Below are 144,179 nucleotides of genomic sequence, written 5' to 3' on the forward strand. Positions count from 1 at the left end.
CACTTGCAGCTATTACTTTAACAGAATAGCTCATCTAAATGAAGGAGGCCTCTGAAGACAGAAAGTCCATTGTTCCAAACCATATATTGTACATGTGAACGTTGCACGTGGGAGAACCAAAGTGGCAGTCAGCGCAGGACTTTATTGAGAGGGAAAATAACCGCATCAGGGTACTTTGGAAGGTAGTCTTCATGAATGAGCACATGAGCAGCTAAGTGAACTAGTGCCCACCGCCCGGTGCACGCACGCGTGCACACACACATACACCCCTTAAATTTAAACTATTGGATCCATTATGTCCAACCTAAATGAATGGCTGTTCCCACTACATATTCCAGGTTGAGCAAGCTTGTAAAAACTCAGAAGTTTGATTTTGATAAAGGTCTAGCTGATCAGCAGCTTATTTTGGGTCAGGAAATGCTGGGCAGAAAGGCCCCAGCTTTTTAAACACATTTAGATATTGCTGCACTTGGAGCCTAAATGCCTTTGGAAAACAAGACTTGGGCTCCAAAATCAGTTACGGGTTGCAATAGTGAGTGCAGCCATGCCTCAATATCTTTACAAAGTTGGGCTCACATGGCTTTGGTTTATACACTTGACTTGATTACAATATACTACCGCCTGGAGTTCTCTTTTGCACTTGGCAGTTTGTTACTGTGGCTGCCATAGGCATGGCATTCCACAGTTCAACACAATTTTCTTTTAAATTCTTTATCCATTTTCTTTCCATATTTTTAGACACACACCGTTAGGTTTAAAGCCAGTTCAAAACGTTTATATGCATTATAAAAAGTGCAATGGGATTTTTTTTTAAGGTTGGGGTGTTAACCCCTGGTGTCCTGGCCAAATTCTAATTTGCGTTTTTATATTTTGTCACATTAACATTTTACCCATAGTTTCAATGGATGCACAATCCTTCCTGCTCTCAGCTGTAGTATTGTATTGCTGTATGCATGTAAACAGCCATTGCATTCCACCCCAGCCGCAGCTGCATTTTGATCATAGGTTAAGGGGTATGCTGGGTTTCTTTGCAATATTGGGTAATATATAAATGCAAGCTATTTCTCCCACTCGCCTCTTTCTTTATCTTGACAATTTCAGTTAAACCCTCTCTTTAACTGTGGTTTTCTTCTCCCCACCCCCAGCCTTTCTTCGCAAGGAAAACCTCCTTGCCCACTTACCACTCTGGCTGTCTCCGGTGCATCCCTTATCTAATTCCTCGATGGCGTATGATGCTGAAAGCTGAATAAAGCAGGGGTCTCAAACTTCATTGCAGCGCGACCCCCTTTCACGATAAAAATAACTGCATGACCCCAGGAGGAGAGACCGAAGCCTGAGCCAACCCAAGCCACTGGTGGGGCACCAAAGCTGAAGTTACAGGGCTTCAGTCCCAGGCAGGGATCTGTAATCTGAGTCCCAGTGCCCAAGGCTAAAGCACTCAGGCATCGGCCCCCAGGCAGTGGTGCTCGGGCTTCAGCTTCGACCCCAGGCCCCAGCAAGTCTAAGTCAGCCCTGGCAACCCCATTAACACGGGGTCACGACCCACAGTTTGAGAAGGGCAGGAATAGAGCAACCCAATATGGTCGTACGAGTGCTGTATGTGTTATGCCCAGAATTCTCTTCACCACGCTAGACAGCACCCCCTACTAGTGGTTTCATAAACCTAAGACTATCGCACAAATGCCCTCCAAGATAATTCATTCAAATCGCTTGGGGAATTTATGAAAAAGTCAGTGACGTATCCAGAGTGTGGATCAGTTCTGCAGTTAATATTTAGTGAATCCTGATAGTTGTTTTTAGCACTCGTTCTTAGGGCTCCTGGAAGGCTGTTAAAACTCTGAAAAGCAGGAGTCAGTCTGATGTGGTGCTAACAATGATGGGAACATTTCAGTGAAAACCAGGCCAACAAAGATCAATTCGGGGCATCAAGACAATTGGAATGACTTTATGGTACGTTCTTGTCACCTTTAACCCATTGGTATTAAAGCTGCTGTTCCTAAGGGCTAGATCCTGACATCCTTGCTCAGGAAAAACTCCATCTTCAAGAGTGAAACGCACACTACAAGAGCAGGCCCTGAGTCCTGCTATGTCTTTAGCCACAGAGGCAAATTTCCTGCTGCTTATATTTTGCTGCAGCAGTGGGGAGTTCACATGGCTGTTGTTTAAGGTATGTCACACTCGAAAGGCAGCAGGCTTTGTTTGTGTTTTACTGCTTGGAAATTGTTGGATTTACTTTCTTTAAGCATAAATTTGTATTTTAATAAAAAGAAAAGAAAAATGAGTATTTAAAAAATAATAAATCCATGGAACTAGCAGAGACTCGGACTTCCTGTGTGACCTTCAGCAAACCTCTTTGCCTTAGTTCTCCATCCTTAAAATAGGGCTAATACTTAATGTTTGTTTTGTTTTGCTTGTATCCATAGGACTCGCTCTTGTCCTGAGCTCTGTGTAAGTCCAGGAGCTCACTGCAAGCTCCTCAGTGCAGTGACAGTCTTTTATTATATGCATATGTGGTGCCTAGTACAATAGGTCCCTGATCTTGGGTGAAGCATTTAAGGCACTAGTGTAATACATAAAATGAAGGATATGAGGGGGGAAACAAATTTAGCTATGTGTTAAAGGCTAAGCCGTTGAGGTCTTTATTGTACAGAATTATTTTTTTTCATGTGGATTTTCTTTCCAAAGTAGTAATAAGAATCTGGAACACATTCTTCACCAGATTATAGCATTTTTAAAGTGGTCAAATTTTGAGGCTAAAAAGGTCAACAATGCTCCTGTTAACAGTTATATTTTTGAAGACTATCCATTCTTTTTTCCCCATTGAACAAAATCAACAATAGTTTCCCTTGCTACTTTTTTTGGTATCTTTAGTAAGATTGGTCAGTGTTAAGTTAATCTTTGCAAGCAAAGCCCTTATGCTTTATGTAACTCTATCACAATATGTTTTAACAAAATGACTTTTATGTAGCAAACAGCCTCGGACTAAGGTGCATTTATTTTGCATAACCTTAGAAGAGGAGCAATATTTAAATGTTCAGCCCTTGGGACTTGTGCAATAAGCTGGAAAAGGGAGCAGCCAGTTCGCTGGAGCTTTGTCTCAGAGGCTTGTTGTTGTTTGAGGTTTTAGAGATTGACCCACAAAAAGGCTTTCCATTAAAGCATTCAGAATTGTATGCAGCTAGATTATGCTTGTGGCTGTCAACTCACATGTAAAAAAAAGTCATTCACTGAGGCTAAATTAGTTTTAGTCAATGTAATTAATTTAACCCTAGCTTTAGAAATAGAGGTGGTCTGGCTTCTAATTTCCTGTGGCTAATACAAAGCAAGAATGTAAAGACATGGAAACTGAAGACCTCCAGTAACTAACTTTAGATAGATGCTTTGTTCTGCTTCTGTCTTAAATGCTTTGTTTCAATTATAGCCAGAAAATATATAAATAAGCCATTTCTTTTAGGATGGTTGGACCACAAAATCTTTTCCTAGTTAATTGTCTAGCGAGTTTCCAAATGAGTTCACTTGAATTGGCTTATTGGATAGTGCTGGGTGCTGTCATGTGGGAGATCCAGCTTCAAGAAAAGAGCTCAGAGAAGACAATCACCATGTCACTTCTGTTGGAGGAGGAGATTAATACAGTATGTCTCAGAGGTGGGCCAGAATTTGTCACCTTAGAAGTATTTGTTAATAATAATAAATAACTAAGCACCGGATGAGGTACACCACATGTTGTGATAGGCATGTGAAGGACCCATGGATATTGAAAGATGTGTGACGGGCAGTGTTGAGCACTATAGCAGTGGATATATGTCTACAGGTTTTGCATCTGTTGTTCTGGCACAGTCTGGTGCTGCTTTGAATTGATGCATCCTGGTTGGTAGGGAGCTTGCTTCTGATGATGAAGTTGGAGAGGTTGCAGGGCTGTCTGATGGTCAAAAGAGAATTCAGGACAGATTTTTTTTTCAGGATATGATCCCCATCAAGTATGAATTGTAACTGTTTGATGATACCCTGTATGGGTTCCAGTATCGGGTGTGCTATCAGAGGGGGTTTATTTCTGTATAGAAGCAGGTTCTTTCAGGGTATTTGGGTGTGATCTACTTTTCTGGTGGATTGGTTTTGTTAAGTGTAATAAGGTATATATTCTGGACTTTCTCCTCCGAGCATATTCTGTTGTATCTGAGTGCCTGGCCGTAGATAACAGTTTTCTTGGTGTGTTTAGGGTAGTTACTGGATCTGTGAAGGTAGGTATAGTAATCCTTGGGTTTCTTGTATATAGTTGTCTGTAGGGTTTCATTGTTGTAGCTGATCATTGTGTCTAGGATGTTGATGATAGTGTGGAAGTATTCTAAAGAGACTTTATAGATGGGGGAGGGGGTTGAAATTGTGGTGGAAATCTATGAGAGATAGGGTTTAGGTCATCTCACCAGAGGACAAAAATACGATTGCTTATATCTCATTGGTTTATCACTGGTTTTGTGGTATATTCGACCAGAAATTCTTCTTCAAGGTGGTCCATAAAGAAGTTGGTATACTGGGGATCCATCCTACTATCCATGGCTATTCCCATGGTTTAGACAAAGTGTGTGTTTGTTGAATATGTAAATGTGAGGGGTAAGGATGAAATGGATGAGTTTGTGGATATGTTTGGGGTGGATATCTGAGGGTCATTCATTATCTTGTAAATATTTGTGGCAGGCAGTGATGCTGTCATTGAGAGGGATTTTGCTGTATAGGGAGGTGACATCAGTGCTGGCAAGAATGGTGTTCTGAGGAACGGTGTTAATATTGCAGAGTTTCTGGAGCAAGTTGGTTGTGTCCTGAAGGAAGCTCGGCTTTTTGTGAGGATGGTTTCTGTTAGTCCTGATATTGCTTCTGTAAGAGTGCCGTGACCAGATATGATGCTGTGACGATGCGGTTCTGGCGGGACCCAACTGAGAGCGCCAATTCAGGACAAATTGCTTAAACAGGGCAGTTATCGCCCAAGGCTGGGGTTTTTCTACCTCTAAGGCAAACCAAATCAGCCAGACAAAGAGGACTTTGGTTTCACCCCACTGGCTAACCCCAACTCACACAAGCAATTTCCTTAGACACTCCAGTCTTCCAGTATCACCACCAATGCCACTCGTCCTGGGGATGAATGGTTGTGAAAACAAACACCCCAATAAAAGAAAATGGTTCTCTCAATCCCAGAGAATCAAGCCCCAGACCCAGGTCAATATATACATCAGATCTTACCCACAAATCACGCTGTTGCCAGTCCTTTAGAATCTAAAATCTAAAGGCTTATTCATAAAGGGAAAAAGGTAGAGATGAGAGCTAGAATTGGTTAAATGGAATCAATTACATACAGTAATGGCAAAGTTCTTAGCTCAGGCTTGTAGCAGTGATGGAGTAAACTGCAGGTTCAAATCAAATCTCTGGAGTACATCCCCATTAGGATGGGTCAGTCAGTCCTTTGTTCAGAGCTTCAGTTTGTAGCAAAGTTCCTGCAGAGGTAAGAAGCAGGATTGAAGACAAGATGGAGATGAGGCATTAGCCTTATATAGGCGCTTGCAGGTGTAAGAACACTTCTTTGTTCTTATTTGGAAAATTACAGCAAAATGGAGTCTGGAGTCACATGGGCAAGTTCCTGCTCACCCTGCTGAGTTACAAGGGGTATCTGCCTCCTCTCAATGGGTCAATTGTGTAACTGATGGTCTTAATGGGCCATCAAGCAGGCTAGGCAGAGCTAACACCAACTTGTCTGGGATGTTTCCGAGAAACACAGCACAAATTTGAAATACAAACAGTATAGATCCAATACTCATAACTTCAACTACAAAATGATACAGACATTGTCAAGGTATGATTCCCACTCTGAACTTTAGTGTCCAAAAGACAGGGCACCTGCATGAACCCCTCTAAGCTTAATTACTAGCTTAGAAATGATAGAGCTGCCACCACCCAAAAATATAGTGTTTTGGGACACTTTCTGGCCCCCAAACCCTTCCCTGGAGACTCCAAGACCCAAAACCCCTTGGGTCTCACAACAAAGGGAAATATATCATTCCCCCCTCCTTTCTTCCTCCCAGATTCTCCCCTCCCTGGGTAACACTGGAAGATCCCTGTGATTCAACTCCTTGAATTTTAAAACAGAGGGGAAATTCACCTTCCCCTCCCCTTCTCTCCCCCTCCCAGACTCTCCCTAAGAGAGACACAGTGATCCTAATACAGAGAGAAATCAGGCTTTTCCTCCCCCCTTCTCTCCTTTCTCTCACCGATTCCCTGGTGAGTGCAGACTCCCTCCCCTTGAGTCTTACACAAGAAATTAAAAAAAAATCAATCAGGTTCTTAAAAAGAAAAGCTTTTAATGAAAGAAAAAAAGTAAAAATTGTAAAATCAAGATGGAAAATGTTACAGGGTCTTTCAGCTTATAGACACTAGAGAGAATCCTCCCCCCCCAGCACAAATACAAGTTGCAACAAACAGAGATACAATCCTTCCAGCAAAATACACATTTGCAAATAAAGAAAACGATCAAAAGACTAAACCGCCTTTCTAACTGGTACTTACTAAATTGAACAGAAGAGGCTGTTTCAGAAAATTGGAGAGTCTGTATACATGTCTGGTCCCTCTCAGAACTCAGAGAGAACAAAGAAAAAACCCAAAAAGCACAGACAAAGGCTTCCCTCCACTGAGATTTGAAAGTATCTTGTTTCCTGATTGGTCCTCTGGTCAAGTGTTCCAGGTTTACTGAGCTAGTTCACCCTTTACAGGTAAAAGAGACATTAACCCTTAACCATCTGTTTATGACAGACATACAGACAGCATAATCATAACCAGCAACCCATAACCTGGTCTTATACACTTTATATGACCCCCTTTACATAAGATTTGGTGCCACTACAGGACCTTGGTTACAAACCATGTTCTATATGGTCCCAGTTTATGTCAATAACGTCACAGATGCATCTGCCTGGATTCCCTTGCTTGTATATCTTGGAAAGTGTATATAAGCTCCATGGGGTAGGGTTATGGAGGGAAGATGTTGTTATAGAATTTCTCTTAGAGTTGTTTGGGGAAGGATTTAATGATATCCTTATTTACCTGGGCAAATTGTGATGTGAGGTCTTCTTTTTTTTTGTTCTTTATAGTAAATGATATTGGAGAGTTGTCTGGTTAATGTAGTCATCACAGTTAAGGACTACGATGGTGCCCCTTTTGTCTGCTTTTGTTTGATCACTATTTGTCAGTTCAGTTTCAGGGACTGTATAGCTGACCTCTTAGTGGTGTAGAGATTGTGGTGGACGTGACGTTTGTTAAGGATTTCACAGTCAATTTTTTTTCCTGAAGCAATCAATGTAATGATCAAGAATGTGGTTTCACCCACTCTGAGTTAACTGTCAGATGATTCTTTTTTCTTATGTTTATGACATGGTAATTGTGGTGCCGTCATCATTATTGTGAAAGAATTCTTGTAGACAGCATCAGTGGAAGAATTCTTGTAGGTCTCCACATGTTAAAAGGTGTGCTCTGTTACCATACTAAGTTCTATGAGTCCTACACATGCCTCTCACAACACATGGTGTATCTCAACCAGTGCACTAAATACCCCGATAACAAATGCACTCTTGAATGAACACACCGAAAAATGAGCAAAGACAAAACCACCAATCACCTGTGTGTGAATCCTTTTCACAATGCAATCATTCTATACCTGACCTCTCAGTCCTCATCTTCAAAGGAAATCTGCACAACATCATCAAAAGATGAGCCTAGGAGCTTAAATTCATAACTTTGCTAGATACTGAAAATCATGGACTGAATAGAGACAAGACACTGGATTTATGGCTTATTACAATAATCTATAACCCACTAGCCCCCTCCCTATGACTTTAAAGGTGTTGTTGGGACACTTCACTTTGAATGGTTCCTTGAAATACGTCTTAACTTCTTATTCTAAACAACCTGTTCCACATTGTGTTTAGCTGTGATACTCTCTAATATCCTGGGGCCAACATGACCACATTAACACTGCATACAGGAAGCAGAGAGGCTAACTGGCTAAACTATGTGATATACAAAGTTCTGTATCCTCTGCCTGCAAGAGATTTCCTGTCTTGCAGAGTGATTTCCATTGAATAATAGTGAGGGTCTGAGTCTTGTTTACTCTTAGGCTCTGGCAGTATAAAAGGGCTTTAAAGTGGACATAGATGTAACTATTTCTCAAATAATATTACAATTGTCTGTAATAGAGTGGCAGGATTTTTCTGTCAGAACCATATAGGGAGGTTTTGACTGATTCCTTAACACTCTATATAAAGGGAGATGGGAGCGATTCTTTGGGTAGAAAGAATTAGGATCTTAGCAAAGAAATTCTAGGAAAAGCCAAGTTTAGGGAGAAATGTTTGAGTTTTACATTTGTTGTTTGAATTACTACTAAAGCCAAAACGAAGCAAAGAGGGTAAATATGGACTAAATACAGAAGGCCTGATTCTCTGTCACCTCATTCTGTGCTAATGTAACACTATTTTAATACAGTTACAACGATGTTACAGTGGAGAACAAGGCCAGTCTACAAAGATTCTCTTCAGTGTAGGCTGAGAACCCTGTGTGTGTTCAGGGCCAAAATCTGCTTGCCTTATACACAAGAGTAGTCAAGCAGGATTTGGCCCATAGGACACATCTTTTGTATTATAATTGTTTAGCACTCTGAATTTATGAGTAGCCGCACATTTGGGGCCTGATTGAACATGGGAGGAGAGAGGGAAATAAATACTTGTTTTTGTGCATTTAGAAATTTGAAAATAAGGCATGCTGAGGTACAAAATGTGACCTGCATACAGTGTAACACTCCAACTGCATTATCAACACACAGTGGAGAAGTAACTGAGGAATGGATAACAACAATCATATAATGGCAGAGATCCAGACCACCGAGTGCCCATAACAACACTGTGTGGTTTTATTCCAGATGTTCTACAGGGTTGTTACTGATCTGGTGTAGCCAGGTTAATTGCAGATAAATGCATGGCTACTGCCAGTCCATGACTGGGCACTCTTCTGTCCTGAGCTCAAGTCTGATCTTCAGCACCCTTTGTCTGAAAGGGGCCAGCTGTCAGTAACCAATGATGATTTCAATCTTCTTGAGGTCAGTTCTCAATGGATAATAATTTGTACTAGATCTAGTCATGCAGAAATCTGCTGCAAGGTCCTGCATTTATCCCATGAGTAAAGAGCTACAGGATGAAGTCCTGAACCTTGTGTTTGAGTATCCAAAACACAATGGGTGGGGAACTTTTGTATAGCAGCTTGGTTTATTTCTCCTGTGGTATTTAAATCAAATTCATATTGAGGTAAAACTGCCTAGCCTCAAGTGTTGAGAAGTGCTGAATACATTATGAATGGTGAGTCAAGAGACTTGTTGTGCAGGAATTGTTTCGTGGTGATGATGTTATTATTTAACACTTCTATTGTGTTACCGCTTAAGGTCCCATCAGTTTGGGGCCCCACTGTTCTAGGTTGTGAACAAGCGTACAGCAAATGTCAGTGCCTGCCCCAAAGAGCTCAGAGTATGAAAGACATGACGTAAGAGGTTGATGAGTCAAGCCAGTGGGTCGAGAGCGGGGTTGTGGAGATGACAGGGTAACAAAAAGAAAATGTTGGCAATTCACAGGGAATGAGGATCAGTAATCACAGCTTAGCCCCTGTCTAGCTGTTGCCAGGCTGCAGTCTCTTGTTTGCATTATGGGAGCTTGGAGGAGTGACTTGACAGAGGATCAGGTGATGGCTTGATGGATTTTGAACAGGAGCTTCATCCACTCGATGGGGCAGCATGGGGGAGAGTGCCAGAAGCGGAGACTCAGGGAACTGAGGTTTCCTCATTGAAGTGAAAGTGGGAGTTGACCTTGTGATAAAGTTAAAGGTTGGATAGGCAGAGTGAGGCTCTGTTTCCCCAGGCAGAAGGAGGAAACAGATTGTAGGCCTGTCTTGGAATAATCCTAATTCTCATAATAACTGATTCCGATGGACTTTTAGGCACCCTGAGACCTCTCAGAAAAGGAAATAGTTCTGAATTTCTAAAAACCACAAAGCCAGAGCATAAGGCACGCCTCTGTACAAACTGTGATTTGTGCATGGGCATAATAAAACTCCAACCACATTAACGACTCAAAAATGGAGTTATAATTCAGCGGATAAAAATGTGTATTAAATCAAATAAAGTAGAAATCTGCTCCAAGGTCCTGTATTTGGCTTGGCACCAGTTCTGGTATCACTGAGGCTTTAGTACCATAGCGACATACTCCTTTGGGGCAGAGGGGAAGGAAGAATTTACAGTAATACCTTCCACTGTTCTTCTAATTAAATCTCACAAGTTAGTGGAACGTGCTGGATTTATAACCACTCTCAATCCCAGTGGTTGCACTTGAAACTAATCACCCTCTTTAAAATAACATATTTGTCTGAATTCATGCAGCCATTTAAACATGCAAAACCTAAAGCTCAGTAAAATACAGGGCTGGAGCAGAGGGGAAGGTTTCAGAAGCTCCCATGTTGAACAAGTTTCCTTACCTTTGGCAAAGGCCACTTGCCAGCTCTCAAAGTTCTAAGAAAGGAAGATCTCATATGAAATTAGTTTCTGTCACTTTAATGCATCCCTCCCTTCTTGTGCACGTATGAGGGGATTCTGCTTCAGGGGCTTTTAGGGAAGTAGGGCATATTTTAAAATACTATGGTCTCAAAGCTTCAGATGCAAACCACCACCACCACCACCACGAACTGCTGACGTAAAAGAATCTCCGGGTAGGAAGAGAAAGCTTTGTGAGTACCCTTTCTTCCCTACAGCCCCCACTCTCTCCTCTTTTGTCGAGTTGCCCCCACCCCTAAGTCTTTTATTTCTTGGGAACAGGCAATTAAGAAGCTCAGGACTATTATTTTAAAAAGCATTATCATGTGCTTATGTCAAACTTCAGCAAGTTGCAAAGAAAAATATCCCAAAGGGACGGAAGAAGTTAACTGTTCTTCCAGGATTTGAGATCACAACACCCATGGTCTTTGCTTTGGCAGTGTGATTAGTGCAATCTATAGGAGGGAAGAAAGGGAAAAAATGACAAGGTGGGGTATGGGGGCGGGGGAGACAAACACACAGATCCCTCAAGCAGAACAAAAGACAGCAGTTCACCCACCCCCTATGTTTCTCTCTCTCTCTCTACCTCCAGTGTAAGATTTACCTTCTCTAGGCTGAGTAGCTTGTAGGAGGAGGTTTTCCCTCAAACTTTTGCCACTTCCAGGCTGGGCGCTCTGTGTGTGTGTGTGTGAACACACCTACTGTAGATTGATAGACACCATCCTTTGGAATTGCTACTGCCAGGTAAGATATGGTTTTAATTCTCCTCTTTCTTGAGATCCATTTTTCACAGGCTGGTGGGCTCATTTTGTTAAGCGCACAGTCCCTCCCCCTACCCCCCCAGTCCAGTTAATGCCCTTCTGTATTGGATGGTAATAAATATGAGAGGGAGTTGATTGCCAAATTAGATGCACCTTCAGGGATCTTGTGGGAGGGAAAGGGTTTCTCAAGGTCTGGTGTTGGAAGAGTGAAATGAGTATCTATCTCTTCAGGGGTAGTTGAGGAATTGTCTGGTCTGCTCAACCCTCTCCACACATACACACATGCACTTTTTCAGATCATACAGCAGGGTGCAGCACTATATCTCCACCAGCTGGGAGGGTGAGGGAGCAGAGTGTCATAATTTGGTTAGCAGGAGTGCTATTTCTCTGCTCTTCAAGAAAAAGGACATTATAAAAAGGATTATAGCACCCTGGACAGCTGGAGGGAGACATGTGAAAATAGGAGGGTGAGTGCTATAACCTCCTCTCTCATGGGGAAGGAAGCGAAATTGCTAGATACCATGGCCAGTAAATCCATTAAACAGAATATCAGTCATCCATGTATGTCTAATACACAGCTGCCCCGCTGCTGAGCCAAGCTCAGCAGGCTGTTTCAACCACAAAATGATTAATTAAAAGTGCAAGAGTTGTTTTTTTCACTTCAATCTATTCATCTAAAGTCTTTTGTTTTCCTTTGAACATCAGAGAGGGTCACATCCCATCTGCTTTATTTATGTAAATTGTCCCACTGACAGCAATTTTAAGGCAAAATGCCCTGGGTTTGTGCAGTTCCTGATTTGCCATAACTGTGGTAAAATATATGAAAGCACAACAAAAACAAAACAATCCCCCCCCCCACCATCTATCTCAGTAGAACCTCTGTATAGTTTTTGGTGCCCACTTCAATAGCTAGTTGATTTCTATTTCCTACTCTTTTTCAGTCCCTCATAAATGGCCCCAAAATGACTCAGAACTGCTAAATATAAACCAAATTCAAGGAAATGGCAGTGGTTAATAGTTAATGTCTTTATGCCATTTGAAAGATGTTAAAGTGCTATATGAATTCCAAGTGGCGCTGTTATTAGTAATTATGATTATGAAACATGATTCAGCCTCAGAGAAAGATAAATCAACACTACCTGGCCGCCATCAGAAGCACTTGTACTAGTCACACTTACTTCATGTATATTTGCACAACACTATCTACTGCCTATATCTCAGGGACCAAATACCTTAACTGTAACAGAATATACAAACAGTATTTTGGAAGATTGTAGGAATAGTGTAAACTAGGTAAGACTAAGTATGGATTATATTCTGTTATTCCAGATAAGAGATCCTCTTGAAAAAATGAAAGTTCCATGCAGAGATAATTGATGCATGCATTCTATGTTTATCTAAGAAATATCAATGAGCAGGTTAGAATGTAATTTCACCCATTTTAATGTGTGTCTTAATGTCAGGGGATTATATTTTACATATTAGATTATTTTCTGTCATAAAGAATAGTAAAATTCTACAAGTGTGTGGTTGTACAAAGCTATGACTATTTATAAATCTGCAGGTGTACCTGTTTATCGCTGTTTTTATGATATACTATAGCGTAGTTTTAATGATTCCACAGTTGAAACTTGTTTGTGTCTTCTGCTAGAAGTCTAAGCAGTGTCAGTTACCATTAAAGAACTGTGTTGTATCAGATCATCCCAAATCAGTTTATGGCTCAATAACCTATGCCATACAATGATTTGTTTTGAAGACTTAATATTTTAGATTGCATAGTGCCCTATTTTCAAGGTTTAGATAGTCGTTTTGGTTTCAAAACAAAAAATGTATTTTAATATTTGTACTGCAGATAATTGTTACTGCTATAGACGGAAAGTGTTATGTTTTTGTAGCGTGAAGATCTGAGGGGTTGATCTTGCCTTATAGCCTGTTTTAAAATAAATCTTTGTACCAGGGAGTGAGTATATATGCACACACATACATCTCCATTTTTACCTCATTCCTTACTCAGACAAGCTTCCACTGGCTGGAAATTTTCCCTGAATAAGTACTGAGGAAAGCTGAGAAAGATGTTCAGGATGTTGCCCTCCGATGGACAGGAGATATCCTGCAAAATATATGTCCATATAAAATACACAGGGCTTGAATTCAATGTTACATCAGGGCCCAATATATTTCTAGGGGAAGGAGTTATTCAATATAATGCTTAACATCCCTTGCTTTGTACTTTTAAACGTAAAAATACCAGGAATGAAATGTACAACAAAATAGAATTTGGTGTAGTTTTGCACTTCTAGACTGCTGAGTGCCAAGTTCTGAGTCATAGTCATCCAAAACAGTCATGTTATCAGGCCTCTGTCAGAGCTTATTATTCAAGGGTTTGGGACTATACAGTAATGAAAAAGACAACATAAACATCTTCCCAGTAGTAATTTGTGTCATTACTGTTATCTTTTATTTTTAATGTGGGATTATTGTGATACTCGTAAAGTGAGGCATGGATAGCACCAGCTGGAGTGAAACACAGCATGGGAAGGTGTTGTGAAAGCTTCTCCAGGTGATATAGTTAATGGGCCTACCCTGCTATTCCAGGCATGGCCTTTCCTTACCAGAGACTGAAATTAAGGCCTAATGGTTTGATGGCTTTTTTTATAATTCACAAGCAAAATGCATTTGGTGTCTTATTGTTACACCCATTGCTAAAGCACCCATTAGTTTAGTATTTGGGCACTCGTACATACATTCACTCCCGTAAAATAGGTGCCCTGTAACAGTACTCACTGATGCCAGTGATATTCAGTTTTTCCATAGATAATTTAGTCTTTAATTAGTCCATATCTTAACTCTTAAAATGAACATGTCTTATCTTTAATATATTATGTTCAGAAGATAACACTCAGCCGTCTCATCTGGGAGCAGGTTCTTAGAAAATGTGCCTATCCCAAGAGATCAGAGTATTATTGAAATTTCTCAGTGATTGTTTTCTATCAGAATGTAGTCCACTTCATGGTCCCTCTGAAATATAGGTTGTAGATCTTCTGTGCCTCTGGTAGCAGTGTGGAGGAATTCACCCTCTTTTAGTGGTAGTGCTAAAGTTGTCTGCCAGATTCCCTTCCAGACTGAGGGACTCAGGAGGCTTCATGTGCTCCAAAGGTTGTTTAGTTCTGACACAGTGTACTACAGGGGTGGGCAAACTTTTTGGCCTGAGGGTCACATCTGGGTATGGAAATTGTATGGTGAGCCATGAATGGGGTTGGGATGGGAGAAGGCTCCATATGTGGGTGCGGGTTCTGGGGCGGAGCCAGAACTGAGGAGTTCAGGGTGTGGGAGGGGGCTCCAGGCTGGTGCAGACTCTGGGGTTGGGCTAGGGATGAGGGGTTGGGAGTGCAGGAGGGTGCTCCGGGCTGGGTCCAAGGGGTTTGGAGGGTGAGATGGGGATCAGGGCTGGGGTAGGGGGTTGGAGCATGGGAGGGGGTCAGTCTCTGGTGGGTGCTTACCTCAAGCAGCTCCTGGAAGCAGTGGCATGTACCCCCTCTGGCTTCTATATGGAGGCACAGCCAGGCAGCTCCCATTGGCTGTAGTTGCCAGCCAATGGGGGCTGTGGAGGCAGTGCTTGGAGCAGGGGAAGGGGCAAGGACAGTGTTTGGAGCCCCCTGCCTTCCCCTATGTGTAGGAGCCTGATAGGGGACATGCTGCTGCTTCCAGGAGCCATGCAGAGACACAGCATGCATGGAGTGGGGCAAGCCCCAGACCCCTCTCCCCGGCTGGAGTGCCAGAGCAGGAAAAGCCCTGGATCCTGCTCCCTGGTGGGAGCTCAAGGGCCGGATGGAGCCCCTGGGCCATAGTTTGCACATCCTGGGTGTACTATGTATCACGTGTGCTTATGTGGCCCCCGTCACCATAGTGTTTGAGCACCTCGCGCTGTATAATGTTTCTCTTCACACCACCATGTGAGCTAGGGCTGTTCTCTGTGTAATAGGAATAATAGAAGTTTAAGTCCACACTTAACCTGACATAGCTACTGTGCTCAGGGGTATGAAAAATCCACACCCCATGAGCGCCGTAGATATGGCGAACTAACCCCAGTGTAGATACAAGTCAGTTGATGGAGGAATGCCTCCATTGACGGGGAAGATGGATTTCCTACAGCAACAGGAAAACCATTCCATCACTGTAGTCTGTGTTGTTGCTACGGGGTTATGTTGGCATAGCTACAGTGCCCATGTGCAGATATGGACTGACTTGCCCAAAGTCACACAGTAAGTTTGTGGCAAAGCAGGATTTGAACCCAAGTTTTTAAGAGTCCCAAGCTAGTGCCCTAATCACAGAATCAGCTTTCCTGTCTGATACACAGGAGTTCTAGCAAGAAAATAAACTTATTTTCCAAGCCCTACTCAGGCTTTGGTCAGAGTGACAAAGTTCAGTACCCTGTCATGTGAACACAGGTCATCAGCTCTTTTTTCCACTGGCATGATGCAATGCTCTCAATGAAAGTATACTACTTCTCATTCATGGCCTCCTTCTACTTGGTTGAGACTCCAGACAGAGTGAAGGGCTCCATCCATTCGTTCAGCAAATACTTGCGTAAAGATGTACATCTAATTAAATATGGACTAACACTACATCCGATTGGCACCTACGTTTCCCGCGAGACAACCACTTATTCCACAGATGCCCTGGAAAGTTGTGACAATCTATATCTTAGATCCACATCTCTATATCTATATAAGGAATAGCCAGCATAGACTTGTCAAGAAAAAATCATGCTAAACCAACCAAATTTCCTTCTTTGACAGGGTTACGAGCCTAGTGGATGAGGGGGTGGAGCAGTACATGTTAATATATCTTGATTTTGGTAAAGATTTTGGCACAGTCCCACATGACATTCTCATAAGCAAACTAGGGAAATGTGGGCCAGATGAAATTACTATAAAGTGAATGCACAGCAGGTTGAAAGACTGTACTCAAAAAGTGGTGTCAAACTGGAAAGGTATATCTAGTGGAGTCAGTTCTGGATCTGATACTATTCAATATTTTCATTAACAACTTGGATAATGGAGTGCAGAGCATGCTTATAAAATTTGCAGATGACACGAAGCTGGGAGGGGTTGCAAGCACTTTGGTAGACAGGATGAGCATTAAATGACCTTGACAAATTGGGGAATTGGTCTGAATTCAACAAGAAGTTGTTCAATATAGGCAAGTGCAAAGAACTTCACTTAGCAAGGAAAAATCAAAATGGGGAATAACTGGCTTGGTGATAATACTGCTGAAAAAGGATAGAGATTATCGTGGATCACAAATTGAATGAGAGTCAAAAATATGATGCAGCTGTGAAAAAGGCTAATATTCTGGGGGTACTTACAACAGAAGCATCATAAGTAAGACATGGGAGGTAATTGTCCTGCATAACTAGGTACAGGTGAGGCCTCAGCTGGCGTACTGTGTCCAATTCTAAGCACTACACTTTAGGAAAAGTGTGGATAGAGGAGAGCGACAAAAAAGAAGGTTTTGAAAACCTGGCCTATAATGAAAGGTTTAAAAAACTGGGCTTGTATAGTCTTGAGAAAAGAAGACTGAGGTCGCACCTCAGAATAATTTTCAAATATGTTAAGGGCTGTTATAAATGAGATGGTGATCAATTGTTCTCCATGTCCCCTGAAGGTAGGATTTAATCTGGGCTTAATCTGCAGTAAAGCAGATTTAGGTTAGATATAAAGAAAAAAACTTCTAAGTATAAGGATAGTTAAGCACCAGAATAGGCTTCCAAGGCAAGTTGTGAAATCCCCATCATTGAAGGTTTAAGAACAGGTTTGACGAATACCTGCCAAGGATGGTCTAGGTGTACTTGATCCTGCCATAGCACTGTGGGCTGGCCTCAATGACTTCTCAAGATCCCTTCCAGCCCTGCATTTCTATGATTCTATAAAAGAATGGCAGCTTTAACGTTTCCCTGTTTTTGGCTGACCTTTTCTGTTCTGTGAAATCTAGGGTTGCTTAAAGGTCAGCACAAGAGATTAAAAATATTTCCTAAACCGCTTTAGGGACTGAAATTATTAACAAGGCACAGTGGTATGTAGGCATGGTTTTAAGAATTGTGGAGATACTAATATTTGAAAACAAAATATTTGGTTTTTAATCTGCCTCCTTCTCTTTACCTGCCAAGACACAAGTTCAGGCTTTTTTCCTGTAATCGTTGACAAGATTATTGAGACTTATGGTCCCATCTGAACTGGCAAAGGAGCTAAATTTATCATAGCGAATTAAAGCCACATAATTTTTCACGGTGCTAGTTGACTGGTATCAAGGAGGTAGAGAAAATTTGGTGGCGCTTAAAACAATGAGCTTATCTATAAACCTAATGATCTCTATGTGAAGTTAAAGAGCAATATTTACTCAACTGGCAATGCTTGGTCAAATGCCTAGCAAAATCAAATCTATGCAGCACTGAGAGGGAATGAAAACACAGTTGGTTTATTGTATATGATAGTAATTTTATCTTTCTTGTATAGGTAATCTGATTGCACATTTCCATAAGTAAACTTCTAACTCCCCATTTCTGTTTTGATTATAAACTGGTAATTGCTGTCTGCACAGGAAGCAGTTTTTAATGTTATGTGCTGAGCCCCTAATTTACCCATTTAAAATGTTCTTGGTGTCTTCTAGATTAGAAACAGGGAATATTATCATGGAGAATTCAACAAAAGAAAATTCTCAGTTGTTCTCAAAAACCATAATCCTGCCAATTGACAGGTCTTCATCTAAATCTGAATCTTCCGCTTCCAAGGAGAAACAAACATGCTGTGGAGGTATAAAGGTAAGGAAGAGCTCTGAATTTTACAGCACAGACCATTGAATGGCTGAAGTTTTGTTGCTGGGTGTGTTTTTCCCCAGTATATTTCTCACTGGAACATTACCCTTTTTCCGTTCAGTGTAAAAGTGGTATAGATGCAGCTAATTTATGAAGTTCTGGCACTGATTCAAATTGTCCTAACTTTTGGGGATGTTCAACTCTGGGGCTATGGTTCAGGCTCACGTGTAATGTGTGTTCAGTAGCTGCTTTTAACAACCAATATTTACCCACAGTTACCAGCTCATGGTATTTCCCTGAGTTAACAATAGAATAGTACACTGGTTCTCAAACTTTTTTTTTTTTTGCGGAACACTTGATGATCTTCCCAAATGTCATTTGTACCATTATCTAACTATTGTAAAGTGCTTTGGATAAACGAGCTATATTAAAAAAAAAAACCCTTAATAATAATGAATTGTTTTTTGTTCTACAAATAAAAGTGCACAACTAATATTTTGATATCAGTAGTATTGCCTTTCTAATCAGGTGGATGTGCCTTTTCTCCCCTGCTGTGGCAGCCCCTGAGCTGGGTCTGGGAAGGAGGGGGGGTCTCTCCCTCTCTCCCCCACTGCAGCAATTCCTGAGCTCTGGCTGGGAAAGGGGGGGGGGATCTTTCCCCCACCACAGCAGCCCTGAGCTGGCGCCGGGAAGGAGAGCCATCTCTCCCTGGCAGCCGCAGCCCTGGAGCTGGGGAAAGTCGCCTCTTTCTCTGGCCACCGCAGCGCTGCACATCCCAAATTCTCCCCACCCCCTTTTCTCACCCCCCTACCCCTTCCCACCTACCCTTTATTCCCCCCAAGGCCACCACCTCACCTTACATGTGCATCTTCTCCAGGGTCCAGGCACCTAATTAAGTGGGTGGCCGTGCATCCTCTCGTGTGCAGCTGCCCAGGCGCGCACCTTAGAGGGAACTATCTGCGGACCACCTGAATGGAGCTCGTGGACCACTGGTGATCCATGGACCACAGCTCGAGACAGGGCCGGCTCTAGGTATTTTGCCGCCCCAAGCAAAAAAACTAAAAAAAAACCATTGTACCACTCCAAGAATGTGCTTGGTTTGCTGGTGCCTAGAGCCGGTCCTGGTTTGAGAACCTTTGGAACAGTAAATGTTTGTAGTACCAGTGTGTGGGGTCAGTAAATGTCTTTTAATTTTAATTGGCAGCCCTGGTAACATAGGTTTCTGGTATTTGAAAAATGATTCCTACTACTTTACGTACATTTTGAACACTTTACTGATTGAATAAACATGAATTTTGATTTGTGGTACTATGAATGAGAGAGCCCTGAAAGCCAACAGTAATGTGTGTGTGGTTTGTTTTTTTATTTTTTTTTTAGTTCTCATCAAACTCTGAGCCCACCCAAAATTGCTATGCTTGAATGAGAGCGCTCTCTTGTGAGTTCAACTTCAGCAGCCTCAGACTTGTAATGTAGCATTGCAATGTGATAATGTCACAACACATTCACGTTACAATATCATTCTGGAAATCCAGCCCTGCACAAGCGGGCGGTAGAAGATCAGTTACTTTTTCATGCAGCTGGTCTTTTCTTGCAATCTACACTCCAGGGATTGGCTTCTGCTGTGGTGTGAGTTGAGTTCACTGAGGTATATGTGGTCCCAATCTGAATCAGAATATCTTTGGCTTTGCCTAATTCTTGCTCCCCTTCACATTCTTTATTCCCTTTGGTTTTCCATTGTTACAGTGCATTGTTTCCAGTTACAATCTGAGCCAAGATCCATAGAAAGAGTCCCATTGATTTCAATGAGATTGGGGCCTGTAAATAACAGCCCATAACAGATAATCTGCTCTGTGATACAATGCTTCTGGTAACCTTGTACAGAATAAAATGACAACTTTGACAACACAAACTCCTGAATATTTCCATTGGTCTTATGTACCACCACACAGATATCCACTGATGGCTGAAAACTGGGCTGCTGTTGCTTAGAAATTAAATACAAGTGGTATTAATTAAAGCTGCATTATAACAGCAATAAGATCATTGCCCCTCTCTCTGCTCCACAATAATCTGATTCCCTCATTGAATAAACCTTCAGTCACAGTTCAGCCACTCAGGAATCAGCTTATTGCCTCCAAAATACACTAATATTAGAGCTCAAACAATTAGTCCTGTTTGGAAATTTTGCTGCTTTCATGCTTCTGGACCTGGAAAGCTGGATCAGTTAACCTCTAGAAAACCTGAATAATGAGGAGATTTGGCAAATTGGTTTTGTAAATGGCCAGCCTTTCACAAACTTTGCACTTAGGTTTACTTACCAAAAAAAGCACCAGCTGATTTATGATGAGGTCAACATCCAACTTTATCTATGTTTGGAGGTGAGCTGGAGAAGGATGGAACATCCTGGGCATTTCCACATTTCCAGTGTAATCCAGGAGCATTTTTGCTACCTCCTGATGTCAGGTTCCCTATTGGGAAGTTCCAAGACATTTAAGAAAACTGACATCAAAATATGTCTGAAAACGAAGACGTTTGAAGTCCTATTTTCATTACATCATCTACCCCTGAAAATATTCATGTTTTTATATGACCATATAAAATCCAAAGTCATGAATGTGCACACAAAGGAAAAGGACAGTTATGCTTATTTTCCTTGGAAAGCTTTCTGAAAGTCCTCCTGGTGGGAAATACTGTTCAAAGTGGGGAAAGTTTTATTTAAATTATGGCAGGCACTTGGGAGATTTCCGCGGGTAGCAGCCCGTGCTGGAAAGCAATGCAAGAGTGACAATGGGAAATTAGAAAGTGCAATGCGGAAGTTTGCATTAAACTTTAATACCAATTCTACAATCAATAGACCAAATTATGTACTAGGAGGGAACTGTTCCTATGGAGCTCTTGATTTATCCCGTTTTGTGTAATTGCACTCAAGATAGTCATAAATGCACAGCATGGGGGAGCGTGTGGCCCTTGGTGTGTGTGATACATTGTAACGTGCATCATTGCTATGGGTTTTTTCCTACACAAAGAAAAGCCACATATGTACAGTCAGCACAGCCTTTTTTTGAGAGTGAAAAAACTATGTGTGGCCTCCATTAGAAAAAACACAGCATTTCACTCTATTCAGGAGCTGATTGCATCCGACTGAAAATAACTAGCTGTGCAAAAAGAGATGTGGGGAGTTTCCATTTAACAGATACAGTACACAGAAATCTAGTCTGTGTTAGGGCTGGCCTTACTCATGGTACCACGTAATGGCTAGGTTCCTAGGTCATAAATCTCCGCCATTTCTAGTGTCCCCATCCCAGTTGTCACTCCAGCACAGTGGTGGTCTCTCTTCTGGCAGGAAGTAACTCATCCCTCCGCCCAGGTCTCTATTGAAGTCCACCCCTTTTGTCTGACAAAGTGTAGAAGTGCACCATCCCCCAGAAAGAGATTCTGGCTCGGCTCAGCTCCAGGCCCATGAATACCTCACAACCTTACTTCAGGGCTTACAATGTCTTTATCTCTCTTACCTCAAGGAGGCAGAAGGGTTATGTCACCCTTCTTGCTGGTTGGCAGGGGAGCCCAGGCCCGCCCTCTCTGCAAGGCTCTGACCCAGGGCTCTGTGAGAGGCAGTAATACCAAACACCCAGGCGTTCTCTGATGTTTCCTCTCTTGACCACTTCCTACCATTTACTTTCTCACCTCAGTGCATGGTCATATTGTCACAAACAATCCAAGAAAAGCTAAAGTGGGGGGTTCTTTACTCCTTAAGGATCTTTAATCTGGTCCTCTTCTGGGGCCTTGGGTACCTGTTGCTTGTGGACTCCCCTTCTCTGCAGCAACAGCTCCCACTGTACTCTTACTTGGGCACTCTCAGATAGTGTTACCACTTGCTATCCCTGTCCCCTTTCTGAGCTGTCTGGCTTGCTTTTAAACTCCTCCTCCTGATGGAGCAGGCTCTGGAGGTGCAGTGGGATGAGACCACTTGGGCCTAGAACTGCTCCTTAACCCTCTTCTATCCCAGTGTGGGGTTTATATACCCTGCCACGCAGACATAAGAGAAAAACAAATATATACTGAAGTTACTAGATGACAGGAGATTTGATGGGGGAAGGATCGTTCTACAAAGGACATTTTTCATATAAAGCATTTTAAAATGAAGGTTTGAGGATGGCTCTGGGGATTAATAAAGGGATGCAGCACCTTTTGTCTCAGGCTCATTGGTTAACATCCTGTCCAGGTTAGGTTGTTTAAAGCCCCTGTTCTGCAAGTTCCTCCACAGTAGGAGATTCTCCTGTCCTGGGTCCCAGTGACTTCAGTAAGAACAACTTTCAGGATAAGGGTTTTAAAATTATTGGAGGGCTGGTCCCCTATATGAAATGGGTTGCTACTGTCAGTCTATTCCTGGGCCACCCAGAGGATTCGGGGGCCTGGGGTCTTCGGCGGTGGGGGCCCCCCGCTTTGGCAGCAATTCGGCGGTGGAGGGTCCCGCCACCAAAGTGCCACAAAGACCTGCGGTGGGGTCCCCTTGCCGCCGAATTACTGCCAAAGACCCGGCACTTCGGCGGGTCCTGCTTCGGCGGTAATTCAGTGGCGGGGGTCCTTCCGCCCAGGGGTGGAAGGACCCCCTGCCGCCAAAGACCTGGAGCGGAAGAAGCTCCGGGGGCCCAGACCCTGTGAGAGTTTTCCGGGACCCCTGGAGCAAGTGAAGGACCCTGCTCCAGGGGCCCCACTTACCCCCCCCCGAAGGACCCTGCCCCTGCCCCACTTACCCTCCCCCCGGGCAGCTTTGGTCTATTCCCTAGTGAATAAGTGTCCATATGAAAAAAAAATCCATCAAAATTGACAGTAATTGCTTCTACAGGAGGCTGAATTATCCCTCTGGCCCTAGAGACAGGGTTTGCTTTGTCATTTTGTTGTCTCCTGCTAGAGATAATAGCAGTGTTGTCGGACAGTGAAGGAAATTTGAACTGCTACTGTCCATGAACTGTGGGTAAACAGAAGATTGTCAGTCCAGCAGCTTTCACAAACACAAGGAAAAATCACTTATAATAATAATAATAAAAGTATATATATTTTAAAAATCATTTAATTCAATTAATACAACAAAATATTTGTTATAGTATGATCTTAATTACCATCGACTTCTCTCACAGATATTTCTTGGCGCATTATCCTTTGTTTACTTCGCTAAAGCATTGTCAGGAAGTTATCTGAAAAGTACCATCACCCAAATAGAAAGAAGATTTGATATCCCTTCTTCTTTGGTTGGTGTTATTGACGGCAGCTTTGAAATTGGTATGTGGTGCTTTCGTTTTCAGACAAAACTAATGCCACCTGTCATTGTGGCAAATGATTGTACAAATCTCATAGGCCTATTGAAGTTAAATGAGATCCATTTGGCAAGAGCAAATGTGGCCTTTAATATGTGTTTACATTTGGTGTGACGGTGATGAGACTGTGCTTAACATGGCCCCGATCATGTAATGATTGAAACTGTGGTGGTGACTGCTGCTTTAGAGATGGTTCTTGTTAGCACTATTTTTCTGAACCAGCATGAGAGAAATGTGATGGCCAAGGTATAGACTACTCTCCTAGATAGCACAATGAAGGATTGCAGCAGAGCCTGATTCACCCATATCATGGTCTGAGCTGCTGACATTTCATTTATCCATGTAATTCAGCAGTGGTGCCCTCAGTTGTATGCACTGTACTATTGGCAGTGGTGAGGAGTGGCAGCGCTAACAGCTGCCCCACTGCCAGTTCAGGTTTGGTCCTACACTCCCTCTGTCATGACAGAGAGGCTGTGGGGCCAAACCGGCGTGAGCACATTGGGCAGGGGGAGGTCAGTGCTGCTCCGCCTTGCGGCTGCTGCATAGTGAGGCAGGTCCTACATCAGGGCTTCCCACAAGGAACCAGCCCAGCCTCATCCTGTCCCCCTCTCAGGGATGGGGGTGTGATGCTGCACCTGGGCAAGCCAGGCTGGGAGGCAGAGGCTGAGCCTAGCAAAGACTTGGGGTGTGGAAAGCTGGGGCCAGCAGCTACAGAGGGTTGGCTCCACAGGTACTGATGGTGTGTAACATAGGGAAAAATTCCAGGGGGGCACCTCTGTAATTAAGTGCTGTGGTAAGGGATTTGCATACATCAGACCATGTATTATTCTTTCCTTAGGCAAGCCCAACCAGAGACATGTACTATGGAGATTATTGGTTACCTTGAAGCAGTGTTAAAAGGGTTTGGCACTGGTGTTAGCAGTAGACAAAAGACAATACTTTTCTTGTGCAGTGTTCAGCCCTCTCTCCCCTGGCGTTGTCACTGCGAGATCCCTTCCTGTATAATCCAGCCGGGATAGCTCTGTGACTTGGTAAACAGCGACAATACAAAGATCAAATCCTATATTGCCTCCATTGGTCAATGGATCAAAGGTACTCCTGCACTGAGATCTCCTGCATGACATCATGTAAAGTTACCATCAAACCTTTGGACTTATGTCAAAATTCCTTCAGTTTAGTGTTTTGTGGCATTTTAGCACTCCTGGGAATAAAATATTGAATAAGGTACCCAAAGTCCTATTACGTGGCTGCCTCATTCCCTCCCCCCTCCCCTTTGCATTCCACCTCTCTGTCTAGTGGCTGCCATCTGCCTAGATCCTCGTTTCCAGCTGCTTCTACAGGTGCCCATATTCTTCCTAACTGATCCTGGACACTTGCACAACTATTTGGAAACAAGGAGGAGACCTACGACCATGTGAGCAGCCATCTTTCTGTGTACCCCCAACAAGTGTTAGATAGGCCATGATTTGGGAATGAGTGGTTTAGCATGTAGTTCACTTATGAATGTGTTGTAAATCCAAGTTACCTTTTTGTATTTTTCAAAGGGAACCTCCTAATCATAATTCTTGTAAGCTACTTTGGAGCGAAACTTCATAGGCCAAAGATAATTGGCGTTGGCTGCCTAATAATGTCAGCTGGAACCTTTCTAATTGCGATGCCCCAATTCTTTATGGGACGGTAAGTGCAAAGCAATCTGTTCTTTCAGTTCAGAAAGAAATGCACTAGCACAGAACTTACCTTTCGCCCATGAACCAATTTAAACCACAGACACTGATTGTGGAAGTGCTGATGGGAACAGAGAGTAATATGGTTACTATTATTAATTGTTTATTACAAATAGATTATTTATTACTATAATTGAGCAAATAATAGAAAAATATTCCATTAATATTCATGCAAATCTGAAATTAATTTCTGATTAGTTGATGTTTGTAAGCCCTTTCTGGGCATGATTTAAAGCCCATTGGAGCTATCTATGATAAAGTGACAAATAAAAACAGAAAATAGTGAGCAGGAAAGAACTATGTAGGACTCAGAGGACCCTCCCACTCTTTTGTATTCTACACTAGACCAGATTGGGGACTCAGAATACCATGTGGTTTTCTGGGATGTGGTCACATGCACACTTCATACAGTACAATATTCTTACAACATACATTTACTTATCTAATCCTCTCGATAATGTTACATATAACCTGTAATCCATGCAGCTTGTTGGGATCGCCTTAATCAGATGCACCTGAGACTTCATTTAAGTGCTTTGGTACATGCATTTCTTCAGTGAGGATGCAATGACATTTTTTGTTGTAATATATTGTAAGGGGGGGAAGAGTAAAGATGTCGATTTTTACACAGCTATAGGTATGAGATATTTTCTTCCTCCACCAATTCTACTGTCAGCATCTCCCCATGTCTACAGGATAAAAACCAAATACCACTCTCAGTCTTAGAAAGGTCTCAAGCCAAAATAAATGCAGGTAAGAATATTCAATTTTTTTAAAAAATATTGTGTATGTATGTAGGTGGGTCTGGTAGTACTGGCTATTATGAAGGTTGCCCAATACATCACATTATAAGATCCTGTTTTCTGTTGCCAAACTTTAACTATTTGGGCTGAAATTCTGGTTTAGTGACTTGCCCAGCCTCACATATACATTGCAAACTCTGTGGCAGAGGCAGGGATGGAATCCAGTTCCTCAGGGCAGCATTCAACTGCTGTAACAATAGGACCCCTTCTCTTCTCCCACTGTGTATCCCCTGCCTCATTCACTAGTCACCTTTTTGCTTCTGCAACAAGTGAAGCAGGGGGGTGCCACGGACAACAGTCTCCTTCATTGCACAATCCTGATTCATCCTCAAAATAGCTTCATCTTGCCACACATTGAACAACAGAGATAAAACAATATTAAATAGCTGCTCCTTAAGTGAACACCGTCCATCCTGTGCACCCAGTGAGGCAGAAGCCCTATGTAAAAAAATAAATAGCATGTGATCATGTAATTCAAGACTGTATCATAATGCAACATGCTCTAGGGGGCCAAAGTAAGGTTGCATAAGCAACCTTAATTCTGGTATTTCTTAAGTTTTGAGCACTGACTTTGTGACCTTAATAATGCTCTTTTAACATAGGTTGTGTGTTTTTTATATATATTATATTTAAAATTTATATATAATATAAAAAACAAGATATATCTCAAGCTACCATGTAAAGTGTGACAAAGTTCCTCCTCTACCTTGGCGGGTCCTGCGCTTATTTGGCAGATTTGCTCACCTCAGTGATCTTCCCCACAGTCTGGGTCAACTTCTCCTGTGTCTGATCAGGAGTTGGGATGTTTGGGGGGAACCCGGGCCCACCCTCTACTCCGGGTTCCAGTCCAGGGCCTGTGGATTGCAGCTGTCTACAGTGCCTCCTGTAACAGCTGCATGACAGCTACAACTCCCTGGGCTACTTCCCCATGGCTTCCTCCGAACACCTTCTTTATCCTCACCACAGGACCTTCCTCCTGGCGTCTGATAACACTTGTGCTCCTTAGTCCTCCAGCAGCACACCCTCTCACTCTTAGCTCCTTGCACCACTTGCTCCCAGCTGCTCCTCTCCTCTGGCTCCCCCCTCCTTGACTGGAGTGAGCTCCTTTTTAAACCCAGGTGCTCTGATTAGCCTGCCTTCATTGGCTGCAGGTGGTCTAATCAGTCTGTCTGTCTTAATTGGTTCTAGCAGGTTCCTAATTACTCTAGTGCAGCCCCTGCTCTGGTCACTCAGGGAACAGAAAACTACTCATCCAGTGACCAGTATATTTGCCCTCTACCAGACGCCTGTACCCCAGGGGTCTGTCACAAAAGGCAATTATCTTTATTTCATATCTGTGCTACTTTTTGTACTAGAAACATAGCTGAACCTTCTTTAATGCCATTTTTTAATTCCCCCAATCCTGGGGCCAGTCAGAGGCTAGTAAGATACCTGGCATAAATTGAAGCAGCCTGAGATATGCTTATTTCCAGCTGCCTGTGGCCCAAAGGAGCTGTCAAACTAAGGTAAGGATAGGCATGTTCAATGTCAAAATGTCACAAACAATGTCTTGTTCTACCCTCTCTCTCTCTATATCCAGGATGTGAAAAAGAAGTTGGATTGTCCATGTGGATCTATGTTTTGCTTGGGAATCTTTTGCGTGGGATAGGGGAGACTCCTATCCAGCCTTTGGGAATTACGTATATTGACGATTATGCCAGTGAAGAGAGTGCTGCTTTCTACATTGGTAAAATAATGAATCAAATTACTTGATCCTAATGTCTTATTTTTCACAAGACATAAATTGAGTTGTTTTCAGTAGCAGAATGAGTGACATTAAATTAACTTGTCCTGATTATTTTGCTTGCATGGTTTAAAATTTTCAAGGTTTTATTTAAAAGCTGCGTGCATTTTAGGGGTCAAATTCCACTCTTGATTACACCAGTGCAGTCCCATTATCTTCACTGAGAAGATAATTTGGCCTTGGGTTCCTGTTGCTACCTTAATCTTATTAAATCTTCTGCATGTGGATTAGTGGATCACACAGTTCTCTGGAGGGGAATAGAAATTTGTATAGCATAGATTTATTTGGTGCTTAAAACGTAACATGGAATTTAAATTAAGGACAGATAAACTATTATGAACAGAATCAGAACTTGGAATCTTCCCTCCAAACTGAATCAGAACAGTCATATGTTGAGGGTCGAAATACTTAAAAGAACTTTTTCCCTATTGTGTTTTGTGTGTGACGATACCTGTATGTTAAGCTGAAATGCCATCTGAAAGGTTTTTATCACTAGAAACTTCTTTTATTTTTTTTAAGTATTTCTAGTCTGGTTAGAAGTGAGATCTACCAGAAATTTTATGCAAAAATTTGTTCTTGCAAGATTTCCAGATCAATTTTGAAAACTCAAAAAATGTGTGTAGGTTAGATAAGAGCCTAACAAAAAACATCTGAACTTAATCCAATGTGACATGCTGACCCTTTTTGAGGATTGTCCATCACTAATAAAATATGTTGGTTAATGTACACACATTTTCTGACCATCTTATACATAATTTGCAACCCTGTTGGTGGTGCTTCTGAATTTAGACCACAAACTTCCATGAATTCACTTATTCCAGGCTGAATTTGGTCTGTTAATTAGGTGACAGCAAAAAAAACAAAAGTGAAATTTTGATGCAATGAGCCAATTTTTGCCTTTTGATACAATGGCGCTAGTCTGGAGCAATTCCATTATCTGGGAATAAGAATAAGATTATTTTGGATTTGCACCAATGTGTGTGAAGGCAGAATTTGGTCCTGCATGTTAAAATACAGGTCACTGTTCACTGATACTGTACACAAGAACAGAGTATGACAATGTATGAAAACAATCATTTAAGGCAGAAAAATGACAGTTTCCTTGTGTTTTTTTGCAGGGTGTGTACAGACAGTTGCAATTATAGGCCCAATATTTGGTTTTCTTTTAGGATCCCTCTGTGCTAAACTATATGTTGACATTGGCTTTGTAGACTTGGGTAAGTCAGAAAAATCATTTTAAAAAATTGTTTACTCCATGTGTTGCATTGAAAAGTTCCAGATCCTTCAAAGTAAATGATATGGGGGATATAAAAAGGCAGGTTAAATTAAAGACTTGAGGGTAGTTAGCTTTGGAAGATTTTAAACTGAAAAACTATTTCCAGCATAAGAAGAATTCTCTTTTTCCCCCATCATAATATTGCTTAAATTAAATAAAATACATTAAAATACAATCCCTTGAATTCAACAAAACCTGTCAGCAAAAAAAAGTGATATATTCTGCATGCATGTTTTCTAAAGTAATGGGATCTTGGATGTTGTTTGTAGAGACTGAATGCCTAAAGTATAAGAAAGGGATTGAATGAGGTGTAAAGTACTTCTGAACATGAATAAGGATGGCAGAATCTGACCCAGAAATAGGTCATATAATTAGAACTGGTTGGAAAATGTTGTTTATTCCCCTCTCCCCAAAGATAATTTTTGACTTTTCAGAAAACAAACCCAAAACCAACCAACCAACCAAAAAACACAAAACAGAGAAACTGAAATTTTTTGGTCAAAACCTTCTTCCTTTTTTTTTTTTTTTTTTTTTTGCCAATGATTCAGGTTTTTGGTTTTCTGACTTTTCTTTTTTAATGGTAAGCTGAATTTTTTTGTTTTGTCAACTTCCCCCCTCTCACCCACCAAGTTTTCCATCCGAAAAAAATTTGGATGGAAATTTTTTGACCATCCTTAAAATGACTCTTTTAGTGAATGTTTTGAATTCCTTTCCCTGACTGTACTGGGACAGGGGTAAACAGCAATGCATAAATAACTCTATGTTGTTGCTGTATTTTTGAAATCCATTGTACTGATAAGATGATGCTTTAATCAGTGGGACTGATCTTGTGAACTGCCAAACACTTGCCCCTTCGACTCTTATTGACTTAACAGGACGTTGCTTAGCACGTGTCATGAACAGAATCAGAGTTTGAATATGAAACACTGATAGAAACGTGGCACAATTATCTATTTTTAAACCCTACAGGTAGATAGATTTTGTTTGTGTCAGTGCTGGAGAAAATACAGTTGGCATTTTGATGTGATATAAATGCTGATTACATTTAACCCAAATCACAAGTTATACGGAAATATGAGAACTCAAAAGAAAAACTCCCAGTCTGCATGGGAGATGTGGCAGCATCATGGTTATATGCCTCAATGGCAATCTTTCTGACCACTTAAGGAACAGTGTAGATAGTTTCTAAAGGGGGTGTGTACTCCACAGCTGTCAGAAAAGTATTAGATGTGGGTGGGGATGGTGATTATGGAAAAAGAGATCTGGGGCTCTGTTGAAGAAATAAGAATCTCTGCTGGGAGAGGTACCCTTCAAAATGTGCTTTGCTCTTAACAAACTTTCACTAAATACGCAAATATGTCCCTCTTCCCACCCTGTACCACAGACAGTATAACAATAACTCACAATGATGCCCGATGGGTAGGAGCTTGGTGGCTTGGTTATTTAATAGCAGGTGTGTTAAGTGTTCTGGCTGCCATCCCATTCTGGTTCTTACCAAAGCACCTGCCAAGACCAGAAAGCAGAAAGGATTCCAGTACCTCCTCTGAGCAGTCAAAGTTCATTACTGAAGATAACAGGGAGCATCACAGATCTTATGAACAGCAAGTAAAGATACTTGAAATGGCAAAAGGCAAGTAAACACAGTTTGTTTTATACAGTTTGTTTAATTTTACACCTTATCTTTCAGGCTTGACTTCTGTTTAAAGGCCCCAGAGTTGATTTTGGCTTAGTGGCACGAGGGGATTAGCAATATGAACAAAAGGGGCCCTCAAATTGCTTCCTAGCCCCATATCTCCTACAGCACAGTTTCTCCAGCTGGCTTGGTGACCCTGAAGTGATCCATGAGGCTGTTAGGGGAGAATTTGCAAAAAGGCTATAGATCTTTCCCTGTAAAAGATATATGTTTAAACAAACCCAGTAGAAAGGGGACTTATAAACCCCTCCACCCTCAAAAAATAGCCAAAACTACAGAAAGTTTGCAAACCACTGCTGTAAAATCTTGAGGTTGATTGAAAGCACCATGTTCAGAAAAACGAATGGGAAAATAATTGGCTTCTACTCACACAAGCACGCCCAGGCTGAACAAAATGCAGGAAAAGGCAAAGTTATGACATCTGCTTGTATGGAAGCAGGACATAAAAATATTTTATTTATAAGACCAAGCAACACTATTTCACTATAACTATAACTAGTGCCCTTCCCTCTAATTTCTGAGAATTTTATGTCAGCAAGTTGGCAAGAGAATTCCCAGTTACTTACTAGCAACACCTGGGATTTTGGATCAAAGTGAAGGAGGAGAGATAGCTCAGTGGTTTGAGCATTGGCCTGCTAAACCCAGGATTGTGAGCTCAATCCTTGAGGGGGCCACTTACGGATCTGGGGCAAAAATTGGTCCTGCTAGTGAAGGCAGGGGGCTGGACTTGATGACCTTTCAAGGTCCCTTCCAGTTCTGGGAGATTGGTATATCTCCAATTATTACCTTTAACCTGGGGATGTTACAGGATTTTGGCAACCTAATGGTAGAAAAATTGTGGTTGTTCTTTATTTAATGGATGCATGCAACATTCATGCGCTATAATGAGTTCCACTCATTTACATTGAGGTCATGAACAAGCCAAGGATATAATCAACTTTGGCTAAAGCCTGAATTAAATCCTTCTCTTTGTGACAGGAAAGAGAAAAAGGAGAGAGAGAGAAATTTAATGCGGGCCTGAAAGTAAATATTTTTTCTTTTATTAATTGCCATGCCTATGTTTTGCTGGAAACATAAAAATATCACAAGAAAGGCTTTTTGTGTGGTATTTCCAATGTGCTTCAAAAGACGACAGAAGAACGGCCATACTGGGTCAGATCAATGGTTCATCTAGCCAGTATCCTGTCTTCTGTCAGTGGGCAATGTCAGATGCTTCAGAGGGAATGAACAGAACAGACAATCATCAAGTGGTCCATCCCCTGTCGCCCATTCCCAGCTTCTGGCAAATAGAGGCAAGGGGGACACACAGCGTGGAGTAGATCCCTGACTATCTTGGCTAATAGCCATTAAAAGACCTATCTTCTATGAGAATATCTAGTTCTTTTTTGAACCCTCTTATGGTTTAAGCCTCTGGTAACGAATTATTTGAAGAAGTACTTCCATTTGTGTGTTTTAAATCTGCTGCCTATTAATTTCATTGGGTGACCCCTAGTTCTTGTGTTATGTGAAAGAGTAAATAACACTTCCTTATTTACTTTCTCCACTCCAGTCATGATTTTATAGACCTCTATCATATCCCCGCCCCTTAGTAGTCTCATTTCTAAGCTGAAAAGTCCCAGTCTTTTTAATTTCTCCTCATACAATAATTTTTGTTGCCCATTTCTGTACTTTTTTCAGTACTAATGTATCTTTTTTGAGATGAGGTGACCAGAACTGCATGTGGTATTCAAGGTGTGGGCATACCACGTATTTATATAGAGGCATTATGATATTTTTTTGTCTTACTATCTATTCTTTTCCTAATGGTTCCTAACACTCTGTTAGCTTTTGTAACTGCTGCTGCATATTGAACAGATGTTTTCAGAAAACTATCCACAATGCCTCCAAGATCTTTCTTCAGTGGTAACAGCTAATTTAGAATCCATCATTTTGTATGTATAGTTGGGATTATGTTTTCCAATGTGCATTACTTTGCATGTATCAAGACTTAATTTTCTCTACCATTTTTGCCCAGTCACAGTTTTGTGAGATCCCTTTTTAATTCTTTGCAGTCTGCTTTGGACTTACCTAGTTTGAGTAATTTTGTATTGTGTGCGAAGTATGCCACTTCACTCTTTACCCCTTTTTTTCCAGATCATTTATGACTATGTTGAACAGCACTGGTTCCAGTACAGACCTCTGGGGGAAACCACTATTTACGTCTCTCTGTTCTGAAAACTGACCATTTACTCCTACCCATTGTTTCCTGCCTTTTAATCAGTTACTGATCTATGAGGGAACCTTCCTTCTTATCTCATGACTGCTTACTTAGCTTAAGAGCCTTTGGTGAGGGATCTTGTCAAAGGTTTTCTGAAAGTGTAGTACACTACATTTACTGGATCACCCTTATTCTCATGCTTGTTGACCCCCTCAATGATTTCTAATAGATTGGTGAGGTATGATTTCCCTTTACAAAAGCCAAGTTGACTCTTCCCCAACAAATCGTGTTCATCTGTGTGTTTGATAATTCTGTTATTTACTATAGTTTCAACCAGTTTGCCTGGTACTGAAATTAGGCTCGCTGGCCTGCAATTGCTGGGATCACCTCTGGAGCCTTTTATAAAAAATGGTGTCATATTACCTATCATTGGGTACAGAAGCTGATTTAAATACCATACATACTACACTTAGTAGTTCTGCAATTTCATATTAGAGTTCCTTCAGAACTTCTGGGTGAATACCATCTGGTCCTGATGACTTATTACTGTTTAAATTAACAATTAAATTTATCAGTGAGAACTGGAAATCAAGGTATTGTGAAGTCATCTGAAAATATCACCTTCACAGATCCGTTCTCTTGCATGTGTGTGAGTCAAAGAGTGACTGCTAAAGTAGTTTCCACAGACAGCAAATTGAAACTTATCCAACTCTCTCTGCCCTTTAAGGTTTATCCATCTCTAAAATATATACCAAAGCTGATCTACGTAGGGATGGGGCACAGTCTGGTTAAAGCACTGGGTGGGGAATCACAAGATCTGGATTCCAGTCCCAGATATTCCACAGACTTGTTTTTCATTGGCCTTAGATTTCCAAAAGGGTCTCTAGTTTTGGGTGCCTCAGCAGCTGAGTAAGACAACTTGACCCATATAGGGCCAAGCCAGTGGGAAATGTGGGTGCTCAATGCACTGAAAATCAGGTCCTTAGTTGTCTAAAGTAGAATACCAAAAAAAGTGAGGCACTCAAAACAAAATGCCATTTTGTAAATTTGACACTTAACTAGTTTGTTCCTCACTCCCCCGCCACCTCCCATCTGTAAAATAGGGATCATACCCACCTCCCAGCAATGCTGTGGAACTGACTTCATTAATCTTTATTAAACATTGTGTGGTCCTTGATGGGAAAGTGCTATTGAATTACAAAATTTTATTCATATTAATTATTATTTTTCCAGTTTGCTTTTCACTAACAGAGCATTTTGGTTTGCAGATTTCCTGCCATCAGTGAAGAACCTCTTCGGAAATCCAGTTTACTTTCTATATTTATGTGCAAGCATCATTCAGTTCAATTCTTTAATTGGCATGGTAACATATAAACCAAAATATATTGAGCAACAGTATGGGCAATCATCCTCAAAAACGAATTTTGTTATAGGTATGTTAAGTCAACTTCTTGGCGCCTTAAAAATGGAAACCTTTCAGATTGCCGACTGGTACACAAAAATGGGCAAAAAAAGCTTCTGAAGACTACTTTCTGCTCCCCTTGTAAAAATTTTAAATACCAGATGCTGAACATGAATCTGTTTTATCATTGGATTTAGCATTTAATTAACTCTGAGTTTAAGTGTATGCAAGAGCTGCTGCAAGGGATTGTTGAGATTGCTGGTTTACTTACCCTTCTTCCAGAAAATATAAAAGAAAAATATCAGGCAATCACAAGAAAATAACTTAAATCGGGAATTAATTTTAAAATAATTTCTGTAAATAGATATTTATTTTTATTGCTCACTTCCTGACTTCCCATTCCAACAAACTGAGCACCAGTTCAGAAAGTGGGGTAGGGACCTGTCACGGGGTGACTCACCACACTGGTGCCTCCTGCTGGGTGTTTTGGGAATTAGCTCAGCCTCAGTGGGTGCACCCTTATGTGGTGGTGGCTCTCCTGCCCTTACCTCCATTTGAAGACCCCTTACGGCTCCTTCCTCTCAGCATCTGCTTTGTGGCACAGCCCTCCCTCCATACCACCATCCAGTTTCCCCCTCTTCTGGGGGACTCCTCCAGCAAGAGTCCAGCCACTCCTCATAGCAGCTTGGCCATCCATAGCCAGGCTGCTCCTTCAGTGAGGGGGACCCAGGCCCGCCCACTACTCCAGGTCCTGGCTCAGGGACCCTGCCAACAGCAGCTTCCTGCTGCCTCTTCCTTCCAGGTCTTTGTCTCTATTCTCTGAGCCACTTCCCCATAGCCTCTGTTCCTTCTGCTCCTGCCTCTGGCTCCAGCTCCTTTGCCCTCTTCCCAGGGCCTCGAGCATGTAAGTCCTGGCAACCTGCCAGGAGCCCTCTAGGAAGCCAGTCTTCTCCCTAGGGCTCCTTGCAGCAGACAAACCCGCTCTGGTCTGCATCTTCCTTTCATGTGGTCTGGCTGGGCCCTGGTTGGCTGGTCCAGCCTCTGTCCTAATTGTCTGCAGCTGCCACCCTAACTGGCTGTTTCTCCTGCAGCCAGTCTTTTGGCTGCCTGCTGCTCAGCCTCCCTAGGCTGGTTTTAACTCTCTCAGGGCCAGTGTGGGGCAGGTAGCTCGTCACAGGACCCAATTATTGTGTAGGTGTAGCATCCTAGAATTTATTAAGAAATTAGTTAAATAATGTTATTCTCAATTAACAGATGGAGGTAAAGAAAACCATCTGGGCTTCATATTTACCTCCTATAAAATGCCTACAATTTTTAGTTATTTGCAAGTGGGAATGTTAAAAAGAAAAGAAAAGGTGATGCCACAGTGACATGACTTAGCATGGAGGCCAGTAGGTCTCTCAATTGTCCTACTTCTCTTCCTGCTGCCTTCTTGTTGGTCTGTTCTATGCTGCTTGTTCCCCAGTTCCAGATCACACCTTCCAACTGCTGACTTCATCCGTCCCCCCCTTCCAGGCTATAGCAATGTTATAGTGCATTCTCCATGAGACTTAAGGGAGATATAACATGTTCTCACTCATAAACTATCGCCTTGCCCTGCAGAGAGTCCTTACTGGGGCTGAGGCAGCACTGTCCCCGTTCATACAGAAAGGGGTAGATCCACCAGACAAGTTACTTTTCATACAAAGATAGAGTGGGGACAATCCCTGGTTGTTTCATTTTATTTCACTTGTTACAGTGAGCCTGTCATGATAATTCCTTGAAGATAGAAGTTGGAATTTCCTGGCATGAGACCCATAGAAATGTAGACAAGCAAAGATGATGGCCAGAAAAGCATTCAAAACAATTCATATAGGCAATACAGTAGTTTGCATTGTATAATAAGATTTTCCTAGTGCTAAGATTTCAGCTATGTGTGAAATGATTTAGGATTAATACCCATCTAATTTCACAAAGCACTGGAACAGTGCTTGGCAAAGGCTATGTGGCTCTGCTATATTTGAAAGAGTTCTAGCTGTATTGCCATCACTATAAGGCAGATCACTGAATTCCTCCCTGACACAAAGCATGGTCCGGGTAGCCAGCAATGACCTTCTTGAGGATCTCTGCCAGAATTTCTTTGATAAATATCAGGATTAGCAAAGGCTGTGAGAGGTGTGAAGCATAGCAACTACAAAACAGTTGGAGGTGTTAAATAGTTACAGTACAAAGGTGCACTGCAGGATTCTTACACCAAAGAATATTCAGGAGAGCCAAAGGGGCCTGATGCATTCTTTAGGCAAACTTGCTACTTTTTAAAGTATTGCTTGTATCATTCCCAAAGCTGAGGCTGAAACACAACAGAGTTGGACTTGATCCCTGCTCTGAAGAGTTTACCAGCTCGGATTTAGAGCTGGCACCACAAGTGAGAGCCAGCACTGGAGAACTAATAAGTTGAGAGTATTGGGATGACAGGCTATATAAATAAGATCACGGAGTGACTCTCTTAGTTCATGCATACGGCATTGCAAACACTGCTTTTTAAAAATCTTAAAGTGGGTTTTTTTGTTGTCAAATTTCTATTGCCATAGATGCTGATAGGAGTTTTATCTTTGACTTCAATGGGAGCAGAATTAGTCCCACACCAAACACTTTTGAAAATCCCATCCTTCATTAGCTGTCTTCCTATAGGCTTCGTGGCAGAAATTAGCTTTATCTTGTTTTATTCTTAGTTTATTACAAAATATTGATAGGCATATTTACCTCCACTATGCTCATTTTCAAATCAGTGAATTCATATAGTTTCCTATAAAGATGAATGTTTAAGGAAACATGCAATTAAAATATATATCACAATGCTTCCTAATTCAATGGCAAACATATCATTTATACAAGCTATGCAGTGAAAGTATTACTTGTATGTATGCAGTAAACCTCTGAGCAATATAGATCTATGGAAAATATTGACTTGTATATCATATATATCACTGTTTTCTACTGGATTGATTAAGATCTATTCTAATAATTAATAGGCCATCTAGTGGCAGTCTTCTAAGCCTACTTAACAAAAACAATGAGGAGTCCGGTGTCACTTTAAAGACTAACAGATGTATTTGAGCATAACCTTTCGTGGGTAAAAAACCCCACTTCTTCAGATGCATGGAGTGAAAATTACAGATGCAGGCATTATTATACTGACACATGAAGAGAAGAGAGTTATATAACAGTGGTTTGAGCATTGGCCTGCTAAACCCAGGGTTGTGAGTTCAATCCTTGAGGGATGCCACTTAGGGATCCAGGGCAAAATCAGTACTTTGGTCCTGCTAATGAAGGCAGGGGGCTGGACTTGATGACCTTTCGAGGTCCCTTCCAGTTCTAGGAGATAGGTCTATCTCCAATTATGAAAAAAAAAAAGAGGAGAACCAGTGTGGACAAGGCCAATTCAATCAGGGTGGATGTGGTCCACTCCCAATAATTGATGAGGAGGTGTCAATGCTAGGAGAGGGAAAGTTGCTTCTGTTGTGAGCCAGCCACTCCCAGTCCCTATTCAAGACTGCATTAATGGTGTTAAATTTTCAAATGAATTTTAGATCTGCAGTTTCTCTTTGAAGTCTGTTTTTCAAGTTTTTTTGTTCAAGTATGGCTACTTTAAAATCTATTACAGAATGTCCAGGGAGATTGAAGTGTTCTCCTACTGGCTTTTGGATGTTACCATTCCCGATGTCTGATTTGTGTCCATTTGTTCTTTTACGTAGAGACTGTCCAGTTTGGCCAATGTATATGGCAAAGGGGCATTGCTGGCACATGATGGCATATATCACATTAGTAGACGTGCAGGTGAATGAGACCCTGATGGTGTGGCTCATGTGGTTGGGTCCTCTGATGGTGTCGCTAGAGTAGATATGGAGACAGAGTAGGCAATGAGGTTTGTTACAGAGATTGGTTCCTGGGTTAGTGTTTCTGTGGTGTGGTGTGTAGTTGCTGGTGAGTATTTGCTTCAGGTTTCGGGGCTGTCTGTAAGCGAGGACTGCCTGTCTCCTGAGGCCTGTGAGAGTGAGGGGTCGTTTTCCAGGATAGGTTGTAGTTTGCTGCTGATGTGCTGGAGAGGTTTTAGCTAGGGGCTGTATGTGATGGCCAGTGGTGTTCTGTTATTTTCCTTGTTGGGCCTGTCCTGTAGTAGGTGACTTCTAGGTACTTGTCTCGCTCTGTTAATCTGTTTCCTCACTTCCCCAGGTGGGTATTGTAGTTTTAAGAATGCTTGATAAAGATCTTGTAGGTGTTTGTCTCTGTCTGAGGAATTGGAGCAAATTCGGTTGTGTCTTAGGGATTGGCTGTAGAGACAATGAATCGTGTGATGTGTCGTGGATGGAAGCTGGAGGCATGTAGGTAAGTATAGTGGTCAGTAGGTTTCCGGTATAGGGTGGTGTTTATGTGACCGTCACTGTAGTGTTCAGGAAGTGGATTTCTTGTGTGGACTGGTCCAGGCTGAGGTTGATGGCGGGGTGGAAATTGTTGAAATCAAGGTGGAATTCTTCAAGGGCCTCCTTCCCATGGGTCTATATGATGAAGATGTCATCAATGTAGTGCAAGTAGAGGGAGCGGTACTAGGGGACGAGAGCTGAGGAAAAGCTGTTCTAAATCAGCCATAAAAATGTTGGCAAACTGTGGGACCATGCGGGTACCCATAGCAGTACTGGTGACTTGAAGGTATAAGTTGTCCCCAAATCTGAAATGGTTGTGGGTGAGGACAAAGTCACAAAGCTCAGCCACTAAGCCAATTTTGTTACTTATGCACAAATCAAACCAAAATATATGAAAGAAACTGAATGAATAGGATTCTGATGTATGTAAAAGCAGGTATGTTGGGTTTAAAAGTTGTGAACCATTTTTATTAAATAAATAATTTGAAATAGTTTTTTAAAAACCCCTAACAATATCATCCCAAACTTGAACTATTGCATGATTTTTTTATTTTAATTTGCTTCTGTTTGTAAAAACAGTTTCAGGTCAGTATCACTAGATGTCAGTGTTATGTAATGGCTATAAAATAGACAACCCTTTAAAAGGAAAAAAGACTTGATATATGGTAACTTAGGTTACAACTGAGAAATAATGTGCTGTGGAAAATTTACCCAGTGGATTTCACCTTCGTTTATTTATCAGTGATCTCTTATGATGCTGTCTTTACAGTTTGTTGAATGTTTTTGAAAGTATTGAATAGCTCTTTGGTCTTGATCTTCCATTTTGTCTGAACTCTGCTTGATGCAGGACCCAAGTAGGTGAGCGTCAAAGATGGCCTGTGCCATCTTTACATTCCCCTAGTCTTGAGGCTGCTTATCCAGCCCCTGATGTAAATTAGAGCAACTTCAGAGTTCTTCTTACTTTCATCTTGTTGCAACAAGCCCCCTAAAGGGCTATTCTGGCAGCGGAGACTGTAGTCAAGTTCAGAGGTGCACCAGCCATGCTCTAACATACCATTTATCCGAGGAACCATGAAAGCATGACTTAGGGATGGCCCCATTCCACCTGGGAATTTCCCAATAAACCAGTTCCACTGTTGAGCTATAGCAGAAAAGTGGGAAGATCTGGTCCTTTGTCTGTTGACTGTGTGCAATCTGTTTTTTGTGAGTATTAAAAATTCAAATTGTGTTGGTTAGGTTCAGGTGACAGGTTTGAATGGTATGTTTCCATTCCACGAACAATGAATGTGAAACCACTTAGGATTAATATCCATGTGACAATTGTAGGCCATTGTCTAAGACAGGGGTCGGCAATCTTTCAGAAGTGGTGTACCAAATCTTCATTTATTCACTCTAATTTAAGGTTTTGCGTGCCAATAATACATTTTAATGTTTTTAGAAGGTCTCTTTCTATAAGTCTATAATAAATAACTAAACTATTGTTGTATGTAAAGTAAATAAGGCTTTTAAAATGTTTGAAAAGCTTCATTTAAATTAAATTAAAATGAAGAGCCCCTAGGACCGGTGGCCTGGACCTGGGCAGCATGAGTGCCACTGAAAATCAGCTCGCGTGCCGCCTTCGGCACCTGTGCCATAGGTTGCCTACCTCTGGTCTAAGAGGAGATTAGGGAATTCTCAATAATAATACTTTAAACTAAAAACATATGAATGACAAGATAATATTTCATTCAGAGCTGGTGATCATATTTTTAAGTGAATATTATTAATGAGTACCTAAGAACATAATTTTACCTAAAATAGAAATCTTAGGCTTTAGAAATTAATGCAAATAATTAAACAATAAGGAGGCAAACCTACAAGGTGCCAGTCACCCTCATCTCATTGAAATCAGTCAAGCGGAGGGCACTTGAGTCTCACAGGAGTAGATATCACCCTGCAGGAATAAGCTACAGGATAAAAAAAAATTTCTAGACCCTAATTTCAATATATTTGTTTAAAGGTATGGTAATGAGAAATAACATTAATAGAATTTGAGTTAATGCTGTGATAAACCTACCACAAACATATTGACATTGAGGCAAACATGAAGGTCTTAAGAATTTGGTAGATCATTACCTAGGCCAAGCCTTAGATGTCCTTAATATTGCTACTGCTAATCTGCCAAAAATGTACCATGTAATGTTTAAATAAATACAAAATATTAAATAGTGTTGCAGCATTGTCAGAGAGAGGTTCAGAAATTGGAGAAGATTAAAGAAACTTCCAGAAAATGAAGATACTTCATGTACTTTTAAAAATTATTTAAATAATCCTTTATTTAAAAAATTAGAAAATGAATGGACTTAAAAACCTCAATTAATGTGCTGCCATTTTTGTATGCTAGCTTCAGTGCATTATAGTGTAATGAAGATCTCTGTTGTACCAGAAGGAGACTGGTTTTTATTATAAGTATTTATTTTTTGGTGAGTGTTAACTATTTTGTCTGACAATAATATGTTTTCATAGAGAAGAAAGATGGGAAAATGAAATGATACAAATAAAATAACTTGGTACCTGCCATAGTTTTAAAAGAGCTGGCTGAGGAGCTCACTGGACCATTCATGTTGATTTCCAATAAGTCTTGGAGCACTGGGAAAGTTCGAGATGACTGGAAGAAAGCTAATGTTTTGTCAGTTTTTAAAAAGGGTAAATGGGATGACTCAGGTAATTATGGGTCTGTCAGTCAGACATCAATCCTGGGCAAGATGATGAGCTAGCTGATATGGGAGACAGTTACTAACTAGAACTAAAGGAGGGTAATATAATTACTGCAAATAAACATGGGTTTATGGAAAATAGATCCTGTCACACTAACTTGATAACTTTTTTTATGAGATTACAAGTTTGGTTGATAAAAGTAATAGTGTTAATGTAATATACTTAGATTTCTGTAAAGCATTTGACTTGGTATCATATGACAATTTGATTAAAAAACTAAAATTAACATGGCACACATTAAATGGATTAAAAGCTAGCTAACTGATGGGTCAAAATAAATCTTTAAACGGGAAACCATCATTGAGTGTGGCTCTTTCCAGTGGGGGTCCTGAAGAGGTTGTGTTTTGGCTCTGTGCTATTTAACATTTTTATCAGTGACCAGAAAGAAAACATAAAATCATCGCGGATAAAGTTTGCAGATGACACAAAAACTGGTGGGGGGAGTGGTAAATAATGAAGAGGACAGGTCACTAATACAGAGCAATCTGGATCGCTTGGTAAACTGGGTACAAGCAAACTGTGTGTGTTTTAATACAGCTAAATGTAAATGTAGGAACAAAAAATGTAGACCATACTTTCAGGATGGGAGACTCTATCCTTGGAAGCAGAGACTCTGAAGAGATTTGGAGGTTGTAGTGGATAATCAGCTGAACATGAGCTGAACAGTGTAACAATGTGGCCAAAAGAGCTAATGCCATCTTGGGATGCATAAAGAGAGTAGGAATAGAGAGGTTATTTTATCTCTGTATTTGGCAGTGGTGCAACTACTACTGAAATATTGTGTCTGGTTCTGCCTACAATTCAAGAAGGATGTTGACAAATTGGAGAGGGTTCAGAGAAAATACAGGAGACTGATTAAAGGATTAGAAAACACACCTTATAGTGGTAGACTCAATCTATTTAGTTTAACAAACAGAAGTGTAAGGAGTGCCTTGATTACAGTCTATAAATATCTACGTGGGGAACAAATATTTAGTGATGAGCTCTTCAATCCAGCAGAGACAGGTATAACATGATCCAATGGCTGGAAATTGAAGCTAGACAAATTCAAACTGGAAATAAGGTATAATTTTTAACAATCAGAGTAATTAACCATTGGGACAGATTAGAAAAATTCATGGTGGATTCTCCATTACTGACAATTTTTGAATTAAGATTGTAATTACTTTGGGGAAGTTCTATGGCCTGTGTCATACCGGAGGTCAGTGTCAATGATCCTAATGGTCCCTTCTGGCCTTAGACTCTATGAATCTAGAGTATCCATTTAACCACACCTCCTTTTGTCACACTGTTGGGTTCCTATTACAGAAATATCTGATCTGCCATACAGAATAAGATACTGGATTTTTTCCCTTATAAGTTAGGTAGTCCAAAATAAGCATGGCCATCACAGTGAAATGTTTCTATAGTATATTGAGTTACTCATGGGTGAGAGTATCTCTTAAGGTATCTTCTAACATCCTGTTATGAGTTTTCCAATTTATCCTGTTTTACATTATACAAAGTTTAGCATGGACTGAGGCCCATTACAGAAACAGAAATATAATAATAATAACTAGTAGCCATCTAGCACTTTACATCAAATGGTCTGTATTGCAGTCCATTTGACAGGATGATTTTGCACCATAAATGAATCAGTTTGCAAGAAAATGATCAACAGTGACTAGCTGATGCTGTACACTTTTAATGTTAACGTTGCAGCTGTAGATGGGATTGGGGGGTTGTCATTCAGACAGTTGCCAAATGTTCATTTTGTGGGCTCCCTTAGCAAATATGGCTGGGCATAGCAGCCCTCCTAGTTTAAGCTTACATGTATACTAATTTTTCTCATTTGTTTATAGGTCTTATCAACATTCCTGCTGTGGCCTTTGGGATATTCTCAGGAGGACTGATCATGAAAAAATTCCGGATTAATGTTTTGGGGGCTGCAAAGCTGTCCTTGGGATCATCCTTCTTTGGTTACCTCTTGCTACTTTCACTATTTGCAATGGGCTGTGAGAACTCAGACGTGGCAGGACTGACGGTGTCTTATGAAGGGTATGTTGGAAAGAGCAACGTTGAGTGCAAAGTTCCATTTTAAAGCAACCTGCTTCCTCAAAGTATTCCACATATTCCATGAATATACTCACCTGGGATCTAATCTAATCCAATCCAAAGCAACTTTCCATTGACTTCAGCAGGATCTGGAGAAGAGCCCAGAATCCCTCTGTAATTGTTTTTAGCACCCAAGTCCTTATTCTTCTCTATGCAAGTTATTCCTGTGTAGATGAATTGAAATTCATGGCATTTCCTGTGAGTTCTCTGACTGGGGAGTGGAGCTGTGCTGCTCCTCACAAAAGGCCCTTTTAATCCACAGATCCCTGAAGAGCTCAATGAGCCAAGAGGCATCTGTATCTGTCTTCCTTGCCTCTGTCTGCTGCTGAATACCCCTGGACTCTCTAATGCTCTCTGGACATGCCTGTGGTAGGGTTCCCCCTAGCAGGACCACTGTAGAAAACCCTTCAAGGTGGAGATTTAAACTGCAGAGGGTGAAATAGTGCACGTTAATCATCACTTTGGGTATGTCTACACTACAGGATTATTCCGATTTTACAGAAACCCTTTTTTTTTAAAACAGGTTGTATAAAGTCGAGTGCACGTGGCCACACTAAGCACATTAATTCGGCGGTGTGCGTCCATGTACCGAGGCTGGCGTCGATTTCCAGAGCATTGCACTGTGGGTAGCTATCCCTAGCTATCGCATAGTTCCCGCAGTCTCCCCCGCCCGTTGGAATTCTGGGTTGAGATCCCAATGCATGATGGGGCGAAAAAAGTGTCGCGGGTGATTCTGGGTAAATGTCGTTATTCAAGCCTTCCTCCGTGAAAGCAATGGCAGACAATCATTTTGTGCCCTTTTTCCCTGGATTGCCCTGGCAGACGCCACAGCATGGCAACCATGGAGCCCGTTTAGCCTTTTGTCACTGTCACCGTATGTGTACTGGAGATTGCTGACAGATGTGGTACTGCAGTGCTGCACAGCAGCATTCATTCACCTTTGCAAGGTAGCAGAGATGGTTACCAGCCCTATATCACTGTCTGCAATTGGAAATTGGCTATGATGGTTTTCAATCCTTTTGTACCGTCTGCCGGGAATGACCAGGAGTCATTCCCATTTTTGCCCAGGCGCCCCCGGCCGACTTCACCGAGGCCAGCCAGGAGCACTCACAGGATGATAAGGATGGTTTCCAACCCTTTTGTACTGTCTGCCATCAGGAAAGGAAGGGGAGAGGATGCTGCTGTTCAGCGCCGCAGCACCATTTCTACCAGCAGCATGCAGTAGACATACGGTTACATTGAAAAAAGGCGAGAAATGATTTTTTTCTCTTTTCTTTCACTGGGGGGGGGCGGGCAGCAATACATTGACGACATATACCCTGAACCGCCCTGGACAATGCTTTTGACCCTTCAGGCACTGAGAGCTCAGTCAAGAATGCAAATGCTTTTCGGAGACTGCGGGGACTGTGAGATAGCTGTAGTTTTCAGTCCCCCTTCCCTCCCTCCATGAGCGTCCATTTGATTCTTTGGCTTTCTGTTACACTTGTCACGCAGCACTGTGTTGAGTCCCTACTGTGGCCTCTGTCTGGAGATTTTTTCCAAATGCTTTGGCATTTCGTCTTCTGGAACAGAACTCTGATAGAACAGATTTGTCTCCCCATAAAGTGATCAGATCCAGTATCTCCCGTACAGTCCATGCTGATCAGTGCTCCACGCTGGGCAAACAGGAAATGAAATTCAAAAGTTCGTGGGGCTTTTCCTGTCTACCTGGTCAGTGCATCTGACTCCAGATTGCTGTCCAGAACGGGCACAATGGTGCACTGTGGAATAGCTCCCGGAGGCCAATACCATCGAATTGCGGCCACACTAACCCTAATCCGAAATGGCAATACCGATTTGAGCGCTACTCCCCTCGTCGGGGAGGAGTACAGATATCGATATTAAGTGCCCTTTGTATCGAAATAAAGGGCTTCGTTTTGTGAATGGGTGCAGGGTTACTTCGATTTAACGCTGCTAAATTTGGTATAAATGCATAGTGTAGACCAGGCCTCTGAGTGAAATCCTGACCCCACTGAAGTAAATGAAAGTTTTGCCATTGACTTCAAGGGGCCAAGATTTCATACTCTGCGGTAATCTATACCAGTTTCCCCAACAGATTTTGATAGACGAATCCAATGGTACTTGACTAGTTGTCACTCCCATGAAACTCTGCTGATTCCCCACCTCCAAGAGCCCTTCATGGGACAAAGATGGAAAGAGTCAGCACAGTACCTGGAAGTGGTTGCATTCCCACTTTTCACACCATTGCAGCCGAGATCTGCAGGCACAAGTTTCCTTAGGCTTGCGGCAGCAGAGGTGACCCCAGTGACTTTCTGGATGGGCTTTCTGTGCTTGCTTCTGCAGCCACTCCATGAGTGATGTTCCTATTGAGGTCAAAGGAAGGTCTGTAGATTGAGTGGCTGAAGGGTCAGGTCCTCAACTTAGATCAATCCATCTGTGATCACTTTCCCTCACTTTCCCGCCTCTTTTTCAATAGCTTTTCGGTAGGGATGATTTTTTCCCCTTTGCCATCAGAGTGACCAATGTTCTGAGCATTTGGGTCCAAGTTTGTTTAATTGAATTGTGCCCCAGATGTTTCAGATGAATATTTTAGAAAATAAAAACAATACATCAGAACACTAGCTAACAATGCCCCTTTAATAAAACATATGCTGTATTTTAATAGGCATGTCATGTTGTAGAATACTGTTTGATTGCAGAGAGGAAACATTTGTAAAGGGAAGTAGAAAGAAAACAGTTCAGTAGACTAAAGATACAAGGATACACTCAGGTGCATCTTCCTGAAAATATAGCCCATGGTTTGAAGACATTTCTACTTAAAGCTGCTGAGAAACTGCATTTCATTTTGTTTCTGAGGTTTGTTTTGGTTTTTTGTCAGAATGAAACAGGTCTCTAGCTATGAAGAGACCCTCTTTTCTGAGTGCAATTCAGGATGCATATGTTCAAAAAATGAATGGGATCCTATATGTGGGGAAAATGGAATCACCTACATGTCGGCGTGTCTTGCTGGTTGCAAAACATCCAATGGAAGCGGAAAAACCTCTGTAAGAAACTTTTCTATCATCATTTATGATGCTTTGGTCTGTCTTATCCTAGCTAGCTTTGTTACGGCAAATGAATTGCAATTTTTTTAAAAGTAGGGATCTATGAGTTTCCTTAAGTTCCTTGGTTTTCAGCAATGTGCTACAGAAGATAGGAACTTTCTAGGGTGTGCTTTTTTGTTTTTTCATGGAAAATTTTCTGTTTTTCATAAAATGAAAACATGAACATTGAAAATGTAATTGTATTTGGAAAAAAATTGTTTTTTAGTTGTCAAAACCATTATCAGTTTGAGGGTTTTAAATAAAAACCTGAAATATTTTGTCAATAATTGGACATATCTTTGGAAATGTCTGTTTCAAGAAAAAATACTTTTTTAAAACAAAAAAAAATAATTTTTCAACAGAAAATTTTTGATTAACTCTAATTTTGGATTGCACATAGAGATTTTGACTGTCCAAGAGTCTGGAAAAATACAGTAAACAATATTGTAACATTTTAGGTGGTCATTTTTCCCTTACTCCTCTGCTATACATAGTATATCTCAATAAACATATACTTTTACCTGCTATATTCCAGGTATTTTATAATTGCAGCTGTGTGGGAATTACAGCGTCTCCATCAAGAAGCTCCTCAGCGGTGATGGGAGCATGTCAAAAAGGAAATGAATGTCCAAAAATGTTTCTGTATTTTCTGGTAATATCAGTCATCACTTCATATACTTTATCAATAGGTGGTACACCTGGATATATACTACTTCTAAGGTAAATAGAGATAATTCCTTTTACTGGCAAATGTTTTCAAAGGGATTTGATATTAAAATCCATTTTCTGTCTTCATTCATAATACTGAGTGTCCTTTGCAACTAGTCTTAAAGGCAGTGGAAAGAGGATTTCAGAAGGTTTTTTAACCATTAAAAAGCTTCCTGATGAATTGATGTATAGCAATATAAATGCTACCCGTTAAGCTACATTGTGCTTCTGATTAGATGATACAAATAGCTTCAGATCTAGGTTTACCATCAGCATACATATACTCACTTTCACTCTGGGCCTGATTCTCATTTACACCAAGGCCACTTCTTATAGCTCTGGTAGTGGAAACTTACATTAACTTTAAATGCCCTTTAAACAGCAGGAATGGTGGCAAAGGATCTTAGTGTATCAGAGAACCAAGCCTTGTGTGTATGCATAGTCAGTCAAATGTTCATAGGTACTGAGTACCCAAAAAAGCCATTGATTTAAGTGTGTGTGTCTGTATTAAATCATTACAAAAGAACCTAGAGACAGACTAAAACCAAACCAGAAGCTGAAAATTCACTCTGATCCTCCCCTTAGGATTCATGGCAAATTAGTGATTCCAGATTATCAGTTAAAACTCTTGTATGCAACATAACAAAAGTAGAATTGATCTGAGATTTTTTTTCTATTGTGTCAATAACTGCCTTTCACAGAGACAGTCACATGTGCTAGTGGACCAGTGGCACCATGACTTATCCAGTACTGAATAGAGGCTTGCAAGCAAATTTTCAGAAAATATATAGGGGATATAATATGATCTGTATATAATCTTGATTTGTTCAGCTTCAGTCTGCTCTCTCTGACTTCCAAAAAACCTACGTTTTAGGCATCAGTCTCACTGCCTCTTGAAAAGCTTTTCCTCCTCAGTTCCTTTGGCCAGACTCCCTTCAACTTCCCTTGCCTAGCTTCCAAAATGCAAAAAAATAACATCTAGGTAACTGAGAGTGTGGAGGGCGTCAGATTGTATTTCAAATTGTCCTGACTTCTGAAAGAACTCATCTGACATATACCCTTTCTTACTGCAAGAGCTTAAGTATCATCCTGAACAGACAGGGCTAAAGCTGGAAATACTCTGAATATTGGGCTTTATGCAAAAATGCCACCCTGAGATACTGAAGGTAACATAATTTCAAGTGTGATTCCAGCATAATCACAGATATACCGGTATTTTTCCAGTGGAATATTGGAGCTTGCAAAAGAACTACTTCAACCCCTTTTGGTTTCTTTCACTGCAGGAAGTAACTTTGACAAAGCACAATCTTATCATAACATATTTGAGTTCTCCTTACTCATGCAAATCATCCCTTTTCAGTTCATGCAATCACTCACTTGAATAATGATTGCCCATACAAGTGAGGCTTGATGGCTCATGATTTTGTCTGAAATCTTGAAATTAGGGCTGTCAATTAATCAGTTAACTCAAGTGATTAACTAAAAACAAAGTTAATCACAATTAAAAAAATTAATCACGATTAATCACACCGTTAAACAATAGAATACCAATTGAAATTTATTAAATGTTTTTGGATGTTTTTCTACATTTTCAAATATATTGATTTTTATTACAACACAGAATACAAAGTGTACAGTGCTCATTTTATATTATTATTTTATTACAAATATTTGCACCATAAAAATGATAAAAGAAATAGTATTTTTCAATTCACTTCATACAAGCACTGCAGTGCAATCTCTTTATTGTGAAAGTGTAATTTACAAATGTAGATTTTTTTTCTGTTACATAACTGCTCTCAAAAACGAAACAATGTAAATCTTTAGAGCCTACAAGTCCACTCAGTCCTGCTTCTTGTTCAGCTAATTGCTAAGACAAACAAGTTTGTTTACATTTACAGGAGATGCTGCTGCCTGCTTCTTATTTACAATGTTACCTCAATTTCAGTAAGGCATTTGACACGGTTCCACATGGGGAATTATTAGTTAAATTGGAAAAGATGGGGATCAGTATGAAAATTGAAAGGTGGATAAAGAACTGGTTAAAGGGGAGACTACAACAGGTTGTACTGAAAGGTGAACTGTCAGGCTGGAAGGAGGTTACTAGTGGAGTTCCTCAGGGATCAGTTTTGGGACCAATCGTATTTATCCTTTTTATTACTGACCTTGGCACAAAAAGCAGGAATGTGCTAATAAAGTTTGTGGATGACACAAAGCTGGGAGGTATTGCTAACACAGAGAAGGACCGGGATATCATACAGGAAGATCTGGATGACCTTGTAAACTGGAGTAATAGTAATAGGATGAAATTTAATAGTGAAAAAGTGCAAGGTCATGCATTTAAGGATTAATAACAAGAATTTTAGTTATAAATTGGGGACACATCAGTTGGAAGTAATGGAGGAGGAGAAGGACCTCGGAGTATTGGTTGATCACAGGATGACTATGAGCCACCAATGTGATATGGCCGTTAAAAAAGCTAATGCAATTTTAGGATGCATCAGGGGAGGTATTTCCAGTAAAGATAAGGAGGTGTTAATACCATTGTACAAGGCACTGGTGAGACCTCATCTGGAATACTGTGTGCAGTTCTGGTCTCCCATGTTTAAGAAGGATGAATTCAAGCTGGAACAGGTTCAGAGACGGGCTACTAGGATGATCCGAGGAATGGAAAACCTGTCTTATGAAAGGAGACTGAAAGAGCTTGGCTTGTTTAGCCTAACCAAAAGAAGGTTGAGGGAGGATATGATTGCTCTTTACAAATATATCAGAGGGATTAATATCAGGGAGGGAGAGGAATTATTTAAGCTTAGTACCAATGTGGACACAAGAACAAATGGATATAAACTGGACACTAGGAAGTTTAGACTTGAAATTAGACGAAGGTTTCTAACCATTAGAGGAGTGAAGTTCTGGAACAGCCTTCCAAGAGGAGTAGTGGGGGCAAAAGACATATCTGGCTTTAAGACTAAGCTTGATAAGTTTATGGAGGGGATGGTATGATGGGATAGCCTAATTCTGGCAATTAATTTAGAATTGATCTTTGATTATCAGCAGGTCAGTATGCCCAGTGGTCTGTGATGGGATGTTATATGGGATGGGATCTGAGTTACTGCAGAGAATTCTTTCCTGGGTGCTGGCAGGTGAGTCTTGCCCACATGCTCAGGGTTTAACTGATCGCCATATTTGGGGTCGGGAAGGAATTTTCCTCCAGGGCAGATTGGCAGAGGCCCCGGAAGTTTTTCGCTTTCCTCTGCAGCGTGGGGCGCGGGTCACTTGCTGGAGGATTCTCTGCAGCTTGAGGTCTTCAAACCACAATTTGAGGACTTCAATAATTCAGAAATAGGTTAGGGGTTTGTTGTGGGAGTGGGTGGGTGAGATTCTGTGGCCTGCTTTGTGCAGGAGGTCAGACTAGATGATCATAATGGTCCCTTCTCACCTTAAAGTCTGTGAGTCTATAAGGGAGAACAAGTTTGCATGGCACTTTTGTAGCTGGCATTGCAAGGTATTTATGTGCCAGATATGCTAAGCATTTGTATGCCCCTTCATACTTCAGCCACCATTCCAGAGGACATGCTTCCATGCTCATGATGCTCGTTAAAAATAACGTGTTAATTAAATTTGTGACTGAACTGCTTGTGGAGAACTGTATGTCTTCAGCTCTGTATTACCCGCATTCTGCCATATATATCATGTTATAGCAGTCTCGGATGATGACCCAGCACATGTTTGTTTTAAGAACACTTTCACAGCAAATTTGACAAAACGCAAAGATATAAAATTAGCTACAGCACTTGACCCAAGTTTAAGAATCAGAAATGCCTTCCAAAATCTGAGGGGGACGAGGTGTGGAGCATGCTTTCAGAAGTCTTAAAAGAGCAAGACTCAGATGCAGAAACTACAGAACCCAAACCACCAAAAAAGAAAATCAACCTTCTGCTGGTGGCATCTGACTCAGTTGATGAACATGCATTGGTCTGCTTTGGATTGTTATCGAGCAGAACCCATCATCAGCATGGAAGCATGTCCTATGGAATGGTAGTTGAAGCATGAAGGGACATATGAATCTTTAGCTCATCTGGCACGTAAATATCTTGCGACGCCGGCTACAACAGTGCCACGAGAACACCTGTTCTCACTTTCAGGTGACATTGTAAACAAGAAGTGGGCAGCATTATCTCCTACAAGTTGTAACCAAGTTTGTTTGTCTGAGCGATTGGCTGAACTAGGACTGAACGGACTTGGAGGTTCTAAAGTTTTACAGTGTTTAATTTTTCAGAGCAATTATTTTTATACATAATTCTACATTTGCAAGTTAAACTTTCATTATAAAGAGATTGCACTACAGTACTTGTATGAGGTGGATTGAAAAGTGCCATTTATTTTGTTTTTACAGTGCAAATACTTGTAATCAAAAATAAATATAAAGTGAGCACTGTACACTTTGTATTCTGAGTTGTAACTGAAATCAATTTATTTGAAAATGTACAAAACATCCAAAAATATTTAAGTAAATGGTATTCCATTATTTTTTAACAACCCGTTTAATTTTTTTAATCGCATGAGAGCCCTACTTGAAATGTATTGATGATTTCAGGTTCAATGTCACTAAGACCCTGTCTATTCTTGTTTTGTTTGTTTGCACCAGTTTTGTTTCAAACCTGGGTCAGCTCCACCAGTACAAGCCCCTTCTTCCAGCAGGACAGCACATCAAAGAGGGGAGTTGCATTTGTGTAGCAACATCATCTGCAAAAAATTCCCAGTACGGAATGAGCAGTGATCATTGTTGGAATGAATGTAGGAAATATAAAAGCTCAGCGTAATAAATTATTAAGCCACCATTTAAATTTTCAACTCAAAGGCATCTATATTTCTACCTGAAGAAGTATTTAGGGAGGATAGAACTCCTCCTGTCAAAGTCAGTTGAAGTTTCCTGGACTCCACACACCTAAAGATTTGCTAACGTGATTTTTCCAATTTCAATTATCTATATGGAACAGTTTTGAAATGCTTTCAACAATAATTGCAAATTTTAAAAAACAATTTTCATTTCATAAATCAGAAGATAAAACTTTATGCACAAAACTTTGCATATAATTTGCAAACAGAAAAAGGGACTACATTTATTTTTTAAAAAATCAGTTAATTTAGTTAGTTTATTGTGGGCCAGATTCTGATGCCCTCACTCTCTGAGTAATCCCACTGAAACCAATGGGACTAATTGCAAACTACTCAACATGAGTAAGGGCATCAGAATCTGGCCCCTAGAAAATTAATAAAATTAATTCTTTTTACAAAATAAATCAGTTCATTTGTCTGTTCGTGAATCATCTCCAAACATATTTGAATTTTTATGAACTTGCTCTCTATTGTGAAATCATTGAATGATTGGCTTTCCAAGGAAATTTTTATGAACAAAAAATGAGCTTATATTCACAGAATGCAAATATGTGCACTTTAGAAACAAAATTACTGCCCAAGTGAATTTGCAGTTTTCATTCAAGCAACCATTTGCCAATGAATTTTTTTTTTTGGCATTTTCAGCCAACTCTAACATTGAAAGTTGGTTCTGGTATTTGGTGAAATATGAAATGTGAGATCCAAATGTGGTATATGAATGCAGAAGCTAAATCCCTACAAGACTTTAAGATTTAGTGTCATTTGCTTCAAGGGTTTACAGGATTATAATCAGTGAAATGTGCTTATGCTCAGTGACTGATTCATTTATTGTAGTGTTCCTTTAAAGGTATTAGGCTAATTAGAATTGCCAAAGGACTTTAGAAACTACTGAAGTTATGTGACACTAATGAAATGCAGACGGGAGTAATTTAAGTAAAGGCATGCTATTAATAGAGAGCTATAAAGTGAAGAAGGGTCACCCTAAGTTGTCTCTGAATGGACTGGCTTTCATTGCATGGGGAAACACAGATTCTATTGAGGAGCTAGTTCAGGGGTCGGCAACCTTTCAGAAGTGGTGTGCCGAGTCTTCATTTATTCCCTCTAATTTAAGGTTTCGCGTGCCAAGTAATACATTTTAACGTTTTTAGAAGGTCTCTTTCTATAAGTCTATAATATATAACTAAACTATTGTTGTATTTAAAGTAAATAAGTTTTTTAAACTGTTTAAGAAGCTTCATTTCAAATTAAATTAAAATGCAGGGCCCCCCGGACCGGTGGTCAGGACCTGGGCAGTGTGAGTGCCACTGAAAATCAGCTTGTGTGCTGCCTTTGGCATGAGTACCATAGGTTGCCTACACCTGTACTAGTTAAACAAATGCTCTGATGAAATTTTCAGTCAAATTGGAGCAACTCCTTAATATAAGGAATAATTTAAATAAAGGATAAATTTAAATATAAAGAAGCAGATTTCAGATACCAAATCTCTCTCTCTCTCTTGGTTTCCAGCATCTGAATGGATTAATTTTATTTGTCGATGGTACCTGATTCACTAATTTCTTTCAACCTTTGTGTCATCATTTATACTAGTACAAAGTGAGTGTAAAAATATGAGACTATTTTACTTTTCCACTGGTGTAAATGACGGCACAAGGGCAGGGCATTAGAGAATCAGGCGTATACATGTGGTTGCTAAGAAGCTCTTTTGACTTTGGATACTTAGTTATGTTTTTGATTCAGACCTTTTGTGTCCTTTTGAGTGTTAGTTAAATAGCTGGAGGGCCTGATTATCATTTACACTAAGGCTTTTTGAGACTGCTGTGGCTGTGTAAGGGGCCCTGAAAGTGGTCAGTTGGAGCAGTGTAAATGAAGGGCTGTAGTAAATGAGAATTTTCTGAAGGGGCTTTAAAATTCTTTTAAAATACCCTTGGAAGGGATGACTTCCTGGAATGTCCTTTCAAGACACTAAATTACTGTTTCTTGCAGTATGTCATTGCTGCCATCCTTAGATAATATTCTGGAAATGGTTTTGAGGAAAATAATGAGTCTTCATAGGTGACTTTCCCTAGGTGTGGGGAAAGGGATTAATCCTACAAGTAGTTAAACAGTTCCTGAGAAGGGCTGAGCACCACAACCCTTGATTTCAGTGGAATTTGTGTGTACTCCTTAGCTCTCAGGAGGCACCCAGTACCTTGTAGGATTAAACTCCAAAACATTATATTTATCCACAGTACAGATTTAGCTTCAGCCTTCTTTTTGATCTACTTACATATGCTAAACAGGATGGCCAAGACATTAATATATTGTTTTATTAACTACCGTTAACACAAGGAAATGCATGTATCAGGTAGAGCAAAGCACTAATTTTGACACATGCCTAATTTTAAGCACATCAATAATCCTTTTGATTTCAGCGGGACTATTCATATGCTTAAAGTTAAGCCTGTGCTTAAGGTCTTCGCTGGCCAGGGTCAGAATGTTTGTTTTTTTTCTAAGGGCATGGCCCCGCAGTCCTTGTGACTGCGAAACTCATTTACTTACATCAGAGCTATGTTCATACTACTAGCCATCACTACATTGAGTTCGAAGCCTTTTGAAATACTTGGCTGTGTGTGTGCAGAACTAATTTCCCACATGCTGTGTGAGTAAGTTGTTCCAGTTTGAAGATGCACTGCTGTCGTCTTAAAATTTTATATTGAAGTTAGATGTAAAGAATTCCTAGGCCTGACTTTCACGTCATCACATTAAATTCATGCCTGTTGTTGTGCTACTGTAATCAATGGCATTATCTCAAAGTAAAACTAGCATAATAGAGTGGAAAATCAAGGCCCTCCATTTGTAATTAATGTTTTATTTCACTTTAACAATCATTTCTCTTTTTTTTTTTTTAGATGCATTAAACCACAACTAAAATCTTTTGCGCTTGGTATTTATACCTTGGCAATAAGAGTTCTTGGTAAGTTTGGTTCTACATTTCATCTTATTTGGATACATTGTAGTACTGTTCTTATTAACTGCTTATGTCAGCAGTGACCCAGACTGTTGTCTAGAATTAATTTTAGCTGCCATGTACATATTTAAATGGTAAAAATATGACAAATATTAGGAATAGAAGAACGGTGAGAGAATTTGTGTTTTGTGAAACCTGTAAAAAAAATTCCATTTATTATAAAAATGTTAACAAATATTGAAAGAATACACAAAGGCAACAAGGAAACAGCAGCATTATTTCTAGAGCTGTTGTTTTTCATACAACATTAAACCATATCTGAGTTTCCTCTCCCTAACCTAGTTATTCAGAAACGCTATAGCAATTGTCATGGTATAATAACTAGAACAGAATAGAATAGGGCCTCCGTTTCTGCTCAGTCTTTACTCAGACATATTTTCATTGACTTCAGTGAGAATTTGCCTAAATATAGACCACTGATGTCAAGGGCAGATTTAAAGTCTTTCTACTGGCTTCAATGGGCATTAGAGCTTGATCATATACCCTTTGCTCACATTAAACACCCACTCAAGTCAATGGAAGAGTTAAGTGTGCAAGGAATGCAGGATCTGACTCCTTATTTAAGCAACTGATATGACTGGCTCACATCAGCCTAATATATATAATCAAGTTGTTGTTGTTATGAGGAGAGATTAATAAGACTGGAACTTTTCAGCTTGGAAAAGAGATGATTAAGGGGGTGGGATATGCTGGAGGTCTATAAAATCATGGCTGGTGTGGAGAAAATAAATAAGGAAGCGTTATTTACTCCTTCTCATTAACTCAAGAATTAGGGGTCACCAAATAAAATTAATAGGCAGCAGGTTTAAAACAAACAAAAGGAAGTATTTCTTCACAGAACGCACAGTCAACCTGTGAAACTCTTTGCCAGAGGATGTTGTGAAGGCCAAGACTATAACAGGGTTCAGAAAAGAACTAGATACATTCATGGAGGATAGGTCCATCAATGGCTATTAGTCAGGATGGGCAGGGATCGTGTTTCTAGTCTGTGTTTGCCAGAAGCTGGGAATGGGCAACAGGAGATGGATCTCTTGATGATTATCTGCTCTGTTCATTCCCTCTGAAGCACCTGGCACTGGCCACTGTTAGAGACAGGATACTGAGCGAAATGGACCTTTGGTCTGACCTAGTATGGCCATTCTTATGTTCTTATTATTGTGTATCATAACATATAAAATTAATAATATTTTATTCAAAAATCACATTAATGCTCTTTGTTTAATACTTACAGCAGGAGTCCCAGCCCCTGTGTATTTTGGAGTGTCAATAGACACCACATGCTTGAAATGGGGAAGCAAAAGGTGTGGGGGAAGAGGAGCGTGTAGGCTATATGATTCTAATGCATTTAGGTAAGAGATTTGGTGAATTCATTCTTTCACCTCACAGATTTTAATTATGTTTACGCACTGAGAGCTAGAGCTGGTAGAAAATTACTGGTCAAAACTTTTTTGGATGGACAGTTGGGTTTTTAATTCAACAAAAATGATAATGGAAGGTATCTGCTTTTTTTGAAAGCAAAACCCCAAAACCAGAAAAATAGGGAGATAGGGAAATGATGGAAAACCAAAAATCTTTTGGTTTGAGGCTATTTGGGGCTGAAACTTTTCAGTTTGGTGCACTTTGTGACAGATATTTATTCACTTCCCCCTCCTTTTTATAGAAAGTTTAAATTTTCTGCAGAACCATCTCTCCCCTCCACCCCCAGTTTTTTTTAACTACTAGCTCTAGTGCAGACCAAACTGTGGTAGCTAATTGCTGCTGCACATGGAGACAATACAGAGCTGGATCAGAACAAAGCATTATGGTCAGGGAGCCACAAAAGCCTGTAACAAGGTGTGCTAGCTCTTTAAGGACCAGCCTAGGTTCAGGATAGTTACTGATTTCTTCCCAGGACAGAGACATTCTCAGACATGTTGTATGGAACAACATCTACAGACTAGAACAGCTAGACATGCTGGGAAATGGGATTGGTAAAAAAGAGACTTGGAGGAAGCAGGACTGCTGGTAGATCTCACCACTGAGGACACAAGAAGTTAGGTAAGGAGTAAGTCCTGTTTTGAATAGTCCTATGGAAAGAAATAGAAAGATTAGGAACCTGGCAGGACTCCATTTTCATTTGGGGACTCCAGGTGTTTCTGTAACACAGTAACAAATAATTATAATAGTTCATAATTATTGATAATAAATGCCTGCATCACAGAAATGCCAGTCTTGGTGGTATCTGATGAAACTGCCCAGGCTTGAATTGACTGCTAAAGAGATGTAAACATTTCTCTCCCGCTGAAGGACTTTGGTAGATTCGCTGTGTGGGAAGCTCGTACTGCCACTGCCTATGCTGTACCTGATATATGGCTAAAACTCAGGGTGTTAAACAGACAAACACCTTATTTATTCAGTTTTACCAATTTTATCGAAATTATAAATGAATCCCTTTCGCAGAGTTCTTTCAGATGTATCTGAGGCATTAATTGTGTATTATCTTAATGGAAGACTGATTGGGGTTCTTCTTTTATAGATACATATATTTGGGATTAACCGTGGTCTTGGGCACCCTGTCCGTTTTCTTGAGTATTGCGGTCCTTTTCATCTTAAAGAAAAGGTATGTTCCACAAGATGAAAACATCACAGCCAATGGAGGGAGAGGAATGGTCTCAGTACAGAACAGGAAAGATAACTTTGTCAATAATGACTATTTAATTCAGACAACCTACTGGGCAGAAAAGGAAACTCGACTTTAGGAAAATGGATTTTTCAGGGGAATTTTGACCAGCAGGGGGAGTTCCATACAGAAATCCATCATAAGTGAACATGTTTTAGTGGGTGGATGTAACTGAGCATCCATTTTGAAAATGTTCCCCTTTATCCAACTTTGACTGTAAATACCAAAAATCATCTTAGAATGTGTATAGGTCTGAAAATACAGTTCAACATTTGTCTTAAAAATATGGGGTGAAATTCACTCTTCTCCACACAAAGCCCGGGTAACAGACTCTTTGCAGAGAATTAAGTGGGCGTTATGGAGATGCCGTTCACTTCTTAACCTGAAGGCAGGCAGTATGGCTGCCGCAGAGTTCCTCCTCAGCAACTCTTCTGATTTTCAGCTGGAATAGGAGTTGCTGCCCCTTTGTGTGAGGGGCAAGGGGTGGCCTGGAACCCATGGCCCAATCTTAGTGATCTCTTCCACATTAACCTATAAGGAATGGGCCTAGAAATATGCTTCATGGTACACAAGGGACATAGAGACCCCCTTCCATGGATGCTTGTCAATACATGCCTCATACAACCAACCCAACTGAAACAGTTAAGTGGCGTCTTGGGCTTTCTGTGAGGCTCTCTACACCAGGTAAATTCTATCCATGATGTTTTGACCATTCAGTGTTGTGGTTAGGAATTGCTTCTCAAATTTACTCACACAACCTCTGTTCAATCATGGCATCAATAACAAAAAAGTTGTCACTAGTAAAACCACTACATTGTGGTTCCCTCTGACTCTGCCAAAGGAAATTTGAATTAAAGATACAGCTATTCTATGTTTTAAATGGTTTCTAACTGCTAACTCTCAATAACTGTATAATTCCATACCTTTTTTATACAATGTAATAAGCAAGATGATATAACATATATCTGTTTAAAAAACAATGACAAGACCCTTTGGGAATAATAAAATAAATCCTAAGAGCAGCAGTCTTTGTTTATTTCCTTTTATTTATGTTTTAATTTATTTAATTCATCAAGGCAGAAACGTGGCAAAGCATCTTGATTGAATTTTTTTCTTGGTTTTGGTTATATTTGTTCTTTGATACATTTATGAATAAGGAGAACTGGTTGAATGTTAATATCCGTGTTGACCATGGAACAAGGTTCTCTGACAAGTTTACTGAAAACTCCAGTCAATATCCTTCAAAGGAATAAATGCCTTTAGAGTGCCAAGTGACAGATATTCTTTAGCTCTGGGTCATATTATTTGCAACATAACTCACATCACATGACTGTAAATCACATGGGAACTGAGTCTCAAGGGCAAATCTGTTAGCTTAGAGTGGTACCCTGGCTGGTCAGATTTTACTTCTGAGGGCATTCTGCACCAAAAAAATTAAAATTTTGTGCACAGTATTTTAAAGTTCTGAAAGTTTTATTTGTCAATAAATAAATGCAGAGGCTCCAGCATGGCAGTGGGGAGCACAGGCCACGGGCTGTATGAAGGTGGGAATCACCGTGCAGCCTCCCCACCCCCAGGACATGGACTCAGTGGTGAGGCTGCATGTGACCCTGACCTAGCACAAGGCCTGGGCCTGCACCAGGAGCACCAGGTATGGGGCGGGCAGGCTCAGCTGGGCAGGATCCAAGTGTGAAGGGGTTCAATGCGGAAGGATCCAGGTTGGGGTGCGAGAGGATTCTGTGTGGGACAATCTGGGTTCAGGCAGCTCAGTGGGGGATCTAGGTGTGGGGGATGCACAGAGGCTCATTGGGCGGGGTTCCCAGGTGTAGGGGCAATGGGACTCTGCAGGGGGCCTTCCAGATGAAGGTTGTTGGGGCTCAGCAGGGGAATCTAGTTGTGGGGGTCTCAGTGGGGGTGTCTGGGTGCTGGGGGAGTGGGGCTTGGTGGGGTGGGGATCTGGGTGCAGCTAGTTGGCGGTCAGTGGCATGAGGATCTGGATGTGGAGGCTCAGGAAGGTGCAGGGGCAGGGGCTCATCAGGATGGGCTTTGAATGCAGGGAGCTCAGTTGGAGGTGATCTGGGTGCAGGGAGGCTTTAGATGCAGGGGTTGAAGTTCAGTAGGGTGGGGTTTGGGGTATGAAGGGCTAGCGGGGTTCTGGGTGCACGGAGTGAGGCTTGGTGTGAGTGTCTGGGTATAGGAGGTCCAGATGCATGGGGATTGGGTGGAGCAGCTCCCTGTACAGTGACTCCCTTCCCCCACACCCCCACAGCTGAGGAGCAATGGGGGCAGGAAGCAGAGATTCCTGCAGCTGGGGAAGGTTTCTGGAGGTGGGTCTGACACAGCCCCAGCCAGTCTTTGCAGGGGAAGAGGAAGTCCCGTCCTCTCCTGCTTCCAGCCCAGTCGGGATTAGCAGCTGATGCCGGCTCAGAGTAGGAGCCACTGGCCGGGGTGTCCCCAGCCCTGCGGTGATTTACCTCTCTGCTGTCTGCTCTGGGTGCCTGAAACAATGAATCTGCACAGCTAGGGACTGATGCGTGATTACTTTTGCAGATTCCCTTTGCTTACCTGTCAGAAAGTCATTTTTCGGTGTGGAAGCAAAGAAATCTGTGGGGGACATGAATTCTGCTCACACGCAGTGGCGCAGAATTCCCGCAGGAGTAAGATTTACAGTTTGAAGTTATCTAGTCCATTCTAGTTATCAAAGAACTTGAAAGCTTCTATTATTTATTATCATTTAATATTTGTATTACCCAGGCCTCAGTAAGGAAGAGGGTCTCATTGTGCTAACAAAACATCCAAGAAGCCAAGTGACGCACAAAGGTTGAGGGAAAGGGATGAAATCAAAACATGAACCAGGCCAAATCTTGCAAACTCCTATGCTTTTGCAGATTAAGATCCTTGGACTTTGTGGGTCCCAAACTCATGCAAGTTGAAGCTTGGCTCATTGCCAGCTGAATGCAGGTCAGGTCTTGACTCAATCCCAGACTCAGAAATGTCAGGCATTGACATATTGCTATCTTCAGGCCAAATATCTGTACACACATTCCCAGATTTAGGCCAGAAATTTAAGGATAATTCAAATACATTGACGCAGTCTCAAACTTCAGTGGTAGATGGGACTGGACAGGACAAGAATTTTCAAGAAAAATAAAGTGCATCATATCTTTCTGATTCCAAAAGAGAAAGTCAAACCATCTATACCAATACCCATCGTTTGTGGATGGTTTTCTATGTGGCTTGTATCCCGTTCACCTGAAAATTGAAATGAGGGGTGCTATAAAAGGCCTTTGGGTTTGTTTGTGACAACACTTATTTTCAGTAAGGTTAAAAAAAAAATCACACCTTTCAGTGATGGCAGAAGAATATTTTCAGTTACCAAGTAGATATGATTGTTTCCATTGCAGAAACTATTGCGAAGTATCACATAGTCAATAGCAGATTCCTACTATCAGAGGTCATCCAGTTAGGTAGATAGCTAAGGATGACTTGAGATGTGCGGTCTCTATTGGTTGTACCAAGAGACCAAAGGGTAATCAGGAATTCTGCCTCAATCAATCTTTTTAAAAGAAAGTGTTCTGAAGTGTTCTTAACAGAATGCCACTGCCTAAAATAAATCTACAGATGACAATTTATGGCAAAGATTACCCCAGTTTAGAAAATTGTTTTTTAGAAATACAGATTTTGTAGTGGTTTACTCTCCGCACCACGAGCACCATGTGAGTATCAATGTCAGCCATACATATTTCTCACACATGCCTTTTGAACTGTGCTCTCTTAATAGGGTTTTTTTTTATCCGTATGCCAGGGTTACAGTATATTCATGAGGGATAATTTGTGACTGTGTTCTGTAACTCAGAAATGAAAGAGGGCCTGGTCATGGTTTTATGTAAAATTAGCTATTTTGTAGATGCCATGTTAAATCTAACACTCATCCTTGGGTGCAGGCGGACAGCCACAACAATCATGATTCAGGTTTCCACAGGTATGATTGGAGAACAAAAGAAATCCTAGCATTTGTATCAATCTGTTACCAGCTAGGGATGGTAAAATTGCCACTATTGATGCAGAAAAGGCAAAAGTATTCAATAAATATGTCCGTTTTGTATTTGGGAAGAAGCTGGATCACATACTCTAGGCTTACAATGGTAATGAAATACTTTCTGTTCCAGGGGTGGGCAAACTATTGCCCAGGGGCCACATCCATCCCTTCAGACATTTTAATCTGGCACCTGAGCTCCTGCTGGGGAGCAGGGTACAGGGCTTGACCTGCTTCGGCGCTCCAGCCGGGAGTAGGGTCAGGGGCTTGCCCTGCTGTGTGTGTGCTGTGGCTCCATATGATTCCTGGAAGCAGCAGCATGTTCCCCATCCGGCTCCTACACATAGGGCATCCAGGGGGCTCCACACACTGCCCTCACCCCAATCACTGCCTCCACAGCTCTCATTGGAAAGGGCCTCCACGTAGGAGCCGGAGAAGGGACATGTCACTGCTTCCAGGAGCTGCTCGAGGTAACTGCCAACCCCTCCCGCGCTCCATCCCCCAGCCCTGATTCCCCTCCTGCCCTCCAAACCGCTTGGTCCCAGGCTAGAGTACCCTCCTGCACCCCCAACCCCTCATCTCTAGTCCCACCCCAGTGCTCGCACCCTCAGCCAGAGCCACATCACCGTCTGCACCCCAACCCCATGCCTAGCCCGGAGCCCCCTCCTGCACCTTGAACTCCTCATTTCTGGCTCCACCCCATAGCCCTCACCCCCTCCCACACTCCAACCCCCAATTTCTTGAGCATTCATGGACCACCATACAATTTCCATACCCAGATGTGGTCCTTGGGCCAAAAAGTTTGCCCAACTCTGTTCTATTTAAAGGCTGTTAAACAGCAACTGTTAAATCTAAACATTTTCAGAGGTGCAGGACTACATAACTTGCACCCAAGAATTTTAAAAGCATTGGCTGGGTAGATCTCTGAGCCATTGATGTTGATATTTAACAAATCTTGGAATTCTGAAGGATCTGCGTGAGAGAGGAGAGAGAACTTATGTTGTGTTTATATTTTTAAAAGGGGAAATGTGATGACCTGGGTAACTATAGGCCAGTGATTTTGATGTTGATGCGGAAAATTGATATAGCATGATTAATATCAGCCACCATGATTTTATAAAAATATGTCTTGTCTGATAAATCTTGATATTGGTTTTTGATGATATTACACATATGGTTGACAAAAGTAACTTTTAACATATTATACTTCTGTAACACGTGTGATTTAGTAGTGCATGACATATGATCTTAAAAAACACTACACAAAATCAGTCCAGCACATACTACATGGACTAAAATCTGATTGAGTGAAGAATTTCAAAAAGTAATTGTAAACAGGGAATGATCATCTCCTGGCATGTATCTAGTGAGGTCCTGCTGGAAGGTGGTCTTTGGCCAGTGCTATTCAAATAATTGTTAAAGATTATTGATAGTAATGTTTGTAGATGCCCTAAGAATTGGTGGATCACTAGATAATTATAAGGACAGTTGAGTTCTATGGAGTGATCTGGTTTGTTCAGTAATCTGAGCTCACTTGAGCAACATGCATATTAACACAGTGTGACAAAGTTCCTCCTCTACCTTGCTGGGTCCTGCACTTCTTGACAGATTTGCACACCTTAGTGATCTTCCCCTCTGGTGGAACCCACAGTCTGGGTCAACTCCTCCTGTGTCTGATCAGGAGTTGGGAGGTTTGGGGGGAACCCGGGCCTGCCCTCTACTCCAGGTTCCAGCCCAGGGCCCTGTGGATTGCAGCTGTGTATAGTGCCTCCTGTAACAGCTGTGCAACAGCTACAACTCCCTGGGCTACTTCCCCATGGCCTCCTCCAAACACCTTCTTTATCCTCACCACAGGACCTTCCTCCTGGTATCTGATAATGCTTGTACTCCTTAGTCCTCCAGCAGCACACCCTCTAACTCTTAGCTCCTTGCGCCTCTCACTCCCAGCTCCTCACATGCACACCACAAACTGAAATGAGCTCCTTTTTAAACCTGGGTGCCCTGATTAGCCTGCCTTGATTGGCTGCAGGTGTTCTAATCAGCCTGTCTGCCTTAATTGGTTCTAGCAGGTTCCTGATTACTTTAGTGCAGCCCCTGCTCTGGTTACTCAGGGAACAGAAAACTACTCATCCAGTGGCCAGTATATTTGCCCTCTACCAGACTCCTATACCCCACTGGTTTGGGTCTGTCACAACAGTTAAAAGCAAGGGCTAGGAACCAAGAATGTAGGTCACACTTATAGGATATAGTGACTGTATTGTGGAAAACAGTGACTCAGAAAAGGACTCAGGTGTCATGGTGAATAATCAACTGACCGTGCGCAGTGTGATATGGTGACTTGGACAACAAATGCAATCCTTGGATGCAGAAACAGGGGAATATTGACTAGAAATAAAAAGGTGGTGTTACCAGTGTATATGACAATAGTGAGACCATTACTGAAATATTGTGTCTAGCTGTGAGGTGCATACTTTAAAAAGGATGTTCACAAATTGGAAATGGTTTAGAAAAGAGCTACAAGAATTATTCTAGGTCTGAAAAAATCTGCCAGACAGTGAGACACTAAAGAAGCTCAATCAATTTAGTTTATCAAAGAGAAGGTTAAGATGCAACTTGGTCATGCCCTCTAAATACCTTTGTGGGGAGAAAAATTCTGATGCTAGAGGGCTATTTAATCCATCAGACAAAGGCATAGCAAGATCCAGTGGCTGGAAGATGAGGCTGAACAAATTCAAACTGGGAATCAAGCACAATTTTTTAAAAAAATAATTAATTAATTTTACAGTGTGAGTAATTAACCATTGGAATAAGTAACTTAGGGATGTGGTAGATCAGGGGTAGGCAACCTATGGCACGGGTGCCGAAGGCAGCATGTGAGCTGATTTTCAGTGGCACTCACACTGCCCGAGTCCTGGCCACTGGTCCGGGGGGTTCTGCATTTTAATTTAATTTGAAATGAAGCTTCTTAAACATTTAAAAAACCTTATTTACTTTACATACAACAATAGTTTAGTTATATATTATAGACATAGAAAGAGACCTTCTAAAAATGATAAAATGTGTATAACTGGCACGCGAAACCTTAAATTGGAGTGAATAAATGAAGACTCAGGACACCAGTTCTGAAAGGTTGCCAACCCCTGTGGTAGATTTTCCATCACTTGATGTCTTTAAATCAGGACGGGATGTCTCTCTAAAAGATAACCTCTAGCTTAATCTGAAGTTATGGGCTTGATAAAGGAGTCACTTAGTGAAATATCATGGCCTGTTTTATGCAAGAGGTCAGACTATATGATTATAATGGTCCCTCCGGGCTTTTAAATCTCTGGATGATATCCTGGACCTACTGAAGTTAGTGGGAGTTTTGCCATTCACTTCAATGGGGCCAGGAATTCACCCTCTGATTCTACTGTCCAGTGCTGTTATGGTAAGATGACATGGCGTGAATTTAGGTCCTGATCCTACAAAATGCTCAGCGCTGTTAACCTGCAATAACTATATATAAATATAATTTCTCTCTACTGAGGTGCTGAGAGATATTGGGTACAAAGAATGAGAATCTGACTCTGTGTTGCTATGTAGGTGGTAAGTAGCTTCCATTACTGGCAACTAACTGTATTTTACATAGGAGGCTGGAGATATCCATTTTTATTAAGAAAAATGTCTTGATGCCCCAGCATCCTCCTCCCCATACAGATGCATGATAAAATCAATGAGCTAAATTCATCCCTCAAATCACTCTGCTGACTGTCTAACAAGGCAGTCACTGGAACAATTTGTGTGGGAAAGGCACCAAAATAACAGCAACACCAAAATGTTTTCACAATATGATTATATTCATTTCAGAGCTTTCTGAGAAGTCTCTTAATTGTTTAACATTTTCTTACTTTTATGTTATCCAGTTTCTGAGTTTGTTTCTGACAGCCAGATTCTAACTTTAAGAGCATCAACCAGTCAGTACAGATGGAGATTTGACTTCCCTGCATGAGTTAACTTTTACAGCTCAATGGATCCTTTGTTTAAGGATTAGTGGTCGGCAAATAAAAATGGCTTCAAACCAGAGCTGTTTAATTCAGTGTTCTCTTGTTGCCTGACTACAGATGATTATTGCTACGCTACCAGTTACCAACTGCTATTGGTAGCTACTTCCACTGGCAGGAGTCTGTTGCCCCCTTCTGGTTGGAGGATTCTGCAAACAGCTACTGCTATAAAGGTGACTGCTAGTGTGGTTTTTCTAGTGGGCTCATGCTGCAGGTATAATATGTTGCTAACATCTCAGTTTTAAGATTATGGTGATTTTGTTGTCACATGCCAATTATTTCCCTTAACGTATGTAAACTGTGATTTTTGCAGGAGGCTTGGGGTGAGGGGAAAGGCTGAGACATATTATTTGTCAAGGGTGGGAATCATATAATATTTGGTTATACCATAGTGCTGTCCATTTCTCCATTTTATTAATAATGGATCATCCTCAAAACTTCTGGCTCAGGTAGTCATTTCAAAGTATGGATGCTTGGACAGATGTTTTGGACCTAGATAACAGCATAAAATATAAGTAACTTAGTTTTACATCAAGAAACTTCATGAGATTTCCCCTAGCCATGTATAGAATAGGAGAAAAGGGGCGTTGTTGTTGGTCCTTTCATTTCAGAACAAATGGTAGATTTTTAATGTACAGAGGACCAGGCACATTTTTTTAGACCAATTGCGTTGGAAGCATTTATTAATATGAGGTAACCAAGGAAATATTCTTTCTCCCCTCAAGAAACAAACAAACAAAAATCCACCACAAACAAAAAAAATGAATTTGTTTCCCCTAAAGGCTCAATAATTTCCCATCTACAGAACGTATTGCACTCTGTCCATAGCTTCATAAGTGTTGTGTTTCCTACACCATGTGGAGTTTAAAGAAAAAAATCACTGGTTGTTGATAATGAAGTGGGAGACCAAGTCCAATGGTAAAAGATTGACATTAGAGATCTGCAGGTGGAAGACTCCATCTTCTTATGGGGCAACATAAAAGAAGAGGAAATACTGAGCTGTGAATATGTCACAATGCCTTTAGGAAAAGCACTGGAGTCAATGGCATGTCTGAAGACGAGGGGGCGGGAGGGTCCTGTGGACGCACTGTGAGGAGTTTGTATTATGTCATATTAGTGCCTTTTTGTTCACACCAACAGAAACTCTCTCACCCTGCAATAAATAATGAGGTACCAGATGTAATAAGGTCTCAAATCTTCTAGACTGTTGGAGCAGGCCAACTGCTTTAAGGGAAACATGCAGAAGCAGGAAGGTTAATCCCTCATGCCCAATTGTGAACATCAGCATCAACACATGAAGAAGGACTACCTCTTGGAAGAGAGGAAGAAACCATATCTCCACCAGACCAAGAATCAGGGCCTTTTGCATGTGTTTAGGGCCCATTTGTCTAAATTGTGAGCCCATGCTTAAATCCATTGATTTCAATGGACATGCTTAGGTGCTTATCTAAATCAGTGCCTAAGCTGCATGGAGATAACATGAAATTTACCTCAGGGACGAAATGGTAACACACTATCACATCTTTCCTCTGTCACTGTAACGAGAGCTCCCCTGAACTAATGGCTGATGTGGAGATATTGATTACTTACTTCTGACTAAGCTACCTGTGGTTCTGCACAGAAAGCTAAAGATATAAAAATAGACTAAAATACTGAGCATAGTCACAATCTTTCTCTGGGACGGCAATGGGAATCTGTAAAGAGTTCCGCAATGGAGAAAAGTAGTTGAGGTTGAGTTTCTGAGAGTACCACTCATGAAGTCCTCCTGCGCCTTAATTTTACCACCTTTCATGGGCTTCTAAATATATTAAACAAAACCTTCCAAGCTTCACTTTTCTCCTTTCATTAATGCTTTTGAATTGACCTGCTGTGCAGCTCCTCTACAGGCCTCTCTCTCCCTTTTCCTGGATGGTGTATCTTGCACTACAGGCACTAAAGGTGTATTTAAAAGCAAGCCTGTCACTCTGGTTGGGAAGATAACATTCAAAATGAGAAGTGTATGTAAACTGGTACAGTCAGTCACTTTGAGAGCCTGAAACGAGAGGTGTGACCTGCCATCTCAAAGGGATGTTAAAGGCAAAGCCTAACTATAATAATCTAAATGTCAATGTAGTTTATAATGTCAGCAGGTCAAAGAAGAACCATACTCACTTTATTAAGGTCTACATAAGCTGTAGTGTGTGGGATCTCATCTGGGTATTATGAATAGGTGGAGATTAGATGTAGATACAAACTGCATGCATTAAAACCAACAATCTCACCTCTGTTTTGGCTAAAATTCTTTCTGGCAAGCAAGTCCGATCTACTACAGAAGCACCTGTCAAATCAAAGGCAGTGCTGTTCTTCATATCCTTGAAATGGACCAGATTATTGGAAGGGGTAAGCTGGTGAAGATCTGCTCCAAAGAGACTATACACACGCTTAAGATAACCTAAATATACCACCTTTCTGGGTTTGCCAGCACTGTTAGCAGCACTGAAATACAAACCTAAACATTCTCCTCAGCATGACAGTTCCTTGTTTTCTTGTCCCTGCACCTAGCGACATCCATTTTATTGTCTTATATGCCTTGACTGGAGTTGATAGGACCCAGAAGACCAGATAGCAGCATGAGTCAGCAAAATATATTTTATTGGAGCTAGAAAACTACAGAAAGCAGTTAAATACAATAGACCAGGGGTAGGCAACCTATGGCACACGTACCGAAGGCAGCACACATTCTGATTTTCAGTGGCACTCACACCACCCGGGTCCTGGCCACCGGTTCGGGGGGCTCTGCATTTTAATTTAATTTTAAATGAAGTTTCTTAAATATTTTAAAAACCATATTTACTTTATATACAACAGTAGTTTAGTTATATATTATAGACTTATAGAAAGAGACCTTCTAAAAACTTTAAAATGTATTACTGGCACGTGAAACCTTAAATTAGAATGAATAAATGAAGATTCGGCTCACCACTTCTGAAAGGTTGCCGACCCCTGCAATAGACAGAACCACCACTGTATGCTGTCAGACTGCCTCAGGGCTGAAGTAACATTCAGAATCCTAGTCTTTGAAAAGAAATTAAAACTTTTTCTTTCTTTCCTTCCTCCCGCCGCCCCTTTTTTTTAGTTGACAACTATATTGAGATTGGCTCATCCACTATGTAAAGGCAAGAGATGTACTCTTCTGTCTCAGGAAAATGGGAGCTTCACAAAATAGTTTACAAATGCAGAATTCCATCCTAAGCACATTCTACCTATATTATTTAAATTTTGTAGTATGCATGTATTTTGGGACTGAGAAAAGAAGATGGAACTGGTCAGAGATAGCGGATTAAAGCAATGTTCCTAAACTGTAATTTCTGTTTGCCTAGTAAAATGACCATGCCGGAAAGTTAATGAGTCTGCTGATAAAGATCAGAACACCCTTGTTTAAGGAGAGGATCCACTGTTTTTCAACAAAAAGTGATGGGGTAGCTGCTGCTGTGCTGGATACATAATCTAGGTAGGCACTTTTTAAATTTTATTTTTACTTCCCTTTGAATTTCAGATTAGACATTTAGGATCAATCTATGTTTAAAAGATCCTTTGATTAAGTACAATGCTAGCCATTAAAATATTAACATTTACTGGCTGATGATAATTAGCATTACCATGGCATTAGTGGTATTTCTGATGCTAAATTGTACCTGTGAATGCCAATTACTTTTACACAGTAAATGTCAATAATTTAATGATGACCACTGTAAGTACACATATATGATATGTAGATATAGCTATAGTTTACATACACATAAATAAATTTTGGGAGAGAGTATACTGTTGTCATTAAAAAGTCCATTATACAGATACAGATATATAGATGATATAGAAATCACTATGTATTCCATGAGTAATGCAAGCAGGACTTAGCCCTGCATAGTATTCAAAACTAATTTAAAATATTATTAATTCTTCATATTTTGGAAGCTGAGTATTAAAAATGTATTTTTTCATTTGTTTTAATGTATTCAGAAATCAATGAGAATATTAGTTTAGCTCCTCCGCTGGTGTAAATGGATGTGCTTCCTTTAACTTCTGGACAGGACCTGGCCAAACCCCTAATAAGTGTTTGTAGTTTCTTTGTAGAATTGTGTTTCTTTTGACATTTTGGAATTTCTCCTTCTTGTTAATTTGTAACTACTGTATTATCTTTGCAAACTAATTAAATGTTATCCAGGATAAATATATTTATTGTGATTTGATGTAAGCAAGAATGGGAAGCCAAACTGAATTCCTGAATGTTTTTATATTTTAAATTCAACCCCATGCAGAGAGGCAACACAAAGTGCACCACTTAAGTTTCAGCTAAGTCCTCAAAATGGGGCGTATGTTCTGCAGAAGCTTTGGGCCAGCCCTCTGCTCATTGGTGAATTTCATCATATGGCTACAGCAAGGTGTTGAGTGTTTAATGTGATGTGGGGAAAGCTCTCAACTCCAACTGAAGTAAATGGTCCATATAGTTCAGTCCCAGGAGCTTACATTGTACCCTGAGACCTGAGCCTCAGTAGATGCACTTATTGAACACAAGAATGAGCTCTTTATATTTTCTTACTGTCACAAATGATATGTGCTATCAATCAGGTCCTTACACAAATGCAATAGGAAATCAATCTACAGACACAGATCTGTGAAAAACAGTGAGAACATCACTGGAACAGTGTTAATCCTCCACTGGTATCGTTTGCTTATTTTGAATTGCAGTCTAAATGAGTTTGTTGTGTATGTACTTGATTGTTTGCTTGTGCCAAATGTAAATGCTTTAATTATTCTTCTCCCCGGCACCCTTACCTGAAAAATGCAATTGCCATAAGGCTGTTGATCTGCTAAAATGGAGTCATGCAAACAGCAATGTCTGGTGAAAGATGATGCAACTAATTGAAATGCTCCTGGGCAAATCTATTAAAGTCATTTCTTTGTATTTCCTTTTTGGTAAAATGAACACTTCGAATCTTGTTAATGTTGAGGAAGACACACCTAAATGGCTATCCAAACAAATGCCAAGAGCATGCATCAGGCTAGATCTTCAGCTGGTGTAATCAACATAGCTCCATTCAGATCATTAGACTACATTTATTTATACTGGCTGATATCCTGGCACGTTGTATGGAAATAGATGAGATATAATCACTTTACATTTGAATTTTGAGTGGAATTTCTCTTAAGATGAGTTGTCAGAAAAAAATGATTTTGTAATGAAGAAGTACCTTACAGGTATGTGTTTAGGTCTACTCTTGGGGCCTGTTATCCCCTTCATGTACTGATCTACTCATGTTTCTGGGAATGGGAATGACATTTATTCACTGAGGCCAAGATTTTTGGGTGCAAATGAGACACCTTAAAAGAGCCTGATTTTCAGAAAGCACTGAAAATGCTGTTCCTGCAAGGTATCTCAGAATATGCACCCAAAATCATCAATCTCTTTTGAAAAGCTAGGTCTGAGATTTTTGCAGAAGAAAACAAATAATTTATAATAGTGCCTAAGGAGTAGGCTTATTAATTCTAAATGAATAAAGTTTAAAGTACAAGGCTACGGTAACAGATTTGCTGTGAATAGCAGTATGGCTGCTATTTTTTACCATATGAAATGTTTTGGTTCAGATTAATACCTGCAGCAAATTTACCGTTGATCATTTTTCTTAACTTCATGTGGTCATGGAGCCCATCCAGCACCCAAATCCTTTGCACATGGGCTAGGATCTGCCAAGTTCAGCAGAATGCGCATGCCAGCAGGTCTAACCCTTGGTCCCGCCACATAGCTTTTCCTGCAATGTTGACACTACCTTTTTTCCCTCTGGCCCCTTCTGTAACATCAGGAGCAAAGGTGTTATCCATCCCCAGCCAAAAGTAGTTACCACTATGTCTTTACTGTGCTTCTGTCACTAAATGCTTCAGAGCATCAGAGGCTCTTAAGGATTCCATCACTGACTTGTCCAGCTACACTAAGCCAGCTGCCTCCATTGCTCCTAAAATCTTCCCAGCAACCTTTCCCCTACCTCCTGTCATCCTAGGTAGTGTATTCACTGAAGCTGCACCATTGCAGCATTTTAAGTGTAGACAAACTCTATGACTTGATCCAAAACCTTTCAAGTGAATAGGAGTTCAGGAAGATCTGGATGACCTTGTAAACTGGAGTAATAGTAATAGGATGAAATTTAATAGTGAAAAGTGCAAGGTCATGCACTTAGGGATTAATAATAAGAACTTTAGATATAGATTGGGGATGCATCAGCTGGAAGCAACAGAGGAGGAGAAGGACCTTGGGGTATTGGTAGATCATAGGATGGCTATGAGCCGCCAATGTGATATGGCCGTGAAAAAAGCTAATGCTGTTTTAGGATGCATCAGGCGAGGTATATCCAGCAAAGATAAGGAGGTGTTAGTACCGTTATATAAGGCGCTGGTGAGACCCCACCTGGAATACTGTGTGCAGTTCTGGTCTCCCATGTTTAAGAAGGATGAATTCAAACTGGAACAGGTTCAGAGACGGGCTACTAGGATGATCCGAGGAATGGAAAACCTGTCCTATGAAAGGAGACTCAAAGAGCTTGGCTTGTTTAGTCTAGCCAAAAGAAGGCTGAGGGGGGATATGCTTGCTCTTTATAAATATATCAGAGGGATTAATATTAGGGAGGCAGAGGAATTATTTAAGCTTAGTACCAATGTAGATACAAGAACAAATGGATATAAACTGGATACTAGGAAGTTTAGACTTGAAATTAGATGAAAGTTTCTAACCATTAAAGGAGTGAAGTTCTGGAACAGTCTTCCAAGGGGAGTAGTGGGGGCAAAAGACATATCTAGCTTTAAGACTAAGCTTGATAAGTTTATGGAAGGGATGGTATGATGGGATAGCCTAATTTTGGCAATTGATCTTTGATTATCAGCAGATAAGTATGCCCAGTGGTTGGTGATGGGATATTATATGGGATGGGATCTGAGTTACTGCAGAGAATTCTTTTCTGAGTGCTGGCTAGTGAGTCTTGCCCACATGCTCAGGGTTTAACTGATCACCATATTTGGTTTCGGGAAGGAATTTTCCTCCGGGGCAGATTGGCAGAGGCCCTGGAAGTTTTTCGCCTCCCTCTGCAGCGTGGGGCATGGGTCACTTGCTGGTGGATTCTCTGCAGCTTGAGGTCTTCAAACCACAATTTGAAGACTTCAATAACTCAGACATAGGTTAGGGGTTTGTTATAGAAGTGGATGGGTAGGGTTCTGTGGCCTGCTTTGTGCAGGAAGTCAGACTAGGTGATCACATTGGTCCCTTCTGACCCTAGAATCTATGAGTCTATGAGTTTTTCCACCGACATGAATGGAGTCATATCAAACCAATAGGTATTTTTGAAAAATTTGCTCACAGTCCTCTGTGGTATGACCCAGGGCAGAGATACTTGCAAATGCTACTGGCTTTTCTCCAAGGGAGGGAAGGTTCAGCCAACTTTCACAAATCTGTTCCAGCTGCACTGTTGGAATTGTTGATCTCTACGCTTTTTCTTTCTTTTATCCTCAACTCTCAAGGGTACCAGGAAGGGTGAAGCAAGTTGATTTTGGTACTGTATGATTTTTGTGTTCTCGCTTGGGACCATTAGTTCCAATACTCCAATCTCCTTGTTCTATTGTAAAAAGCACTTCTGAACTTGTTTGTTTCAAGGGATTCACTGTTTTATGGAGCTCAGTAACAGCATATGGGCATTCCTTCATGGAGCCAATTACAGGTCACGGCCTTCTTCTATTTTCCATTTGGAGCAGTGTATGCCAGCAAGTGTTTTCTTTCTTTAAATAAGGTTTATGATTTGCAAATATGTATGATTTCCACTAATTTTTGTGGAATAAAATATTCCCATATAGTTTTTATTAGTCACTGAGCTCTAAAACATACAACACAGCAGAGAACACAGAATGGAATATGTGCACTGCATCACAATAAAAACAAATAAAACCTAATCCATCTAAATCTTTAATCAACAATAAACAATTCTGTTGTTTTAAGTAGGAGTAAATCTTGCCCTCTCCTCCAAAGCTGCAGCATGCTCAGTGATCTGCAGCAGAACTCGTGTGATTCTATGAACAGGTAGTGGAAGGATTAAGAACATGTCTGCAGAATATTGTTTTTAAGGATTACCTGCACACCAGTGCAGAATGGGGCTTTGGAGGTATGCTGGGCTAGATGAAGATCAGACTAATTGCAAAGCAGATCCATGACCATGTAGATTCCCTGGCTATTTCCTCTGCAAATGGGGAGTGTGGGTGTGTATGCATGTGCACCTGCTGCAGCCAGAAGTCTATGCAGAGGCTTGGAAGAAGGATTCTTTCCTCCCAACTTCTACAGAATTCCCCAGCCCAAATTCCAGTTACTCAGGCTGTATATTAGGGACAGAAATGTTTACCCCTGCATTTTAGTCTAAATAACAATTCTGTACTACTAAGTCCATATGTAAGTGTGACCTAAGAACCTCTGGATGCCAATTGGCAGGGAACTCTGGACATATGGGGGTACAGAGATCCCTTGGATCCACCAAAAGAATGTCATGTAAGGTCTCTAATGCAAGCCTGTATCACACTAGTCATCAAAACCATTGTGAGATGTATGTATGGAGAATGTGTGAGGAGTTACTTTTGTACACTAAAAATTGTTCTCTAGGTCTGTAGTTAAAAACAGCTCACTCAAAGGTAGCATGTCTTGAGACTCCTCCCCAGAAAGAGAGTGGGAGAGACTTATCTCCAGGGGGAACCATTGTGTATTGCATGTCATGCAATCAGAGTCTATTAGCATTCTAAGTCAAAAGCAGATGGAGAGCAGGTGGAGACTTAAGCAGAAAACTGACAAGAAGAGGTAAACAGAGGCGGCTAGCTTGAGGTAAACCTCAAAGGTCTGTTCTGGTATATTTGGGGATGCAAAGAGACACCCTGGTATCCTTCACCTAGGAAGTAAACTGACAATGAGTTTGCTTAATGAAAAGGGATCTCAATCAGGCATGGTTGGAAATGCTGGAGAGAACTTTGGGTCAGATAAACTCCTTTAGACAGGAGGATAACTTGTTAGTTACCTTTGGGCTTTAGAATGCATATTGTGGTGATGGTTTCTGTTACCATTTGTTTCCATCTCTCACACAGGTTTATATTTGAATCTCAATTTTTTTCTAAATACATTTCCTTTAGTTTTAATAATTGATGTCAAGAGCTAAGAGCATTACAGGAGCAGGGGGGAGGGGTCCAAGGTAAACATGGTAAGCTGTGGTACACTCTTCCTTTAGGAACAGAGGATCTGGGATTTCTGTGAGTATCCAGTGATCAGGGACTGAATACCACAGTGGGACACTTCGAAGGGCCTTGGGGGCTGGAGTTAATCCGTTGTCAACCTGCAAGGCAAAGACAGGTCTGATATAGCCCAGAGCACAGCATGTGAGTGGGTGACAGGCTGGTTGTGTTAGGGAGCAGATGGTAACAAGGTGACTGTCTGCCCTGGGTGTCCTGAGAAGCTGCACTGTAACCTTCTATAAAGAAATATTTCCTTCAGTAAGCTGCTGATTTTTTTTAATGCAGTTCCTCATTATTCTATGACATGAAATAGGTGGAGTAATTCCCCTTGCCAAATTAATGTGAAGTCTTGAATTCATTGAATATTTTTGATACACAGGGAACACAGGATAAGCCCACTATCTTTTCATGTTGTTACTGGACTTGTGCAATGCTGGTTATTTACATTCCAGCAAAGAATGTACCGAGCCTTGTGCCTCATTGACCACACAGCATGCACAGCTATCTCAGAATTACATAACCCTGGCTTACTTTGCCCTTGCGTGAAATCCAATTCTCTTGTAATTTCCTACAAGTACAACTCTAGTGTAGTGGGTACAGTGTTTGTAGCTGATGTTTCAGTAAACATGCCCGCTGTTCAGCGTTTGCTGTGACTCACTCTTTTCTTGCTTGAGAGTTAAAAACTTGCTTCCAGTTGATAACACTTAGATGTTGATGGCTTTCACTTTTGCCATCAGTTTCAAAAGGTATCCTTATAACACTTATAGCCTATGTTTTCTTTTCCCATATGGACTTAATTTTCAGTGCCCTCAGTCCTTTTTGTTATATATTATAGAGATGCTTGTCCCTTGTGAAAGCACTGCTCTGAGACTTCTTTACCAAACCCTTCACTTGTCCCTTTGTTGTGTTTATCCTCCCCATCTCTTTCCTTTCCTATTACAACATCTCCTCCTCCACTTTCAGAGTGATCATTTTTGGGGTCCAAGACATAAATAAAACCCAACTTGCTATGTTCTTTATTTTGTGGTATTCATAAAATCTTAGTACAGAAGCTCTCCCCCAGCCCCCATTTAGTTTTATAAATGTGCAGCCACATTTTTGTAAGCATTCACTAATTTTGAGTGCCCAACACATGCCAGATTTTTAGCATTGCTGAGGCCCTAAAGTGCCAGTGGAATTATCTACTGGGGTACCATCTCCAGATTATCTGTTCTAATGGGAAATGCAGATTTTCAGTACATCTGAAAATTAGGTGCAAGTTGTCTCTATTCGGAAACAATAGCGACCACTGTGAAAAATGTTAGCTATGGTGTAAATCTTTTTAGGTGAAAGTTAATTACAGATTTCTATTTCAGTATTTCTGTGGAAGAAGCCCTGGATTTATTATAATTTTCTCATGTTTTCTTGTACAAAACAGATAATCAATTCAAGATAAGAAACCATGAGAGTGGAAACTAATTCAAATGTTAATCACTCAAACCTGGAAGTGGAGCCTACCCAGGCTTTGGAAGATGGAGCAATCAAACATGCACCAGTCAAAAAGAAACCTTCCTGCTGCACTGGCTTGAAGGTTCAGTGGATTACTATTATTCGTTACTGTTGTTATTTGTTGAGCATTGATAATATGTGTGTTCTTCTTCAAGGTATATAAGCAGGCATGGTTCTTGTCCCCTGTATTTTTTTCCACCCAATTAATACAAGAATATTAGGAGTTTTATTTAAAAAATATACAAGCCAATAATAATAATGTATGGCTCTTCTATAGAGTTTTTCATCTGTAGAGCTCAATCTGCTCCACAAAGGAGGTCAGCATCTTTATCCCCATTTTGCAGATGTGGAAATTGAAGCACTGGGAGGGATGTGATTTGCCCACAGTCACCCAGCAGAGCAGTGGCAAAGCCGGGAATTGAACTGGGTCTACTGAGTCCTTGTTCTGATAGGCAAAGTTCAAAAAGTTGGTTTGTCCAAACACTCAAGGTGTCAGGAAAATAATAATACTTAGCTCTTATTCACAGATGTCAAAGAACTTTATAAAGGAAGCAATTATCATTATCTTCATTTTACAGTAGGGGAAACTGAGGCACAGGGAGGTGAAGTGACTTGCCCAAGGTCACCCAATAGAGTGGCATAACCAGAAATAGAACCCAGATCTTCTGAGTCCTTGTCTGATGCTGTATCCCCTTGACCAATTGCCTCACTTCAATTATTTAAAGTCTTGACTAAATAGGGCTAGAAAACTAATGAGAATTTTGCTTTCCTGGTAGAGGCATAATATTTACTGCTTCTAGTTAAGCTGGAAGTACCATGAAATCAATATTTCTTGTGGTATAATGATGTGTTTGACTTCTGCTCAGGCTAGACCCATGGGCCAAATTCATACGTGGTGTAACTCCATTAAAGTCAATGGAACTGCAACCAGGAATGAATTTGATCTGATCAGAGACCTGTTATAGAATTATAAAAATAAGTGAATCCAACTTTTTCAAATATTCAAAATGGCTTGGTTCGAGCTTGGGGCAAAGGTTAGCATATTTCTTATTTGAGCTGAACCAATTTTGCCACCCCTATATATCTCCAGTAGTAGTAGAACTGCTCTCAAATCTCTCATATCCCTGGGAGTTGCATTGAACCAGCTTCACCACTGGCATAAGTAGGCATGGAAGTCAGTGAGTTTGTACCCACTTATCCCAGTGGTGAGTGTGGCACAGAATGTTATATAAACTAGAATTTTATACACATAATAACTTTAATGTTAGGGGTGGGCACAAATTTTTCAGTTACAATGAGAATCACCTCATCTTCCTGTCGGACTTTGGAGTCAATTTTTTTGGGGGGTGAGTGTTCAAAACACTTCTGCTAACTTCTTGCTTCTGTGATGAGGTTTTAAATAGTTCAATTAACCTTTTTGTTCCTACTTTCATGCTTATTTGCATTTCATGGCTTCATTCAGGACCAGATGTAAAACTACTGAAAATAGTGCCCCCCTCAAAAAAATCTCAGAATTTTTGGACCCAGTAAATATGAAAATTCTTATGCTAAAGCCTGCTTTTGTGAGATTTTTCAGTCAAATTTCTAGGCAAAACCAGCATCCAACTCCTTTTAAAAACATTTTCTCTTAGGATTTGCTTTGCTTATCATCTGTTGCAGTAAATAGCATCATAAAGTTCAAACCTCATTTTAATTTGTTCACTTATCTACTGTCAAGTTAAATAAGCTATTTTAACTTTTACCCTTAGGGCAACAAGTTTATTTGTTTGGGATTCAGTAAAAAGCTGTTATGTTGAAATATCTGGATAATATTTAAGCACTCCTAGACTGTTTTGTCTTCATAAGCATGGTTTGTTTGCAATCACTGTGATACTAAATAGAGTTTGTGTATCAAAGCAAAGTGTGTATTCAAATGCTCTTGTTTTAAACCTATTAAAAAGTCAAATACGAACATTTCCTTTGCAAAGGGGTACAACACAAATATAATCCAAATACTTCAAACTTCATCCAAACGGGGATGAGATTTCCAAAGAATATGTACAAGACCTCCAAAAAGAGGGATATTGTGAAGTTTGTGGCTAAGCCCTATGTTGTAATACCAATACGACTTCTAACCTGGGGATGGACAAACTGGCTTAGAAAAAGTAATAAGTGAATTGAAGCTAAAACTCATCTACAGTTTGCACTAGTTTCAGCAAGTGGCCCCTGACCAGAGCTCTTATCCTTGTTAATTATTTGTATTCTGGTAGCACCTTGAGGCCTCAAGGTTTCTTCTGTACACAACTGGTCTCAGTGTTGTGGATAGCTTGAAAATTGATGTTAGGTTTCAGTAGGGTAAGCTGTCCCTACTGAGTTGGTTGCTATCTGCAGATTCTGTAATCCATGGTGTTTAGGTTCAGAAGTACAAATTCTATTCTGGGGAGCCTTTGACCAGCAAAGCGAAGGAGGCCGTGCTTTCTGGATGCTGAAACTGGCAATGCCATCCCTAAGCACAAACAAAATTAATTGCTGCTTTGGGTTGTCCCGTGCACATGACTTCTGTAGATCACAGTGAGACCAGAATGGGAAGAAAACACTTCTGAAAACCCAGGGAGAGCTTCTTGCAGGATCAAGGCCCCATTTTGAGTTAGAAACATCATATTTTCCCTCTTGGAGTTTGATTAGTAAAGTTAATTAAATTTAATTCATAAGATTGTTCTATAGATTTAAGCTCTCTTGGTTTCTATATTATCAATTTCTCCTCCCTTACCTCTCACCTTCTGTCTTGATCTTTCCTCAGGTGTTTCTCTTTGCTTTGTCATTCAGCTACTTGTGCAAAACATTATCTGGAACAGTTATGAAAAGTTCCATCACTCAGATAGAAAGAAGATTTGATATTCCCTCCTCTGTAGCTGGCTTAATTGATGGAAGTTTTGAGATGGGTAATTAGTATTCCGTAACATACAGTAAATTACTCAGAGCAAATACAATGAAAGCATCTACTAGTAATGTTTTCTTTGCTTTTTTAGGTAATTTGCTGGTGATGGCATTTGTAAGTTATTTTGGAGCCAAATTTCATAGACCAAAAATCATCGCTTTAGGGTGTTGTATTATGTCAGCTGGAAGTATTTTAACAGCAATGCCTCATTTCTTCATGGGATAGTAAGTACTCACTAAGACTAATTTAGATACCATAGCAATTGGATTCTATACCACTTTCTCCATTTTGTCAAATGAACACCACTGTGTTTTTAAGGTTTCAAAGGGCCTAAGAATAAATTAATATTTAGGGCTGACCTAAATGGATATCAGAATTAATTTACAAGTCAGGCAACACCACAGATACATTAGCACGCAGTAGAAATGGTGGGAATTCCCTTCCCCTGGTATAAAATATCAATTTTTTGTTTTTATATATCAGAACCATCAAAATGTTTCCATTTTCAGCTAGAAATATTTTGGTTTGGTTGGTTTGTAGACTTTTGAGGAAAAGTAGACTTTTTCTGTAAAAAGCAGACGCTTTCCATGTGAATTTATATTCCCTGAAAACCAAAATTTTCCACCAAAAATCAATTTTGACAGAATTTTTTTCATCAGCCCTAGTGTGCATCATGCTGCTTTTCAGGACATTACTATGGCTAACTCTAAGGGAAAAGTCTAAGGAAATCACTGGGACTATTGAAGAAATGAGATATTGTTCAGTGTGAGGAAGGATGGTAGAGTCTGGCCTTAAACAGGGTTATTGCATGGAAGGTTAACATATGATGAATCAAAGCAATTTCAGTAAAATAATTATATCATAAAATTATTTCATATGATTTCTGTAACTGGGTATTTTTGTAGTTATGAACAGGACCCTGAGGCTCCATTTCAAGAAAGCACTTAAGCTTGTGTGAAACCTGAAGCGTGGGAGTAATGCACCGGAAGTCAGTGGAACTACTCCTGTGATTAAAGTGTTTGAGTGCTATATTGGGGCCTTAATCCAAAAAAGTCAAAAAGATGCATTCTACTCCAAGAGCATGTTTGACTACCTTGTCCAACATCCTTAATGTCCAACGTGATGGAGTCTCTGCAGCAGCCCTAACTCTAGTTTTCAATAATTGCTCACAGTCATTTGAATGCTGGTAAAATGGAAGAATAGAGTGTGACAAATATGGGAATTCCCTGAAATATCCTAGGGGAAAGCCTTATTGATTTAAGTTTAAGTCTCATTGAGGTCCACTGTATTAAATGCAAAGTTTATGTATTATTGTGGTTCAGGATTGTGCATAAACTCTCTAGGGGGAAGATGTGATATGAGACCTGGGAGTTCAAAGGTTTATACTGAAAATGCCAGATAAGAATGGACTTTTGGGACAAAAAATGTGAAGTGCATTTCCTGGGGGAATACCTAATATTAATGCAAATTCCATGCCTCTAGTTACGTGAAAAAACAGCCTTTCAAAGCCACATTTTGAGAAGAGTGTCATTGTCTGCTGATTACCTGTTCCTGGAGGTGGGAGATCAAAGGCCTGAGCTGTATAAAGAAACTGGCCCATCTGTCCAGTCTTGGTTCTGGTTCTGAATCTGAAACAGTTATGAAATGGTAACCATGGGGGAAACCTAGTTTTGGGTTTTGAAGCACTGACACTTACCAGAACCCTAAGTTGGAGTGGGGTGTGCGTGTGACCTCTGCGTGTAGGTTCTTTTGTTGTTTGAATGTGTTTTCTTTATAATTCTTTCACCTTAAGAATAAAGATGCTTGCTTAGAAAGTGCTGTGTGGTAACTTATGACTATTGGCAATACACTTGCCATAGCCTCTGGAGAGAAAGCAAATTGCAGACGCTGGCCTTTTAGAATGTCTGGTTTGTTGGTGATATCAGTGTAAATCAGGAATCAGTAGATCAGCCTCAACATGCTGTTCAGGAGGGAGCGAGATGTGGGTTTCATCCCTAGAGAAGTGATGACTGAGGAGCTGGGAGCCCCGTGTGTGTGTCTTTGGTGGACCAGGAAGGGGGAATACATGTGTACTTACCTGATAACTGTAATATAGGGATCACCTATATAAGGTTCCAAACTTCACCGGTGAAGGTGCCCTGCAGAAATGAGAGTTGAAGAAATCCAGCACTTTAAAGGAGGAGTCTAATTAGTAGCTTATAGTATTAGGCCATACATTTGTAAGGGCTGGTCCTGCGCACCCATACTTGAGCAAATAGTCATTACTCATACAGTGGCTTCAGTAAGACTTTTCAGGTGAGTGTTTGCAGAACTGGGCCAAAAGTTCTGTTCAGGGTGCTCTTACCACTAAAAATCCTCAAATCTAGTGACACTAATTTGCCAACAAATGCATCATCTCTTTATTCAGAGAAGCACTGTTTTGTCTACCAATCACATTGCTTCTAGCAGAAGTTTTGATTCAGTGACAAATCTACAATGCAATACATTTCTATTCCTATATTCAATACTATAGAATCTTTTATGGATGTCACAGTTCAAGGCAACCGCACCTATGTTCCCTCTATATGGTCCAGCAAGGGCACCCACTCACAAGTTTCCAATTCCCCAGATGTTACTTCTTCCTGGCAGAGGCATGTGTCTCTCTACCTCATGACTGGAAGATTTTCAGGCTACAGAGTTCCTGCCTACACTGTGTATCCCCAGAAAAAGAGACTGCCTAGGCAGGTTTCCTTTGCCTTTTCTTCAGAGTCTATAAACAGTGTGATTGCCCAGTTACCTCATAGCTCTTCCTAAGCAAGCACATTTTATTTTTATGGTAAAACTATTACAGAGAAAACATATTAACACTATAAAAGAACTGACATGCATATTGATTAGTTTACCAGAGATCACCCCAACTGTGGCAGGTGAATATTCCTTCAATTCTCACTAAGGGAGTTTTCTGGGGTTACAAGTTCATAACTGCTTTGTCTTGGAACAAGAATCCCCATGAATCTGTGTGTCACTCCTTTATCCAGTTTGGGTCTTTGAAGAGACTGTGAATAGAAAATCAGCCAGATAATGGGTTTCTCTTCAAGGTACAGGATGATTCAAAAGGATGATTCCTAAGGTGGGTAATTTACATTCCCCTCGTGACAAGTATTTCCTGGGAAACTCACTCAACTGAAAGTTCAGTCTTGTTTGGCCTGTTGAAGCTCATACCACTTCCCAGGTTGACATTAGTCCTGTCTCCCTCTTAAAGAAGTTGCATTCAATTCCACAATAATACATAAACATTTGCATTCTTTCAGAGTGGTAGCCGTGTTAGTCTGTATCAGCAAAAAGAACGAGGAATACTTGTGGCACCTGTGAGACTAACAATTCTATTTGAGCATAAGCTTTTGTGGGCTAAAACCCACTTCATCGGATACATGCAGTGGAAAACACAGTAGGAAGAGATATATATATATAGACACAGAGAACATGAAAAAATGGGTATTGCCATGCCAACTGTAATGAGAGTAATCAGTTAAGGTGGACTATTATCAGCAGGAGAAAAGAACCTTTTGTACTGATAATCAGGATGGCCCATTTCCAGCAGTTGACAAGAAGATGTGAGCAACAGTAGGGAGAAAAATAGCATGGGGAAATAGTTTTTACTTTGTGTAATGACCCATCCACTCCCAGTCTTTATTCAAGCCTACTTGAATGGTGTCCAGTTTGCAAATTAATTCCAATTCTGCAGTTTTTCGTTGGAGTCTGTTTCTGAAGTTCTTTTGTTGGAGTATTATGATTTTAAGATCTGTAACTGAGTGACCAGGGAGGTTGAAGTGTTCACCAACTGGTTTTTGAATATTATAATTCTCGAAGTCTGATTTGTGTCAATTTATTCTTTTGCATAGAGACTGTCCAGTCTGGCCAATGTATATGGTAGAGGGGCATTGCTGGCACATGATGGCATTTATCACATTGGTAGATGTGCAGGTGAACAAGCCCCTGATAGTGTGGCTGGTAGGATTAGGTCATAGAATCATAGAATGACAGGGTTGGAAGGGACCTCATGAGGTCATCTAGTCCAACCCCCTGCTCAAAGCAGGACCAATCCCCAACTAAATCATCCCAGACAGGGCTTAGTCAAGCCTGACCTTAAGGAAGGAGATTCTACCACCTCCCTAGGTAACCCATTCCAGTGCTTCACAACCCTCCTAGCGCAGGACTTTGCACTTGTCCTTGTTGAACCTCATCAGATTTCTTTTGGCCCAGTCCTCTAATTTGTCTAGGTCCCTTTGTATCCTATCTCTACCCTCCAGTGTATCTACCACTCCTCCCAGTTTAGTATCATCTGCAAACTTGCTGAGAGTGCAGTCCACACCATCCTCCAGATCATTAATGAAGATATTGCACAAAACCAGCCCCAGGACCGATCCATGGGGCACTCTGCTTGATACTGGCTGCCAGCTAGACATGGAGCCATTGATCACTACCCATTGAGCCTGACAATCCAGCCAGCTTTCTGTCCACCTTATAGTCCTATGATTGTGTCCTCTGAATAGATATGTAGGCAGAATTGGCAATGGGCTTTGTTGCAAGGATAGGTTCCTGGGTTAGTGTTTTTGTTGTGTGGTTACTGATGCGTATTTGCTTCAGGTTGGGAGACAGTCTGTAAGAAAGGACTGGCCTGTCTCCCAAGATCTGTGAGAGTGAGGGATCTTCCTTCAGGATACGTTGTAAATCCTTGATGATGTGCTGGAGAGGTTTTAGTTGGGAGCTGAAGGTGATGGCTAGTGCCATTTTGTTACTTTCTTTGTTGGGCCTGTCCTGTAGTAGGTGGCTTCTGGGTACTCTTCTGGCTCTGTCAATCTGTTTCTTCACTTCAGCAGGTGGGTATTGTAGTTGTAAGAATGCTTGATAGAGATCTTGTAGGTGTTTGTCTCTGTCTGAGGAGTTGGAGCAAATTTGGTTGTATCTTAGAGCTTGGCTGTAGACAATAGATCATGTGGTATGGTCTGGATGAAAACTGGAGGCATGTAGGTAAGTATAGCGGTCAGTAAGTTTCCAGTATAGGGTGGTGTTTATGTGACTGTCACTTATTAGCACTGTAGTGTCCAGGAAGTGGATCTCTTGTGTGGATGGGTCCAGGCTGAGGTTGATGGTGGGATGGAAATTGTTGAAATCATGGTGGAATTACTCAAGGGCTTCTTTTCCATGGGTCAAGATGATGAAGATGTCATCAATATACCCCAAGCAGAGTAGGGGCTTCAATGAGAAACTGCAGAATTGGAATTAATTTGCAAATTGGACACCATTAAATTAGGCTTGAATAAAGACTGGGAGTGGATGGGTCATTACACAAAATAAAAACTATTTCCCCATGCTATTTTCCCCCTACTGTTACTCACACCTTCTTGTCAACTGCTTGAAATGGGCCATCCTGATTATCACTACAAAAGGTTTTTTTTCTCCTGCTGATAATAGCCCACCTTAATTGATTACTCTCATTACAGTTGGTATGGCAATGCCAATTTTTTCATGTTCTCTGTGTATATATATCTTCCTACTGTATTTTCCACTCCATGTATCAGATGAAGTGGGTTATAGCCCCTGAAAGCTTATGCTCAAATAAATTTGTTAGTCTCTAAGGTGCCACAAGTACTCCTCATTCTATTTGCATTTTGAATACAATGAACTCCTAAAATACTTAAACTTACTTCAGTAAGGTTTAACTTACTTCAGTAAGTTTTGTCCATGATATTGCAGGAAATTGTCATATCTGTCACAAGAAGTTTATGAATATGAAAAGAAAACTAAAGAATTATGTTCAGCAGAATGTCTTTCTAACTCTTCTGCTGTTTTGCAGTAGCCTCAAGCTTGCCATTTCTATTACTTAATTCAAAGAGTCTATAGGACTGTAGTTACAAGAAATAACTAAAGGTTTGTCTATCTGGAGAATTAGTGCTTGACAAACTAGGTGTAAATCTACAGTGCTGTAGCATTAGCTCACTATGTGGACCCTTCTATTGCACACCAAAAGTTCTGTAGTACGCCTTGACATACTGCTGTTTGCACAATGGAACTTTCAGTGCACAGTAGCAAGGTCCATATTGCCAGTTAGTGTGTGGCAGGCTAGAGGACTGTAGTTTTACACTCCTGCTTATCGTGCACTATCTCTCCATATAGACATATCCTAAGAGTGGGATTTTCAAAGGAGCCTGAGTTAAATGTCCACATTTCTTATTTCAGAGTGATAGCTGTGTTAGTCTGTATCAGCAAAAGCAATAAGGAGTCCTTGTGGTACCTTAGAAACTAACAAATTAATTTGAGCATAAGCTTTCGTGGGTTAAAACCCACTGCATTGGATGCATGCAGTGGAAAATAAATACAGTAGGAAGATATGCATACAATATCTACTGTATTTTCCACTGCATACATCCGATGAAGTGGGTTTTAGCCCATGAAAGCTTATGCTCAAATGAATTTATTAGTTTCTAAGGTGCCACAAGTACTCTTCGTTCTTTTCATATTTCTTATGTTTCTTTTAAGTTCCCAGTTTAAAATGATATATCTGCCATATTGTTGTTTTTGATATCTGCTTGCTCATTTTTTTCCCTTTCTCCCCGCTTTTTTTTACTTAATTATCCTTCCTTTTTACTGTTAAATTAACACTTTGGAAAATGTAATTTGAATGCAGTATGCAGACAGTTAGATGCCCATTTTCTCTATTCGCCAAAACAGCAGACATAACACTCCCCCTGTACTGAGATAAAATATATCCCTGTATTTCTTCAACTGCCCAGAAAGATCACTACTAAATATGTTGTATGTGTTCAGTTATAAGTATGAAACAGCATCGCATGCAGTGTTGTCAGTCAACTCAACTTCAAGTGTCTCTCCCTGCTCAGTGGACCAAAATGTAACTGGTGTCAGTGAAACCTTATCAGAACAATCAGATTCAGGTAAGGAATTGTAACTGAAAATATGTCTAAATGTGACAATTTTGACCTACCTTATAAATAGGTCTTCACACAAGAGGGCAATTCACCCCGGTGTGAAGGCCCAGTACAATTCTAAACCCCATTTAAGCCTTAACTTATTTGGCGGGTGTTAGTGACTCGTCAGTGATACAGCAGCCTTGAAAATCTCATTCAGAGCAAGCGCATCTACCAATCCAGAAGTATCTGAACTATGGGGCCCAGTTTCTCCCACCCTTCTGGATACAAGTACCTAAAAGGAATTTCTCATATACTGTAAGTTGTGAGGAGAATTGATTCTCAAAGGAAATTTAAGAGTCCAAGCTGTGTTAGAGTTAACTGGAAATTAAGTGGCATTTCTGTGATTTTCATATACCTCACTACCAGTTTAGAATATACCCATAGAGCATTTGCAGCTGTATGCTGCATGGGAGGAGAGAAAGGACTCTAGGACCCATGAGCCAACTGCTAGCCTGGATCAGGGGACACAGTTGAAGGTGTAAATGAAATGTCATAGAGTATGTCTATTACAATTTCAATCTGTTTATTTTTCTCTAGACATTCTTCCCTAACAATACAGACCATTATCCTTGCAATACTATCTTTGGTAGACAAGCATGTGACTGGTATCAGGAAGTGTTGTTAAAGAGAGGGCTGATGATTTGGGGGTTAATGAGTTTGGTAACCTAGACAGAGTCTTAGTCTTTTGTAAGGAAAAACAACTGAGCAAGATGAGACTGTGTGTGTTAAATGGAGTTCTAGCCAGGCTCATGGTTTATTGTTCTACAGTAAAGATAGTAATTACTGTTATTTACAGATTGTGTAAAAGCAGCAGTATCATATATGTGGATATATGTCTTACTGGGCAACTTGTTACGTGGAGTTGGGGAATCACCAATAACACCACTAGGAATTTCTTACCTTGATGATTTTGCTAAAGAAGAAGATTCTCCTTTCTACATAGGTAATCTTAAGAGAAAGAAAAGGCTGGTTATGAAGAAACAGTGATGGGATCGAATTTATTTTAGCTTTAGAAGTAGATCATCTTCCTCTAAAGAGTCCTATTTTTATTTTTTGAAAACTCTCTCCATTAAAGCCAGGCAAAATCTTTTGACAAAGTTTTTTTTTTCTCTCTGATAAATGCAGATTTGCAGCCACTGAAACAATTTGTGAATTTGTGTTGAATTTGCCACATTGTTTTGGTCAAATAAAATAACAAACAACCTCCCCTCCCTCAAAAAAACACAGAAACACATATTACAAAATCAGAAAAAGTCAAAATATTTTACTAAATGAAACATGTCAGCTTTTCAATTCGAAATTACTTTTCATTTCAAAATTTTATTCACTTTTATTAACAGCATTTTATAAAGGCAAAAAAACTCCCTCAATGAACATTTTTTTCCAGGTTAAACACCACATTTCATTTGACTGGAAATGAAATTTTGGTGACTTTTTCAGTGTGCTGAAAATTTTTGAAAAAATTCATTTTGGGTTGTCTCAAAATTTTCTTTTCTTTTCTTTGTTTGACCACCTAACCAGATAATTGGTTACCCTCACAGCTCTACTCTCCATTTTGACTGTGATTTACAGATGACCCTATGTGAGTTGGGTGCCTAAGTCCTTAGATTCTTTTGAAAAATGGCAGCCTTCATTCCTCTTCATTCCTAGTCGATTGCTGCCTTCAAAAGAAAATAACAAGGTTGTATAAATTTCCATCTAATGTTTTTGTCTTAACCCACCAAGTCCTGGTTCATTCTACCTGCACTGAGACTTGAATTTGAGTTTTATGTGAATGGAGTTAATCTGGCTCTTGTAGCCTTGAATGGCCGCTAAACACATTTAAATAAATCAGTAAATGATACATAAATACTGCCTAAGGTGATCTTTTTCACCAAAAGGGAGAAGAATAAAAAACCTCTCTCACATGGCAGGATGCTAGTCTTTGCACTTCCTGGAATACCCTGGTTCTAGGAGAGGAATAAGAAAAGTAGGTGGAAAACATATAGGGTTACATATCTGTAAATTTACCAGTGTCTACTTCATTATATTTTCAGCATGTTTGCACACAGTAGCAATGATCGGGCCAATAATGGGCTACCTGTTGGGATCGCTGTGTGCCAGCTTGTATGTGGATATTGGATTTGTGGATCTAGGTAAGGAAAAATGGAGAGCCGATTATATTAAACTGTTGTATAATAATCAATATGACCAGTCCTTTATATCAGGATATGCCAAATATTTTCATGCCTTTTAGTAAATAATAAATGTGTTTGTTTCAAGGTGAGGTGAGAACAAAGTGTTTTCCCTGAAAAAATAATTTTAAAAGTTGTAGGTATGGGAAATATTTTAGGCCCAATTCAAGAAAGCACTTGAGCATAGGCTTAAATCCATGCCTATTGAATAAAGCATTTAAACACGCTTAAATTTAAGTATGTGCTTACACACCCTCACGGAATGCTTTGCTGAGTCATGCCCTTACTAATGGGGGTTGGGTAGCATATCCATTTTTCATTTTAGGTGGTTAATTTGAAATGTTGGCTGAGCATATAAGATGTTAATTGTTTAATATTACTCTCTATTAACTGAGTTCAAATTTTCCTAACGCTTAAACAAAAAAGAAAATATCCGAGGTGATGTTTTCGAAGGGGCTTCTATTGGGTGTCCGTCCATGTGCATTCAAATTTTCACACACAGACACATGTGCTCACTCTTTTCCATTGCAAACATCTGTGCATGTGTAATATAAATAAATAGTGATAATAAAGGCATTTGAAATGTAACACCCATTGGTGATATTCACATAGCCTAAGATCTGAGCATATGCTTGCAGGAGGAGACTGTTTACAATGCCTCCATACAGTTGTTTGCCTATTTTGCTTTTTAAGGCCCCGATCCCAACAAAATGTTGATCATATATGCCATGGTATCATAACCTTAGTCCCAGATTTGGACCTTAGCGTCCAAAATATGGGGGTTAGCATGAAAACCTCCAAGCTTAGTTACCAGCTTGGACCTGGTACCTGCTGCCACCACCCAAAAAATTAGAGTGTTTTGGGGCACTCTGGTCCCTCTGAAAAACCTTCCCTGGGGACCCCAAGACCCAAATCCCTTGAGTCTCACAACAAAGGGAAATAATCCTTTTTCCCTTCCCCCCTCCAGGTGCTCCTGGAGAGATACACAGACACAAGCTCTGTGAAACTACACAGAGAGACTCCCCCTCTCTGTTCCCAATCCTGGAAACAAAAAGTACTTTCCTATTCCCCCAGAGGGAATGCAAAATCAGGCTAGCAATCCAACACACAGATCTCCCTTTGATTTCTTCCTCCCACCAATTCCCTGGTGAGTACAGACTCAATTTCCCTGAAGTAAAGAAAAACTTCAACAGGTCTTAAAAGAAAGCTTTATATAAAAAGAAAGAAAAATACATACAAATGTTCTCTCTGTATTAAGATGATACAACACAGGGTCAATTGCTTAAAAGAATATTGAATAAACAGCCTTATTCAAAAAGAATACAAATTAAAGCACTCCAGCACTTATATTCATGCAAATACCAAAGAAAAGAAACCATAGAACTTACTATCTGATCTCTTTGTCCTTACACTTAGAAACAGAAAATTAGAAAGTAGAACTACTTCTCCAAAGCTCAGAGAAAGCAGGCAGGCAGACAAAAGACTCAGACACACAATTCCCTCCACCCAGAGTTGAAAAAATCCGGTTTCCTGATTGGTCCTCTGGTCAGGTGCTTCAGGTGAAAGAGACATTAACCCTTAGCTATCTGTTTATGACACATGGTCACTGGGTTAACTACAGCTATGACTGCTCCTGGTCTCCTAGAGTGCAATCTCTCAGGTGATGGGCTTCATTACCTTCACTTCTTTTTGGGATGGAATCATGCAATTCTCTCACTATGAGACCCGGGCCTTCAGCTGCAGTGCCTTTCGGATGAACCATGATTTCTTAGCAGGTTCAACTGGAGTTTTGGACCCTTGTACAGATTTTCCTTCAGGAGCTTCGACAAGTGGTTATTACACTGACCAAGCAGGTTTCTTAAAGCAAAGCATTGTTGATTCAGAACCAAGGCATTCAGAGAAACAGATCTTAAAACAGTAAATAGTCTATATACATCTATACCTTACCTAAGCTAAGGCAGACTTGCTTATGCCAGGCACTCCCTCACTTGCTTTGCAAGTTGAGATAAGCTAGGAGACCCATCAATCCCTGTCTCTTATTGTCTTATCAGAGGCTGTCCTTTTATCAGTGACAAAACTCTGTTTAGATATCCTGCCTGGATTTTCCTACCCTGTCAAGACACACACATTAATACAGACACACACGGAATCAGCAGCTAGGCAATACCCTTAGCAAGGTAGAGGTAAAACCTAATAGAAATTGACAACTCTATTGTATTTGTGTACCAGCAGTAGGGCTTATTTGAAGCCATTGTCTGTTCCTCTGCCCAGTGTACCCAGCTCTTGCATGACTTAACTCTTTGGTAGCCACGTAGCAAACAATAGATAAACAATCCAACAAATAGATGGACATATGATATTCATAAAAATATTGCAGGCAGCTTCCACATTCTCCATAATACGGACTTAAGTATGTGACAAATCTCACTGAAGCCAATGGGACTCCTCATATGTTTAAAGTTAAGCACATGATTATGCATTTTGCTGGAAGGTCCTATAAGAAAAAAGGTTATAAGTAAAAAGTACTGTGTCCTAGCAGATCCAGGGTGAGTGTGTGACTCTGCTTGAAACCTATTTCAGATTCCCATGTTCTCAAAAGTACCATAAGTTCTGTGGCATGTAGCCTTGAATCATACAAATAAAAATAAATAATTATAATAATTGGAGATATACCAATCTCCTAGAACTGGAAGGGACCTTGAAAGGTCATTGAGTCCAGCCCCCTGCCTTCACTAGCAGGACCAATTTTTGCCCCAGATCCCTAAATGGCCCCCTCAAGGATTGAGCTCACAACCCTGGGTTTAGCAGGCCAAAGCTCAAACCAATGAGCTATCCCTCACACTGCCCCTCCCCATTAGCACAAGTTACCAAATGTGTGACGGCAAGTGAAAAACAACACCAACCAAGACATTCATCTGTACAGATAGTCATCTGTAACCTATCCTTTAAATCAGCTTCTGTACCAAATGACTGGAGGATAGCTATGTGATGCCAAATTTTAAAAAGGGCTCCAGAGGTGACCCTGGAAACTACAGGCCAGTAGGCCTCACTTCAGTACTGGGCAAATTGGTTGAAACTATCATAAAGAACAAAATTGTCAGATACATAGATGAATATAATTTGTTGGGAAATAGTCAACATGGTTTTTGTAAAGGGAAATCATGCCTAACCAATCTTCTAGAATTCTTTGAGGGAGTGTAGCAAAGTGATGACTCACTGGCATGGCACCTCCTGCTGGTCATCCAGGAAATTAGCTTTTCCACTCTTGGAGTGCCCTCTGCTGGCCGGTGGCTTGCCCGCTGCAGGCCTCCTCCTGGACCCCGGTCCCCTTTACCTTGAGTGCTGCCCCATGGCAGTACCCCCACTGTCTCGCTCTCCCCACCAAGGGGAACCCCCAGCCCTCTATCCCAACCTTTCCTCAGTGCCTAGTGTCAGTCACTATCTAGCCCCCACTCACTGAGGCAGACTGCAGTTTGGGTTTGGACCTGCTGCTTTTGCCTACCCTGGCCTGCATCTCTTCAACCCCAGTACCCTTTCTGGCCTTTAGCAAGGCCTGCAGCCTGGAGATTTTCCAGGCCAGAGCTCCCCAGTTCCTCCGGTCTTTCCCCAGCCCTGCTCCACTCTAGGTACCCTGCTGTGCTCCCAAGAAGCCAGACCCATCTCTCTCCAAGCTAGAGAGAGAGAATATCTGAGCTCCTGGCCCACAGCCTTGTATAGGGCCAGCTGTGGCCTGATTGGGGCGTGGCCCCAGCTGTGGCTGTTTCCTTTTTTCTAAGAGTGGGGTAGCTGCCCTGCTACAGGGGGTCAACAAGCATGGGAACAAAGGAGATCCAGTCGATATAGTGTATTTAGATTTTCAGAAAGCCTTTGACAAGGTCCCTCACCAAAGGCTCTTAAGCAAAATAAGCAGTCATGGGATAGGAGGGAAGGTTCCCTCATGGATTGGTAACTGGTTAAAAGATAGGAAACAAAGGGTAGGAATAAATGGTCAATTTTCAGAATGGAGAGAGGTAAATAGCAGTGTCCCCCAGGGGTCTGTACTGGGGCCAGTCCTATTCAACATATTAATAAACGATCTGGAAAAAGGGGTAAACAATGAGGTGGCAAAATTTGCAGATGATACAAAACTATTCAAGATAGTTAAGTTCCAGGCAGATTGCGAAGAGCTACAAAAGGATCTCACAAAACTGGATGACTGGGCAACAAAATGGCAGATGAAATGTAATGTTGATAAATGCAAAGTAATGCACATTGGAAAACATAATCCTAACTGTACATATACAGTGATGAGGTCTAAATTAACTGTTACCACTCAGGAAAGAGATCTTGGAGTCATTGTGGAGAGTTCTCTGAAATCACTCAATGTGCAGTGGCAGTTAAAAAAGCCAACAGAATGTTGGCAATCATCAAGAAAGGGATAGATAATAAGACAGAAAATATCTTATTGCCTCTATATAAATTCATGGTACGCCAACACCTTGAATACTGCATGCAGATGTGGTCGCCCCATCTCAAGAAAGAAAAGATTCAGAAAAGGGCAACAAAAATTATTAGGGGTATAGAATGGCTTCTGTATGAAGAGAGATTAATAAAACTGGGACTTTTCCGCTTGGAAAAGAGGCGACTAAGGGGGGATATGATAGAGGTCTATAAAATCATGAGTGGTTTAGAGAAAGTAAATAAGGAAGTGTTATTTACTCCTCCTCATACAAGAACAAGGGGCCACTAAATGAAATTAATCGGTAGCAGGTTTAAAACAAACACAAGAAAGTATTTTTTCACGCAATTCACTGTCACCCTGTGGAACTCCTTGCCAGAGGGCGTTGTCAAGGCCAATACTATAACACGGTTCGAAAGGGAGCTAGATAGATTCATGGAAGATAGGTCCATCAAAGCCAGGATGGGCAGGGATGGTGTTCCTCACCTCTGTTTGCCAGAAGCTGGGATTGGGTGACAGGGCATGGATCACTTGATGATAACTTGCTGTTCATTCTCTTTGGGGCACTGGCCATTGGCCACTGTCAGGGGACAGGATACTGGGCTTGACAGACCTTTGGTCTGACGCAGTATGGCCATTCTTATGTTTTTATATTATATGACTGCTGGTGCCCTTCTTGCTTTATGTCATCTTTCAATATATCTCACTAAATATTGAAAATACTGAGTTTCCTTCCAGTGTATAATGTAGATTTCCCAGCAATTACAGGGGGGTATCTCTTTTTTTCTTCATTTATTCATGAATTCATTTTTTGTCTCATTTTATTCTAGGTAGCATAACCATAACTCCAAAAGACTCCCGGTGGGTAGGTGCATGGTGGCTTGGTTTTCTTATATCTGGAATAACTAATCTCATTGCTGCCATACCATTCTGTTTCCTGCCAAAGAGTCTCAAAAAGCAGGAGGAAGAGAATAATGACAACATTTCATCTGATCTCTCCAAAATTAAAGGAGACCAGAGCAGGCATCACGAATCTGAAAATCATCAGCCAGTCAAGTGGTCAGTAATTTCAAAAGGCAAGTGTTTCATATGTTCTGCCAAACTGGAAACCTGCCAGTACAATGTAACACAGGAATACCTCAAGTTCCCCACCCCCACCCCCACAATTATTTGAAGTCATTGGGTTTCTGGGTGGCCATGAAGGTTGACCTGCATTGGGTCAATTACATGAGCAGGATCTACATTTTAAAGTTTGCACTAGAAATAAACTGCAACTGAGGAAAAATGAGTGACCAGAATTAACTAAAATCTGTGTTAAAATTAGTGATGGGTAAGCCTAAAAAAATCAGAAGGTTCTTTTCCCAGCAAGTCAGACTGTATTATTTTCATGATCATCACAGATTTAATGGAAAATGTGAAATCAACTGTCTGCAGTGAAAAATACAGACAGCCTAATTTTTCCATTCTGGCTGAACTGTGCTCAATGCAGGAATGTGGGAGGGTAGAGGCAAGAAAAAGGATGACATTGTGCCATCTTTACATTTCTATTCTGGTTCAGTTCTGTAGTCTTTTATTTTATTTAAAGTGAATTTAGTAGTGTTGTGTTACATCACTGCGGATTTGGCTCTGGTGGCTAGAGTTGTTCGTTCAACAGACTGAATGTTACCTCTGCTATTCCTTCAGATTTAGTGTGTCTAGGAACATGTAAAGACCATGGTTAGTGACCACACACATATTCACACATACTTGGTCTAGTCTCTTTTACAAGCTTTGTTAAAGTTACAATTAAAGTTATGATTACCTAAGCATATAAAAAATTCTATAAAGACCTATGCACAAGTTAAAAAAATCATTATACTCACACACCCTTAACAATATTCTTAAGGTCTGATGGCTGCCTTGCCAATTGATCATCAGTAAAGGGACGGTTCCTGATGGGGTTTCCCATAGGGAACACAGTTTTCCTAATCTGGGCACCCTGTTTTTATAATGTGATTCTGACTATACCTCATTAACATTTATGCATGTAGTGCACACTGTGGTTAGAGCATGTGTTAGAAAAATGTGACTACTGGATATCTTGTAAGCAAAAACATATTCTGTTAGTTTTTCACAATATCACCCACTGGTATATCTTTTCCTGTAATTTAGTGGGGCGATAGGGTCATTCTTTGGTCACTTACTTATGTCAAGCATTTCTTAAGTCTCTGGCCTAGTATGGCTAAGTTAAAATCTTACAGGCCTCAATCTGTAGGCCTTGTGTTTCAGCCCTACTTACTTAGATACCTACTATGTAATTATCCCTTCTAACTATTGATCTATTTTATACTACTATAATCCTACAATTTGACTCTATTTTGCATTCAATGATTATATATGACGGGGAGGCCAGCCTGTGGCTCCGGAGCCACATGTGTCTCTTCAGAAGTTAATATATAGCTCCTTGTATATACACCGACTCTGGGACTGAAGCTACAGGAGAAAATTTCCAATGTGTCGGGGGCTGCTCACTGCTCAACCCTTGGCTCTGCCACAGGCCCTGCCATCAATCCACCCCTTCCCATCCCCTCCCCTGAGCCTGATGTTCCATCGCTCCTCCCCCTTTCCCCCAGAGCCTCCTGCATGCCATGAAACAGCTAACCAGGAGAGAAGGGGAGGCACTGATCGGCAGGGCTGCCAGTGGGCGGGAGGAGGGGGCAGCTGATGAGGGGCTGCTAACTTATTACTGTGGCTCTTTGGCAATGTACATTGGTAAATTCTGGCTCCTTCTCAGGCTCAGGTTGGCCACCTTAGATAAATGACATAACATGTTAGTGAATCATAACATCACATAATAAATTAACAATAAACTAAAATCACTGTCTACAGTTCCCAATGCAAGACATGACACAAGGTACAGCGGAATCATGGAGAAATCACTTTGGTCTGGATCCTGCAGTGAGATTCACGTGAGCAGACAGTCCCTTTGGTCTGTGTGCTGCCCCATTGTCTTCAGTTTCCCCAGAGCCCTTCTGTGTAGATCTCACTGGTGGACTGGGGCCTCAGTTGGCATGTCTCCACTGAAGTTTCTAGGATTACCATTTCTGAGGATTCAACTGTAATTTCACAGCCTATATTCTAATTGAGGACCAGATTCTGCCCTCAGATACTCACCTGCAAATCCTACTGAAGCCATTGGGATAAGCACCTAGGTGTCTGAGGGCAGGATCTGGTTCTGAATCTCGTAGATTATTTACCAGTAATTATGCCAAGCATTTTTAAAAATAAAATTGTATATTGTTTCTTTCAGGTTTCTTTCTCTCTCTGAAAAGAGTGTTCAGTAATAGAATTTACGTAACATTTCTGTGTTGTTCGCTGTTACAATTCAGTAGCTTTATTGGTTTCTTGACTTACAAACCAAAATACATGGAACAACAGTATGGTCAGTCAGCATCTAAGTCTAACTTTGTAACAGGTGAGTGTTACAGTGCTTGGGAAAGTATTTTGATATACATTTTATTGAGCATGGTGAGTTTTCTGAAGGGAAAAAGAGTCCCCCTTCTGTGATGGAATTATACAAAGTCACCATAGAGCTTGATTCTGTAGACAGTTAGGGTGACTGTAATGTGTCTCTCTTTGTTTCCTTTTCATGAGACAAAATTGTAATAGATGGCTTCCAGGATAAATTTGCATGAATCTTTGAATATACAGAATTGCTAAGGACTCTATTGTGGCTTTGTCATGAGCAACTTTGGAGCAGACACACCAGGTGGCAGATGTGAGACATAATCTCAGAGTATTACAGGCTATGTCTATACTTGTGCGCATATCTGAGTACTGGATTATGTTCATACCATGTTCAGACTTGTGTGTGTTTCCCATATACACATACACACGCATACTGTGTTGGACACTAGTATACAGCTGTGCACACACATATACCAGTGTCCACACTATTGTTGTAGGTACTTAATGTTAGCGCTTAATGTTTCAGGAACAGTATTCCAGGATTCTGGGCATCACGGGGAGACACGCTATGAACTGCTTTGCTATGTTTTGTTGGTATGGTCTTCTGCTTTCACACATTTGCCTGTGGCCCTTCCTGATCACGTCGCCGTTCACAGTTATTCTCTACAAAACTGGGTGGAAAACATAAAGCAAATGGATGATCATCTGGTTCTACTTCTGCTCCTTATTGCGGACCAATGGGTATGCAGTGGAGTACGCACTCTGTGAGATGGTGGATGGAATTTGGCCAGCATTTTCTGACACATGGAAGATGGCTGACTTTGAGGGTTAATAACAATTCATTCAGCTCATATGGTACAGATATGATGAATGCCAGTGTTGTCATGGTATGCTCTTTAGTTGACTGTCACTTCTGATGCAGAAGAACTAGCACAGTGTGGTGAGATTATGTTGTTTTGGAAACCTGGGATTACCAGTAGTGGCTTGAAAACTTCTGAATGAAGAAACAGACCTTCACTGAACTGTGTGAAGAGCTTGCAAAGCCCTTCTAGCACTTTCCATTCAAGGAAACCATACTGATTCAGAAGTGGGTTGTGATTGGCCTGTGGAAGCTGGCAACACCAAGCAGCTACAGGTCTGTTGAAAACCACTCTAGGTTTGGAAAGTCCACCGTGAAGGTGGTTGTTGTGCAGATTTGTGAGGCAATTAATTTACCCAGGGGTTGCCATAAGAAAAGTTCCAAAAATAATACATGAATTTCAGAGGATGCGGCTTCCGAACTGTGCAGAGACTATTGGTGGCACTCAGATTCCAATATTTTGCCCATCACAAGGGGCACAACTGAGTATGTGACACAAAAAGGTTACCATTCAATCATTCTGAAAGGCTTAGTAGACCACAAGGGCAGATTCATTAATACAAATGTGAGAAATGCTGGATGCTGAGGAGATCTGGGTTGTACTTGAAGTGGGAGGAAAGGGATTTTATTTCCCAGAGATGTGGTTCTATACAGTGTGTCTGTGCCAACTTGTATTGTAGTATACCTGCTTCTGCTTTGGCTGATGAAACTGTGCCCAACATCAATGACCCTGGAAAACAGGAATTCAGTTACAAGCTAAGTAGCTGCAGACTGGTCGTGGAGTGCACGTTTGGTAAACTGAAAGCTCATTGGTGCTGCCTTTGCAGCTGTCTGGAAGTCAACGTGGCAAACACTGTTCATATAGTCATCACCTGCTGCATACTTCAGAACATTTGTGAGATAAAGGGAAATGTTTCCACCCTGAGTGAGCTCAGGACAAGTCTGGTTTAAAAACTCTGTACAGGAAGCTGGATTCACCCATGTGACTACTGGTCCTGGTTCCCAGTGAGAGAGGAAAATCAGTGATGCTGTATGTGCATATATCTTGGCACAGCAGAGGGGCAGAGGATGATATCTGCCTGTGCCAAGGGACACTTATTCATCCTGTATAGCTTCTGGATATGCACATGATGAAACATTCGTACATACTTACAGGGCTACACAGCTTTGTGAGAGTTTTTTTCCCCTGTAGCCAAAGGTCATTAGCCATTTATTCATGTGACATTGCACACATTAATGACAATTAACAGGGCACCTCTACTGGGTTATCACCTTTGTGTTGTGGAGGGTGGCAACTGAGTCATTATGTGCTTATTGAGCAATGTTTTTGTCTACACTATTCACACTTCTTTAGAAACCTTGCTTATTTGGAACATTTAAACTTTTTAAGCGAGTTTATGAGTGTTTGCTTTGATGGAGAAAGTATTGCATTGTGCTCTTAGAATTTTTATTGTCAGCAGAGTTAAGTGCAACTAAGGACTGTTATAGAGCATTAGTCCTTGGTATCACTGAAATTCTTAAAGTTTTGGCAAGGCAGGAAGGGAGTGTTTCTGTACAGGGCACTGCCCTTGTCTGTTATTGCTGGTATGTTCTCCAATTTCAATCATCCTGCAGGTCATTCTCAAGGTGAAATTGGGCCATGCCAGACTCATTCTCATTGTTCTAACATGGCCAAGATGATGTTGGTTCTCAGGCCTCCGCACATTATTGATACAACCTCCCATAATCGTTCCTCTACACCCGATCTCCTGACTCAGCATCATGCTCAGATTTTGCATCCAGCACTTAGACCAATGCATCTCACAGCTGCATGGTTATATGAGAAAGAAGAATGACGATCAAAGGAAGTCTGGCAGGGCTTGCTTAACAACAGGAAGCCCTCCACCAGGACAGCCTATTTGCCATAGAAGTGGTTCTCGGTATGGTGGTTGGTCCAATGAGGGCAACAACACAGGCTTGTATTCAGGGTATCTTGGAGTACCTGTTACAGCTTCCGTTTTCTGGCCATGCGCTTAGATCATAGAATCCACCTGGAGGCTATTTCAGCATTTCATTCACCTGTCCGTGGAAAGTTGGTGTTTTCAAATGACAGTAAGGCTCTTGAAAGGAATTGCTCATCTTCATGCGCCGGTTAAAGAACCGGTTCCCTTGTGGGACCTTAATCCTGTTTTAATAGCTCTTGTGGGACTTTAGTTCAACCGTCTGGCAACTTCTTCTTTCTTTTTTCTCAGAGGGGTAGCCGTGTTAGTCTGGATCTGTAAAAGCAGCAAAGAATCCTGTGGCACCTTATAGACTAACAGACATTTTGGAGCATGAGCTTTTGTGGGTGAATACCCACTTTGTCGAATGCATCTGACGAAGTGGGTATTTACCCATGAAAGCTCATGCTCCAAAACATCTGTTAGTCTATAAGGTGCCACAGGACTCTGTGCTGCTTTTACAGATCCAGACTAACATGGCTACCCCTCTGATACTTGATGTGTGACTTAAGGTATTTTTGAACTTTAGGGGGACATTATGATGACACCAGATTTTTACACACCATTCCGTTAAATGAAGAAGGAAGCTTGCGGCCCAGTCAAGAATGAAAAAGCACCTTCAGTTCATCATTAGGAAGGAGGACCAACACACAATTAAACAAAACAAAACATTTACTAAAAATATGAAGTAGAAGGTTTAATGGAAAAATTTTGAAATTAGAACAATAACATACTGTTAGCAAAGTAACTGTTTACTACTGAGAACACTGTCTTTGCACCCATCTCCTTCCCCTCCTCAATAGAAGGGGTGAACGATGTAGGACAATAGCTTGTGGTGAGATATGCAGATGTCTCTTGCAAAGAGTTTGAGGCTGGAACATGTTAGTGTTCCAGGACTACTGCAGGCTTAATGTTCTCCTCCTGGTCAGTTGGGGGAGTTATTGCAACAGGATCCTCCGGCTCAGCACCACCCTGGCTGGCAGCCAGAGAAGGAGGCAGCAGCAGCCGATGGGATGATTGTGGGGTCTTGGCAGCAGGTGGATGCCCCACCCTTTCAGCCATCAAATCAACCTCTCCATTGGAGAATGTTCCTGTTCCCTGTGTCTCCATGTCCATGAATCAGTTCCTGCTGAAGACACTGCTCCTCCTGTGCTCTGTGGAATTCAAATTGCTCCTGGTTTCTCCTGTTTATGAGCAGCGCTTCCAGGACCCTTCTCTGTCTGCCTCTGCTGTCCCTGAGATGCCGCTTCTACCCTCTTGGTGCCATGGTTTCACTCTTGGGAGCTGAAAGTCCTGCTAGTTCTCAAAGAGAAGGAGAGCATTATGTTTTTGGCCTTTGGAATAAGCTGAGAAAGCCCCCCACATAACATAACTTTGCTCTAAAGGCCCACAATTTTGTTACTTTTCAGCATTCCAGGAATGTCGCTGTCTCACTATCCTTAATTCTCAGAAACCTTTTATGAGGAAGGAGCTAGTAATGGTAAGAAAACCTATACTAGTGTTTGTAGCAATATAAAATGTTCGTGCTGTTCAAACGAGTGCAGAGGTGGAGTAATTCCTTCCAGAGGCTAGGTTACTAGTTTACAGTTTCTGCTGTAAGCCAGTCGTGTCGGGGCTCGTCCCTCTCAGGCGCGGCGGGGAGCCAGGGCGCCTCCTAGCACGCTGCAGTCCGCGTAGGCTTAGCCCCTCCGCAGGTGTTGAGGGGGGTACAGGGTCTGCAAACAAGGTAGAGCCCCGGCCCTCTAGCCGGGGTCGGGGCTCTCAAAGTAAATAAGCCCCAGGCCTTGGGCTGGGCGGGGCAGTAGCAGTTCAAGCTCAGGCCTCTAGCAGGGGCTGAGCAAACACAGTATCAGCCCAGGCCCTTGGCAGGGCGGGGCAGTAAAAGTTCTAGTTAGCCCTGGCCCTTTGGATCAGGGCAGAGCAGCGGCAAAGTCAAAGGGGCCCAGCCCTTGGTTCGGGCGGGGCACCAAACACAAGTCTAGTTAGCTCTGGCCCTCTGGATCAGGGCAGAGCAGTGGCAAAGTCAAAGGGGCCCAGCCCTTGGTTCGGGCGGGGCACCGAACACAAGTCTAGTTAGCTCTGGCCCTCTGGGTCAGGGCAGAGCAGTGGCAAAGTCAAAGGGGTCCAGCCCTTGTTTCGGGCGGGGCGCCAAACACAAGTCTAGTTAGCTCTGGCCCTCTGGATCAGGGCAGAGCAGCGGCAATAGGCGGGAAGAGGGGGAGTCTGCCACCCGGTTACGGGTGGCAGGGGGAACGCAGGCCCTCCCACTCCACTGCGTTCCAGCCCAGGGCCCTAGCAGCGGTCAAGACCCGCTGCGGTCAGTGGGGATCCTGGCCGCAACACACTGACATGGGTTCGGGCGCTTCAGGAGCCGAACCAGGGTCGGCTATCCCCGGGCCACTTCCAACCTTCCCCTCTCTGGGTACCTGGTCCTTGCCAGCGTCGTCTGGGGGGTCCCAGACCATGGGCTCCTCCGGGTACCGGTCGTGGGGACGCTCAGGCCACTCCTCAGGGTATTGGGCACATGGCAGGTCAGGCCGACGTTCCTCTGGGTACCGGGTCTGAGGCAAGTCCAGCCAGCGCTCCTCTGGGTATTGGGCGCGGGGCAGGTCCGGCCAGCGCTCCTCTGTAAAATGGGCGCGGGGCAGGTCTGGCCAGCGCTCCTCTGTAAAATGGGTGCGGGGCAGGTCCGGCCAGCGCTCCTCTGTAAAATGGGCGCGGGGCAGGTCCGGCCAGCGCTCCTCTGTAAAATGGGCGCGGGGCAGGTCCGGCCAGCGCTCCTCTGGATATTGGGCGCGGGGCAGGCTGGGCCCGGCGGGAGCCTGGGCACCAGCGTCTGTCCTCTCCGGCAGCCTGCCTCCAACTGAGCGCTGGGGCCGGGCTTTTATACTTCCTGTCCCGCCCCTTGACTTCCGGGGGGGCGGGGACAGGCCGTGCTGACTCCGCCCACTGAGGCACCTGCTCTGGCTCGTCCCTCTCAGGTGCGGCGGGGAGCCAGGGCGCCTCCTTACACTGCCCTTAAGACTAGCCAAAGTTTGGAGAACATGTTTTTTTTCAGAGTGTTAAATGGAAAAGAGAAGTGACTTTCCAGTCCCGTGGAGGAGAGCTGGCAATGTATACCAAAGAACTGTTTCTGCTAATGGTCACCCTCACCCTACATATTGCCAAATTAAGGGGCTTCGTCAGCTATGAAGGTGGACCAGGCAGATTTGCACTGCTGGTGAACCTGAAGAACCAACTGGAGTTTTTGCTTCAGCAGAAATTTGCTGAAATGTGCTTACAGGACGGGGAGGAAATTTGACTGGAAATCGATGAAATTCTGAGCTGGAATACAGAGGTTTAATGGAAAAGGAGATTGGAACCGCGAACCATCCCAACACCTGACTTTGCGAGAAAATCCTGCCTCTATGCCTGCATAGCAAAGGTGAAATGGACAGGGAGAGAAAGAGACAACCCATAACTTTATTAGGTAGCCAGAAGATACAGTTAAGCATTGCAACCACTCACCTGAACTACACTGTTTTTATCCACCCACCAGACCAGTCCCTTCTCCCATCCCCACTAGCCCTGGCTCATGCAGCATAGCTCTGGGCAGGGATAGGATGAGGACAGGGACTGTAAAGACTTTGTAATCTTCCAAGGCAGGAAAGATCACTGCTACTAACTTTTCCTTCAACAACCAACTGTAAGTTTTCTACAACTGCGTGCTGGTCCCTTCCACATCCAGTCCTTCCTCCCCTGGAGGAGGGGGATCTTCTGGGGCACCTTGCGTGGTCCCTGTTGCCTCCTTGCTCTGACTCACATCAATGTGCTGTTGGACAATGAGACCTCAGGGTTGAGGAAGGGATCATGAACCACTTCAGGCTCAGTACTGGAGGTTCTTGAAAGCACTAGTCATGCTCCTTGTAGAAAAGGCATGTATGGTAAGCCCTTCTAAACCTACTGCTTCCTATACAGGTGCCTCAAATGCTTCATGCATTCATAGCACTGAGCCAGACTCTGTGCAATTTCCTGGTACAGGTGAATGTTCCTGCTGCTCTAGCTGAAATTAAGGAGGATGGTATACTGTTGCCGCATATTGATCAGCTCCACGGGCCAAGTAACTGCCTTTTGAGGTATCATATGAAAACTCATACAGTAGAACCTCAGAGTTTTGAACACCTCAGGAATAAAGGTTGTTCGTAAGTCTGTTATGTTTGTAACTCTGAACAAAATGTTATGGTTGCTCTTTCAAAAGCAGTCCAGGGTTAGGGGTTGTTATAAAATTGGATGGGTGGGGTTCTGTGGCCTGCCTTGTGCAGGAGGTCAGACTAGATGATCATATTGGTCCCTTCTGACCTATGAGTCTATGAGTCTATGAGCTGAATACAGCTTTGAAACTTTACTATGCAGAAGAAAAATGCTGCTTTAAACCATCTTAATTTAAATAAAACAAACACAGAAATAGTTTCCTTACCTTGTCAATTTTTTTTAAATTTTCACTTTGTTTCTTTAGTTGTTTGTTTTACACAGTACTGTATTTTCTTTTTTCTCTGCTTCTGCCTGATTGTGTATTTCTGGTTCCAAATGAGGTGTATGGTTGACTGGTCGGTTCATAACTCTAAGTTTCTAGTGTAATTTACTGATCATTATTGTCCTGGCTACATTGTATGTAAATTTTCAGATTCTATTGTGTGATGTTACTAAGACATATTCCAAATTATGAGAGCAGTCACAAAGCAGTTTTCCAGAGACAAAAGCCTAGCCAACACCCCAGCCAAGTGTCATCAAAATCAAATGATCAGTCACCTGGTTAAGTGGCCAGGCATCAACAACACTTGAAGAACAAAGGAAGCATCACTGGACAGGGGAGGGATCCTGACCAAAAGGAATTCAGTCAGTAAGACTGCTGTGAGAGAGACCTTTGCTTTGAATTCACTTTGCCTGTTAAGTTAGGCATTAGTTGCATTTTACTTTTATTTAATTTCTGTAGTTAATACGCTTGTTTTATTCTTTTATTTAAACCAGTGTATTTGGATTGAAGTGTTTGGGAAACTCCATTTGGGATAACAGGATTTGTCCTTGGAAGAAGAGGTGGAGTGGGGGTGGGACCTGGGCTGGAGTGGTGGGGGGGTCGAGCACCCCCAGGGAAATGAGGAAGCTGGCACCTGCAGTCCAGATAATACCATGGGTAATGTCACACGCCTGTAAATACAGCAACAAACAATTGTTCTGCGGGGGGCAGTGCAGCACACTACTACCAGTACACAGGGTGACAGAGACCTAGGTTTTGAAAGAGTTGGGAAGAAAAGGATTCAGTGCGTTGTGGAACTAGGACTGAAAGACTATTGAAACTTGAAACCCGGTAGATGCTCCTCATCCCCGTTCACACTGCAAACTGGCACAGGTATTAGACTTTTCCACAGCTAAAGTGTGTACTTACTCACACCCTCAGGCATGGTAGCTTACGTGCCCTCTGCTCACCTTGAGGCACATGCTTCCGGGGTTTAAGTGTGGACATTGGGGGGTGGGGGTTATGTCATAAGCCTGCACATACCTTTGCTAGGGTAGATGTCTGCCACTATCTGCCTCCTGGTGTCCCCACTGCCCTGAATGGGTGGTACTCCACATTGGGCCTCTGCATGGTGCAGTGCATGTCACCCAACATGCTGGTGCAGCTATTCTGGCTGATACTTTGGAGTGGGCAAAGCCAGTGCTCCTTCCAGTGGAAGGGAGAATCTAGCACTTTTCTGGATCCAACTTCCTCTCCTATGCTGCAACCTGTGGTACAGGTGGTCAACACAAGGGCATAAGGAGGTGCCTTATGCGCCCTTACCCTCTCATGACGCTGCACAAGTTGGGACAGAGTTTGGTCTGTAATTACATACATCTAGATGTATTTTTCACAGGTTCACTGGCAAAAGTATTAGGGGAGGTTCTTGGGCCCTTGAAAAGTCATGGTATTTTGAGACATGAAATAAATTGATGAAATTTTTCAGGCAGTATGTTATGAAAATTTTCATCAATTTCAGCCAGCTCATGTGTTAAATCAGTTATGTGTGACAGAATGTGACTGCACCTCTCCAGTATCCCTCCTCTCTCTTTTATTGCAGGAGTAACGGCTTTACCTGCTGTAGGCATTGGGATTTTCTTAGGAGGGCTCATAATGAAGAAATACAAATTGGGCATGATTGGAACTACAAAATTTGGATTTGGGATGTCACTGATGTCTTTTCTCATAACCCTCTCATACTTTTTTGTGGGCTGTGAGAACCATGTAGTGGCAGGACTGACAGTATCTTATGATGGGTATGTATACATCTTATGTAATATACAGCACGTTTCCTTTCTCTGGTAGCATTACAAATAGCATAATGTTTTGTCATAATTGAATACAAACACACGATTGTAGTACTTACTGTATCTTCCACAAATATTGAAGGATTATACCATTAGAAAATGTCAGATTCTATGTTTGTATAAATTGTAATGGAGCTAGATTGATTTACACCAGATGAGAATGTAGCCCTCTTTTTATATCGATATACTTTGTTTGAAAGTTACATACTGCTACTTTTTTTGGGGGGGAGGGGAAGGCAGGGTTATAATTACATCAGTTTGGGGTATGGGTCTTAACTGGATAACTGTGTCAGTGTGATCAGGGCCAGCTCCAGGCACCAGCTTATCAAGCAGGTGCTTGGGACTGTAACTCCGGAGTGGGGCTGCACTTTCAGGGATTCGGCAGCAATTTGGCGGAGGGTCCCTCACTCTCGCTCCGAGCGAAGGACCTCCCGCTGAATTGCAGATCGCTGTCGCGGCTTTTTTTTTTTTTTTGTCTACTTGAGGCGGCAAAACCCCTGGAGCCGGCTCTGAGTGTGATTCATGTATAAAATGAATTACAGTTTTAGGGTGTGGGTTTAGGCAGCTAGAATGCTGGGACTGGACACAGATGGTGTCAAGAATTGCACTGTGTCTTAGAACTAAAGGTCTGTTTTTTCTGGGCTATAATGGGCAGAAATCCCTTTCTTTGTCATAGAATTTTTCATAATCCAGTAGTCATCTGTATTTCAATGTATGTGGGATGGAAGCTGAGGCCACAAGATCAACGTTACAAGAATAGGAATAATTTAAGCTTGTTTACCTGGAATATTAGTTTAGTTCTACAATAATGAGGATATCAGGTAGGAGTGAAAGACAAATTTGTGATACTGTATTCTTCTTTAGTGTGTCATTGAAATATAGATTTTGTAATAAAACAATGTTATGCCTTTGTAAATTTACCTTATAAGCAAACCAGTTGCACGTCATGAAACCTCCTTCTTTTCTGTCTGCAACTCTGACTGCAAATGTGCCACGAACCAGTGGGATCCTGTCTGTGGAGACAATGGAATCACGTACATATCTGCTTGTCTTGCTGGATGCAAGGCTTTGACAGGACATGGGAAGAACAAGGTAAGAGCCTTACCCAGTTTTTCCCCATCTTTTTTGCTTAAGAACATTGGTATATTGTGATGGATATTTAGAAAAGATCAGATCGATTACAGAGCAAGAGGAACGGTCATGCATTTGTGAGGATCACTGAGAACCACAGACTTCCAGAGCTAGATGCTTGAGTCTCTGCAGCTTGAGCAAAAGAGCCAGGCTCTGTATCTAGGGGCTGTAACAAACTCATATTGGGCTCCGAGGGGGAAACACAACACACACTGAAAAGTGTTACACACTGCCTAAAGGCAGACCTCTGTTTGTTTGCCTTTTGTAAATCAGATCTTAGCTACATTGAGGTTTTTAGCTACCAGTGTAACTACGCTGAGGTAGTTGTCCAGGTGCAATCTCTAGGGCAGAGGTTTTCAAACTGTGGGGTGCACTCCCCTACGAGTGTGCAGAGAAATGTTTGGGGGGCAAGTGGGAATATCAGGCAGCTCGGAAAATGATGCCTGGTGGCTCGGACCAGTCCCCGCGCAGAAGGGCTTGAGAAGGGAGTGCCACCTCCACCCCTTGACTCACCTCTGCAGGCCACCCAACCTGTGAGTCAGTGACAACATCCCAACAGCCTCCATGCCCAGCACTGTCTCCACCCCAAAGACTGTCTCATGCACTTTCCCTCACCCTGAAAACCCAAGGGGTGAGTAGGGGCGGCTCTAGCCATTTTGCCGCCCCAAGCACGGTGTCATGCCGCGGGGGGCGCTCTGCCAGTCGCCAGTCCAGCGGCTCCAGTGGACCTCCCATAGGCATGCCTGCGGAGGGTCCACTGGTCCTGCGGCTTCAGTGGAGGTCCACCTGTGGGAGGTCCACCAAAGCCGCGGGACCAGCGGATCCTCTGCAGGCATGCCTACGGCAGGTCCACCAAAGCCCTGCCTGCCACCTTCCCAGCGACCGGCAGAGCGCCCCCCATGGCATGCCGCCCCAAGCACACGCTTGGCGTGCTGGAGCCGGGAGCTGCCCCTGGGGGTGAGTAATGTGTCTATTTTTGTCTAGGTTGGGGGGACACAACCAAAATTTTTAACTCAAAGGCAGGACTCAGCTCAAAAAGTTTGAAAGCCGCTGCTCTAGGGTAAATGTGCTGCATAGATATACACTGTGACTTGTCCTGGGACAACTTATCTTGATTTGAGGGGCTTTGTCAAGGCTGGAATGAAAGGATTTGGAGATACAGGGACAGAGTCTCTGCCTCACTTGATCTCCGTTTTGACATGGGGGAGTGGGAATGGGGAAAGGTCTCAGAGAGCCAGTTGCAGTTTCCTGATTCTTAGGTCCAGCTGTGGCCTTGATGAGAATTAGAGCTACTTTCTACCTTCCTGCTCCTGACACGCCCCTGCACCTGAGGAAGACAAGGAACTGGTGCAAACAGGGCCAGATCTGATTACAAAATCCAGCCCTTCAATGTTAACAATGTTTCTTTAGAGAGAGATCCCTGCCTCACAGTAGAGCTCATATTGTAATGGAATACTAACCTGCATTATATGATTATGCCATTAGGTGGTGCTGTGTGTAAAATACCTTGTTTAAGTTAACCTTAGCCATACCTGGCAGAGCATTAAAGGATTCTATGGCGAAGACACCTGTGTACCTCTGAGAAATAAACTCTGTAGTCAGCAGAGCCGTCCCTAGGGTACGGCGAATCAGGGCAACCGCCCTGGGCCCCGTGCTTTGGGGGGCCCTGCAGGAGGAGGGTGAGGCAGTGAGGTGAGCGGGCGAGTGGGGTGAGGAGGCAAACAGAGAGGCGAGCGGAGGGTGGGGGTGAGTAGGAACCCCCCCCACCAGAACCTCCCCCTTTCTCCAGCACCTCTTGCCCACCAGCGGGCTCCTGCCACTTATGGCCTTCCACGGATCAGATGTTTCGCAGTGTCAGGAGGCACTATGAGGGAGGGGGGAGGAGCAAGGGCACAGCACACTCAGGGGAGGGGGAACAACTGGGTGGGGAAGAGGCAGGCAGGAGGTGGGACGGGAGTGGGGCCTTGGGGGAAGGGGTGGAGTGGGGCAGGGCTGAAGTGGAGCGGGGTCTGGGCAAAGCACCCCCTGGCAGATAGGTGCCGAGTTTCTAATGTCCGAGGCCCTGCCCACCCCAGGTACGGCCCTGGTAGTCAGTCTATAATTGATACAGAAGCTTGACCTGCTGGTATCAGCCTTGCAACCTACCATGTACAAGAGATACATGACACATAGGAAAGAAACTAAGAAATTACTGAATGTTGAAACCTCTGAGAAATGCAAACAAGAGCTGGTTAGAGGCCCATGGGGTGTTTACCTGGGTCATATTTTCATGTGAGGTTTTGCTTGTATTTTAATGCTGTATGCCATATTGAATTAATAATATACCAACAAATCAAAATTGTGTCTTTTAGGTGTATCATAACTGCAGCTGCATGGAAATTACAGATTCACAGTCAGGAAATACCTCTGTAATTTTGGGACAATGTCCAAAAAGTGACGACTGCTCAAGAAAGTTTATTTATTATACAGTAATACAAGTTATAAGTGCCTTTTTCTATGCTTTAGGAGCCACCCCTTTATACGTGGCTATGTTTAGGTAAGTGAAACCAAAATAATTTTTTAAATATCAATAAGGGTTTTTCCCATAATGGGAGACTTAATTTCCCCAAATTACCCTAACTTTCTTGAAATCTAGCACTCTTTTACTGCTGTCTTCTCTGAATCCATTTTTAATTATGAAGAATTAAAATGGTTGGTGGGCACTACCACCAAATTTATGTTCATACATTAAAGTCAGTTTCTCCCTCTTGCTATTAAGCTGACCTGTGTTGGCTTTTACATCTGAATTTTGTGTTTGTAGTACAATTAGATCTGTTTCTGTGATTAGAAGCTACACATACAAATGTAGTTTGTATGTAGTTTGTATAAGTAGACTGAGGAACAAAAGAAAGTCCAGCTGAAACACATTTTGTTGACATTCTTTTTTTATGTGAAATAGGAGATGGATAAAAGCTTGGTAGTGAGAAAGTTTGGTCACTATGAAATCCGAAGGCAATTTGAAAGCAAAATCAGTGGGAATGCTAATAGGAGTTCTAAAAAATATTTCGTCATGTATGAATATACAGAAAGAAGTGCTAATATAATATGCAGAAATAATTGTTGTTTAAGAAGGTGTTTTTTCATGACAATAACTTTAAAGGGATCCAACACACATTGGATATATAATTAACTCAAAACCCTTGTCAGATTCCCCTGTGGCAGCAGTTAAGTTTAATCTCTTGGAAATCAGTTATACACCAATTTGAGTGGCATGTTGCTTTGCATCTTTGCTTAGAATGTGGCTCTTGAAAACTCAGCCTTTGGGAATGGCATTACAATGTTACAAGATGCTGTTCCAGTTATACCATTTCTAGAAGTTTTGCCCCAGGGCAATATCATAGTCCCCATCAGTTCATAAAGCCCATAATGAAAAGGCAGTAGAATAGATATTTAGGGACACCCAGTTCTGCAAAACATGGGTAGAAGGTGCCAGTATTTCATATAGATTCACCTCAGTAATTATGTGCTGTACATCGACTTCCCAGTGAATATTCAATGGAGAGCAATTGATTAGTTCACTTTTCCCATGTCATTTAATGTGTTTTTGGCAAATGTATGAGACAGCTTCCTTCTGAAGTTTTGTATTTTGTCATTAAGAATAATAATTCTATGGGGAAATAATACATTTTAATGAGTATGTCTAGGTATTATGGAGACCTATTATTGTGACTTACATCTATCTATTTTTAGGTGTGTTCACCCAGAGCTAAAATCTCTTGCAGTTGGTCTGTACACACTGGTTATGAGAGCCCTAGGTAAGATAAATTACAGCACCTAAATCCTTTGTGAATTTAGCCTCCAAGTGTCTAAGTTACTTTTGAAAATGTGACTTAGGTGCCTGAGTTCTACTTTGCAGCAGTGTGGGGGTAATGCCTAAACACTTTTAAAATCTGGACCTGAAGCAGCGTTAACAATTTTGCCTACTATCTACTTTTGCACTTTTCCATATATTCATCTCCCTTCCCCCCGCATGTACTTTTTTTTGTCAGTAGGAAACAAAGAGGAGCACCAGGCTCATAAGATGAATTTCACCCCAGCGTAGAGGATCCGCGTGTGGTCCATGCACCACTAAGTCCTGAAAACTGCTGCAGCGATTGAGCTGCAAACCACCAGTGCTTTACAGAACAGTTTGGGAACTGCTGAGCTAATACATGCTGGAGAAAGCCCTGTGTGTCACCACAGGCTGATAGCCTGGCCAGGCCCTCAGCTGTCAAACCACGTCACTGTGGAGCTCCAAAAAGCCACCAAAAGTGGTCACCCTGCTCACTATTCTGAAGGATCCTGTCCAATTTCTATAAAGGGAGGAAGAGGCTCCCTATAGCCCACTGCCCACCTAGAGCACCACTACAGCACAGGGCAGGGTTGGAGCTTAGTATGAAAATGCTATTATATTTTCTAAAGTCGTGCCTCATAATATGACATAGTGATATATTTGTGAATGTTTTATTGCAGCCGGAATTCCAGCCCCCATTTATTTTGGTGCCTTAATAGACAGGACATGCTTGAAATGGGGAAGCAGAAGCTGTGGGCACCGAGGAGCTTGTAGGATATATGATTCTGATGCATACAGGTAAGTTAAATCAAAACACTGAGTGGTCGTGAGTTTCCTTTCTGCATCAAGACTAAATTATTTGATGCTCTGGCCCTGGTCATCTAATATTGGCTTCACCTTCATATAGGTCAGTACAAAATCTCAAATGTCAATAAATCTTCACATTAACTAATCTTGAGGCCAATTCCTAAAGTCTCTTCTCAGTACTTTATACAGGCCTGACTCATTCAGGCAAAACCCTCGTTGACATTGATGGCTTAGTCTTTCCTGAATAATGGATATACATTCTACACAGCTGAGAAATTCATTGTCATCATGTGATTCACAAGCAGGAATAGAAAAGACATCCAAATTCACAGTGCCTACCATGAATATTAGGAAGACTGCCAATTTCACTTTATTGACCATGTTTAATTTGTGAACAAATGAAAAAAAATGCTATTGGGCAGCTGAGGACATATACGTTGTAGAGAAATGTTTGTTAAGCACAGTCAAAAAATATCTGCCTGAAGAGGACTCAAAGCAACTGTTTTTTCACATTCGTTTTACTTCATGGCCACACATTTGGGGAGTATTTTAATTTTTATGCTGAGTAGCCAGGACTAGAGATCCCATGAAAGTTGCTGCAGGAATCCTGGCTCCCAGAAGCTTCTACAAATTTAGCAGAAGTAGAGGAAAAATGATCGATTATTACTGTACACATATTTTCAAAGGCATAAATCATAGTGTAAACAGTGAAAATGTCCACTTTATAGCACCCTTCACAAAGTTGTTTTAGATTTTGTCTCCTAAATTATTGTATTAAAGAGTTCAGGGACTACTGTGCGTTTTTGATTGTTGTACCATTCCTGAAAAGATGCGCTTATAAGTAATGTTAGTTCTTGCAGATCTTTTGAAGTTTGTTAATATCAGAACTGCCTTTTGTATTCTCCCTTCACAGGTATACCTACCTTGGCCTAATAGCAGGCCTCAGATTACCATCCTACTTCTTAGCTTTCCTGTTTTATACAATGGTGAAGAAACAGTACCAAGCAAAGGACCCCAAATCCACAGAAAATGGCGGGCAAGAAAGTGTTCCTATGAACAAAGAAGCTAACTCAAAGAGCAATGAATATTTATCTAGTTCTTCTGATGTGGAAAGAGAATCACGTATTTAGAAAAACCACTTACACCCATGTTGCATGAATCGGGACAGCATCTTTTAAAATCAACTTGCAGAATGTCCTGAACAAAACAATAACACTGCTCAGAATGAAAAACCAGAATGAACACATAGTCAATGACAAGGACAGCTAGGTGCACATATGATTTATATTTAACTAGCTTATATGAACCTGCTTATCAGTGACACACACGACAAATTCCATTAATTAACTAATGAAGGAAAATCCTGTTTGGCATGGTTAATTGCAGCTGTTTGTAATTTTTAAATGGCTTGAATGTGGTTTCTGGCACAGTAACTGCATTCCAAATATTACACTGGTAGGCCCAAGTCCTGCCCGCAGATCCACCTGTACTGAGTCCCACTGAAGTCAAAAGGACTTTGCATAGTTGTAAGGGTCTGCACAGTACAGTAAGAAGCTAATGTAGTTTTTTGAACTCTGGCCTGCCAGTGAATATCTAGATGGAAGGCCCAAACCCTCTTCTTCCTCTGTGTCCTCAGGGACACAACGTGAAAATCATATTTCCAACTGAAAATGTTATGCCTATTAACATTGTAAGGAGAGCTGGTCGTAAAATGGAATTTCTGTTCCATCAGAAACTCCAGCATTTCAAGTTTTGCTCTCATCCTGAATGGGAACAAAAAAGTTGATATTTCAAGATTTTGACTATGAAATGAAAATTTCAAAATATTTTGTTTAGGAAACATCAAAACAACCATTTCAAAACATTTTGTTTTGACACAATTTCAACTTTTATATTACATTATAATTCATAATATAAATGTCATAATATTTTTACTTTTATATTGTATTGTTTTTATAAATGATAATATGATATAAACGTGAAACAATAAGGTCATTTTGACCTTGCTGAAACAAAACATGTTACCTTTATGCAAATGAAATATTTCCACCATGTCAAAACAAATAATTTCATGAATTTCCTGTTGAAAATGTTGATGAAATCAATATGTTCCTACAAAATGTTTCAATTTCATTGAATCAGCATTTTCCAAACTGTTCTGTTGGAAAAGTTTCAACTGGCTCTAGTTGTAAGAAGCACCTAAGTTTGCAGTAAATGAAATAACTGAAAAAATCAATTTTTCTTTACTTTGTAGATTTTGACAGTACTCTATGTATACTCAGTTTCACTATTCCGCTGCCTAAAAGGACCTCTCTAGACATCCAGAGGAAAGCAGCAAAACTTGAATAATTTGTTTTTAAATAATGCAAAAAAACCCTCCACACCAAACCAGGATCTACAATTTAAAGATTTCACTTTCAAAACTAGCAGTTTAAAAAAAAAAAAAAAAAAAGGGGTGGTGGTTTTCAAAAGCACTTCTGAGGAAGTCAGTGGAACTTGTCCTCCTAGCTTAGATGCTTTTGGAAAATCCCACCCCATTGCAAAAGCATTCAAATTGACAGTTTACCACAATTTTACTAATATTAAAGCAAAAAAAAGACCAGCTTCTGATAGTCTTCATATGGTTTTGTAGCAGCTTATTCCAAATTTATTCACATTACTTTCAATGAGACTACTCATGAAGTAAATTACGGGACACTCATTTAGGTGTCTAAATATGGACTTAGGAGTCTAACTGTAGGCACCTATTTTTTGAAATCGTCACTGATTCATCCATCATATCTTTAAGTACATCGATACATATTTTATTTTTTTTAAAGAAAATTTAACATGAAGATTATTAAGCGAGTTCAAAGTTATAGCATTTTATAAAAATTAGACTAAATTATTTACTAAGTTGATCAGTGAAATATTTTCAGCTTTGTAGTGACTTTGTTTTCAAAGCAAAACCCAGAGATTTTAGGCTATTTTATTCTGAAGCTGACCTCTGTTACTGTACCATATAACAGCCAGTAGAGGGCAGTCAAAGAATGATAATATTAACTACCTGACTATTGGAGCCCAAATCGATCATGTTTGTCATATACCAAATCCTAATCCTCATTTTTTTTGTGAAAGTTGAGCTCTAGATTTCTTTGAGGCAGTCTATAATATCTATTTCAAAACCATTGCTAAACCTAAACAATATCTTAGACTAGAGGCTTCCTTTTGATCAGCATATTTAAAATACTGTCAGAGTAGCTTTTCAACATGCTATTGGATTCAATCCTATTAGAATCCCGTAGGTTTGGTGGCTGTTTTAGACATCATGTGCCTGAAAGTTCCCTACAATTAGGGTGTTGCTGGAATAGGGATCACAGAAATGGAGCCCAAGACTTGACATTGAAACATAAAATAACCTTTTCCTTTATGCATGAATTTCCATTTGTCTCATTTTTGGACACATGAATGCAATACAATAAAACAAAATGGTAAAGAATTTACTAATGTTATTGCCACGCACAATTCTATATTAGCATATATGTAATCCCCACACCTTCTGGGCGTGGTGTTCTGTCCTCTCTAGTGGTTCCAAGACCACTTAGAGATTAAGGAGTCTGCTCTACAGCCTTAGTTAAGAGCCATATGGCTTTTAGCTCATGCAGCAGAGGCTCAAGCATTTAGCTCCAGAGATCCCAGATTTGATCCCGATAACCAGGGTTTGTCAGCATTACATATTTTATTACTAAAGGGGCCATTTACTGGATGTTTTTCCTGAAATGATCATCAGTGAAATAGTTAATAAAGTTGCTTATACCAGTCATCTTTAGGTTTCAGAGTTACCAGCTCACTGAGAAGACGGGTGTAACTTCAGCACCCTTGTGGCCAAGATGGAGTCTGCTCTGCAGGCAGCTCTGGCCAAGAGAAGGTGTGTACAGAAATGCAGGAGGGAAAGTCTATTTCACCCCAGGATAGGGTGACCAGATGTCCTGATTTTTGGGTCTTTTTCTTATATAGGCTCCTATTACCTCCCACCCCTGGTCCTAATTTTTCTCACTTGCTGTCTGGTCACCCTACCCCAGGAGCACCTGTTCCAACCCATCCCTCCAGAGTGAACACACACACACCCTGGAAGAGTACAATGAATATCGGAAAGGGAAATATTTACTTACAGAGGGATGAAAGGAGGGGAAGGTAGGGGGAGTGGTAAAACAGAGTTGCATTCAACACAAGGCCCCACGGGCCCAGTGGTAGCACAGTCTGAAAGGGTAGACACTGAGCAATGTGTCTGCACACAGAGTTCAGGAGTCCTGGGCAAAGTTCCAGTCCAGTGGGGAGTCTTGAGTGCTCCTGGTCATCTTTGGCACCAGTGAACTTTCCCCAAGAAACCCCTCTGGTGCCCTCTTCTGCCGCTCTCTGCAAAGCCAGCCACCTCCCCACTTAACTAGCCAGCAGCCTCCCTCCTTGTTCCCAATGCAGAGTCACAAGCTCCAGTACTCCCAGCCCCATGCAGCTCTGGCCAGCCGTGATACTCGGTCCAGCTCCGGCCTGTCCTTCTCGGGCGATTCCCTCTGGAGCTCCTGGCACACACCCTTGTCGCTATCCCCTCTTTTTCTTGTCCCCTCCTTTCTCCCCCAAAACAGCACTTTCTCCTTCTGGAGCAATCAGCACCGCCCCCACCTGGAAAGAGACTTAAAGAGTCCATGCTCTCTAAACCCCAAAGGAGTTACACCGGGCAGGACACACCTCTCCGAGGTATAGTTTCAGGCTGTCTGCAGGACTCAGGAAGACAACACTACACTGTTTACACTTAAAGGTATTTTAAAAGTATTTCAGTGCCTAGAAATGCAAATAGCCACCTAGTGGGATTTTCAATGAGTTAGGCCCTAATTGCCTTTGAAAATCCCACTAGATAACTGCCAGTGCTAGAAACCCCATTGTTATTTTAAATAAAAGGCTAGAGCCTGGAGAACAGTGTTACAGCAATGGATGGATTCTGTGGAAAATATGTTACAAGCAGACTCAGAGTACAGGGGACCTGGATATTAGCCACATCCAGGAATAAAGGGTGATAATAAAGTGTATTGTGCAAGACCTATTGAGCTGTTCAGAAATTGCAGTATTGCCTGCTGTAATAATCTGTTAGAGTATAAATTATAACAATACCCGAGGGAAACAGTGGGATAATTTTTCAATTGAAGTGAGATTTATTTATGACTATAGGGCAAGGGGGATGACACGCTGCATTTAACTAGGCTAGTACAACCTTTTCCTTGCTGTTTGCTCGGCAATCCATGTTTTGATTGATCCAGATGTGTCAGCTGGATGGAAACCCATAGGGAGCAGAAAGGAAGAAAGACCATTGTACCACAGTGAATCAACCCCACTGATGAAAGGGATTTGGAGCATTGCAGATTTCAGAATCTGTGACCCTCTGCACTTAGGGGCTTGTGGGCAGCTACCTACAGGGAAGGAAGCCCCCTTGTGCACAGAGAGACAAGCCAGCACATTGTCCCTTCCTTCTTTCTAACAGTTCTGCATTGGGCAGCATGGTTCCAGAGCGAGTCAGGCTCCCATTGGCAAACCTCCATGTGGCTGCTCAGCAACCCAGAGTGATGCAGTACAGCTCTGAGTTGTTACCGACTCGGTTGTGTTCTGTCTTGTCTAAGGGAGAACTGTATCAGCGGTGGAGTACTCTGTAGTAAGGCAAGGCAAACGTTGCATTGGCTTCCTCTTGGCCCACTCTGACTACAAAGCACTGCAGCCTGTACGGCTGCTACATTTGTGCTGGGAAGTGGGAAAACGGATATTAATGAGTTTCAACTGTGTTTTACAGTTATTTACTTTGGCTGCAATTTTCAAAACTTAGGTGCCCAGAAAGAGGCACTTACATCCATTTTAGGTACCTAATAAACATGGCCTGATATTTTTCAGAGGGGCTGATCTGCCACATTTCCCACATTGCTTAGCTCTTTTGGAAACCAGTCCACTCTTATTCAGGTGCCTCCCTTTTGGCACCCCAGTTTGAAAATACTTCATTGCCAGGGAGTTCAGGGTTAAAATTAGCTGAATTTAAAGTTGCCATGGCCATTTTATCAGGCAAAGTTGCCATTGCCATTTTATCAGGCAAACTTTGCCAAGAGCAGGAGGTTTACCTGTCACCCTCATAAAAGCCTCTAGAAACATAAATCTGTATAAGGAGCCCACTGGATTCACTTTTCTTTGGCCCAAACCAGTACATCCCAGGCTCATTGGAGAAGATACCCTTCTTAGCAATTTGAGTAATTGTGAAAAGGACTAATAATAGCCTAGACTTTCCTAACCAAGCTGTAAAATTGTAAACAAATATCTGAACATCAGAGAAGACAGAGAAAAAGAAGGAATGCATAAGTGCTCAGAACCAAAAGCGAAACAAAGGAGGAGATGTTGCAAAAATACCATAGCACGCAGGTGAGAAAAAGATACTGTAACAGAGGATAGCTAGAAAAAATAAGGTTGCCAACCCTCCAGGATTGACTTAGTGTCTCCTTGAATTAAATATTGTCATGCAATGAAACCTCAAGGAATATGTCCATCAAAAATTGGTAACCCTAATAACAATTAATATAAGTTTAGAAGGGCCAAAGGAAAATTAATAGTAAAACACTATGAACCAAGCCAGAAAATGTATTATGCTTATGATTTGGCAAGAAAAGAGATTATCACAAAGGGTGTCTTCCCTAAATTTCTAAGCCTTAGAGCCAGGTCTACCCTAGAAAATTAGCTCGGTTTAATTACATTTGGCAGGGTGTGAAAAATCTGCAGTTAAACTGACCTAACCCCTGGTGTTGACATAGTGCCGTCTACGGGCGGGCTTTGCCTGGGGATATCTCTACTGCCACTCACGGAGACGGAGAGCCCATGCTGATGGGACAAGCCCTCCCATCGACATGGGTATTGCCTTCACTGAAGTGCTACTGTGGCACAGCTGCACCAATGCAGCTGAAGCGTTTTAAGTGCAGACCTGCTCAAAGAGAGGCTGGAATGTATCTATTTATATATCTCTAAAGACAATTTAGAAGTACTCCCTGCGATTGAGGGGCAGAGGAAAGGAGAGTTTGCACACCGCAAATCAAACACCCAAATGTCAGATTTACTTGACATGTGGACCTGGTACACTGACTGGAGAAAAAGTACCTGAGCTGCAAGCCGTATCTGAAAGAACAGCTAGATGACATGGCTGAATCCAAACAAGGCATGAGGAAGCAGGATGAAAATTCAGCTAGTAAGTGGTCCATCCATCTGCTGTGGAATCTTAGTCAGTCCATTCAGAACCACCTCTGAGCAGACAGTTTCTACTCAAGCTCAGATCTAAGTGCATATAGGACACTTAAAACAAACTAAAACCAATATGTAACCTGACAGTTTTAGTCATACTGATAGAGACTTTCAGCTATTGTAAACCAATGTAGCTTCCTGGACGTTAATGGAGCTATACTGATTTACACAAATGGAGGATCAGGCCCATTTTGCCGCCCTTGAGACAGAGTAAAAGATTAGCTGTAGTTTGTAAAAAATGCATAAAATGAGTTGCAGACAGACCCCTGTCCCTATATTATCATTACTAGCTTTTTTTAACTGTTAATAAAATATTTGTTTGAATTGTATACATTAATTCCCTAAGGCAGTGTGAAATATTCACAATTATATATGTACCCTCTGTACACCATGGAACACCCTGTAACCCCAGATTCACCACTTTTATATGGTCATGATATGTTGTACAAAGTATGCCTTGTGAGGTATTATTTGAATCATCACAATCTGCTGAAAATCATTGTCTTGTTGAAATGTGTGTGTCAACTTTGTACATGGAGTTAGAAGATTTTGCTATATATTTGTTGTTGAAACATATTGTGATTCAGGGAAATGCACACAGACTAGCGCCTCAGAGAAAACAAAGAACTTAAAACAAGGGCATGTCATCTCAAATGTCACATACACAGAAGGTGTGAGCAAGAAATATTTACAATTCACCTGAGAGATGCTTTGAATCTCACATATGCCACAGAGTGATTGTCAGGACCCCAGTGGGGCATAGGCATCAAATAGAGTAAGAGAGTATAAAATAAAGGATAATGGCTTCCTCATTACCTGTCCTCCCTGACCTCTAGTCATGGGGCAAGATGGTTTGAAAGACAACAAAGCATCATTGAGCTAGAGGAGTGATCCCAGGCTGTAAGGAGATCCAGCCTGTGAATTAAGAACTGTGAACTGCCTGCAGCATCTGGTGGGCTGAGAAAGTTGCTTGCTTCAAGTCTTACTTAGCTTGGCAAAGTTTAGGAATTAGATTGCGGTTCTATATTTTATTCCTTTTGTAACCAATTCTGACTTTTATGCCTTAAATACTTGTAGCCACTTAAAATCTATCTTTCTTTAGTTAATAAACTTGTTTTATTCTTCTAGCTAAACCAGTGTGTTTTGGTTGAAGTGTTTGGGGGAACCGCTAGTCAGGTTAACAAGGTTGATGTATAAACATTACCCTTTGTTGGAATGGCAAACTTTATATGAGCTTGGGCTGCACAGTGAGTGAACTGGGCAGTACAAGATGCATATTTCTCGAGGTACAAGTCTGAGACTACGGAACTGGCTAGGGCTGCTCTGTTTGTAGTTCATGAGTGGCTGGGAGAGCATTCATGTAACTCAGCTGGATGTGATTTTGCATGCTGGGAGTGAATGAGCCAGGAGTGTTTTTTTTTCTCACAGTAAAGCAGCAGACAGCACCCGGAGCTGGAGAACAAAAGGGACACAGTGGTTCAACAGGCATGATGGTACCCTGGGGGAATATCACAATCTGATGCATTAATATCTTGTTGAATGAGGACCACATTCCTGCAACAGATGAAATTATTATATGTTTTTTTCAGGTCAAGAGAAAATGGTCTTATAGAAACATATTTGCTAGGATCACTGCTGTTTTATTTTTTCGAACTAAGTAATCCCATGCTCTGAATTGGCCAGTATTTTTTCAGAAATACTTGGGTATTAATGTAGTGACCTACCCTTGCCCATTTTCCTTACTTTCCAGAGTGTCTTATTTACATGTGTTCAAAATTTGCAAGTATTCCCTTACATACTTTTTATAAACACTTTTACAAAATGTAGCTTTAAATTATTCATACCAACTTTCCAAATTTTTCTTTTGAGGACTGGTTTCAAAAGGGAGTTCAGCATCTCAGCCATTTTTGAGTCATCGCTAATTTCATCATGTAGTCATGAATTAATGGACTTATTTTAGCTCTAGAAATTTGTTTCCTGATGTAGCTGTAAATACCTTCCTACGAACCCAAAGGTTAGCATTAGCTTATTTTTCTTTTGGCCCTCTCTTTTCTTTTCCCTGTAAGCAATAAATGACTCTGATGGTGAAATTGTGTCTTCACTGAAGACAATGAGAGTTTGGTCTCCCTATTTCTAGTAGTTGTCTTCTTTTCTCATCAGATCTTTGAGCAAAAATGTGTGATGCCATATAACCTCAGTGGCAAATGAATGAAAACTGAGTGAGGATCTCAGCAGTTGGACCCTAGTTGCAGGATTACAGTCACAATGATTTCAAGTAGAAATTGGAAAGTGAATTAATGAACATTTCTGTTAAGACTAGGTTACTGAAAACTGTAGCAGCTCATGGGAAACCCTAAATTTCATATTGGGAGATTGACAAGCATGAGTCCAGAGTAAATTTAACCTGGATACATATTTAGATTGAAAACTCCTTAGTGTAAGAACAATTTTTATTTATTTGCCTTGTATAGCTCTAAGCAAAACATTCGTTCAGGACCACACCCCCCTTGTCCTGTTTCCAGCTGGCACTTGTGCTTTGTGAGCTTTGGTGTTTGGTGAGTGTGGAAAGAAGCTAGGTGGCAGCTGGCTACGTGTCACCTCTGCTGCCCAGCCATCGACTCTTTAGTGTTTCCCCTCTTGCTGGCCTCTCCCAGCTTTGCCCCTTCACACACCTCCCTGAGCCCTGATGCACCTTCATATCCCCCCTGGCCGGGTGTGTCTCACTCTCAGTGCTGTGCGGAGACCCAGCCCCTGCTCAGAGCACTCAGCTCACCAGCAGCCTGGCTAGAAGACTCCTTTCTTCCCCCACTGCTTCTGGCTGGGCTGGTGCCCAGGGAAAACCCAAGACCCTCCGGCCCAAGTAGAGTGACCAGATCTCCCAATTTTATAGGGACAGTCTGATATTCTGGACTTTGTCTTATGTAGGTGCCTATTACTCCACACCCCCATCCCAATTTTTCACACTTGCTATTAGGTCACCCTAGACCCAGAGCACTGACCAGGAGGAGCCGAGCCCTACATGTGCCAAAGCCCCGCACAACACTGGCATGGGGAAGCCTCTCTGCCCCTCAGCTAAGCTCTGGAGTCGGGCAGGGAGAGCAATTTCCAGCCTGTTCATGCACTGAACCTGCAGGCTCCACAGCAACCTCCTGGGCAGGGGCTTAGCACTGTCTTCACATACACACCTGCTCCATCCCCTAGGCACCCTCCCTGATGAGCCACCTCTCTGGCCAGGTTCGCTGAAGGCCCTGCAGACAGGTTTCCTGGGTCCTGGTGCACAGTGCAGCCTTAGGGCTTAACCCCTTCCTGCCCATGCCATAGCCAAGGGACAGGAGGCAACTGGGTTATGTCAATGGCCAGTGGCAGCCTGGAGGTGTTAGATGCCTTTTGACACTGTGTGGGCAGGGAGGGACAAGCTGCTTCCAGCCGCACGGGTGTGGTGGTGGTGTGGGGGGAAGAGATGAGCTCTGCAAAGACATGGGCCAGGTCATCCCTTCCCCAGCTCCTCCTCCCTGAGGCTAGAAGCAGCTCCCATCCCTTCTCTCTGCCACAATGCCAACAGGCTGCTGCTGGCCACATTCTGGTGTGAACCCAGGCAGAAATGTGGGGAAGGGGGCATATGACCCTTCCTCCCCCACCATGTGTTGCCCCAGGAAGATGCAGTGCCAGGTACCAGAAGAGGTGGGTCCATCCTAGGGGCCCAGCCTGGCATAGAGGGGTGTGATTGTGTGTGTGTTACCCCTCCCCCTGTGAACCCTAAAGCCTTAAAGATAAGACGGTAAATAAAAAGAATCCACCTACGCAGTATTTCTTTTTAAAAAGGGCTCAGTGAACTTAATGTTAATTTTTTTATACAAGTGATTGCCGTTGAACTCGCTTGCATATGAGTAATTTTACCAGGTGTCCCATATTCAGCATAGAGAAATATGCTATGCAAAGTATTCAAATACCCTATTCAAAGTATTTCTGGTCCTCCATGATGGCATGTCAGTTTTGCTTTAGTTCGTTACTGTTATATAGTTTTCAGTTCTTTGTTTGCCAGGCTTCTTTAACCAGCTCAAACAAATCTTTGCAATTTTTCGAGGAGGATCAGGCTTCTCCAGATTTGTTACCTGCCTAGGGATTTGCATTAATTACCTCTTAATTATTTTAGTTCCTGCAGGAAACTCCCACATGGAGCAAAAATACAATCCATAGTCCATAAAGCTATATACTCAACATTTGTAATGTTGCTAAAACAGTCTTCGAATATTCCATGTGTCCATAATCTCGCTCACAGGATTTTCAAAAGCACTTAGGAGCACAAGCACTTTCAAAAGTGACTTAGGAGCACAAGTCCAAGAGCTTTTTGATGGAACTTTTGCTCCTAAATACATTAAATAGTTTTGAAAATCCCAACCAATTTGACATACTTGCAACAGTTCCCAAATCTGAGAATTGCTAAGTAAAGTTGGGTGAAGTGTTTTGGAGGAATAGTTTATATTTTGAAAAATGCAGCTTTAAGTCAACTGACACCAAAATCAAGTCAAATAGCTTCTGCAGAGACAAAAGGAAAAGAAAAAATTTCAAAAAAAGTTTTGACATTTTCAAAATTAAATATTTTAACTTTTAATTTTGAAATGAGGTTTCCCTGAAAAATTTTGCTAAATATATTTGTGACAGTCTGTACCCCATGTTCACCAATTTTACAAGACTATGTTGAATTTTGTACAAAGCATACTGTGTAAGGTATCATTCGAAAACTCATGATTTGCTGATCATTAGTGGCCTGGCAAAATAGGTGTGACAACATTGTATATAAAGTTATGAGATTCCACTGTATAATATTATCAAGTCATGTTCCAAAGTGTGTTGGAGGGCAGTCACAAACAAATTCCCCAGAGACAAAAGGCTAGGAGGTGTTGGACCTCAGCCAGGTATCAATGAGATCAAATGGAACAGCTCCAGATTAAGTGGCCACTCTTCATCATGAGAGAGGGTGTGGGCAAAAAAACGCTAAATTTTGACAAAGGAACAGCTTGAGGTTCCAGGCCATGCAGACTTTCTGTCTTCCATAGCATCAAAGAACAAAGGAAGCAGCACTGGACTGGGGAAGAGACCCTGACTGAAAGAAGTTCAGGCAGTAAAACTGCTGCAACATGTGGTGAGAGAGAACTTTGCTTTGTATTTACTTAGCTTGTTAAGTTAAGTGTGTGTTGCTTTTATTTTCTTTTAACCAATTCTGATCTGTATGCCACGTTACTTGTAGTCATTTAAAATCTATCTTCTGTAGTTAATAAATTTGTTTTAGTGTTTTATCTAAAGCAGTGTTTCTCAACCTTTCTGATTACTGTATCCCTTTCAAGAGTTTGATCTGATACCACCTCACTTTAAAACTACTTGCCTACAAAATCAGACATAAGTGTCACAGCACACTATGACTGAAAAATTGCTTACTTTCTCATTTTTACCATATAATTATAAAATAAACCAATTGTAATATAAATATTGTACTTATATTTCAGAGTGTATTAAACAGAGCAGTATAAACAAGTCCTTGTCTGTATGAAATTTTTCTTTGTACTGACTTTGCTAGTGCTTTTTATGTAGCCAGTTGTAAAAATTAAGCAAATGTCTGGATGAGTCAATGTACCCCCTGGTTGAGAACCACTGATCTAAATCAATGTGTTTGGATTGAAGTGTTTGGGAAACTCTGTTTGGTGTAACAACGTTTGTGCATATCATTTGAATATGAGGTAGGATCCGAGGCTAAAATAGGGAAAGAACAAGGTACCTATTTCTTAGACCGGTTAGATGTCTTCAAGTCATCAGGGCCTGATGAGATATATCCTAGAATATTCAAGGAGCTGACTGAAGAGGTATCTGAACCATTAATTCAAAAAATCATGGAAGATGGGAGAGACTGTAGAGGACTTGAAAAGGGCAAATATAGTGCCCATTTATCAAAAGGGAAAAAAGGACAACCTCGAAAATTACAGACCAATCAGTTTAACTTTGGTACCCTGAAAGATAATGGAGCAAATAAGTAAGCAATCAATTTGCAAATATCTAGAAGATGATAAGGTGACAAGTAACAGTCAGTATGGATTTGTCAAGAACAAAGCATGTCAAACCAAACTAATCACTTTCTTTGACAGTGTGAGGAGCCTTATGGATAGGGGAGAAGTGGTAGATGTGGTATATCTTGACTTCAGTAAGGCTTTTGATACTGTCTTTCAGGACCTTCTCATAAACAAACTAGGGAAATGGAACCTTACATGGAGCTACTATAAGGTGGGGGCATAACTGATTGGAGAATCATTCCCAGAGAGTAGTTATCGGTGCTTCACATTCAAGCTGCAAGGGTATATGAAGTGGAGTCCCACAGGGATCAGTTCTAGGTCCGATTCTGTTCAATATCTTCATCAATTATTTAGATAATGGCATAGAGAGTACTCATAAAGTTTATGGACAATACCAAGCTGGGAGGAAGGGGTTTCAAGTGCTTTGGAGGATAGGATTAAAATTCAGAATGATCTGGACAAACTGGAGAAATGGTCTGAAGGAAATAGGATGAAATTCAATATGAACAAATGCAAAGTACTCCACTTAGGAAGGAACAATCAGTTGCACACATACAAAATGGGAAATAACTTCTTAGGAGGGAGCACTGCAGAAAGGAACCTGAGAGTCATACATAGCAGATCACAAGCTAAATGTGAGTCCCTCCTGCCGTGAGCCTCCCACTCCCTGAGTTTTACCCTCCAAGTTCCCTGGCAGGTATCATGGTCCTGCAAAAGCATTTTTCCCTTCCCTGACATGTCCACCAACAATGCTGCAACCTCGTTGACTTCCCCCTTTTACTCCAACCATCTTCTTCTCTTTATAGGAGATTGCCTGATTCCTCCCAGGTGGGGATCATTCCTTACAGGATTGGGTTAGTCCAGGCTCTTCAGATCATGGGGTAAGCCACCCTGTTATATTCTCTAGATGGTCTACCTTATGCCAAAAAAACTTGGCATGTATTTAAGATGTGAAGACTCTGACTCTGTGGATTCCTATAGATAAGATACCTGATTTCTTAATTTATAGCAGGTAATAACTGATCTGAGAAACTAATTAAAGGTGTAAAGGATTGCAATTCCCATGCCCAATGGAATCTGCTATTGTCAATATAGGCACAAAACACTCTTTGGGGGCAAAGATTGTTTTCTTGTTCTATGTTTGTACAGCACCTAGCATAATGGGCTCTTGGGCCAAGACTGTGGCTCATAGGTGCTATTGTAATAAGAAGTGAACTGAAGAGACATGACAGGTACTCACATAGTTACACACAACTTTTATAATCTTTAAAGCCACAGGTTCATTGAAAAAGATATCAGCTCACAGGCATGTTAAGGAAATCTTTATATTTGTTTTTATTTTTCACATGTAGCTAATAGTATAAGTCATACAGGGATATTATGACCAATTATAGAAGTCTATTAATTTGCAAGTGAACTCACAGGATAATTGCCTCAAAAAGATGATTATGTCAATCTACATATAGGATTAGAAATTAAGCGAGGCTATGAAAGGAAATGTCATGCTTTGGGAGGTACAAGTAAGATACCCATACATGTCTAAAAATATAAGTTCAGATATTCCAAAAGACTAGTAATTTGCAATGCTTCCATTTTTGGATGCCCCACTTGAGACACCTAAAGGATTCTGGATTTTAAGAGAGATGAGACTTACTATTTTCAGAAAATCTGGTCCAGACTAAACAAACCCATTTTTTTTTCAATCTTCCCTCATAGGTCATATTTTCTAGACCTTTAATCATTATTGTTGCTCCTCTCTGGACTTTCTCCAATTCTTCCACATCGTTCCTGAAATGTGGCACCCAGAACTGGACCCAATACTCCAGCTGAGGCCTAATCAACACGGAGTAGAGCAGAAGAATTATTTCTAGTGTCTTGTTTACTCCCCAGAATGATGTTTGCATTTTTTTTCAAACAGCATTACGTCTGCTTTCCTTCTATGTTGAAAAACAAGACAAATAAAAGAAACAAAGAATTTTGGTGAAATGGTCAGACATGTTTTCTTTCCAACAAAATAATTGGTCTTTACATGTCATAGAGCTAAAACTTTATTCTTGTGAATGGTTTACTGAGTTTTAAGCCACATATAATGATTCAAGAGCCTAATTCATTGTTTTCATAACTCCATTGACTTCAGTAGAGTTGAACCAGCAGACAATTTGGCCTATCACTTTATGTGATGTTCCTTTTCGCCACTGAATTAACACTTCAGGTAAATTTTAAGTGCAACATGTAATCAACTGAATCAGGTCAGGTCCTCTTTGCTTAAATCTGCACAAACTCAAGCTGACAATTTTGCAGTTCTCTGATTATCAGGCATGTGCCTCCTGCATGTTGCTTTGAAACTCTATCTGCTGGTGCCAGCTGCACAAAGCACCCTGTTTACATATTCTCTGCAAATAAGAACTCTTCTGGGAAGGGGTGGACTGACACAGGAATAATCAAAATTGTTCAATTCCCATCTGCTTTCGTGGTACCTGATGGTTTTTATAGTATGTTTAATCATGTGAGACTGAACATTCCAAAAATATTTATGTACCACAATTCATTCACCTTTCTCCAAAGGTTAGTATAATATTAAATCCCCACATGTGGGTTTGTACTCATAATGCATGGCTGACTGAATTCCTATTACTCAAATTCCTGCACCTTAAACCACCTCATCAGTGGGTGGAAAGTGCTTACTCACTCATGAGGCATAACAGTCAGTATTTGCTTCCACCATATGTTTTTCACAGATCTAATTTTGCACCAGTGATAAATGAGTTGTGTTTTGTGACAGATCTTGCTGTCTAATCCATAGTATATTTCATTTGCTCTTTGGTGGCTTTAGAATGTTTTACTTCAATTGTCTAAGCATTATTCAATCAGAAACAACTCCCCCAAATTTTCATTGTTTCCCCAAACACTGTGTCAAGTCCTAGATGATTCAGACTTGGAACCTGATCCTGCAAAAACTGAAACACATGATTCCTGCTGTAACTGTGGTCACTGAGATTGCTCAATCAGGGCAGACTGCAAAGAATGGGGCAGATAATCCCCAGAACTGGTGGTTTATTCTTATAATTAGAGTCACCAAGCCAGACACAAAACATCTTCTATAATACCTTACTGGTTACCAAGAAGCCCCAAAATATAGTTTCCCTTAAGCAATCCAGCCTTGGGCTCCCACCCAGACGGCCAAGTCAAATATGGTGAGGATTATTTAAAATCTTATTCACCATATATAAAGTTCTACCAATCCCAAGAGCTCGGACACATTACCCACTAGGTCAATGAATATTTCAGATTTTACCCAAATACATGCCTACAGCCAATTCTTATTAACAAATCTAAGCTTTATTTTAAAAGAAAAGAAAAAATTATCATGGTTAAAAGATCATTTCATATAGACATGAATAAAGTTCTTGGGTCAGTTTCATAGCAGAGATGGTGAACTACTAAGTAAGTTGTAAAAAGTTCTTTCAGGATCAGAGCCCTGATTTCTTTTTATGTTGGTTCTTGTCTGTCTTTGACTCCTCCACAGTCAGGACATTTGTTGTCATTTCTTGAATGATGGAAATCCAAATACTGCTGCAAAATGCAGATTTATAACTATGAGAAGTGGTGGTGGTAGAGAACCCAAAAAATAGTAAAGAATCCTGAGCTACGGAGTGTTGTAAGAGTCATGTACTAGGTTCCAACACGCAAGATTTGGGATCTGTTATAATATCAACCTTTGGAGACATTTGAGCAGTTTGTGGCACATAAATGAGCTAATAAGTAGTATCAGTGTTCCATCAAAAAGATGGCTATAAAACAAATATATAGGATATTATTCATCGGAAAAAAAAAGGCTGGAATCATTATTTTTATGGATTGTGTGAAGGAAGCAGGTTCACCTACATGGATAGATGTCCTAATGGAAAACATTACGTGGGATTGGGGAAACACCGGTAATGCCTCTGGGGATTTCTTACCTGGATGACTTTGCTAAAGAAGAAAATTCTGCATTCTATATGCTAACGGAATGCACTGAAAGAGCTGGATTGTTCAGGGGTAGCAGTCACTTGGTCAGAGGTGCTGTGGTTTAACCTACAACTCAAGTCCAAGTTCAACGAAGTCAGATTCCCTAAAATAAATGACAGTTCTGGTCAGATAAAATCTGTAGGGCAGGATTCTATTAGAGCAATAAGCAGCTCTTGTCTGGTGTTACGGTTGTAGTAATTTCTCTCTTTCATCTTTTCTTCATCACTGACTTATTGACTCACTTCTTTTGTATGATTCTTCCTGGAGCCATCCAAAGTCATTTGAATAATTAATTGTTATTTAGTTTTCACTGGATCAACTCATTAAGTTGCAGCATTTATAGTAGAGCTGCCCTGAAAAATTGTATTTCCATCCCACAGGAAATTCCAAATTTTGACCTTTGTTTTTGTCCCAAATCAGGGCAAAAAGCAAAATTTATTGAAATGTTTTGCTAAATGAAAAGTTCTGAAAAATGTTGATTCAGAAATTTTGAAACATTTAATTTTGGGTCCAGTCATGTCAAGTTCAAATTAATCTCTATTTCTGCCTGAGCCACCATGATGCCTCATGGGAACTGTAATTCAGGGTCCTTCATGTCTTCGTTTTTCCCTCTGGGCCCTATCTGTAGCTGGACTACATTGGTCATGATGGACCATGGTCTCTCCCTACAACTAAGCTACCATGGTGTCTCAAGGGACTCATAATTCACCAGACCTCAGACATAGGGAAAGACTGCAGTGCATGATGGGATATGTAGCCCAAATGGGAAGCAGAGCCCATAAGCAAGTATGAAAACTTGAGGGACACAGAGCTACAACTCCCATGAGGCACTCCAGTGAGCTCAGTTCAACACAGAGATTGAGGTCAGCTTGATCTGAAATGAAATGTTCTGTTTGGAGTTCACCCAAATCAATTTCAACAAAACCCCATTTTCCAATGGGAAAATTTTTTGTTCAACATTTTTTGACAGGCCAAATAAGTTGACTGCGTATTTACAAGTACTGTACTTCTGTAACAGAATTTTGCTCATTTGCCTGACAATCCCTATTTAGTTACATCATTTCCTTTTAGGTGCCACACGATTTTTTCTCCTAAAATCTTGTCCCTTCTGTACCTTTGTATTGACTGTGCTTTCCAATGCTACCTCCTAAACAGATCTGGATATATGTGACTTCCATCTTCATCAACCACTTAAAAGTAAACCAAACAAAACCGGCTCTAAAACTGAAGGTTACCTCCCTTCACCCCAGTGTGGTCCCATTTATTGACATCCTGTATCTGAAGCTAATTTTCTGTTTCAGTAGTTTCCCCATATATAGTAAAGGAAAGGATGCTGGAGGTGGGAGAAGGAAAACCCTTCTAATTTTAATGTTCAGAGAAAATAAAATTCAATACACTATGTCATGGTCAGACTGTTCCTTTTCTTCCTGAAAAACAGACACCAGTGTACTAAGAACAAATGGAAAAGCTTGGCTATAATTATGAGATCGCTGTGTACTGTGCAGGTCAGAAATCTAAGCTTCCACATCTTTAAGGAATATGAGGTGCACTATATATTGTAATTAGCTTCATTTATAGATATTTGGATTGTTAAGGAATGTTGATCAGCCATAGCAAAACATATATCTGTGCCTGTCTATAGAGACAGATCATAGAATGTTAGGAATCATAAGGAAACAGACAGAAAATATCGTAATGCTCCTATATAAATGCTTGGTATGCCCACTCCTTGCATACTGCATGTCTTTCTGGTTGCTCTAGCTCAATAAAAGATACATTATACTTGGAAAAGCACAAAGAAGGGCATCAAAACAGCTTCCATATCAGCAGACATTAAAAGGATTGGGACTACTCATTTTAGAAAAGATATGACTAAGGGCAGATGATAGAGAATCATGACTGATGTGGAGAAAGTGAATAAGGAAGTGTTATTTACCTCTTCACATAACCCAAGAACCACTGGTCAATTAACTAAATTAATAGGTGGCAGATTTAAAACATACAAAAGGAAGTATTTCTTTTCACACAGAGAGTCAAGCTGTGGAATTCAATGCTGGGGATGTTGTGACGGCCACGAGTATTACTGGGTTTATAAAAGAACTAGATAAGTTCATGGAGGATAGGTACATCAAAGGCTATTAGCCTGGAGGGTCAAACTCATGCTCTGGGTGTCCCTAAACCTCTGGTTTCCACAAGCTGGGACTGGATGATGGTGGATGGATCTTTGGGCTGACCCAGGAAAACCATTCTTATCTTTTCTTCAGTGTGCTGATTGGCTGTAGCTACACTTGCTGACTCTAAGTGCAACCAGGGACTCCAAGTTCCTTCCCTCTTACAGTGAAGTCAAGACTCAGCAGCCTATAGATTATTTGCAAAGAAACTACAAATTTGTTTAGACTGGGCAGGGAGGAAAGCGAAGCTGTGTTGTTAATGCTGATTAGATTCTCTAGTTCAAACATGAATTATTTTGGAGGAGTTCTATGGTCTGTGCTATACTGGAGGTCAGACTAGATGGTCATAGCAGTCCCTTCTAGCCTTAGAATCTATGGACTAACCCACTTCAATTATCAATGACGACATGGCAACTGTGCTTTTAACTTGGGTTAGCAGCTAAAATTAGAGCCTATAGGGGAGCCTGGGGTTAACATCAGGCTGCTAACCCAAGTTAAAAGCTGAGTTGCTGTGTCTTCATGATTATTTTAACCCGAATTAGATAGCCCAAGTAAAGAACACTCCTTTTTCGCAGCGTAGACATAATCAAAGAGACTTGAAATTGCCTATTTTTGTCCTACATGCTGGCCTATCTTATCCTGTGTAGATTCTTATGCTGCCTTCATCTGAGCACCATATACTAGCAATCTGTCAGATGATGTTGGTTGTCCCCTCCTTTCCCTACAGGGAGAAATGTGTGCAATGGAATGTTTTGCTTTGGGGGGGGATTTGTTTTGGTTTTTGGTTTGAGTTCCCCCCCTCTCCCCACAAACCTGGCTTTTTGTTGCTATTTATTTATGTTAGAGAAAGCAAGGTCAAAGAAATGTGCCTTGCACTTGGGAGTTTAAGATATGCATCATATGTAGCCCCTTGGATTTCCTAAGGCAACCCAGAGACACTCCATCAGAGATGAGACATCTGCAGAGCTGCATGTTTTAAATTTCTCCTAATGTCGTCTTTATATTTTCAGGCTGTCTGCATACACTACAAAAAATCAGCCCAATGTTTGTTTACCTGTTGGGATTTCTATGTTCCAGGTTATGTGTGGACATTGGTTTGTGGATCCAGATAAGAGAAAGAGAGGACAGATTAAAAGAAACTTCATAGAAGGGGAACTTCACCTCAGTGCTGGATGTTATTACATGACTCACTGATTTGATGGTCTAAAACAGAAATCAGACATTTGATGTTGCACACGTATGCCAACCTGTGTCAGGCCCTGTTATGACATACACTCATGTATAAACTGTATAAAATAGCATGATGTAATTCAATGGGTTCTGTTTAGGTTATTAATTAATGAAACATCAGAAGATAAGCTCAATCTAGTTTATTAAATCAGGTTTCCTTGACTAAAGAAATGATAGAAAGTTAATACATACCATTCTGGAGCCCAGGCCCATCTACTCACACTGGACTGAGTTGGTTTACAGTCTATAGGTCTTTTATAGACCCCCTTGTTTATTTCATATTACAACTTGTGGTTAGCATCATCAATCAAAATGTCATATTCAGTTACGCCAACCTTTCTATCATAACCATCTACTTCCAACAGCACCTCTCTATTACACTTTAACTTTACGAAGAATCAAAGTAGCTTGGCCTACTGACAATAAAGCATAGCCCAATCACATGTTAATGCTACCTTTATGATCAGCTTCCTATGCACCTGTAAGATCAGCTATGTTCCCTGTATATTCTTTTTTGTAGTTTCAGTTATAATTGGAGCCAAGCAGAAAAAATTGTTTTTCACAAGGCATAGCCAATCATAATTATCAAAGCAATCCTTAACAGCAATGACAAATGTCATGCTCTTAAGTCATATTTCCACTTGACAAATAGTAGCTTTCTATCTGCTAGTAACTTCATCTCATCTCTCTTAGCATTACTTTGTTGCAAAGCTTTATGGGAGTCTTGCTAACTGTAAGCATAGTTATTAGAGATAATTAGGTTTTGAGGCCCAAATACTAATAATTTACTTAAATTTTAGCCACATTGCACCACTTAAAATGAAATATGATAAATATGCTCTGAATCATCTAGGAGTTGGTTTTGCACTTTTGTTTCAGTTTGATAGATACATGGAAGTTAGAGATGGAAACGCCTATTAAATCATCCACTCCATTTCTCTGCAAATGTGGGGAAACTGAGGCACAGAGAAGTTTAAAAACCCGATGCAGCTCCTACTGAAGTCAGTAAAAAATTCCCATTGACTTCAGTGTGAGTTAGCTCAGGCTCAGTACGATAATCACAGACACAGAGCAGTTAAATAGCAGATTATATTCTGAGTCCCAGTTCTGTGCTTCCATCCTAAAGATACACAACATCAAAGTATAAACACAAGCAAAATGGTCTTTCACACAGCTTCAGTCACTGCTTTGCTTCCCTGTTTGTCAGAGACGATGTCTGGACCTTCATAAAGCACACAGAGACATCTAGGGGCTGAATAATATACTGCAAGTAAATGTCTCGTCACCACTTATGACTAGGGTGACCAGACGTCTGTTTTTAAAGGGACAGTCCCGTATTTAAGTCCTTCCGCAACTGTCCTTGTTCTTAAAAATGGGCAAATTGTCCCATATTTTCTGTCTCCCCCATCAGCAATTGCTGCTACTGTCTTGATCCCTGTTCACCAGCCACTTGTCCATCAGCAGTGAGTGAGGGGGGTTCAGTGGCCGACAATGGAGGTAGGTGGGCAAGGCTGATGGTGGGGTGAAGATGCAGCATGTGGGACTGGCTGGTCCCACTGCTTGCCGGGTCTTGGCCAGCAGGGCACTGCCCCCCGTCCCATTTCCGGCCAGTGTTAGCTGCATGCTGTGGTGCCTGATGAGTGCAGGCAGGTGCCAGATGGAGGCCGGTTTTATGTTGCCTCTGCTGCCCACCTACTGGTCCTTTACGTGCTCCCCCTCTTGCTGTCCTCTCCCTGCTTTGCCCCTTCATCCCTCCCAGCCCTACTGCTCCTTATAACCCCCCGGCAAGGCATGTCTTGCTCCCAGTGCTGTATGGAGATCCAGCCCCTGGTTGGAGCACTCATCTCACCAGCAGCCTGGCCGGCAGGTTCCTTCCTTCTCCTATTGCCTCTGGATGGGCCAGTGCCTTGGGAAAACCCAAGACCCTCGTGTCATAAACAGATAGTTAAGGGTTAATGTCTCTTTTACCTGTAAAGGGTTACAAGCAGTGAATCTGGACCACCTCACCAGAGGACCAATCAGAAGGCAAGATACTTTCAAATCTCAGTGGAGGGAAGTCTTTGTTTGTGTGTTTTCTTTGTCTGTCATTCTCTCTGGGTTCTGAGAGGGTAACCAGACGTACCTACAGGCTCTCTAATTTTCTATTCAAATAGTAAGTAACAGTAGAAGGCGGTTTAGTTTTTCTGATTGTTTTCTTTATTTGCAAATGTGTATTTTGCTGGAATAATTTTAATGTGTCTTTTTGCTGGGAGGAAGACTCCTCTCTAGTGTCTATAAGCTGAAAGACCCTGTAATATTTACCATCTAAATTACAGAGACAACTTTTACTTTTTTTCTTTTTTTTTATTAAAAGTTTTGCTTTTTAAGACCTGATTGATATTTTTCCCTTTGTTGAGGCTCAAGGGAATTGAGTCTGTACTCACCAGGGAATTGGTGGGAGACAGGGAGAGAGAAGGGGGGGGGGAAGGTGGAATCCCTTTGTTTTAGATTCACGGAGCTTGAATCTGTCTATCTCTCCAGGATAGCCCAGAGAGGGAAAGCCTGGGAGGGGGAGAGAAGGGGGAGGAAAAAACCTGATTTCTCTGTGTTGTGATTCAAGGAGTTTGAATCATGGTGATCTCCTAGTGTACCGAGGGTGGGAAAGATCTGGGAGGAAGTAAGGAGGGGGAGGGGAAATGGTTTATTCCCCTTTGTTGTGAGACTCAAGGAATTTGGGTCTTGGGGTCCCCAGGGAAGGTTTTTGGGGGGACCAGAGTGCCCCAAAACACTATATTTTTGGGTGGTGGCAGCCTATCAGATCTAAGCTGGTAATTAAGCTTAGAGGAATTCATGCTGGTACCCCATCTTTTGGACTCTAAGGTTCAGATTGCGGAATTATACCATGACATGGTGGTAGCAGTGGGATCAGAATCCAAAAGTCAGTGAGTTAAAAGCAAAAGCCAGTAAAATTATTAATTTTCTTTTTTCTTTGCTAGCTGCTTATAAGCAGAGAGAAGGGAGTTTTTGAAACTACAGCCAGAACAATTTTTTTTTCTTTTCTCCTTTCTGGTTGTGCAGAGAGACTGCCTGCAGGCAAAGACATTAGTTAACGAGGGTCTTTTGTTAAACAATGGGACTCCAACTGTGAGTCAATGGGACTCCAGCAAAACATATCTGCAGATGAAAGGGTTTTTTTTGTTTCTAACCTTGTCGGGAAAGACGAGTTAGAAGGTGTTAGAAAGACTCTGTTGCTAAGCAGCCCCAAGGAGGCAACAGAGAAGCAGCAGTTCAGGCAATAAACACTAGAGGGCGCCCCAACACAAGAAAGCAGGAACCATGACTACCAAGGACGCACTGAAACAGGAACAAATCAAAGACGCAGACCATAAGTGAGACATGGAAAAAAAACAGAAAGAAATAGAAATAAAAGAAAAAGAGGTGGAGCTGAGAGAAAGAGAAGAAAAAACCAAACAGGCAGCCCACAAAAGAAAACAAGAAGCAAAAGATGCGGCCCACCAATGAGAAATGGAAAAGCAACAAAAAGAGAGGGAAGAGAGGGAAAAAGAGAGAAAGCATGAACTGGAATTAGTGCAGGCCAGGCAGCATGCTCCAGCCAACCCTACCAACCCTTCGCCAGTTTTTGTTCCACATCCCAAGAAATTTCCCACCTACAAGGCAGGTGATGACACTGAGGCCTTCTTAGAAAATTTTGAAAAAGCCTGCCTTGGGTACAACATCTCTGAAGACCAGTACATGATAGAACTGAGGCCACAGCTCAGTGGACCCTTAGCAGAGGTGGCAGCTGAAATGCCTAAGGAGAACATGAATGATTATAAACTTTTTCAAACCAAGGCCAGAATCAGAATGGGGATAACACCTGAGCATGCCCGTCGGCGGTTCAGAGCCCTAAGATGAAAACCAGATGTGTCATTCCCCCGACACGCCTACCACATTGGAAATAATTATGAGGCCTGGATATCAGGAACAAAGGTTAACAATATGGACAAGCTGCACCTCCTAATACAAATGGAGCAGTTCTTAGAGGGTGTTCCTGAGGAAATAGAAGGGTACATCTGTCATAAACAGATAGCTAAGGGTTAATGTCTCTTACACCTGGAAAGAAGTAACCTTAAACACCTGACCAGAGGACCAATCAGGAAACAAGACTTTTTCAAATCTGGGTGGAGGGAAGTTTGTGTGTGAGTCCTTTGTTCTGGTCTTCTGCCTGTACTCACTCTCGGCTATGGGAGGATTTCTGTCTCTTGCTTTCTAATCTTCCATTTCCCAGTTGTAAGTGCAAAAAAGATAAGACAGTGATTTATATGTTTTTTTATTTTGTATTTACATGTGTGTAGTTGCTGGAGTGCTTTGAATTGTGTTCTTTTGAATAAGGCTGTTTATTCATATTTCTTTTAAGCAATTGACCCTGTATTTGTCACCTTAATACAGAGAGACCATTTTTATGTATTTTTCTTTCTTTTTATATGAAGCTTTCTTTTTAAGACCTGTTGGAGTTTTTCTTTAGTGGGGAATTCCAGGGAATTGAGTCTGTGCTCACCAGGGAATTGGTGGGAGGAAGAAGTCAGGGGAAAATCTGTGTGTGTTATATTTACTAGCCTGACTTTGCATACCCTCTGGGTGAAGAGGGAAGTACGTCTGTTTCCAGGACTGGAAATAGAGAGGGTGGAATCCCTCTGTTTAGATTCACGGAGCTTGCTTCTGTGTATCTCTCCAGGAACACCTGGAGGGGGGAAGGGAAAAGGTTTATTTTCCTTTGTTGTGAGACTCAAGGGATTTGGGTCTTGGGGTCCCCAGGGAAGGTTTTTGGGGGGACCAGAGTGCCCCAAAACACTCTAATTTTTTGGGTGGTGGCAGCTTTACCAGGTCCAAGCTGGTAACTAAGCTTGGAGTTTTTCATGCTAACCCCCATATTTTGGACGCTAAGGTCCAAATCTGGGAATAGGTTATGACAACATCCTAGATGGGAAACCCAAAACTATAACCAAGACGGGGGAGATTGGAGCCAAATGGATGGAAGTGACAGAAAAGAAAAAAGCTACTGTCAAGGGGAGCGAATACCCCAGGGGGCACAACGACAATAAACCCTATAACCGAGGGCAGCCCAAGACCCCGCCTACAACTCAAGGAAAGCCACAGACGCCCTATTCTCCCACCTCACCAGTCTCCAGTAACCCACCTCTGCCCAGTGACCAGTCAGCTAGGCGATGCTTTAAGTGTAATGAACTGGGACACATAAAGGCCAACTGCCCAAAGAACCCCAACCGAGTGCAGTTCATTACACCACCATCACACTAAAGATCCCCAGGCCCAGATGCCTCTCAAATACCCTCGGAGTGAAGGGAAACTTTGAGAGTGGGAGGAAAGAAGGTTACTGTGTGGAGAGACACGGGGGCACAAGTGTCAGCTATCCACCAATCCTTGGTGGACCCCAAATTCATCAGCCCAAAGGCCCAAGTGACAATTTACCCTTTCATGTCACAAGCTGTAGACTTGCCTACAGCTGAACTGCCTGTCCAGTACAAAGGCTGGCCAGGAAGGTGGACTTTTGCAGTCTATGACAATTATCCCATCCCCATGCTACTAGGGAAGACTTGGCCAACCAGGTGAAGCGGGCCAAGAGAGTGGGAATGGTTACACGCAGCCAAACCAGGCAAGCTTCCAGACCCATCCCTGTTCCTGAGCTGTCCACAAGGGCCCTGTCTGTGTTACCAGGGACCCAGACAGAGGTAGTGGACCCAGATCCCCTGCCTATGCCTGAAACAGCCACAGTGCCTCTAGTCCCAGACCAGGAACTGGAAAAGCAACCAGCACCAGAACCATTGTCAGCACTAATGCCAGTGTTTGCAAACCCATCTTCAACCCCAATGCCAGAGGCCCTGAACTGGCAGAAGCCGCAGACAACCACCCCCAGGAGGCTCCTCTAGAGCCTGAAATACCACCTGGTGCACCAGCGGAGAACGGTTCACCAGCAACGGAAACAACCCCATCACCTACATTGCTTCCAGAGGGACCAAGCCCAAGTCCACAGTCCAAGGAAGAACTGGTGTCTCCAGCCTCAAGGGAACAGTTCCAGACTGAGCAGGAAGCAGATGACAGCCTTCAGAAAGCTTCGGCGGTGGCATGGAGCACCCCACCACCTCTCAGCTCTTCTAATCGATCCCGGTTTGTTGTAGAACAAGGACTTTTATACAAGGAGACTCTTTCTGGTGGACACCAGGAAGACTGGCACCCATAAAAACAGTTGGTGGTTCCAACTAAATACTAGGGGGAGCTCTTAAGCTTAGCCCATGATCATCCCAGTGGCCATGCTGGGGTGAACAGAACCAAAGACAGGTTGGGGCAGTCTTTCCACTGGGAGGGGATGGGCAAGGACGTTGCCAAGTATGTCCGGTCTTGTGAGGTGTGCCAAACAGTGGGAAAACCCCAAGACCAGGTCAAGGCCCCTCTCCAGCCACTCCTCATAATTGAGGTCCCATTTCAGCGAGTAGCTGTGGATATTCTGGGTCCTTTCCCAAAAAAGACCCCCAGAGGAAAGCAGTACATACTGACTTTCGTGAACTTTGCTACCCGGTGGCCGGAAGCAGTGGCTCTAAGCAACACCAGGGCTAGCACTATGTGCCAGGCTCTAACAGACATTTTTGCCAGGGTAGGTTGGCCCTCTGACATCCTTACAGATTCAGGATCTAATTTCCTGGCAGGAACCATAAAAAAAACTGTGGGAAACTCATGGGGTGAATCACTTGGTTGCCACCTCGTACCACCATCAAACCAATGGCCTGATGGAGAGGTTTAATGGAACTTTGGGGGCCATGATACATAAATTCGTCAATGAACACTCCAGTGACTGGGACCTAGTGTTGCAGCAGTTGCTTTTTGCCTACAGGGCTGTACCACATCCCAGTTTAGGGTTTTCACCGTTTGAACTTGTGTATGGCCACAAGGTTAAGGGGCCATTACAGTTGGTGAAGCAGCAATGGGAGGGGTTTACGCCTTCTCCAGGGACTAACATTCTGGACTTTGTAAGCAATCTACAAAGCACTCTGCAACACTCTTTAGCCCTTGCTAGAGAAAACCTAAAGGTTGCTCAAAAAAACCAAAAGGCCTCTTATGATAGACATACCAGAGAGTGTTCCTTCAAGGTAGGAGACCAGGTTATGGTCTTGAAGGCGCAACAGGCCCATAAAATGGAAGCATCATGTGAAGGGCCATTCTCGGTCCAAGAGCGCCTGGGAGCTGTTAACTACCTCATAGCATTTCCCAATTCCTCCCTAAAGCCCAGAGTTTACCATGTTAATTCTCGCAAGCCCTTTTATTCCAGAGACTTACAGGTTTGCCAGTTTACAGCCCAGGGAGGAGATGACGCTGAGTGGCCTGAAGGTGTCTACTACGAAGGAAAAAGTGACGGTGGCGTGGAAGAGGTGAACCTCTCCACAACTCTGGAACATCTGCAGCGACAACAAATCAAGGAGCTGTGTACTAGCTTCACCCCATTGTTCTCAGCCACCCCTGGATGGACTGAACGGGCATGCCACTCCATTGACACAGGTAATGCTCACCCAATTAGAACCCCACCCTACCGGGTGTCTCCTCATGCGCAAGCTGCTATAGAACGGGAGATCCAAAACATGCTACAGATGGGTATAATCTGCTCATCTACCAGTGCATGGGCATCTCCAGTGGTTCTGGTACCCAAACCAGATGGGAAAATACGCTTTTGCGTGGACTACCGTAAGCTAAATGCTGTAACTCGTCCAGACAACTATCCAATGCCATGCACCGATGAGCTATTGGAGAAGTTGGGACGTGCCCAGTTCATCTCTACAATAGACTTAACCAAGGGGTACTGGCAAGTACCGCTAGATGAACCTGCCAAGGAGAGGTCAGCATTCATCACCCATGCGGGAGTGTATGAATTTAATGTGCTTCCTTTCGGGCTGCGAAATGCACCCTCCCCCTTCCAAAGGCTGGTAGATGGTCTACTAGCAGGATTAGGAGAATATGCACTTGCCTACCTCGATAATATGGCCATTTTTTCTGACTCCTGGCCCGAGCACCTAGAACACCTGGAAAAGGTCTTTGAGCACATCAGGCAGGCAGGACTAACTGTTAAGGCCAAAAAGTGTCAAATAGGCCAAAACAGAGTGACTTACCTGGGACACCAGGTGGGTCGAGGAACCATAAACCCCCTACAGGCCAAGGTGGATGCTATCCAAAAGTGGCCTGTCCCAAAGTCAAAGAAACAGGTCCAATCCTTCTTAGGCTTGGCCGGGTATTACAGGCGATTTGTACCACACTACAGCCAAATCGCTGCCCCACTGACCGACCTGACCAAAAAGACCCAGCCGAATGCAGTTAAGTGGACTGATAAGTGTCAGAAGGCCTTTACCCAGCTTAAGGTGGCGCTCATGTCTGACCCCGTGCTAAGGACCCTGGACTTTGACAAACCATTCCTAGTAACCACAAATGCATCTGAGCGTGGTGTAGGAGCAGTTCTCATGCAGGAAGAACCAGATCACAACTTCCATCCTGTCGTGTTTCTCAGCAAAAAACTGTCTGAGAGGGAAAGCCACTGGTCAATCAGTGAAAAGGAATGCTACGCCATTGTGTACACCCTGGAAAAGCTACGCCCATACTTTTGGGGACGGCGTTTCCAGCTACAAACTGACCATGCTGTGCTAAAGTGGCTTCATACTGCCAAGGGGAACAACAAAAAACTGCTTCAATGGAGTTTAGTTCTCCAAGATTTTGATTTTGAAATTTAACACATTTCAGGAGCTTCTAACAAAGTAGCTGATGCACTCTCCTGTGAAAGTTTCCCAGAATCCACTAGTTAAAAAATTGTCCTTAAAATGTAAAAAGTCTTGTAATTTACATACTTAGTAGTATATGTAAAGGTGCATGTGTTATATTAATCTGTTTATTCTAAAGTTCTAGGAAAAAATCACAGTCAGTGAGGTTCCCCACTGTCTGTGATTTGGGGGGCGTGTCATAAACAGATAGTTATGGGTTAATGTCTCTTTTGCCTGTAAAGGGTTACAAGCAGTGAACCTGGACCACCTCACCAGAGGACCAATCAGAAGGCAAGATACTTTCAAATCTCAGTGGAGGGAAGTCTTTGTTTGTGTGTTTTCTTTGTCTGTCATTCTCTCTGGGTTCTGAGAGGGTAACCAGACGTACCTACAGGCTCTCTAATTTTCTATTCAAATAGTAAGTAACAGTAGAAGGCGGTTTAGTTTTTCTGATTGTTTTCTTTATTTGCAAATGTGTATTTTGCTGGGATAATTTTAATGTGTCTTTGTGCTGGGAGGAAGACTCCTCTCTAGTGTCTATAAGCTGAAAGACCCTGTAATATTTACCATCTAAATTACAGAGACAACTTTTACTTTTTTTCTTTCTTTTTATTAAAAGTTTTGCTTTTTAAGACCTGATTGATATTTTTCCCTTTGTTGAGGCTCAAGGGAATTGAGTCTGTACTCACCAAGGAATTGGTGGGAGACAGGGAGAGAGAAGGGGGGGGGGAAGGTGGAATCCCTTTGTTTTAGATTCACGGAGCTTGAATCTGTCTATCTCTCCAGGATAGCCCAGAGAGGGAAAGCCTGGGAGGGGGAGAGAAGGGGGAGGAAAAAACCTGATTTCTCTGTGTTGTGATTCAAGGAGTTTGAATCATGGTGATCTCCTAGTGTACCGAGGGTGGGAAAGATCTGGGAGGAAGAAAGGAGGGGGAGGGGAAATGTTTTATTCCCCTTTGTTGTGAGACTCAAGGAATTTGGGTCTTGGGGTCCCCAGGGAAGATTTTTAGGGGGACCAGAGTGCCCCAAAACACTATATTTTTGGGTGATGGCAGCCTATCAGATCTAAGCTGGTAATTAAGCTTAGAGGAATTCATGCTGGTACCCCATCTTTTGGACTCTAAGGTTCAGATTGGGGAATTATACCCTGACATTATACCATGACACCTTGGGCACAGGCCGCTGGCCAGGAAGAGCCAAGCCTTGCTTCTACGAAACCTCCTTACAGGGCTGGCACGGGGAAGCCTCTCTGCTCCTCAGCTAAGCTCTGGAGTGGGCGGGGAGGTATTTCCATGCCCTGAACCTGCAGGCTCCACAGCAACCTCCTAGGCAGGGGCTTAGCACCATCTTCACCCCCCTCCCTGGCCTACCCTGATGCCTTGGTCCTGCCCCCAGGGAGTGCAGGGCTGCTCTGCCCCCTAGGCATCCTCCCTTCTGAGCCACCTCTCTAGCCAGGTTCTCTGAAGCCCAGCAGTCAGATTATCAGGGCCCTGATGCACAATGCAGCCTTAGGGTTTAACCCCTTCCTGAACAGACTGTAGCCAGGGGACAGGAGGTAGTTGAGTTATGTCAGTGGTCAGCAGCAGGCTGGAGGTGTTAGCTTCCTTTTGACACTATGTGGGCAGGGAGGGACAAGCTGCTTCCAGACCTGGGGATGGGGAGGGGGATGGGGGGAAGGAAAAGAGATGAGTTCTGCAAAGAAATGGGCTAGATCGTCCCTTCCGCCACTCCTCTTCATCTGCGGTTGGATGCAGATCCCATCCCTTCCCTCCTGCACAGTGCTGAAAGGCTGCTGGCCACGTTCCGGTGTGAACCCTGGCAGAAATCTGGGGTGGCATGTGACCTTGCATGCCCCCTCACATGTTGCCTCAGGAAGATGTGGCACCAGGTACCAGGAAAGGTGGGTCTGGCCCCAGGGGCCCAGCCAGGCATGGAAGGTGGAGAGCGCCAGGTAGGAAAGGTCGAGTTGGTCAGTCACCTCACCTCGTGTGTGGGAAGGGTAGGAGTGTCTGTGTCACCCCTCTGCGTGTGAACCCTAAAGCCTTAAAGATATGAAGTAAATAAATAGAATCCAACTACGCAGTATTTCTGTTTAATGCGGGCTCAGTCGACTTGATGTTAACTTGAATGTTTGTACTGCATAGTTCTGACTGATTACCATTGAACTTGTTTGAATACAAGTAATTTTACCAGGTGTCCCTATTCAGCATAGGGAAATATGGTCATTCTACTTATGCTCAGAATTAATTTTACAGTTGCTTATCCTTTTTTTAAACTTAATCATGCCCATACACCAAAAACATAGTATTTGCATGCCAAAGGCCTTATTTTCAACCCTACTGTGCCATTTTTATGTGAGTGTAGAGAATAAGAAATGGGGTTAGAAAATTGAGTCCCAAGCATCAAGTTCAGCTGTGAAAAATGTATGCTGATAATTTAACTCAAGTGCAACAAGGATTTTTAGCCTTGTATAACTAAAAATATATCATAATTTATAACCAGAAGAGACCATTAGACTATCTACTCTTACCTACTGCATAACAAAGGGAATAGAATTTCACCCAGTTTTTGAGCACAACAACTTTTGTTCTAGTAAAGCACATCTTCCACAAAAGAGTCAGTCTTGAACTGAAGACATCAAGAGATGTAAAAACTTCCCTTGGTAGTTTGTTCCAATAGTTAATAACCCTCACTGTTAAAAATGTGTACCTTATTTCTAATTTAAATTTGGCTGGCTTCTGCTTCCAATCAGTGTCCTGTCTCCTCTAGCCATCTAGTACCCTGTAGATGAAAATAGCTGAGAAGATATTTCGTAATAGTATTAAATTAAAATAAACCACCTTTTGGCTGAGGTTACCCTAGGACATTTTCAGAATTTCAGCTCCTTCAGCACACAAGAATAGGACTTAATAGTTTTGCAACCATAACC

At 41.6% G+C, this 144,179-nt stretch overlaps 2 protein-coding genes across 4 annotated transcripts; both read left to right on the forward strand.

The window, feature by feature from the left end:
• Positions 1-10,709: 10,709 nt before the first annotated feature.
• On the forward strand, positions 10,710-58,980 carry SLCO1C1 (solute carrier organic anion transporter family member 1C1). 3 transcript variants are annotated; one of them, XM_050968648.1, is made up of 15 exons: positions 10,710-10,797; positions 18,034-18,184; positions 23,317-23,458; positions 25,038-25,170; positions 25,849-25,970; positions 27,600-27,746; positions 28,922-29,020; positions 30,464-30,709; positions 34,238-34,402; positions 43,370-43,565; positions 46,501-46,666; positions 47,241-47,425; positions 55,201-55,265; positions 56,551-56,668; positions 57,835-58,980. In XM_050968648.1, exons 2-15 carry the CDS (start codon positions 18,056-18,058, stop codon positions 58,055-58,057), a joined length of 2,136 nt encoding a protein of 711 aa, XP_050824605.1. In that variant the 5' UTR covers positions 10,710-10,797; positions 18,034-18,055; the 3' UTR covers positions 58,058-58,980. The 3 variants fall into 3 exon arrangements, with proteins under 3 accessions (XP_050824605.1, XP_050824599.1, XP_050824610.1); XM_050968642.1 differs by lacking the exon at positions 10,710-10,797 and adding an exon at positions 11,279-11,347; XM_050968653.1 differs by lacking the exons at positions 10,710-10,797; positions 34,238-34,402 and adding an exon at positions 11,279-11,347.
• A 7,134-nt stretch (positions 58,981-66,114) lies between these two features.
• Positions 66,115-113,540, forward strand: SLCO1B3 (solute carrier organic anion transporter family member 1B3). The gene is made up of 15 exons (XM_050916193.1): positions 66,115-66,227; positions 76,754-76,906; positions 79,604-79,745; positions 79,833-79,965; positions 86,549-86,673; positions 87,506-87,652; positions 88,746-88,844; positions 94,152-94,397; positions 96,611-96,775; positions 105,699-105,894; positions 106,875-107,037; positions 109,428-109,612; positions 110,806-110,870; positions 111,568-111,685; positions 112,608-113,540. The coding sequence occupies exons 2-15, from the start codon at positions 76,778-76,780 to the stop codon at positions 112,822-112,824; spliced, it is 2,130 nt and encodes a 709-aa protein (XP_050772150.1). The 5' UTR covers positions 66,115-66,227; positions 76,754-76,777; the 3' UTR covers positions 112,825-113,540.
• The last annotated feature ends 30,639 nt before the right edge of the window (positions 113,541-144,179 follow it).

The sequence above is a fragment of the Gopherus flavomarginatus genome, chromosome 1 (genome assembly GCF_025201925.1).
Source record: "Gopherus flavomarginatus isolate rGopFla2 chromosome 1, rGopFla2.mat.asm, whole genome shotgun sequence".
Classification (NCBI taxonomy): Eukaryota; Metazoa; Chordata; order Testudines; family Testudinidae; genus Gopherus; species Gopherus flavomarginatus.

Coding starts and splice junctions, on each gene's coding strand:
- SLCO1C1 (XM_050968648.1), top strand. CDS start 18,056: ATGGAGAATTCAACAAAAGAAAATTCTCAGTTGTTCTCAAAAACCATA. Junction 25,971..27,599: donor TCAAGCCAAAATAAATGCAG/GTAAGAATATTC, acceptor CTCTATATCCAG/GATGTGAAAAAGAAGTTGGA. Junction 43,566..46,500: donor CTGACGGTGTCTTATGAAGG/GTATGTTGGAAA, acceptor GTTTTTTGTCAG/AATGAAACAGGTCTCTAGCT.
- SLCO1B3 (XM_050916193.1), top strand. CDS start 76,778: ATGAGAGTGGAAACTAATTCAAATGTTAATCACTCAAACCTGGAAGTG. Junction 96,776..105,698: donor TAAGTCTAACTTTGTAACAG/GTGAGTGTTACA, acceptor CTTTTATTGCAG/GAGTAACGGCTTTACCTGCT. Junction 110,871..111,567: donor ACTGGTTATGAGAGCCCTAG/GTAAGATAAATT, acceptor GTTTTATTGCAG/CCGGAATTCCAGCCCCCATT.